We start from the raw sequence: 144179 nt of genomic DNA on the forward strand, positions 1-144179 counted from the left end.
TGTTTTTACTGTGAGAGAGTGACACAGTGGGAGACGGATGTCTCCTACTTAGCTCTGAGAAACCTGCAATACTGAAACACCACCTTCAAGCTATACACAGTCACTGGCTGGTGACCTGTATCACACCCCACCCACTCCATTATAACCATTGTATCACAGTGAGTATGGCTGTACATCATTAATCTTTCAATAAACCATCCTACTGATTAAGCAACTAAGCTGTATGTAGTAATAAGGCATTCCACTGGTATGTACATAACTCCGCACCTGTACACACACATTCCTACAGGTTATGGGCCCAGGCACACAAGCATAAAGCATACAAGCCCCAAAACACAGGCGCCATCTAATGCTGGGCATACACTATACAATTAACTGTCAGATATCTGTCCAATCTGGCTGGTTGGAATGAAAATCTGGTAATGTATGGGAGCAAATGACAATCAACCATATGATCTTAAACACTGGAAAATGGACAAAATAGTTTGTTCAAATTGATTAAATTCGTTTGATTTAACCAATTTGTCTGAGAACGACCATTTTTGTCTGTTTTCCAGTGTTTTTCAGCAAATGGTAGATTGCCATTTACTCCCATTCACTACCAGATTTTCATTCCAACCAGCCAGATTGGACAGATATCTGACAGATAATTGTATAGTGTATGCCCAGCATGAGGCACATGCAAGACACAGACTACTTCATGACACAGACGGCCTGATTCAGACCCGCTCGCAAGCGGGTCAATGATCCCCCACTGCGCATGCGCCGCTTCCGGCGTGCACATGCGCGAGACCCATCCAGCAACAGCTGCTCCATCGCTACGGGTCTCGCTCAGTTTTTTAGGCGGGGAGAGGGGTGGCTGCACAAACGCAGGCATTCCTTTAAGAACGCCTGGCGTTTGTGGGCGGCCCTACTGACATCACTAGTGATGTCAGTAGTGGACTTCCTGCTCTATTAGAGTAGGGAGTCCACTCGGGCTTGCGAGAGCTGAGACCCTACCACAGGATTTCCTCTCAAGCCCGATGGTCGCGATAATTGTGACGGGCTCCAGGCCGCTCGCAAAAGCTGTGGGTGGTCACCCACAGCTTAGCGAGTGGCCTGAAGAAAAAAAACGCCCATCAGACCTGCGAGCTGGTCTGATTCAGACCCAGAGTGTTTCCAGACCAGTGTGTCAATACAGAGACTGATCAGTGCACAGATGCTGCATAAAACACAAAGTGAAGATAGCAGTGTTTCCAGCATAGTATGTCAGTACAGAGATGAATTAGTATACATACACATAGGAGCAACGCCCATGAAGGGGTTTATAGCGTTTAAAGGTGCAGTGAATTATACAACATGGAAGTTGGCAATGGAAATGCAATTGAAGAGTAAAAGGTTTTTCAAGGTCACAGTATAACCAGGTGCAGATCCAAGCCCAGATGACATAGATAGACTATAGGCTTAAGTGTAGAGCAACACGTGCACTCTATTATAGATGGGAAGATATCAGCAAATGACATGTAGATAGCATTGCAGACAGCATACCAAAATGGAGGTCTCATGAGGAGAATTCACTTAAGAAGTGTATTGTACAACACAAAGTTATGTAAATGCAGCAGTATGAATGACTACATTGACAAAATGTCAGTTTCTCAGCAGTTGATGTCTGTTGGAGTGCAAGTAGATGATGAAGAGATTGCTACAGTAATGTTACAAAATTTAACGCCTGAGTTTGACTTTCTGGTTGTGACACTGGAGGCAAACACAGACATAGTCAGAGCAAAGTTATTACAGTTTAAAGAACACATATCATGTGAGTCAAGTGCTGAGAATACTGCATTGCATACAAAGGACATGATTTTTAGGGCTGTTAACTTTTTTTTCTTCTGAGCTGTCAGCAGCTAGCATTACATATGCTAGTTGCTGAACGCTCCATCACCGACAACCGGCGTCCAGCGTGCTGGCTCTTCTGTTAGCACTGCCGGACACCTCCTCCAGGGTAAAAGGGAGTAGCCGCGGCCGGACGTGGGAGGCTAGCGGCAGTCACTAGCACAATAGTCCTGCCTGTGTTACCGCTAGACCACCAGGGACGCAGCTGTGACGGGGACATAAACTAAAGGCAGTTCTCTGGGGTTAGCCAGTCGGGTGTGGAACCTTTCCCTGTTCTCTCCACCCCCCACACCCTTTGGCTGGTTCCTGTCCTGAGGACCCCTCTCCTCCCACTCCCAGACACTGAGGAGCCACTTTGCCTCACAACACTGCCTGCCTGGAGTGAGGCTCTCCTGTCTCCCCTATACCTCACTATCATGGTGCCAGGTTTTTTCTGATCCTCTTCCTGTATGGCCAAGGTGCTGGTTGCTGGGAATATTGTGCCTGTTATTTCCTAAATATGAGCACTTGAACTTTGGTGTGTATGTAATGGCTCTAGCTAGTTTACACTAGGTTATCCTTGTAATTAATCTAGTTTTAGACAGACAAGCTGTTTGTTATTTTCTCATCACTATCTGCCTTAAACACTTTTAGTATAGGGATTGTCCACATTACTGTCTACAGATTTATTCAGTAGTTAAAAAATTGTACCTATCTCTGTACATATTTGTTTATTTACAATTGAGTATTACTAGACCACTTATTTCTTTATTTGTGGTCTCTAAGTTCAGTACTTTAGCCTCCACATACCACTTAGTTTATTTCTGTGTGCCGTTCCTTTGCAGCGGAACTATGGGCCTAATTCAGATTTGGAAATAGAGACATAGCACTTGTGAACCTGAACAAACCATATTGCAATGCAAGGGGTGTAAATACATACATTTGTTTGCATGTGGGGTAAAAACTGGCTGCTTTTGCATGTAGCCCACAAATACTGCACAGCTTTATTATTACTCTACAATTTAGATGTCAGTTTGGACACACTCCTCCCAAATCTAAATCTCTCTGCACATTTTAAATCTGCCCCACCTGCAGTGCAGCATGGTTTCGCCAAGATGATCAGTTGAGAGAGATATCTCTCTATATTCCCAAGTCTGAATCAGGCCCTATGTCCTCCAAGGGTACCTCTGCAAAGGCTTCCCGGGAGAGGGATGCTCCTGTGCTGCACGCTTATACCTGCAAAGCCTGTAAGGAACGTTTTTCATGTTTGGATTGGACCAGGATCACACTTGCATCTGTGACCAACATTCTGCGGAGATACAGGATGAGTCCCTCTCAGAGGTGGACCCCCCCACAAGAACCTACGTGGGCTTCCTCCATGTCGCTTGCTATGTGGGAATTGGTATCTCAGTTGGCGGCCTCCCGGGGCCTCCTATCCTCATCGGTGGCCTCTGGGGGACAGCAATTGACCTCAACTTATTTCTGTGGATCAACAGCTGGGCCTCTCTGAGCCTGCTTAGGGTTCAAGGTTTGTCCCAGTAGGTCCAAGTCTTGGTGCAAGTCTCCAGCTCCCTGCAACAGGCATTTTTTTCCTCCATCTGCTCAGCTGGAGAATATTCTGACAAAAGCCTGGCCGCGTCCTAATGCGAAATTCTTGGTGTTCAAACAGATCTCATCCTTCTATCCCTTTCCTCTAGTTGATCGGAAAAGAGGCAATCCTCCCCTCTCGTAGATGCACACATTGCAAGGTTAGTGAAGTCCAACACAATGCTATTTCCAATGTGGCCTCTCTCAAGGATTCCACGGACAGAAAGTTGGAAAACTTTATTAAGTCCATTTTTGCCAATGCGGGGCCGGCTTTGTGTCCAGCTTTTGTTTCGGCTTGTGTGGCCAAGGCCTTGGGTCGCTGGGCAGATTCCCTAGAAGATGAACTTCATTCAGGAGCTCCTTTCCATTGTGGAGAACATCAGGGAAGCCGGAACGTATCTGGGTGAGGCCGCCATTGATTCCGGCATTTTATCCTCCAAAGTCTCGGCTTCCTCGTGGCAGCTAGATGAGCATTATGGCTTCGCACTTGAGGAGCAGACAGCGAGTCCAAGAAGGGTCTGGAAGCCCTCTCCTTTTCAAGGGAGGTTCTCTTTGGTCCTGAATTGGATAAGAAACATGGCCACTGTAGCAGCTTTTAAGACAGTTTTCCTTCCCTTAGCAGTTCCGAAGGCCAAAAGGTATTTTTTTTCGCCTACTGGGAAAGGCCACAGGCCAGTCTTCTTCCAGAGCTCAGGGCTCTTCCTTCAAATGGTCAAAGTCCAGAAGCCGTCAGAACTGGTCAGGTCACCGCCAGCTTCCTAAGCCAACCGATAAACCAGCGGCATGACAGGTCGGGCCCCCACTTTGGACCTCTCACGGTGGGTGGCCACCTTCTTCGCTTTGCTGACATATGGGTGGAAATGACATTGGATGCCTGAATAAGAGGCATCATATCCTGAGGGTACTCCTTAACATTTCAGGAATGCCCTCTGGTCCAGTTTTTTCCACCGGGTTTCCAATCATTGTCGGCAAGGCGGCCGCCCTCCAATCTTCCGTTAGGGCCCTTTTGGACTCGGAGGTGATAGTTCTGGTACCTCCTACCCAAAGGAAGAAAGGTTTTTACTCAAATCTGTTCCTCGTTCAACAACCAGATGGCACCGTCCGCTCCATCCTCAACCTTAAGACACTCAACCTGTTTCTCAGGGTTCCCAGGTTCAGAATGGAGTCACTTCATTCCATCATAGAAGTCATGGAGCCAGCCGATTACATGGCCTCCCTGGATATACAGGATGTTTACTTGCATGTGATAGTTCTGGTACCTCCTACCCAAAGGAAGAAAGGTTTTTACTCAAATCTGTTCCTCGTTCAACAACCAGATGGCACCGTCCGCTCCATCCTCAACCTTAAGACACTCAACCTGTTTCTCAGGGTTCCCAGGTTCAGAATGGAGTCACTTAATTCCATCATAGAAGTCATGGAGCCAGCCGATTACATGGCCTCCCTGGATATACAAAATGTTTACTTGCAGGTGCCTATCCAGGACGATCATCAGCGGTTCCTGCAGTTCACTGTACAAAAGGACACTTCCAGTTTTGAGCCTTACCTTTTGGACTGTGTACGGCACCTCGGGTGTTCATGAAGGTTATGGCAGCCAACCTTCGTCGCCGCGGAATCAGAAATCTGCCATACCTGGATGACCTTCTCCTATTGGCTCAGTCTCCGGATACCCTTCGGGAACACGTGCAAATCACAATGGATGTCTTACTGTCACACGGATGGCTGATCAATTGGTGCAAGTCCAGCCTGGCTTCATCTCAGGAAATGCTCCATCTGGGCGCTCTCCTGAATACCATAGCGCAGAGGGTCGTCCTTCCCGGGGACAAGCTGGTGTCCCTTCAGTCCCTCATCAAACTATTTCTGCACCAGCGCAGAGTCTCGATTCAATTCTGCATACAAGTTTTGGGAAAGATGGTCTCCAGCTTCGATATGGTGGAATATGCACAATTCCATTCCAGGCCACTGCAGCTGGAAATTCTACGGCGGTGAAACCGCTCTCCTCTCCATCCCAAATGACAGTACTGTCCAGAGGAGTCCGCCACTTCCTGGTATGGTGGCTTCACTCATCGCACCTCAACAAGGATCATCCATTTATGATCCAGGATTGGGTTCTTCTAACCACGGATGCCAGCTAGGGAGCTGTCACTGGAAGTAACACCTTTCAGGGCAAGTGGACAACTCAGGAAGCGCGTCTACCAATCAACATCCTGGAACTTTGAGCGGCGTCTTCCTCTCTGGTCAGATCTTCTATGCCAGGGCCCATGCCTCCATCCTGATCTTGCCAGACTGACTTTAACGGGGTGGCTGTTGAAACTTAATCCTAAGGGTCAAAGGTTATTCGACTGCAGTTATCTGGACCATGATCCACACCAGGAAACCTTCCTCAGGAAGGATCTATCATCGATTGTGGTGAATATACTTTGTGGTGTTCTTCCTGTGGTTGGGATCCACTTATTTTCTGCCTTTCCAAGATTTTGTTTTTTCAATAGACGGGCTTCGATCTATGCCTTCGTCTTGCTCCTTGAAGGTAAAGATGTTGGCTCTCTTGGTCTTGTTACAACACAAGATAGCTCACTTTCTGTCACTTCAAACTTTCTAGCAAGGGGTCCTTCACATTCAACCACCCTTTGTTCCCCCGGTGACTCCATGGGACCTGCATTTAATGTTGAGAGTGCTTCAACAATCCCCCATTGAACCATTGGATTCTATCGATCTGCGCTAGCTGATGTGGAAAGTGGTTTTCTTACTGGGTATTGCCTCAGTCCATAGAGTCTCGAACTTGGGGGTATTATCTCACCACGCATCCTTCCTGGTTTTACATTCGGACTGCGCTGTCATTCGTACCTGCCTGGGCTTGCGAAGGTAGTGTTTGCACATCAATCAGGAGATTGTGGTTCCTTCCCTTTAGACCTCAGGTACTGTACGACTCAGGTCATTCTCTCCTCACACTGGATGTGGTCCGGGCTCTTAGCACTTACGTCGACCAGACCGAGAACATTTGCAAGCCGGACTCCTTATACATTCTTTATGACTTCCACAAGCTTGGAAGGCTAGCCTCTAAACAAACGTTGGCTCGCTGGATGCGCTTGACAATTCGTCAGGCTTATCTTTTGGCAAAAAGGCCTCAGTGACTGCTCATTCCACTAGGTCCATGGGGATCTCGTGGACAGTTCGCTGAGGTTCCTATGTGGAGCAGCTTTTTTTCGGGTGGCCACATAGTCCTCTGCCAATTCTTTGATTAAGTTTTACAGCTTTGACATCTTCACCTCGCCCAATGTGGCTTTTGGGCGTCGGGTCCTTAGCACAGCACAGTAGCATTCCCTCCCTTGAAGGGACAGATTTGGGATGTCCCATGGTCCCAGTGTCCCCCAGTGGACAAAAGAAAAAGGGGATTTTTGTTTTACCTGTTAAATCATTTTTTCTGAGACCATGGGGGACACTTTGCGCCCACCCTCACACCACTGGCTGGCTGGAGGTTTCACTGTTCCAGCACCCGGTCTCTTACTAGTTGGTGTATATTGTTGTGTGTGCTGGTCTTCTCCTCTCCTCCAATCCTGTTCCTTGGGCCTGTTAATTTTAACTGGCTTCCCGGGCTTAAGGCGGGGTATAGGGGTATATGTGCTGCTTCCAAAGAAGTTAACTCTTTGGTGCCCAGACTCCTGCAGCTCCTCCTATCATGATCCCAGCATCCCCCATGGACTCAGAAAAAAAGATTTAACAGGTCTCCAACCTACACATCTCCAACCTGCCCCTTTCACCTCTACATCTCGTCTATACATTTCAGCCTCACTGCAAAGCTCCAACTGCCCCCCCTACTCTCACTACCTCTCCTGTCTGTAACTTCTAGCCTTACTGCAAAGCTCCAACCTGCCCCCCCTGCTATCACTACATCGCCTGTCTATAACTTCCAGGCTCACTGCATATCCCCAAACTGAAACCCCCCTGCTCTCAGTACATCTATTATCTGTACCAGCCTCACTGCAAATCTCCAACCTGCTCCTCCCCCCGGTCTGACTACATCTCCTGGCTGTACCTTCCAACCTGCCCTCCACTCTCACTACATCTCATGTCCCAACTACTACTCGAAGCTCTATCACTTGCGTCTCCCCCTTTCTATTCTTGTCTCCAAATTTTGTATGTGTGCTTCTGTGCCCCTCCCACATCTTTATGTATCTGTACATCTCTCTCCTCTTTGTGTCTGTGTCTCTATAGTTTCCCATTTGTTTGTCTATAGTTTTGTATGTACACCTTTGTTGCTGTTTAACCAACCAATCTCTGCATTGTGTTTGTCCTTTCTTTCTCCTTTATGTGCATGTGTCCCTTTACCTGTCTTATCATATCAATCCCCAACCTTCTTGTAGAATTTGACCCCAACACCCACTTTTCCCTTGTGCCTTGACAAACCACTTTTCCTCTTGCCCTGCACCTTTTTTCCATTCTTATTCCTCTCCTACTCTCTTCACCCCTACCTTGTTCGTTCTCTTCGTCTGAAGATGACAAGTCCTGATATCTGCTGAACAGAAACAATATGAATGAATGGAGGTGCAAATGTGTCCAACATCACATAACTGAATATGAGGTAAGTCTTTTGATAATATTTTTTAGCTGAGGTACAGGATAGAAATCTATTTTTCTACTTTAGGGTCCATAGGGTACCCACAGGATACCTTGGGGGTATAGGCGATAGCGGAGTCATACGGCACATCAGAGTTAAATTTGCAGCTCCCAGGATGCGCTGGGGTCCCTCTTCTATACCCCACCCCCAGGCCAAGGCACCTTCAGTTTCGTTTGCCCAGCCCGGACTCGGGTCACTGTTCAGAGAGGAGCTGTTTAACGCAGCCCCAGAAAAATTTCATGTTCAGAGCGGATAGCACGGACAGTCCAATAGGATGTCCACATTATCGATCCTACACCCCGCCAGCGCTAAGACGCCAGTACTGATCTGGGGATCCTAGCGGGATTCCGGGACCTCAGATAGTGGAGGCCCCAGAAGTTCTCTGGACTGTGGCTGGAACTACGGAGGACTTTCAGGTAAGCGGTGGGTACCTGACGATGCATAGTCCATTTGTCCCAAGGGTAGGGGGCTCCCTGGGGACAGCCTACAGTGCGGCCAGGCACTGAGTCCCTCCTATGGACCTGCCTCCTCTCAGCTCCTCGGTGGCCATTTTATTTAATATGCAAGACGCTGAACGCTGGGCTCTTGGTGGCATTAGGCGGTCCGGGTCCCCCTACATACCTCTCCTCCACGCAGGTCAGTGTATGTAGCACTATTCCTACCAGACTTTAGGTCTGTGTAGTTGATTGTGGTGCTTTATAGTGCAGGTTTTTCTTGCATTGTATGTGTCTTATGCTAGCGCTGACTGTTATTTCCTTTCTCTGTCAGCCATTTTACTATCCCTGTACTTTTCCCTACTCACAGCCCTCATGGTGCCAGTGCTGTTGGGGTGGAAGTTTACTACATAGTTTAATTGAATATATTTCTGTGTGGTGGGACACAGTTAACATGCCTGGGAGTGTCTACTGAAGTCATGCTCCAGGTGCCATGCAGGTATCAGAGAGGGGAAATCATTATTGGAGGGTTGTGTACTTTATGTACCAAGACTGCAGGTTCGCCTGCTGGGACTAGTTCTTCACAGGAGCCTCCCTGGGCTTGTTTTGCACAAGCTTTAAATTCCCTTGTGGGACGGTTGGCCCCTCCCCCCGTGTACCCTCAAATGGGGTTCACGCAGCAGGCTGTAGTGCCATCTCCCATGCAGGGGGTCCCCCGACAAATAGCTGTGGCGCAATGCCTTCCTACGCAACCACCACCTTCTCAGGTGTCGCAGGAGCCCATATGGGTTAACTTTCTCCACCACAGAGCAAAACCTTACGGAAATGTTGCAGGGTAATTCTCCCCTGTGGCCGGCTAAGAAAAATCTGTTGTCTCAGTCCACACATTATGAGGATGATGTGACGTCTGACAATGGGGAAATACATGACTTATCAGACTCTGAGCTCCCTCAGAAAGATACTGAACCTAAGTCTAAGATTTATGTCCACAGTCTCATATGTGCGGTACATGTGGCCATGGAGATCCAGACATGCTTTCTTTAAGGAAGTTAGAAGCACTGCTGTAATTTTTCCTCTGTCTGATCAGTTGGTGGATTATTTGGAAGAGCCCTGGAAATCACAAGGTAAACAGTTTCAGCCGCAGAAACGTTTGGCTTATGCCTATCCCTTTGAGGAAAATTATTTCTCTAAATGGGAAATTTCTCCTCAGGTGGATTCTTATATTACATGCCTGATGAAAAGTGCGACTCTTCCCATGCCGTCCATGTCCTCGTTACAGGAAGGTGGAAGTGTGTTTAAAGTCCATTTATTCCCTCTTCGAAGGGGCTTCCAGACCAGCTATGGCTATCTGCTGAGTTACCAGAGCTATGAAACGCTGGGCTAACTCTCTGGAGGCGTCTTTGCCCTTGGATGCTACCAGTGAGCAAATTAAGCTGGTAAGGTTTTTCAGAGACTCTGCTACATATATTAATGAGGCTGTTTTAGATGTTAGTCTCTTAACATCTAGAATTTCAGCTGCCGCCGTTTTGGCGCATCGCTCCCTATGGTTGCAACCTTGGAGAGCAGATGCTGAGTCCAAGAGAGGGTTGGAAGGTTTACCCTTCAATGGACAGGTTTTGTTTGGGCCGGATTTGGACAAAATTGTGGACACATTGGCAGCAGCCAAATCTGCCTGTCTTCACTTGGCTCCAGCGCCTTCAGGATCTGGGACCTCATCCTTTCGGAACTACAGTTCTCAAGGGAAATCTAAAGTCCAGTCCTTTCCTAGACTGTCTGGAGCAAAGAAGGTGGCGAAGCCCAGGAAACAGGCCTGGAGCACCAGACGTCTGGTTGCCAAGCCTGACGGGATGTGCCTACCCTTGGGGGACCCCAAGGTGGGGGGCTGACTTCTTCCGTTCACCCAGTGCTGGTGTCAGACCACCACAGACACTTGGATAAGGGAAATGGTCTCTCTCATGGGTACGCCCTCTCCTTCCGCAGCAGACCTCAACAGTTCTTCACTATGGGACTTCAGGCAAACCAGGAAAAGGCATTAGAACTCCAGAAAGTTATAGGCCGTTATGCTCCAGGCGGGACTCATAGTTCCGGAACCAGTTCCCAAGAGGGGAACGGGCTATTATTCCAACCTATTTCTGGTTCCAAAACCAAATGGTTCATACCAGCCAATCCTCAACCTCAAGTCCCTGAACAAATTTCTCTGAGTACTTCAGTTCAAGATGGAAACCCTGTGGTCTATTATACTGGCTATGGAGCCTGGGGATTTTATGGTATCTCTGGATATTCAGGATGCCTACTTGCATATTCCAATTGCTACGGCTCACCAGAAGTTCCCCAGTTTTGCTGTGTTACAGTAACACTTCCAGTTTCAGGCCCTACCGTTTGGCCTTTCCACTGCAACGAGAGTGTTCACCAAAGTTATGGTGGTAATGGCGGCCCATCTACGGCTGCAAGGGTTCAACCTGTTACCTTACCTGGATGACCTTCTGCTGCTAGCCGGGTCTCCAGAGGTACTTCACCACCATCTGCAGTTGACAATCTCAGTGCTGCAGAATCACAGGTGGCTTAGCAACTGTAAGAAGTCTTCCCTGATTCCCTCACAGAGGATGCTCCATCTTGAGGCTTTGTTGGATCCTCAACAGCAGAGGATCTCCTGACCAGCGACAAGATCTCCACCTTGCAGACGCGTGTACGCAGATGCCTGCACGGTCGCCGAGTGTCAATTCACTCGGTAATGCAATTACTGGGCTCCATGGTGTCAACATTCGACATGGTGGAGTATGCCCAGTTTCATTCCCAGCCTTTACAGACCCTGATTCTCTCCAGGTGGGATGGATCTTCAAATCGGATAAGGACACAATCGATAGTGCTCTCTCTGGAGGTGCATCTGTCCCTGACTTCGTGGCTTCAGACAGGTCACCTCACCAAGAGGTACCCCTTTTGGATTCCAGACTGGGTCCTTCTGATGACGAACGCCAGTCTCCGGGGTTGGGGCGCAGTGAAAAGTGTCCACTCATTTCAGGGACATTGGACAATAGCGGAATCTGCTCTTCCAATCAACATATTGGAACTTCGGGCAGTATTCAGGGCTCTTCAGCAAGCAAGGCTCATACTTCACGAACAGTCGGTGCAAGTCCAGTCAGATAACGCCACCATGGTGGCTTACATAAGCCGCCAAGGAGGAACTGGAAGTCAGGCGGCACTGTTAGAGGTGTCCCGAAATTCTAACATGGGCGGAAAGCAAACTCCCAGCCATCTTGGCAGTGTTCATTCCAGGAGTGCTATACTGGGAAGTGGACTTCCTCAGCCGTCACGACGTGTATCCCGGGGAATGGTCTCTTCAACCAGAAGTGTTTCAGCTCCTAGTAGACAGGTGGGGCCTTCCCAAAATAGCCCTCATGGCCTCCCAACACAACCGGAAGCTCCCAGTGTATGGGTCCAGCACAAGAGAAGCCGAAGCTCTTCTTGTAGACGCTCTGTCAGTCAAGTGGACCTTCCAGTTTTCATACCTGTTTCCTCTGTTCTCCCTGCTTCCTCGGGTCCTTTGGAAATTCAAAGAGGATGGTGGCATGATCATGCTGGTACTCAGATCGACAAAGTCTCTCCATCGACACTCCGTGGCTGTTGCCTCAACGTCTAGACCTGTTATCTCAAGGTCCTTGCCTTTGTCCAGACCTGGGTCATCTGTCTTTGATGGCGTGGCTCTTGAGACATCCCTCCTTCCGGCTCGGTGGTTAACACCATGCTCAGAGCTCGAAAACTGGCTTCTGCCAGAATTTACCACAGGGTGTGGCATACCTACTTTGATTGGTGTCGTCCTAAGGGGTACGATCCCCAGGTGTTTCGCATATCTAGGGTCCTGGCTTTCCTGCAGGCGGGCTTAGATTTAGGGCTCCGCCTTGCCTCACTGAAGTTGCTTGTTTCGGCCCTATCAATGTGGTTTCAGCGTAGGATTGCTCCTCTTCCTGATGTCTGCACCTTTATTCAAGGTGTTCTTCATATTCAGCCTCCCTTTATCCCTCCAGTGGCTCCTTGGGATTTGGCTGTGGTCCTTAGGGCTCTACAAGGACCTCCATTTGAACCCCTGGGCTCCATGGATTTCAAATGGCTTACTGCTAAGACTGTGTTTCTTCTGGCCATTGCTTCGGCCAGAAGGGTGTCAGATTTGGGGGCTCTCTCCTGTCGACCCCCTTTTCTGATTTTTCACCGGGAAAGGGCGGTACTTTGGACTCACCCTGGCTTCCTTCCTAAAGTGGTGTCTAGTTTCCACATTAATGAGGAAATCATAGTGCTGGCCTTTAACTCTCCAGACCTTTCGGCAGGTGAGGCCTCATTGGATGTGGTACGTGCTCTGAGGATTTATGTGGACCGTACCAGTTCCCTTCGGAAGTCAGACTCCTTGTTTGTCCTTTATGGTTTCCACAAGAAGGGTTGGCCTGCCAATAAACAAACTTTGGCAAGGTTAATTCGCATGGCCATCTCTGAGGCTTACACTCATGAGGGCCTTACAGTACCACCCTCTTTTATTGCTCATTCTACAAGGTCTGTCGGTCCTTCGTGGGCAGCTCACTGTGGCGCCTCGGCTGCGCAGCTTCGCAAGGCGGCCACGTGGTCTCGGGCCATACCTTTGTGAGGTATTATGCATTTGCCTCTCAGGATGCTTCCTTCAGGTGGCTGATTCTCCTTCCTGCACAGGAGCGTCCCTGCCCTTGAAGGGACTGCTTTGGGACATCCCCAAGGTATCCTATGGATACCCTATGGACCCTGAAGTAGAAAATAAGAGATATGGTAAGAACTGCGCTCTCTATTTCTACGAAGTCCATATGGTTCCACAGGACTCCCACCTGTGCTGCAGTTGGGCTGTGTTCTGGTCACCGATTTTCCGTCTCCTTTCTTGGGAGTATGTGAATCTTGTGTGTTCCAGACTTTCTTCTCTCTCTTTTTCTCCTCCTATGGCTTGTTATGTAACTAAAGGTGCCTTGGCCTGGGGGCGGGGTATAGGAGAGGTACCCCAGTGCATCCTGGGAGCTGCAAATTTGACTCCGCCATAGCCTATACCCCCACGGTATCCTGCGGATCCCTATGGACTTTGTAGAAATAGAGATAACAAGGGTAAGTTCTTACCATATCTCTTATTATACATTATGGGTCTTATTCATCAAGCTCAAAATCCAAAGTGTAAACTGTGCTAATGAGCTTTTGAGACCATGCCAGTGGATATAGCTAAATGGCCAGAACTATGCTGTCGACAGTCAAAATGCCAACAACATAATGCCAATTGCAGAATGCCAACACTGTAGTTATGTTATTTAAAGGATTTTTACTGTGCCCAAAAATATAAACCACACATAACTTTACCAGAACAAAGTAACGTTAATTACGAAGTAACTGACGTCCCCCAATGGTTAGATCCAGAACGAGGTGCTGTAAAGGACCGCTGATGTTACAAACATGTGACCCGCGGCAAAAGGGGCTGGAGCAAGTTCAGAACGGGGGTCAAAAGTGTCCGCTCGCAACGCTTCGGGCATGGTGGCTTGCTACGCTCCATTGGTCCATTCTCCAACTTGGATCTAGCAACAATGGTCCCACAATCCCATAATAACCTTTCTGGGACATGAGGGGCCCGGCGGAGATCACCCAGAGACTCGACTGCCGCTATCACACGACGACAATTATAAATAATTGCTGCGACCATGTGGTAAACACACCCACATGTGATGACTAGAGAAACAGGCTCAGGAACAGCCCATAGTCTTCTGTAAAATGTCACCAGGACATTACACTACTATAGCCTATTGCATAGCGGACATTTTCCCTAAGACCGAAGTCATTTATCTCTGTAAGGTGCTGCCTAAGGAGACAAATAGTCGCATTCCTTTCACTATGCGATTCACTCTTGTTTCTCTTCTCTTTGGAGTAGTCCATAGTACAGGAAATACGGAGTGGGGAGCTCTGTTATGCCTCCAGCAGCAGTTACTCCTCTGTATCACACACACCTCCTACTGCTAACGCTGCTCAGTGCTATAAGACTACACGCTGCAGTGCGATAACCCGCTGATAAATCCCGTGCGGCTGTTATACTGCTGTCGTGCTATTAATACAGGACCGCTACGTACGTATGATAAGCCCCCTTGTGCCGGGCTGTACCAAGTGTGTGCGCGTCGCAGCTGGCAGCACACACTGATTACGGGAATTCCTCACACGTCGCTAGGGGGGTGCGCAGATCGGGTAATGAGAATAGCGGCTGTACGGGGCAATAATACGCAGCCCGTGTGATTATATCCGGGAGCAGGTCAGCGAGCAGCGCGTGTGTAGGGCGCTGACACTGTGTCTGGACCCTGTAGTTTCGGCGGGTAAGGCACGGCCGCTGGATCCCCCTCTGACATAGCAGCTGTTGGTCTGTTCCGTGCTCTGGCTGCGCGCGGGGAAGCTCCTGTGTTCTGTTCCGGCCGCTCCGTCCCCATCTGTAGCAGCAGCAGCCAGCGAGGTCTCCGGGTCCCGTCACCAGCTCCGTCTTCCTACCGCCTCCCAGCGACATGTCCGTGGCCTTCGCAGCTCCTCGGCAGCGGGGGAAGGGCGAGATCACCCCCGCCGCCATACAGAAGGTAACACAAAGGGAACGCCACATGCAGGGATCGGGGGCTACTGACCTCCACTCAGCTGCGGGGCCACCGCCTCCTGTCCTTACTTCGCCGAGCTGTTCTCTACTCATACCAATAGTAGAGGGACCAGCGTGTGTGTTACTTTAGCCTAGGCTGACTGTTTCGGCGCCTGTGTGAGGTTTTTTTTTTCTTGGGGGGGGGGGGGAATTAAGATATGGGTGACCACTGACCTAGGGGAGGCTGTGGGTGACCACTGACCTAGGGGAGGCTATGGGTGACCACTGACCTAGGGGAGGCTGTGGGTGACCACTGACCTAGGGGAGGCTGTGGGTGACCACTGACCTAGGGGAGGCTGTGGGTGACCACTGACCTAGGGGAGGCTGTGGGTGACCACTGACCTAGGGGAGGCTGTGGGTGACCACTGACCTAGGGGAGGCTGTGGGTGACCACTGACCTAGGGGAGGCTGTGGGTGACCACTGACCTAGGGGAGGCTGTGGGTGACCACTGACCTAGGGGAGGCTGTGGGTGACCACTGACCTAGGGGAGGCTGTGGGTGCTGCGTTAGCGCACTCTGCATGAAACGGATGCGTGCCTCATTGTCCTATCAGTGAGTGGCTTGTCATCCTTCCTCCACATACTCCCTCATTTATCACGCTTCTCCATTGACCGCCACCTTGCCTCATCTCTAGTGACCTCTCACCCCTGCAACCAAGACTTCTGCTGTGCTGTCCGTCTGCTTTGGAACTCACTACCTCACCCTGTTAAGCTGGGTACACACTAGATGATTTTTTGAACGATTTGCCCTATTCCGATGGATCGGAACAACAAAACGTTCAAATCGTTTAGTGTGTATGGACTATGCGTGCTCCCAGGGCATTTTCCGTCTCATCTTCAGGTCAGCATACATGCAGCTCAATTTGAGGATGTGACTGATGACCCCATGCGGCTGGGGCCGACATAATGGGCAATGGATGGTCTAATGTGTACTGGCTGCTCGATATGTCAGCTTGCTTGGGAGGGTTGTTAGTCGGATCACTGGGTACACCTATCATTTAATGTGTACCCAGCTTTAGATTCTTTCACTATCCACACTCTGATTTCATACCTCAATTTCTCCATGAAAGTTTCACCCCACATAACTCAGTATTCCACCCTTGACCTCCCACCTTACTCTTTCCTACTGTTGCCAACCCTGAAATGAAAAACCAGCCCAAACCAATCCAGAAAGAGCTCCCTCAATAAGAGAATATATATATATATGTGTGTGTGTAATTTGATGGGTGAAGTAAAAACATTGTGTACATATCTAGCGTTCCCGCTAGGCTGTTTTAGCGGAGGGCAAAAAGCACCCTGCCCTAACAGCCTGCGGGAGCCGTTCTCACCGGCGGGACGCAGTGTCCCGCGGGTGGACAAACATGCGGTGACCCGGTCACCGCCGGAGAATAGACGCCGGGTGCACGCGCCCGGCATCTATTCTCCCTTTCTGCAGCGCTTGGGGGCTGCCCGGCATGTCCGTAAGCGCCGGGCACGCCCCCAAGTATGATGAAAAGGGGATGTGTCTTATAGACACGCCCCCTTTTCGTGCCGCCGGAGCTAGAGGGAACACTACATATCGAAACAAAAGTACACATATTGACTATTAATGTATATATGTAATAGCTCGCACACAGATATGTAACATGCTTACCTTATTAGTGGTATCGGGCTACTCAGTGTAATTTCAGGTGCTGCTGCTAGATCAATTGATGGCTGGATAGGTTTCTTCTAGTTCTACAATTCATGTGGTAGACGTTGTGTACAAACTTCTGTGACCTTGTGAACCAGTCACAGCTCCTGAGGATTCACTGCAGGGTGTCTGGTCTTCGTGTTTGTGAGGATCTGTGTTGAATGTATAACTCGCTAACCAACTCAGTTGGTTGGCGCTAGTGGCCACCCTAACTAAAAAAAAAAAAAAAAAAATGCCCATAAACAAAACCCGTGTCCATCAAACAAAAATAACAAGCCCAATTCCGCTTGTTATAAGTGGAATTGGCAACATTGCGCTTTCCCAGTTCACCCTCCTGTTTACCCCCTCCCTCTAGACTAGGGGTGGGCAATAAGTGCCCCCCCAGATGTTGTAAAACTACACATCCCAAGCATGCCCTGCCACAGTTTTGCTATTTGGCCATGCTAAAAATGTTGCAATGCTTGCTGGGATTTGTAGCTCAACAGCTGGAGGGCTTATTGCCCACCCCTGCTCTAGAAAGTAAGCTCTCGAGGGCAAGGCTCTCTTCCCTTGTTCTCCCCTCCTAGCCTTATCCCTGTCCCCATTGCTCCTGTTCTCCTGACTTCCTTCCACCACGAGCCACTCTGATTCTGTCATCCCATTTCTTATGCACAGAATTGGTGAATACTAATTTACATTCTGCTCCTCCCCCTACACACTTTATTACTTGCTTTTACTAGCCATAATGAGTCTCTCCTCCTTGTGTTCGATTGTATCATTTTGTAAATAGTTATTGTATGTATTGATGTATAATTGTATTGTTAATCTTTCTGCGGTGCTATGGACCTCTTATGGCACAAACTAAATAAAATTTCATAATTCCGGTGCGCGTCTGTGTTGACCAACTTGTGAGCGGAGCCGGTGTGCGTGCATTTGTCATCCTTCCTGTGAGCGGGGCTGGTGCGTTTTTTTCAGTTTAGTTTTATTGCAGAAAATCTACCAGTTGGGATACCACACTGCACACACTTTACATTTCTGTCAACAAAGTGCTACTTACAGACTGCTAAAACCATGCATTCATTTGCCAATTAACTTTTCACAGCAGTTAAGCAGCAGCCCATCATGCACACTCCCATCCATCATCTCTCTTATTCTTTGGCAGGCACTGGGTGGGAGAGGGGGATGCTGCAGTGCTGGTTTGCAGTGCAGGGTTTGCCGAGGGGGTAGCTGACATTCTTTTTCCGGCGATGCCTCAGAGCAGTGTGCTGCACTGTGACATGGCCAATAAGTTGCACTGCACTGACATTTGTATGAAATGTTAGCGCGACTTTCCACCATATCAAAGCCGGGTTAAGTGTCCATGGATAATCAATTGAATGCATCGCGTCTGGCACTTAACACAGGAGATGCACCTTACCCCAACTAATGCCTGGGACTTAGGGGTCTATGTACTAATAATCGCTGACCAGCCGCGATTATCTGTCCATATCGCCGGGGATATCTTCATTTTTAATAAAAATATCCCTGCCATGTACAATGGGGAACTCGCAGGGACAGCGGTTACAGCAACCACTGCCCCTGCGAGTTCCCCATTGTAGTTAGCGGGAATACATCCCCGGCAAATTGTTGAAGTCTTCCACAGAGGTGTGTGACTTCTCCGGAGGAAACTGACACTGCTCACACGCACAGTGTTGGACTCAGGAGCCAGCCAGGGGCTGCAAGAGAAATCAAAAGATCTCTCTTGCTCCATAGGCTTACAGTAGTTTACGCCATGTGAATATGGTGTAAACTACCAGGGCTTAACTCCGAAAACCTTTGCTTTTTGGAGTTTAATACATATTGGTCAGACCATAGTCCTCATTGATGATAATGGGGACTGCCACCTGAAGTGCTAATTAGCACTTTGCTGGAGTTTTCTGTGAAATCTCCTGCATTGTGCTATTAGTTCATAACTACAATACATAAAATTATGCAGAAATTGCAGTCTCTGCATAGCTTGATACATAGGCACCTTAGTCACAGTAAGCTGCATCTCATGAGTGCCGGAATGTGAACACCCACAACTTGCCCCAAGGCACTAGTTAACGCGGATTTCTGCTCATACTTTCAGGAGGGTGTGAGCAGAAATTGTTGCGGCGTGAGTAATTGTATTGCTCGCCTGCTGCTCCGGCCACTTAACCTTGAAGCTACACCTTTGTGGTGCTTATTGAATCACCCCCAATACATCTTATGTGGAAGTTTCACTATAAATATCTAGTGTTCACTCTAGATCCGATGCTGGGCAGGGTGCTGGACCTAGAGAAAGGGCACTCTTGCGTGGTCACTAGAAAAGGGGTGTGTTTAAGATGCGCTCCTTTTCATCACTCTTGGGCGTACGCGGCACTTACGGACATGCCGGGCTGCCCCCAAGCGTTTCTGTGACCGCTGCATCGCAATTTTTCCCACCCACGGGTCACTGCGGTCGCGAGTGGGGACTGCACACGACAGGCTGTTTCAGCGGGGCGCCGGCAAGGGGGGCAGGGCGCATTCTGTTCTTTTGAAATCAGGGGCGGCGCCACGCTAAAACAGTCTAGCGGCAATGCTAAATATCTTTATTTAGTTTTGTAGTCCGTTCATTTTCAGAACACCTCTGTGTGTTGGGCAAACTCTCCACAGGGCTCTACAAACCTTAGTTGCCATGGTGCCTAACACTTGGGAAACTTGTGTAAATTGGTATATTGTTTAGTGCTGCTGTGTAATGCTGCTAATGTAAGAGAAGGTTTTGTATTGTGATCAGGCTTGGTACATGCGCTAGTAGTTGGGGAAACTGATGTATGAGCAGTAAATACATAGCCAGTGTTTGCACTTACGTGCTACAGTGTCTCTTAAGCTGGCCACACACTAGACCAATTTACATCCAACCAGCCAACTTGTTGATTGGTTAGAAAGAAAATCTGGTAACGTATGGGAGTAATTGATGATCAGCAATTGCTCCTAAATGCCAGAAAACAGATGAAATTGGTCGTCAGACAAGTTTGTTAAATGTTTGAGCTAAATAATTTGTTCAAACAGTTTTTGTTCATTTTCTGGCGTTTGGGAGCAAATTGCTGATTGTCATTTGGTTTCATTCCTTACCAGATTTTCATTCCAACCAATCAAAAAGTTGGCTGGTTGGATGTAAGTTGGTCTAGTGTGTGTGGCCAGCTTTACTCAATGGTTGCAGATGCACATTGGGTGATCGGAGTGATAGCAGTACGGTTGATGGCACAAATTTCACAGATGAGCCTTTGGCCCTTAAGGGGATTTTACATTAAACCATAAATTTGTAATGCGACCAGAAAACGGTGAACTAGAACACCACCAATTTTTTAAATGACCCACTTAAGTATGAACTTGATGTGATTACTGCATTAGAGCTGTGTGGAGGATTTAATTTTAGGATTGTAGGTTACTGTGGGAGGGTTAATGTTTGCGGGGATTACTTATGGAGTAACAAGAGTTTATGACTATAGAATTGAAGAGTGTAATTGTAATACCTCTTTTACATTAAATGCCTGGGTCTATGAACATGAGTTTCAAGCTGTGTCACAGCAGCTTTCAACTCTTTTACACCGCAGGCTGGACTTGGGTTGTTGCCCAAGCTTTTCCTCTGCTGATAATTTGATATGACATTATCTCCAAGTGCTGGTGAGCAATAGGTGTTAATGGAACCCGGGTCGTATGATCTGTGTCACCCGTTCACACTGCAGGGTTACATGAGTCATTCCCGTGTTCAACCCTGCTCGCTACCCAGGTTGGATTGTTGGATCACTCGACCCAGGAATCCAACCCTGGCCCCTTTTTCACTGAGCCGCCCCTGGGTTGACATGGCAATAACCTGGGTTATTTGGCCAGTGTAAAAGGGATAGAAGAGGGAGAGGTGACGTGTGTAAATTGGGTGGCTATGTGTAAGGTGCTCTATTTATTGGAAGGTGTCATATTTAGTCTTCATTCTAGCACCCTGCACCTGTCACACCCTGTTAAGTTCCCTTATCCAGCCTGGGGTGTTTCGCTCTGCTCTGTTGCGTTTAGCACACTCAGCGTATGCAACAAACTGCTGAAATACAGCAGTTTGTGTGCTAGAAGCACCAGAGCATAGAGTGACACCCCAGGCAGGGAAGAGGAACTGCACGGATTTTAACAAGTGCAGGGTGCTAGAATGAACACTAATTGGTGTCTTACATCTCGCTGCACGCTTAGATCAGGGGTTTACACATTTTTCAGTGATCACACTGAGCGAAGAAAATTGTGGCTACCAGAGACCCCTCATTTAAAAAATGTGGGTCCTACTCCAGTTTCTGGGTCCCATCTAATATTATGGGTTGGGGTAGCAGTTGGGAAAGTGCTGGGGGGCAGGTAGCAGTTGGGATAGAGCTAGGGGTATAGACAGGGAGAAGTTAGGGTAGGACTGGGGGTAAAGAGGAGTAAGGGCGTGCCCGGCCAAACGGATGCGTTCCAGTCGGAACACTTGCCGTTTGGGGGCGGCCCCACTGACATCATTGATGATGTCAGTGGGGAACTTCCTGCTCAAACAGTAGGAAGTTCCCTGGGGCTTACGAGTGCCCAGACCCAACCTTAGGGTCTGGTCGTAAGCCCCGATGGTCGCGATGGTGATGACCATCGCGACCATCACCCTGATTGCAAGCTAAGCTGTGGGTGGTAACCCACAGCTTATCTTGTGACCTGGAGGCAGCACTTCAAAACAAGAAGTGCCCGTCCTCATTCAGAGTGAGCGATCGCTTCTTGCGATCGACTCTGAATGAGGGCTTCTGTGTGGAAAGGCAATCACACATCATCACTTTTTTTATTTAAAATGTAGAATGTACTTCTCTTTGTTTTGTACGCAGTTTTTTAGTAACTTGTTATTGTCTACTGGTATTCAAACTCAAGATAAATTACTGATCGATACTGCTTAAAGGAAATATCCAGCAACAAAGTGTTACTCGCTACCTTGCCTCAACAAGCAGAACTGTGGCAGACTGTTAAACGTCATTTGTACTAACCACCTTCCAGTAATGCAACACTTCCTCTCCCCATGCTAGTGTTGTGGAAGACGTGAAAAACAAGCACTGCACGGTTAATTTATAACACAGGGGCTAATGTGATAGAGGTATATGCCTTCTAGACTATTATAACTGCACACTGTTTTAACTTCGATTATCAAAGGGGGATAAAAAAAAAGCAATTTTAGTCTTATACTGTGTACGAAGCAAGCATATTGTGCACGGGAGCTGATCACCCTGTATCTATGAGATTGCTCCTATTTATCCTTCTATCCCTGATGCATGATCTGTAGATTATAGTATGTATGATCTGTGGTTTGTAAGGAGGAAGGTAGTAATTTTGGATATCAGGGGAAAGTCCCTTGGTTGCACATCCTGTCCACAGTGCATGAAATGAATACACTACAGTTCTGCAGCGATCTGAGCAGATATGCAGCAGCAGTGGTGAGTGCTGCGAGCTCTGGATGTCCCTGCGTGGTAAAATGTAGTTGTCAGGATTAAAATCTTTCACTATGGAGACCGATGTCTGTGGAGGCTCTGCCTCAATTGTAAAAAAATAAAATGACAACCCGCATGAATACAAGAGCGATATAAGCTCTTTCAGGTGTGTTGCTCATCGCGGGAACTATATAATTGAATTGGTTTTGGAACCTTAAGGGGCTCATACATCTGCTGGGCAATTACCCGACTGGACCGGAAATGCCACAGCCATCAAGGAACGCCGGTCCGACAGAGCATCTGAAATTCTTCATTCGAATAATTCCCGATTTGCTGATCCCAATCATATTTTGGTGATCGGGGAATTGGCCCAATCCTTCAATGTATGGGGGCTTTTAGTCGAGGTAAAACAATGTGCGAGGTAATTTATTTTAATCCCCCCCCCCCCCCCCCTTAGAGTGTGTGTGTAAGAATTTTTGGTTACAATGTTTGTGCTTCTTTTACAGATGTTGGATGAAAATAACCATCTCATTCAGTGTATTATGGATTATCAAAACAAAGGAAAGACATCTGAATGTTCTCAGTAAGTAGTAATCCATATGTATAGGCATATGCTTTTTAATTTTTTTAATGAGTACTTGAGTAAAGTTCTATTACACTGCAGTCCTGTACAATCTGAGGAAATACTGGCAGAAAAGGGTGCTGGTGCTGTAGAGTGAGTGGCAGAAAGAAGTCTGAGTTTTTAGTGTACAAAAGATCTGTCAGATAAGACATCTACATAATATTATCATTTATATGGCGCCACAGGTGTTCCGCACCGCCTTACAAAGTACATAAACAAATAAGTTGACCAGTGACTTACAGTACAATACAATACAGGACAAGGAACATGGATAATATACATTGCTACATTAGCGACCATAACACCCAGATAAGCAATAGAGCAAAGCAGCCAAGTGTTTTGGTGCCCTAGTGGGCACTAAGAAGTAGAGAAGGAGAAGCACAAGAGGGGAGAGAGCCCTGCTCGTAAGAGCTTACATTCTAAAGGGGAGGAGCAGACAAACAGTTGTGACACAGATGGAGTAGGCGGGGAGGAAGGAGTATGTAGCAGCAAGTTAAGATGAGAGCTGGAAGGATTTGATGAAGTAGTGGGTCTTAAGAGCTGTTTGAAGGATTGTAGAGAGGTGGAGAGTCTGATGGGAGAGGGGGAGAGTTACAAAGGTGGGGAGCAGCGCATGCAAAATCTTGGAGGCGGGAGTGAGAGGATGTAATCAAATAGCATGAGAGGCGGCGTGCATTTGTTGAACGAAGAGGGCGGACAGGAGAGTGAAGGGAGATGAGGTCCGAGATGTAAATGGGAGAGGAATGGGTGAGGGCTTTTTAAGTGAGTGTGAGAACCTAGAAATGGGTTCTGAAAGGGAAGGGGAGCCAGTGGAGAGCTTGTAGGAGAGGGAAGGCAGATACACAGCATTTGGAGAGGAAGATGAGCTGAGCAGCATTGAGGACAGACTGGAGAGGAGAGATATGAGAGTTGGGGAGGCCAGATAGGAGGAGGTTACAGTAGTCCAATCTGGAGATGACCAATGAGTCTGAGGTTTTTAGTGGCATCCTGGATGAGAGAGGGTCTAATCTTGGAAATATTTTTAAGATGAAAACGACAGGACTGCGAAAGATTCTGAATATGTGGTTTGAAGGAGTCCAGGATAACTCCAAGACAGTGCACTTTGGGGCTAGAGGAGATAGTTGTGCCATCAATTGATAAAGAAATGGTGATAAGTGCGGTTATTTTGGGTGGTGGGAAAATTATCAGCTCAGTCTTAGACATATTAAATTTAGAAATCGCTGGGACATCCAGGAAGAGCTAGCAGAGAGACAGTTGGAGATACGAGTGAGGAGAGAGGGGGAGAGGTAGATCTGAGTTTCATCAGCATAGAGATTATATTGGAGGTCAAAAGAGCTGATGAGTTCACCTAGTGAGGACGTATAGGGCCATATTCATTTAGCCTGCGAAAAGTCGGAATCAGCGATTAAATTATCGCTGATGACGTCATTTTTGCATGTTTCAATTCTGCCCGTATTCAATTTCAAAGACTTTTCACAGGTTCAAAAAGTCTTTGGAAAAAAACGGGAATAACTTTTCACCACTGAAATAGGTGGCGAAAAAAAGTACAGAATTGGGGTTTAGGGGTGCAGGCTTAAAAAAAAAAAAAAAATAGCCTGCACTCCTGGGAATGTCATTTAAAAAAATTAACTATCAAAAAAAGTAAAAAAAAAGAAAATTAAATTTTGATGTTTAAAAAAAAACCACTTTTTTAAATAAAATTAATTCGGGGGGAGGGGGGGCAAGTATGCGGCAGGTGTTAAAAAAAAAAATGCGGGTGGTAGCGGAAGGTGCATTTTCCAAATGCACTTTAGGGACTTAAAAATATGCTTACCCCCATTTTCATGTACCCCAACTTTGTGGTTTTTTTTTTTTTTTTTTGGAAAAAAAAACTATTCCTAAGTGCTATTCTTCACCACTTCTTCATAGCCGCAAATATGCACCTGCCACAGCTATTACAAACCCCAACTACCTTCAGCACGCAAAAATGGGGGTACCCATAGTGATCCCCCATGTCTGGATATCTTTAGGGGGGTCCCAGGCACATTTCCCGAAAATTCCCATTTTTTTTTTTTTCTTTTTGTATTTTTTGTAAATCCAATTTCGCTGGGTCCCGTTTTCGCTCCTTTGAAATTGAATACGGGGATAAGCGGGCGCGCGTCCGATACTTTATCCCCACTCTAACCTCCGATGTGGAGCGAAAAGTCCAGCATGGACTTTTCGCTCCCTAATTGAATACGGTCCATAGAGTGAGAATAGGAGAGGTCCAATAACAGAACCTGGGGAACACCTACTGTAAGAGGCTGTGGGGTGGAGGGGGGAAGAGGAGTCATGAGAGGAGACAGAAGGAATTGCTCAGAGAGGTAAGATGATAGCCAGGAGAGGGCATTGTCACGTAGACCAAAGGAGTGAAAGATTTGCAGAAGGAGAGGGTAGTCCACAGTGTCAAAAGCAGCAGAAAGGTCAAGGAAAATAAGCAGAGAGTAGTGGCCCTTGGATTTAGCAGCAAGGAGGTTGTTGCTGACTTTTGTGAGGGCAGTTTCAGTGGAGTGGAGAGAACGGAAGCCAGACTGAAAAGGGTCAAGAAGGGAGTGGGAGGAAAGAAAGGTGTTAAGGCGTTTGTAAACAACACGCTTAAGTTCAAGGAGCTTTGAGGCAAAAGGGAGGAAATACATGGGACGGTAGTTGGAGAGAGTGTTAGGATCAAGGGTAGGTTTTTTAAGACTTGGGGGAGACAAGGGCGTGTTTGAATGCAGAAGGGACAGTGCCTGTTAGGGAGAGATTAAGGAGGTGGGCAAGATGGGAGCAGGCAGAAGGATAGCGGAAGCGGAGGAGACGTGAAGGAATTGGGGTCAAGGGGGGAGGTGGAAGGACTGGATGAGGGACATGACTTCCTTTCCAGATACAGGGGAGAAAGATATCAGTCTGTAAAATTGATGGGGAGGTGTGATCTGGGAAAGGAGGAGGTGGAGAGCTGGGGGACTGGTGGGATATGATGTCCTGACGTATGGAGTAAATTTTAAAAGTAGGTAGCAAAGTCAAGGGCAGAGAGCGAGGAGGGGGTGGGCGGAGGAGGGAGTTGAAGGTAGTGAAGAGACGCTGGGGATTTGAGGACTGAGAGGAGATGAGGTTCTTGAAATTTGACTGTTTAGAGAGGGAAAGGGCAGCACTGTAGGATGAGAGCAAAAATCTGAAATGGAGAAAATCTGCCTTAGAGCGTGATCTTCTCCACTGCTGCTCGGCGGTTCGTGAACACTTTTGCAGGTATCTGGTGCATTTGGAATGCCAGGGTTGAGGTGTGTATCTGCGAGGGTGAATAGGCATTGTATAGGGAAGTGGCTTCTTCAGGGCAGGAGAGGAACAGGATAGGGGAGAGAAGTGAGTCAAGCTGGGAATAAAAAGAAACTGTGTCAATAGCCTCAATGTTACGCTTAGTGATAGTGGCCTTAGGAGGTAGAGGAAGGGTAGGACAGAGGGATAGGTTAAAAGAGAGAAGGTGATGGTCAGAGAGGGGGAATTGGAGTAATCAGAAATATCACAACGGTGAGTGAAGACCAGGTCAAGCAAATGCTCACTCACATGGTAGGGTGAGGATGTCCATTGGGAGACCAATTGAAGATGTGAGGGTAAGGCGTTTGGAAGCAGAGGCTTCTGTGGGGATATAAATTGGAATATTGAAGTCACCTAGGATAACTGGGAAGGTCAGAGGAGAGAAAGTGAGGGAGCCAGGAAGCAAAGTTGTCAAGGAATTTGGAGGGAGTGGCAGGGGGACCGTAAATGACAGCTACTCTCAGGTGTACTGGTTGGAAGAGGCTTATGGTATGAACTTCAAATGTAGAGAAAGTAAAGGATGGTTCAGAGGGTAGGAGTTGGTGGGAGTAACCAGGGGATAGAAGGACCCCTATATCACCACCATGGCGACCCCCAGGCCGAGGGGTGTGAGAGAAGGTGAGGCTCCCAGAGGAGAGAGCTGCGGGGGAAGTGGTGTCGGAGTGAAATCCAGGTTTCAGTAATGGCTAGGAGATGCAAGTTTTTGGAGATGAATAGGTCATGGGTGGGAACGAGTTTTACAGACTGATCTGGCTTTCCAGAGGGCAGAGGATAGAGGGACAGTGTTTATGGGAGAGATGAATGAGATTATCAGGGTTGCTGTAACGAGAAGGTGAGTTTAATTTGGGTGACCGAGATGAATGTAGTGGAGAGGGTGTGCTGGGAAGGGAAACCTGTAGGTGGTGGTCAGGAAGGGAGGTTAATACACTGTGGATGGAGGTGGGGTGGAGGAGAGATTAGCAGTGTGGGGGGGTATAGTAGGTATTGGTTCAAATCCCGACAGCGGCTGCCTGGCAAGGGTGAACATCCCGATCGTCCCTAAGGTAAGTATCGCTAATGTAATTCTACCCCCTAACTCTCCCTTAGGGGTGCCTAACACTAACCTCCCCCCCAAGTGCCTAAACCTAATCCCCTTCCCCGCTGCCTGAACCTAACCCTAAGTACGCCCAGGAGCCCCAAACAATCCCCCCCCCACGGCTGTCCGCGCCTGGCTTACCTTCGTTTAGTATGCTGGGTGTCGGTCTTCCGGCGTATGGTTAATTACAGGCATCGAGTTTTCGACGCCTATCATTAGTACCACGCCGGGATTAGAGAGTCTGGAAGCCGGCTGTCTGCATTTAGGCCGTCTGCTTCCAGACTACAGTGGGGTTGTAAGACCCAGGAGATAGGTAGAAGAGAATGAAAGTGGAGTAATGGGAGAGTAGAGAGGGAGGAAGGCAGGCAGGCAGACAGACGAGGGGAGATAAAGGAAGGAGGAGTTGGAGGAGACAAGGGGGAAATGATCAAGGTGGAAGAGGGGGCAGAGGAGAGGATTAGGTAGACACTGAGTGGAGGGGGAAGTGGAAGAACACATGATAATGGTGGGGAGGAAAATTAGATGTATGAATGTGAGAGAGTACAGGAGATAAGCAGAGAAGCAAGTAAAAGTACAGTGGAGGGAAAGGTGCCTGCACAATTATCAAACTTTATTATTGAGTAGAGGAAAAGTGGAGATTTTATGGGTAAGAAATGGAATGTTAAAGTAAACTGTATTAGATGACCAATGACAGGCTAGGCAATGAACTAAAATAAGAAGACATAATTTCTAAGAAATAAACTGAAATTGGCACAGAATACAGTATGCTATTAGGTGTTTGTGAAACCAGAGACCCAGCACAAATATTAGCGAGTAAAGTGTAAGTTCTTATAGTGCGCAAGCAGAGGCCAATAATTATAGAAGGTCTGTCCCGTCTCAATGCATGCAAGCCTGGGTGCATGCCCCAATGGCTCTCACTATTAGGGAGACCAGACAGACTTCGGAGAGGAGGAGGACAATTATGGAGGGAGTTGTGTCGAGGTTTCGGGGAGGAGTTGCAAATATGTTGTCATACTGGTAACAAAATAACATAATAGTGCATCACAAATGCAGTACTTAGCGTTCACTCTACGTCCGGTGTGGGGCAGGGCACCAGACTGCAGAGAGGATACGCGCCTGAAAAGGGGGCATGGCCACAAGTAAATGGGGCCTGTCTTAAGACTTTCCCTCTTCTCGTCACTTTTGGGGGCATGCCCGGTACTTACTGACATGCTGGGCTGCCCCTAATTCTCCCCTCTGAGAATAGATGCACGGCATCTATTCGCCGGCGGTGATCGTTGCACCACAATTTTTCCCACCCGCAGGACACTGCAGCCTGAGGCTCGGGACGTCGCCCAGCATCTTGTTTTAGCGGGGCACAGCGAAAAGGGCAGGGTGCTTTCAGCCCCTTTGAAATCGGGCAGGGCATGGCGCCCCGTTAAAACAGCCTAGCGGGAACGCTAGTACTTTGCAGTTGTACCAATAATTTTATTGTTATGTACAAGCATCACCTGAGATTACCTGAATGAGCTAGTTTATAGGCACAAGCCAGTAATGTCTGTTGATGACAACCTTGCTTCTGTGGGTCCTGGAATTAATTTATTAGTAAGGGCTACTGTGAGCCAGTGAAACCGTACTAGCAAGTAGCACCCAATTGTTTATACACCAGAATCCTGGTTCTGACCCCTTTTAGACGACTGCTCCAACCCGTGTTATTTTCGGGTAGATGCTGTTCACACTGCACACGGGTGCAGTGGTTCTCACCTGCTAGCACTTGGAGATGACATTGTTTCCAAGCGCCAGGGATCTGTCTTTCTATGCTTTGAAAGGGACCCGGGTCACCCGTTCACACTGCAGGGTTATATGGGACGTTCCTGTATTCTACACTGCTCGCTACTCTGAGTGGATTGCCGGGTCACTACTATTTCCACTGAGCCGCGACCCGGGTGTTGGCCGGAGTAAATGGGGTATTACAGACGCATTGGTGTCATTGCTAAGCTCTTTAACTGCTGTTCTTGAGCTTGGGTTTGACCTATCGTACTCTGAACACGTTTGATCTGTATCATGTTCAATCCTAAAATTCAAAGCAGAGTCAAAGGTGCAGCAAATAAAGTTTTTGGGCTCAATCCAAAAAGGAGCGAGTTTGTTTCATAAATGCATACATCGCACAAATGCCCGCACCAAAAAATGCGACCTCCAATTATAAATGCCAATTCATGTTATTTGTGCCGTGGATTATACACAAAGCGGCCTGGGAGAATTGCATAAAAAAATTAAACCATCCTGCACCCCAAAAAAGTGACAACTGAGATGGCAGGACTGTATAGAAGGCTGATAGAGGATACGGAAAGGATTGGGGGTTTTTAAACTGTCAAATGGATGCTTTTTTGCATTTTTAAATGGTCGAAAAATAATAGCAAGAAAGTGGTTTTCATCAAATTAAAGTCTCCAGCATTCATGTTCGTAAAAAATGTAAATACTTTTACCTCATCTGCAAATTTTAAAACCCCTCTCCCACCAATACACCTCACCATACCTGTCCCACATCATTTACACCCATTATTGAGCTTTTTAGAGAAAAATTCCTGAAAACTGACGACATGTTGTTGGCCGAATTATGCTATTTAAACCGCTACAAGAGTGTGATTCCTCATGAGGAGGGGTGTACCTGCGGTTTTGCACAGTTACCCAACATTTGTACCTTAAAATAAAGCTATTAACCTTCTCGGAGGACTGCGCACAAAACGCAAATTTCCTCTGAAAAATTAATGCAAGTTTGGAATTGCAAATAAGATTCACAGTGCAAGTTCGCCGTGAGAATGGCTTGCAGGACCCAACTCTCACATAATTGGATTTACCCCTCTGTCAAATTGGTAATACTATAGATTATTAAGATACGTACAGGATGTTTCACTCGCTATTGGCCCCAAAGTCTTTCTTATAACCTTTAAAGTAATTGAGGTAATTTGGTGAAATGTGACAGACATATCTTGGTCTATGAGAAACCTGAGGAAGTCATAGCAAGTGTTAAGTATTCACCATTAGCACATACATTGCACACACAGGCAGCAGCACTTTCCAGTGAATATTAATGTGGGAGGAAACAGGTGGACCAGGAGGAAACCCACACACATGGGAGAACATACAAACTCTGGGCTGGATGGGCCATGACTGTTAATTAAACTCATGACTTCAGCACTGTGAGGCATTAATGCTAATCAATAGACAATCTGTAGTTTTTCTACAGATCATGTTTTATTTCATTATGTTTCATTCAACACTTTCCTCTAATGGTTTATAGTCTGTAGAATTTGGATGGTAAATGTCAACCAACATTTTTAATTTTTTTTTTTTTTTTTTCTCTTCATAATAGGTATCAACAGATGTTGCACACAAATCTGGTTTACTTGGCTACAATTGCAGACTCCAATCAAAATATGCAACCTTTATTACCAGCAGTAAGTGGACATAAACTGCTGTTAAATTGTACAACTGGTTTTATTTTTACTAGTTAGTTACAGGTTTGTTTTCAACGGTGATGTGTGGTGATTTCACCCTCCCCAGCCACAAGCATGTGAGAGTGGGGGAAATGTTTGGTCTAACAATAAGGAGGTCCTGAGAACATGCTGATAAGTGAGTTTCACTGTGCTGTCTCTGAGGTATATTTACTAAAGTGCGGGTTTACAAATGTGGAGCTTTAGCCACAGCTACTAATAGTACCTTGTAGAAAATGATAGCTAGAATCTGCTGTGGATAACGCATACCCTTTTGTAAATCTCCACTTTAGTAAATATATCCCTCAGCGTGTTGATACTAAAGGGGCCTATCCATTACACGACTTTGAACAATCTGACCAAAACCAGGAAGTTTTGGTCGCATTGTTCACAAAGTCGTGTAATGGATAGCCGGCAAGGACCAGTGATGCGCATGCACGCTGGGTCCTTGCCGTCCCCGACTATCTACTGAACATGCCAGTCAACCTGACGACGCTTGTCAGGTTTGGCATGTTCAGAGATAGGAGGTCGGGCTCCTGCACTGAATGACGTTCAGTGCGTTCACCGCACCTCGGCGACCTGAAGGTCTGAACTCTAGACGTTTAGACTTTCAGGTCGCCTAGTGGATAGGCCCCTTAAGCTACATGCAAGTGCAAAGACAATTCCACATTGCAACATGCTTTGCTATGGGTAATGTTTAACATGTATCATATTTAAGTATTGTAACGTCTGCTCGGCAGTTTGTACGTTAATGTAGGGCTTCAGGACTGAAGATGGTACTATTCAAATAGTTTCATATATATGAAAAATAGTTTTCAGGTTTTTTTATTTTGGGAAAATTTCCATTAATTTCCAGACTCCAGTGAACACTTTTTAGAGGTTGTTTATGCCCCCTTTTATATAATTTAAGTGAATACAGTAATGTGTGGATTATTACATTCCTTTCATCTGTTTAGTGTTATAGGTGCCCCAGAGTAGGAGCAATATTTTCATTGTATACTAGAAGTTGAGATGACCATCTTACAGTTGCTGGTGGTAGTGCTGCCCTTGCAGAATTCATTGTTCACGTCCATTAGCTTAGCCTGCCATTGGCCATTTCCCATTTGCTGTGACCAATTAGACCAGCAGTCCAATACTCAATGTTAAGAAACTACTACCAATCGTGGCTTGTTGGGCATTACTATTTTCTGCTATAACTCTGAGGACTCCTGAGGCTCTGCTGCCACCCTAGGTTATGGTAACTGTCGCACTGAGTGAATAGACGTTGATATCCTGGTGCCAGCACCTACTGTGGATCCCTATAAGAGCAATACTTGGTGCTGCAAATACATACTATGTAGTGATTCTGTTAGTAACCATATTTAAATCATATTCTAGTTCATTGGAGATCCACAGTCCATTGCCGGGGACATTAAGAACTCACAACATACAGTGCCTTGCAAAAGTATTCACCCCCTTGGCTTTTTACCTTTTTTGCTACATTACAACCTGTAATTTATTTATATTTTTAATCTGAATTTTATGTGATGGATCTGCACAAAATAGTCTAATTTGGTGAAATGAGAAAAATATATGTAAAAAAAGAATCTTTAGAAATTTAATTCTGAAAATTGGCATGTGCATATGTAATCAACCCCTTTGCTATGAAGCCCCTCAAAAGTTCTGGTGCAACCAATTACCTTCACAGGTCACTTAATTAGTGAAATTAAGGCCACCTGTGTGAAATCAAAGTGTCACATGATCTGTCGGTATAAACACACCTTTTCTGAAAGGCCCCAGAGGCTGCAACGCCACTAAGCAAGAGGCATCACACCATGAAGACCAAGGAGCTTTCCAAACAAGTCAGGGACAAAGTCAAGAAGTACAATTCTGGGTTGGGTTCTAAAAAATAAATGAATAAATATCCAAATCTTTGAGCCCCCAGAGCACCATCAAATCAATCATCAACAAATGGAAAGAACATGGTACCACAACAAACCTGACAAAGAGAGGGCCGCCCACCAAAACTCACAAACCAGGCAAGGAGAGCATTAATCAGAGAGGCAGCACAGAGACCAAAGGTAACCCTGAAGGAGCTGCAGAGTTCCATAGCAGAGACTGGTGTATCTGTGCATGTGACTGCAATAAGTCGTACACTCCATAGAGCTGGGCTTCATGGAACAGTGGCCAGAAAAAAGCCATTACTTAGTGATAATAATAAGAAGACACAATTTGAGTTTGCCAAAGACTCCCCAAATGTATGTAGAAATGTGCTCTGGTCAGATGAGACTAAAATTTAACTTTTCGGCCACCAAGGCACAAACCCATCACCCCAAGAACACCATCACCACAGTGAAACATGGTGGTGGCAGCATCATGCTGTGGGGATGTTTTTCAGCAGCAGGGACTGGAAAACTGATTTGAGTCGAGGGAAAGATGGATGGTGCTAAATACAGGGATATTCTTGAGCAAAACCGGTTTGTTTGCCTGTGATTTGAGACTGGGACGGAGGTTCACCTTCCAGCAGGACAATGACCCGAAGCATACTGCTAAAGCAACACTCGAGTGGTTTAAGGGGAAACATTTAAATGTGTTGGAATGGCCTAGTCAAAGCCCAGATCTCAATCCAATTGAGAATCTGTGGTCAGACTTGAAGATAGCTGTTCACAAGCGGAAACCATCCAACATGAAGGAGCTGGAGCAGTTTTGCCTCGAGGAATGCGCAAAAATCCAAGGGCAAGATGTGGCAAGCTCATATAGACTTATCCAAAGCGACTTGCAGCTGTAATTGCCGCAGATGGCTTGACAAAGTACTGACTTTAGGGGGGTGAATAGTTATGCACGCTGAAGTTTTCTGTTATGTTGTCCTAAATGTTGTTGATTCACAATATAAAAAAAACTCAACTTCACAGTTGTAGGCATGTTCTGTGAATGAAATGATGCACACCTTCAAACAATCTATTTTAATTCCAGGTTGTGTGGCAATGAAACATGCAAAGGGAGGGGGGGGGGAATACTTTTGCAAGGTACTGTATTATTTACATTCAAGTAAACATTTGTAATGTGCTGCTGTTTATATGAGCATGTATGACCCTACAATGTGCATACTGCTAATCTAAAGACTTCTGCATCAGAAGTGGTGGACATAAATGTGGCAGCTGAAAAGTAGAGGTGCCACACACACACATTCATCACATGCTTCCTATTGGGTTTGTGATTAATGTGTATGTGCCATACGGCCTATCCATTCATTCTTCATTCAACACACTCCACCGATAGTTAGCGGTGCTCGGAGGAGCTCCTCGCACATTATGCCGATGTCTGTGTGTAGAAAGCAGCTGCAGCAGGAGGGGACTGATGATCAGTCCTCCCTGCCCCACGCTATGCAAATGTGAGGGGGCAGGGCTTAGTCACAGGGGGAGGGGAGTAAGGGAGGGTTATGCAGGGCATTAAAATATTTTTTTGGGTGGGTTTATCTACAGACCTTTTTTTTTTTTTCATGTATAATATATAGTGACACATGGAGGATACCAAATTGGGCATCCATTGTCCCTGAGGGTAAGGGTGGGGGCTCTACAGGTACTTATTAAAACTAGGAGGGTGGTTTTTGTTGCAGTGGATCTTGTGACATTGGGGGGCTTTTTTGATATGGGATGGGATGTTAAATTACAATGGGGGCTTATGGACAGGGGTTGGGGGTTGCAAAACAACCCCTAGGTATATATTTTTTTAATTAAAGTACTTTTTAAAACCTATTTTAATACTTTTTAAACTAAATTAAAAAAAAAAAAAAAAAAAGTAAATTTATCTGCGGTTTTGGCAAACAATTGTCCATTAAATGGTTAAGCGGTTCTGATGAGCTTATTTTGCCCTCACCAGAGCTGCGTTTGTCTGTTATTTAAGTTTAGCCGATCAGTGTGCAGTGTCTGGCCCAGTTGACCCTTGTCGTCGGCAGTGGTTTAAAAAACAAAACAAAAAAAAAAGTGCAATCACTTCATTGACCAATATGCAGGTAGAATATTAAAATATAGTGCAAATTCTTGTGGGTTTGGAACCAGTTTTGATTCATTGCTGTTATTTTGACAAGAATGAGTAAGCCGTGTTCTCCCCAGGCTGTTTTCGCGGGTGCACCACATGGCACTTTGGGAGCCTGCAAGTGGGGACAGTATCTGGGAGCTGTATAAAAAGGACCAGATCCTCCAGACTTTGCTGCTTTTTCATCAGATGACTGGGCCTCTAATAAGAAGAGGAGAATTAATATATAAAATGTTATTTCAAGTTTAAATCATTTATAAGGTCAGGGTTTAAACATTTCATTACTGCAAAGGCCCCCACCCGGCTACTTCTTGATGCCACCCAACTGGAAAACACTGAGTAAAGGGCCCTAAATACTGTTTCTGACAGATTTGTTACCCAGTGAACATCCAACTTAAAGCCTTTTCATGGATATTTTTTAGCATAATGAGCAACTAATGCTGGCCATACACGCTACAATTATCGGGGAGATCCGCCTGATATCTGTGGATTGTCTAGCATGCCCGTCCGATGCGATATTTCCCCGGTAACTGTCGGCCGCATCGGGCAGTGTATGCCCAGCGCGGCCGACAGATATTTCCTGTGTTCCTTCCTACGTAAGGAACAGGGAAATGTCTCCTCCCCCGGGGGCGGAGCGCGGATGTCGGGCTATACACTGTGAGATTTCTCTCACAGAGTATGCCGGCGACATCTGCGGCTGGCAGCCGGCCAGATAAAATGTCTTGTCGGTCTGACAGACATTTTATCTGGCTGTGTATGCCCAGCATTAGACATTACAAGGCTTGATTACAAATGTGTATATGGAGCTTCGAGTCCCAATTAGCCAATATAATAATGTAAACTCCTCTAATGGTATACTATAAGTGGCTGTATTCAGATAGGTAAAATGTTTAAAAAAATCTTAAACGAAATATCACTTCATACGCTGTTCTATTTAAATATAAAAAAAATGATTTGATCTCTGCAGAGAAATACTGGTAGACCTTTTGTGGCCAAGTGTAGTGTGATGTGTACACTGCTCCTCAAATAATTTTTGCCTAGGTAGAGTTTAGCCTGACAGCGAACCTTTATGTATTGCTGCAATTTGCTTCTCTTATCTGCTTATAATTACAAGACCCATGACAAGAGTCTTCACACACACAAACTATATGTAACGTGTTGGGTAACACAGGATATGTTTATTATTTGGCAGTACAAAAAAGTTCAACAAAAGTACACAAGATGGCACTCCAACATAAGAATTAAACTTGTATAAGATATACTGCGTGCCCAGATGGCACAAGGCTTAACAGCTACAGCTGGTGACTAGGAAAGGTATGGTATTTGGCCAAAGAAGAGACTATCCAACTGGTTGAATCTAGGCTGTTATCTAAGCACACAACCGAAAACATCCAGTAATTGATGGTTTTGAGGCAGAATAGACCTTGTTAATGAGTGTTCATAGAAGAGTGGCTAGACAGGTTCAAGCTGACAGGAAGGCAATAGTCACTGAATTAGCCATGTATTAAAACCGTGATATGCAGAAGAGTCTCTCTGAACAGATAGCATGTTGAACTCTGAAGTAGATAAAGTAGATGGGCTATAGGAATAGAGGACCAGGCTAGGTTCCACTCCCGGCAGCTAAGAACAGATATCTACAGTGGGCACAAACTCCCCAAAACTGAACCTTTTGAAGATTGGAAAAACATTAACATATTTGCCACAACATGCAGGTGGTAGGGTGAGAATTTGACTTAAACAATATAAATGAGGTGTGGGGAATGTTGAGCATCGTATAAATGCCACAACCTCCTTGTGTATAGTTGCTAACCATGTATATCCCTTTAAAGCCTCAGTCTATCCGTCTTATAATTGCTAGTTAAAGCAGGATAAAGAGCCAAGTTATAGAACACAGGTGATGTCAAAGTGACTCCATAAACATGCTCATGAGTTCAATGTACTCCAATGTCCCCCACAGCCGCCAGATCTTGGTCCAATAAGAACCTTTGGGATGTGATGCCTAAATATGTAACTAAAACATCTGTAGCAAGTGTGCAATGCTAACATGTCAACATGGGCCAGAATGTCTAAGGAATGTTACTAGCACATAGTTGTTTCCATTCCGCATAGATTTCCAGTTGTTCTGGGGGCAAATGTGCTCTTACCTAGTAACTGTAAGGCCGTACCTAAGAATATAGTTGCAATTGAATTTAAAATTCAATGAATACTATTTTAGCATTCCCGCTAGGCTGTTTTAGCGGGGCGCCGTGCCCTAATGATTTCAAAGAGGCAAAATGGCACCCTGTCTGCACCCCACTAAAACAAACTGCAGGATACCGTCCCCCACCCGCGGGCCGCTGGGGAGAAAAATTGTGGTGCAGCGCTCACCGCTGCTGAATAGATGCTGTGTGTAGAAGCTTTTTTTTTTTTTTGTGCGTGTTAAAATCGTTGGTTATAAAACTTGAATGACCACCATTTGTAGGCTTAGTGCATCTGAATATTTTTTCAGATGAATTGCATTGAATAGTTTGCCATAAAAGGGGGTTTACACCTTCATATACCTTTTTTATTTTAGGTTGTACGTGTTGTCCTGCAACCTTAGCTGAACACATTGTTTTCTTTTTCTAGCTTCTGCATTTTGCTGACAACTTTAGCTTCAGTAGATACTTTTTCGTGGTGTGTCTGCTGACTGCATTGGGGTACAATTGTTTCCTGGCAGCAGCTCTGTTTATATCCTAGTTCACCCATCATAAACTGGGAATGAAGGCATAAATCCGTGGTTAAAAAGCACAGGATTGGGAAAGGCTTTGTAACAGTACAGTTTACCGGAAAGCAGGTACAAGAATAATTTAAAGTGACATGAAGGTGAATAATCCTTTGGTGTCCTGTTTATTGACCTGTAAGGCATGGGGAATGTTTGAAGAGCCTGGTAGTTTAGAAATGATGACTATGTAGGTATGTGGTCTATAATCTGTCACTGTCAGGGTTTTACCAAGGTAGAATGTGTATAGTAATGTTTTTTACTGCTTTATTTATACCTTGCATTGAATTGTCTTTAAATTTGCTTTAGCTACCCACACCGACTATGCCTATGGGTCCAGCAGGGATGAATCAGAGTGGCCCTCAACAGCCACCACGTTCACACAACATGCCTTCTGAAGGAATGGTAGGAGGGGCTCCATCTGCACCACACATGCAAAACCAGATGAACGGCCAGATGCCTGGTAAGAAGAATATCTTCTCTAAGGTATTAACACCAAGGTTACTTAGCAACCGATCGACGTGGAGGCTCAGGGGATACTAGATTGCTGATGACAAAACTGCATTGAATGCCCTGGAGTGCGAGCTCTCTTACAGTTTGTTAGCTACAGAGCTACGTGACCTGTATTCACTGCTTATCTTTCTGCCCTTGGGCTTTGATGTGGCTGACACACAGCATTGCTGTGATGAACAGAACAGTCTAAATTTAGTCTGTGTGAAACCACACAGTACAGCTGGCTCTCAAAAAAAGCTTTTTGTAGAGTTTGGCCAATGGCTCCAGAAAAAATAAATCCTTTTATGAGAGCAGAGGTATGTTTTTACTGCTCCCGTCACCCTTTCACTGCCAGGTCATGATTTGATGTTTGTTAGTAGAGTGTCATGTAATAAAGTAATATACACTCTTTACTTTTTATCTACATATAGGCTGGCTTTTCCTATTCTGGAGTATGGTGAACATGAATTCCCAAATGTTAACATAGTGCTATGATTTTAACACTTTGCGACATTTGAATTCTTCATGGAAAAATGAGCGCATCTATAATATGCACTGTTTTATGGATGTTTTTTGTCAATCTATACTCCAATAGTGATTTTCAGTCTTTCACCTCAAGGCACACTACGTAAGATTTGAATATTATAAATCATCTGGCGATTGGCGTGCGCGACCTATGAAAAAACATACATATTGGCTCCCACATAAAAAAACACACCCATTGGCATCCACAGAAATAAACACACATACATTGGCCCCAGAGAAATAAAACACACACATACATTGGCCCCCGAGAAATAAAACACACACATACATTGGCCCCCGAGAAATAAAACACACACATACATTGGCCCCCGAGAAATAAAACACACATACATTGGCCCCAGAGAAATAAAAGACTACATTGGTCCCCACCGGAATAAAACATACTACATTCGCCCCAGAGAAATAAAACACACACATACATTGGCCCCCACAGGAATAAAACACACATACATTGGCCCCCACAGGAATAAAACACACATACATTGCCCCCCACAGGAATAAAACACACATACATTGGCCCCCACAGGAATAAAACATACTACATACATTGGCCCCCACAGGAATAAAACATACTACATACATTGGCCCCCACAGGCATAAAACATACTACATACATTGGCCCCCACAGGCATAAAACACACACATACATTGGCCCCCACAGGCATAAAACACACACATACATTGGCCCCCACAGGCATAAAACACACACATACATTGGCCCCCACAGGCATAAAACACACACATACATTGGCCCCCACAGGCATAAAACACACACATACATTGGCCCCCACAGGCATAAAACACACACATACATTGGCCCCCACAGGCATAAAACACACACATACATTGGCCCCCACAGGCATAAAACATCACATGTATGCTGTATTCCGGCGGGCGCGCTTGAGCGGGCTGACTTGCAAGTGGACGGGTGGGCAGTCACTGCCTGGGCGCACCTTAGCCTACCAGAGAAGCTCAGCGGCAGCCCGGTCTGCAGTTCTGTGTGACCAGCGGCTTTACGGCACAGCGGTTGAAAACCACTGGTCTAATAGGTGTATGCTCTCCTATATGTAAGTTCTGTATTCTGCACCATGGTAGTGGCTTATCTACAAGGGCATTTTACTGGTGATTTGTAAAAATATCAGGCTTGATCAGTGTTCTCTCCACACTCTGTTCCGGGCGCAGCGCCCGGCTACAAATCTCTGCCGCCCGGCAATTACCATTCCCCCCCTTCCTGGCCACAATGCGCAAAGTCTCCTAACGTCTGCCGCCCGGCATTTAGCATTCCCCCCCGGCCACAATGCGCAAAGTCTCCTGGTCACCCTTAATGTGTTCCTGTTGCCAAGGACACGGGTGCCGGATATGACGCTGACGCTAGTGCCGGATGTGATGCCAACGCTGGACTCCGAGCAGGGGACACTGACTTTATTGGCACGGGGGGATGCTGCTATGGTAGGTGCCGGGCAGCGGACGCTGCACTGGGGCGGGGGAGGTGCCGGACAAGGGGTGCGGCTCTGCGACAGGGGAGGTGTCGGGTGGATGACCATGCTGCAGGGGAGGTGTCAGACTGCAGTGCAAAGATCTCTCCCCCTGTATAAAATCACAGGCGCACTGTTCAGGCGGGAACAGTTGCCTGAGCTGCTTAAAGAGAGTAGACCTGTGTCCACTCTCTCTGTGTTGGAGCTCAAACTATTCTGTGGGGACTGTATTTAGGAGCCTTAGGGGCCAGTATCAAAGGGCTGTATAAAAAAGAAATGAATTTGTGCCGGCAAGTCACCTGTGTTTGAGGGTGCTATAAAACAAATTAATTTGTGCCGGCAAGTCACCTGTGTTTGAGGGTGCTATAAAAAGAAATTCATTTGTGCCAGCAAGTTAGGCCTGTATCTAAAGGCTGTGTAAAAATATATTTCTTTGGTGCCAGCAAGTGGGGACAGTACCTGGGAGCTGTTAAAAAAATACATCTGTGTTCAGCCACTTGTTACCCATAATGAGTAAGAATATAAATCAGAAAACAACAATTTTAAATTTCTTTAAGAAAAATTAAAATACTAAAAATCTCAGAGCCAGAGATTTCCAACAAGGACACTTCAGATGAGGCAGGACCATCTTCTGAATCAGTCTGTTTCACATGATAAATGTTTCTCTAAACATCGCACATCAGGAGTAAACTATGACTGGTTTAAAACATTTCAGTGGTTTTTGGTAAAAGAGAGTAGAATGATGTGTTCCACTTGTATAAAATCTGGAAAGAGACCGGCTGCAAATAAGGAAGTAACTTGGGTAACTATTCCGTGCAAAAGACTCCGTAAAGAAAGCTTACTTGACCATGAGCAAAGTAAATTACACACCGATTCGTGTTCAAATATACTTCAAAAACGTGTTCTTGAAGAAACAGGGATAGGAGACATTGAACGATCAGTTTAAATTTTGATTAACTTGCAGAGAGATGCTTTTGTGGGAGCGTTAAGTATGTATTGGTTGGCAAAAAACGAACTACCACATACTACGCTGTATGGAAATTTGATTAAACACTGCAAGGCTATGGGTTGTACATATTTACGCCATCTTGATATTGGGAAGAATGCAAATTACACTTCCGAAAGAAGAATGCAAGAACTGCTTGACATCTTAGCTTCACAGATAAGATGTGAAATACTTAAACAATTGCATTCAGCAGAATATTTCAGTGTTCTAGGTGATGAAACAAGACATCATCTCTGTTTTGAAGCAACTTATTATATACATTAAATATGTTTGTCAAGTAAAAAAGAGATTACTGTTAGTTTTATATCCACATGTAGTATCATTGATGGCAAAGCTGAAACTATAACTAACAAAATAATTGAACAAATTGACAATATAGGGTTGAAAAAAATCTAACTTGGTGGGCCTAGGCTCTGATGGAGCTGCTGTCATGATTGGGAAGCACAAAGGGGTAGCAAAACTATTGGAAGATGAAACAGGTGGAATCATGGTCAACTGTCATTGTATAAACCACCGTCTGGCTCTGGCTAGTGCCCAAGCAGTTGCTGAAGTGCCTTATTTAGTTAAATTTAACGACCCCTTAAGACAACTGTTCTTTTTTCAAAATTCCCCAGTTAGAATGGCAGGTTTAACTGAAATCCAAAATATACTGAACAGTCCTCAGATTAAACTTAAAATGGCAAGTGACACTAGGTGGCTGTCTGTTGACTTTGTTGTACAGTCTTTAAGAGAATCCTTGGTGAGTGTCATTGCTGCACTGGAGAGAGGGGCCACTGAGAGAAATGACATCATAGCTGAAGGTTTAAGCAAACATATGAGAACATACAATTTCGTAGCTTCACTTATGATGTTTTCAGATGTGCTGCCTCATTTGTCCAAGTTGTCTAATATTTGGCAAAGGCAAGATGTTAATGTAACAGAAATAGTCCCTATCTTGAAAGCTACAAAAATATACATTATGGAACTGAAAGATACACCTGCTACTCATTTTAAAAATCTCCATCTACATCTTGCTGGTGAATGGTCAGACCTTAAAGTAAATTGTTCTGATGCTAATGCTACTGCTTTTCTGAAAAATATCTATGGAAAATACATAGACACACTTATTAACCACCTAGAAGCAAGATTTCCAGATATGCCAATAATATCCTGTTTTTCACGAGTTTTCAATACAGAGAACCATGATCAAAATGAGGCTTGTGAGATTCTTTTTGAGCACTATTCTAAAAATGGAAGTCCCGCAATCTTAAACTATGCAAATAGTAAGATAGAATGGGCAGTTGCATCAAAATTATTTGAACTAGAATCCTACAAAAATTTACATTCAAAACAAATAATGCATAAATTTTCAACAACAACTGAACTCAAAGAATCTTTTCCAAATTTAACTAAACTAGCTTCTATTGGACTGACCATACCTGTAAGCACAGCTGAATGTGAAAGAGGATTTTCTACTCTAAAATTAATTAAAACCTGCTTAAGGAATCGCATGAAGCAGAGCACACTAACTTGATGCTGATTTCACAAGAGGGACCAGGTCCTACAGACTTTGATTATGAAAAAGCTGCAGACAACTGGGCCTCTAAGAAGAAGAGGAGAATTAATATATAAAGTTTTATTTCAAGTTTAAATCATTATAAGGTGACCTTATAATGATTTAAACTTGAAATAACACATTTTATTATTGCGAAGGCCCCCACCTGGCTACTTCTTGATGCCACCCGGCTAAAAAAAATTTCTGGGGAGAACACTGCTTGATGATGGTAATTTATCCTTCTAAATGTTCGTGTAAAGTGTTATATTTTATTCATTTATTTTTTTAAGGATCAAACCATATGCCTATGCAAGGACCAGGACCTAATCAACATAACATGACAAATAGCTCAATGTCTATGCCTTCCAGTAATCATGGTTCCATGGGAGGATATAACCATTCTGTGCCGTCTTCTCAAAATATTCCAGTACAGAATCAGATGACTATGAATCAAGGCCAGTCAATGGGCAACTATGGCCCCAGGCCAAGCATGAATATGCAGCCAAACCAAGGTAATTGAAACTGTTTTATTGTAAGGCAAACCTATATTCAAATAACTTGTGATATAGTAGCTAAGTGATGAAACACCAGATTAAAACCATACAGAATAAGAGTTGTCTTTCGGGGCGGGTTATATATAATATGGTGAAACACCTATAACCAGGGGGCCACTGGCGGTCTAACCTGCAGGGAAAACCATTTTTATTGCCTGCCAAGAATGTTTGATGGGGGAAAAAAAAACAGTTATCTGCGGACCAGTGCTGCTCTTTTCACCCCCTGTAGGTAATTCCCCTCTGCTGCTGCTTGCCTCATGTATGCTGCATGTTGTCACTGTCTATAAGTAAAATGCTGCATCTGTCCATAGCATGACTGAATACAGGGGAGGGCAGCATGCTGACAATATCAGGCTAATATCAACAAAGGCTGCATCTCTCCCATTAGTTATGTAAAATAACATGCACATCATGGGATGTAGTCTGACTGTCAAAATACCGGCGCCGGAATCTCGACAGCATCTGGTACCCGGCTCCAGTATCCCCACTGTCAGCATCCCGAAGGTTAGTATCTGTGGTTAGGCACTAGGGGGGGAAGTTAGGGTGCAGGGAGGGGGGGGTTAGGTTTAGGCACCAGGGAGTGGTAGGGGTAAGTTAGCGTTAGGCAGTTTAACTTGTAGTATCAGGATGCTGCTGTCGAACCCATACCCAACCCTCATAAGGGGTGATTCAATTGTGCATGATGTTGGATCATTATATGCAGATCCGTATAGTCTGATATTCCATTGTTGGAGTGGCGGAGCGCGGTTCCGGCATGCACATCGGGGCCATCGCATTGAATTCAATCATTCCATAGATTTGAGAGAGTGCAATATGTGATTTACATTGTCAGACTGAATTTGTTCTGGAGACCAAAGTGTAGTGTTACCGGACATGAATGGGAGGCCAACTAAACTTTTATTTGATGTTTAAGATAATTATAACTGCTAACATGTAGGAGTCAGTGGAGTTTGCAACACGCAGGTTCTTTAAAAGTATAAATCTACATTAATGAGAGGGTTCTACTTGCCATGGATACAGAATCTCTTCAAGCATATTGCGTCCCAGTTACAAGGCCAAACAGACATTGATTGGTACTTCCCAGTTAATGCCCCTCACTCAGAAGACACTTCTCTTTCAGAAAACATTTTCAGGGCCAATTCAATATTTTTTTTTTAGTCGCACTAATTAATGAGCACCCAATGTAGCAATTGAATTGTTTTGGGCACATTTCTATGCGCCACTTCAGTAGGTTGCGAGCAGAAATGCCGCCGGCTATCGCGCCCAAGTGGAGCAACATTTGAATTGCTCTTTCGGGTGCCCGTTAGTCAGAGCCGCCGTCGCAAACAATTGAATCGCCCCCAATGAGTTTGGAGGGTCTTCTGATATTTGCTGCTGGTTAAATGTCAGTGGAACTTCTTGGTTCAGTCTTGGGTTAGCAACTACTGTAGTGTTGGCAAAGGACAGTTTAAATGGCACTAGGTACTGGCATACAGTCAGATGTTACTGCTTACTACTGAATCACTGTATAAAAGAATTGTATAGTGTTGGTACATAGCATATATAACATAGATATGTATTTATTTTTCAGGTCCAATGATGCACCAGCAGCCTTCTTCACAGCAATATAACATGCCTCAGGGTGGTGGGCAGCATTACCAGGGTCAACAGCCACCTATTGGAATGATGGGACAAGTTAATCAAGGGAATCACATGATGGGTCAAAGGCAAATTCCACCGTACAGACCTCCACAGCAAGGTAAGAACATTATTAGTTTTTGCGTTGTGAGCTCTTTCCTTAACATGATGCATACTCTTTTACACACTGCAAGAATATAGGTCAGGTGGCTGGACATACTGATAGATTGGGGCGATTCAATTCAGCACATTGCTGAATAGTCCTGGGAAGGAGTTTCCGGAGCTATTCAATTGATTGCGCTGTTGAGTCTGACTACAGGTTCTCTGCTCACACCTTCCTGAGATGCAAGCCGAAGTCAGACTTAAGTGCGGTTAGCGAGACTAAACAACCAGCTTGAGGTGCTGAAACCGGCATTCTCATTCTTAAGTGGTTCTAGTCAGCCTTAACAGCGCGGTCAATTGAATAGCTCCGGGAACTCCTTGCCAGGGCTATTCAGCATTTCACTGAATTGAATCGCCCCCATTGACACCTTTATCGCTTAAAGAAATCTATTGCAGGTGGATGATATTTTGTTTAAATTGTTTGAGCTTAGAGCAAGATTACAAATTAATCTTAAAATTGGGACAACAGTTAGGAACCAGCAAAATTGTAACAATTGACAAGCAGGTCAAATCATGTTCGCATTGTGGCATCCAATACACTGTAGGGCACCAATGTTTGGCTCCCAGTTCTTGGGCTCCTCCTTACTTTGACATGTATAACAGGCGCTGCACCCTCTCCAAAATGAAACCCTGATCTGTGTTGCATCAAAGAGGGAGGCTCTTCAAAAGTGTTGAGCAGAAAGGGGTGCTATGCTCTGGTCAGCTGGCTCCATTGTGGAATGTCTAACCTAGAGATACAGGTCATGACTTTAACTAAATGAACAAACTTTAGTAAAATGAACAATTTTTTTTTAGGTCCACCGCAACAGTATTCTGGCCAAGAAGACTATTACGGAGACCAATACAGTCATAGTGGTCAAGGTCCTTCTGAAGGCATTAATCAACAATATTACCCCGAAGGTAATTTTTATTTAGAATAATACAACTTTTTTTTTTTTTTTTTTAATGTAGTTTTCCTTTCACACCTAATTGGTTATATAATCCTTTGAATCTCATTTAAATATGTTTAGGACAAATAATTTAGAAAAAACTTCCTTCATCTGTTAAATGTGTATGGTCCCACACTTCTGGTGATTGATTTATTGTCATTTTAGTTTTAAAGGGTTTTGGTTTTCTTTTTCCACTTAAACAGTACTTGGCCTATTTAGCTTAGATTGCTCAGCCACTTCAGCATGAAAGTTATAGATTACAATCCGACCTTGAAAAACACATTCACAGGGGTCAATTCAATTAGCTACGATGGGGACGTTGCCATTGTAATGGCGTGGAAACTCCGCCAACAGCCCCTCAACTCGCGGCCTTTTACTCGTGGATTTTTGTACTTGGCCCTATGGGGATGCAAACAAAAATCTGCGAGTCTGGAGAAACCGTAAGTGTGGGAATTTAATTAACCCCTAAGTGTGTATTTTTTATTTCTACTTTTTTTTAAGTTGTCTGCTTAATATTTTAGGTTATAATACATGCTTAATTGTAAATCAGTGTCTGGTAATTATTTACTAGAGATCAAACTTTTCTCTGAACAAATATGCTTTAAAATTATGTTCATTTAATTGCTACCAGTCTTGGGGATTTGAGAAACTCTTGTCGTGGAAGTCGTATAGCTTCTTAATTTTTTACATATAATAAAGACAAAACACAATTGTTTAATTTTTTACTAGTAATTATGTGTCTAGGTTATGTAGAGCATGTTTTGGGTAGAAAATGAAGGAAGACCATCTATTACCCATCTCCTTTATTAACATTGTCTCACTCCTTCATGCTTCTCTAATTGTGGTACATATATTAGAATAATTGGAAAGTGTGTCCTGGCAAAAGTGGGAGCTGGAGGTGTGACTCATAATCCAGGTAGCAGTACTGTGCATAGGATGAGGCATGTTGTTGCACATCATTTTGTGAATAAATCTTTTTACTGTAGCAATAATAATTACTTTGTGGTTTTAGTTCTGTTATTTTACAATGTATTGAAATAAAACCTTATCACTATGTTCATTTTTATTCTTGCTATACTTGGAAAATGTGTTACTCTAAAATTTATTTTAAATGTTTAAAAGTCAGATTTACAATGCCTCTTTTCTGCATTAAGCTAAAGAGTTCAGCTGTTATAATGGCTGTCGCTCAATCTCGGTAGACTTCGTATCACATCACTGTGAGGCTAGTATAGTAACTTTCATTGGATGCCATAAGAAAACAGCAGCTTTTTGTATGTGTGGTTGTTTCTCTTATATACGTGTTAATACTGTTTAGTATTTGCTAGTCATTGTAATGTAGAGTATATTTTTTTATTTTTTACTTTGAGTCCCATAACTGTTTTTAATTGAAATAGAAAAAGCTTGAATCACGTTGACAGATTCTCCACTGCTTGTTTGTGATCAAATGTAATGAGTAACTGTAATAGATTATATATGCAGTTTTTTTATAATGATCACATTATGTAAACTACCTCTGTTTTAGTTTTAACTTTTCTATAAATGCTGCTTAAATTGGCCTGAGTGAGTCGCCACTGTGTGGCTTTGAGTCCATGTCGGATAAGGGCTAATTCATCATTATTGTACGTGCCAATAAGTGAGCAGTTTTATCAGCTATTAAAATTTACATTTCTTAGTTGCGTGTCTTGATTACAGTATGTGTGTTTAACTTGTGGCAGTATGCTCAGTCACTTGTAAGACACTTGCTGCCTCCTATGATTCGAGACACGGGATAATCTGCAGATAGAGTGCAGTATGAACATTGCAACTCCAGTTACCCCCTTTTGGCTGTGCCTATAGAAGATGGGTCCAAAATATGCCTTGGAATAACACACTGCATAAAATTGTACTATATTAAATGTTGCAACTATGCATATATATTAAATGGTACATATATAAGATGTACCTTGCAGAAAATACATTCCAACTAATAAAACATTAAAATAATGCCTTTTGTTTTTATAAATAAAATTGTGCGCACACAGTATTATAGGTGTGTCCTGCAGTTGATTTAGCATTTGCTATACTTTCCCTACTATACATACTAAAATGTATTTCTTCTTCGGGGTCCATAGGGATCCACAGGGATACCATGGTGATAATGTGGTGGGAGTAATCCAGGCACTAAACAGTTCAGCTCCCTGGATGCCTCTGGTCCTCCTCCACATATACCCCGGCAACAGGCATTCAGTTGTTCATTTGGTGCAGCAAGATTCAGACACACCTTTGTAACGGGACTGCTTAAGCAGTTCCAAGCTTTCATTTTATGTTTTATTCTATTTCTATGTTTTTGAGTAAGCAGTACTGACCGTCTTTATTAAGACGCATGCACTGCGACACCGTCTACCTCTGGCGGGTCATGCACTGCGACTCAGTCTCTGGTGATTTTGGCGGGTCACAGCAGAGCTTGCTAGCAGCGATGCTGGGGCCCGGACTGCATATTCTCGCTTATGGAGAATATGTAGTCTTTGCTTACGCCGCTGGAGACACACCAGAAGCTGCTGGAGTGAGGGCCCGGAGCGTCCGCTCCCTCACTAGACCACCGGGGCCTTATCGTCTGACTCCTGGGATCTGCATCAGACGCTTTTTGCTGCCATGAGGCAAGCGTACCTGGCCGGTGGTTGCAGATTAGGGGAGGTAATCTTCCCCCACAGCTCCTCCTCCGGCGCAGATCCATCAAAGGTTTTCTCGCGTCTGGGTCGCTCCTCCTACCCACCTCGTGCATAGGAGATGCTCACAGTCCACTATTGGTGCCTGCTGAAGCGGTTTGGTCGCAGGTTTTGGTTCAGTCTCCCTCTATACCTCTCCCCTGGGTCAGGTATATGGTGCTCTATATCTTACCAAGCCTCATGTTTGAATAGTTGATGCACAGGGTCTCTGGCAACTTAATTACATATGTATTGTATGTGACTGTTTGCTAACTGACTGTCAATAACTATCAGTTTTTTCTCCTCATCCTTCTATTGCAGGTGTGTGGGGGTTTTTCTTTGTACTTCACATTTACTTGTTGTTTGTGAAGGCTGTCACATTACATTGCATTGTTACCTTTATAATTGATATGTCAAAAGTAAAGGGAAACTGGAGGTGGAGGCCCATGTGCTGGTTTCATGTAAATCGTGTTTAGCTGGGTTGTCCCCTCAGGACTTTATAATGGATGGTTTGTGTGCTGTCTGTTATAAAAGAACCACCTCACCAGTCCAGTCTACCAGCCCCTGTACAGGAGCCATCTTGGGTGTCGTCCTTGTCTCAGGTGATGACGCAGCTAGTGGATCATTTGGCCTCTCCCACGCTGCCTCCTTTAATAGGATACCCACAGCATGCTATGTTTGCCCCTCCTATACATCCTTTCTGAGTGGATGTTTGTGCCCACTCAAGTCGGAGTATGGCTCAGTCGGCTATTGCAACCAGACCGGTAGTCACTAAGGCGTGTAAGCGGATGTTATCTTTTTATCAGTCTGCTCAGCATGTAGATTCAAATGAGTCATTGGAGGAATCAGATGATACACCGGGTTCTTTTCCAGTGTCTAGTTCAGGAGTGGAGGACAGTCGTTCTACAGTGGAAGTTACTACTTTAGTGAGGGCGGTCAAATCATTCCTTAATATACAGGATGATGAACCAGCTCCTAAAAAGAAGGCTCCAATGTTTAAACACCAGAAGGTGGTAAAAGCCAAGTGTCCTAAATCTGAGCAGCTCACTGAGCTTAGGGAAGAGGCATGGAGTAACCCAGATAAACTGTTTCATGTTATGAAAAGATTAGCATCGTTGTACTGTGGAGGATCATGTGATACATTTAGTCAGGAATGCTACATTGCCTATTCCATCAGCATCTTCTCTTAAAGATTCTATAGATAGGTTTTATCTTTTCTATCTTAAAGCAGTATTTTTATCATCTGGAGCTGTTACTCAACCAGCTGGGGCTCGGGTAGCCAAGGCTGTTGAAGAATGGACGGGGGCATTGGAAGAGACTCTACCAAATGCTACCAGAGAACAGCTGACCTATATCTCCCACATCCAGGAAGTGGCCTCATATTTGGGAGAAGCTGCAATAGATGCTGGGCTCCTAGCTTTTAAGGCATCGGCAGCCTCAGTTGTGGCTTGTAGAGTCCTTTGGTTAAGGTCCTGGAAATCTGATACAGGGTCTAAAAAGGCTCTGGAGTCCGTACCTTTTTTTGGGGGGGAATATACTTTTTGGAGCAGAATTAGATAAGAGAATAGCTACTCTGGTAGCTTCAAAATCAGCAGGTCTGCCATCAACAGCTACGTTGCAGTCTAGGCAGTCTTCTTTTGGTCCTTTCGTCCTCAAGGACGAGCAAAAGCATAGTCTCCCTCCAGGCCATCTAGTTTTCGCAGGACAACCAAGCAGTAAACAAAGAGGTCCTGGCCGGCCAGACGTCCAGCTTCCAAGCCTGATGACACACACACTGCCTGATGGGGCGGGCCATCTCCTGGGGGATTCCAGGGTGGGGGGGCCGACTTCTCCTGTGTACGGACTACTGGCATCAAACAGATGCTTTGGTCTGAGAAGTGGTCTCTCAGGGGTATGCCCTCACTTTCCTGAGGCGTCCTCCCCAAAAGATTTTGTGCACAACTCTCCCATCAGATTCTATCAAGACCTTGGCCCTCCAGGAGGCCATTTGCTCCCTGCTGTGGGCTGGGGTGATAATCCGGTTCCTGTGGGTCAACAATGAAAGGGTTGTTATTCCAATCTATTTTTGGTGCAATAACTGAATAGGTCTCATCGCCCTATTCTAAAACTGAAAACCCTCAAGTTCATTCATGTACCCAAGTTCTGTATAGAGACTCTTCAATTATTTTGGTAATAGAACCTGGGGATTTTATGGCTTCCCTGGATATTCAGGATGCATATCTGCATGTGCCGATTATGCCATCCCACCAAAAATTTCTACGGTTTGCTTTCCTGCAACAACATTACCAATTTCAGGCACTGCCCTTTGGTCTATAAACAGCCCCTCGGGTCTTCACCAAAATAATATCAGTTATGATGGCCTACCTCAGGCGTCAGGGAGTCAGAATACTACCATATCTGGACGACCTTTTGATATTGGCAGTGTTTCCAGCTGTTCTACAACACCATCTTCAACTGACCGTGGCCTGTCTACAGAAGCACGGCTGGACCATCAATTGGAAGAAATCCTCTTTCTCCAACACAGCAGATGGTACATCTGGGGTCATTTCTGGATTCTCAGGCACAAAGGGCCACAATCTTGTCCTCTGGCAGAAACACTCTATCATTACGAATTCGCTAAATTCTACGTAATCGAAGGGTATCCATCCTATCAGTAATGCAGGTCCTGGGGTCAATGGTATCTACCTTCGACATGGTGGAATATACTCAGTTCCATTCCAGGCCTCTGCAACGATTGATTTCTCTCCCGGTGGAACGGACAGTATCATCTAATAAGGTCCCAGAGGACCCTTCTCATTTCGGAGGTTCATCTCTTGTGGTTACAAAAGGATCATCTAGATGAACGTTGCCCTTTCTGGATTCCAAATTGGGTGCTTCTCACCATGGACGCCAATCTTCGCGGATGGGGGGCAGTGACAGGTAATCACACCTTTCACGGAAGATGGACAAATCAGGAAAGTAATCTGCCCATGAACATTCTGGAGCTTCGAGCAGTATACAAAGCACTGATCATGGCTCAGGACCTGCTCCAGGGCAGGCCAGTCCAGATCCAGTCTGACAACACGACCACAGTAGCCTCTCAATCATCAGGGAGGCATGCGGAGTCATGCAGCCATGAGGGAAGTGACAGACATTCTGGTTCGGGCAGAACATCATCTTCCGGCTATCTGCAATATTCATCCCGGGAGTCCTCAATTGGGAAGCAGACTTCCTAAGTCATCAGGACATACACGCCAAGGAGTGGGCTGTCTATCCGTGAGTTTTACAACTTAGGGAACAAATGGGGCCTACCAGACATAGACCTCAATGCATCACGTCACAACCACAAGGTCCCCAGGTACAGGTCCAGGACCAGAGACCCCTCAGGCGCCTTAGTGGACACACTGGCAGTAAGATGGGACTTCAAATTGGCGTATCTTTTTTACGATTTCCCTCCTAAGGGTACTCAGGAAATTCAAGCAGGAAGGCAGAAATGTAATACTAGTGGCTTCTGCTTGGCCCAGACGTCATTGGTTCACCGACATAAGGAATCTATCCATAGACATTCAGTTTCCTCTTCCTCTATGGCCGGATCTGTTAGCACAGGATCCCTGCCTACATCCGGACTTACCCCGTCTGTCTTTGACAGCATGGCTCTTGAGTCTTCCATCTTAAGAGCTAAAGGTTTATTCGGCTCTGTGATTCAAACGATGCTTAGGGCACAAAAACCTTCCTGTACCCGTATCTATTAGAGTTTGGCAGTCTTTTGGTAAATGGTGTTCCCACAGAAAGTATGACCCTAAGGTTTTCTGGGTTTCCTGGGTACTTTCTTTTCTTCAGGCTGGGTTAGACCTTGGTCTTCACCTGACCACCCTGAGAGTGCAGGTTTCTGCACGGTCAGTCTGGTTCCAGAGAAGGATTACTTTTTTGCCAGATGTTAGAATTTTTTTTTTCAGGGGGTTTTCCGAGTTCAACCACCCTTTTCCAACTGGTCTTTGGTTCTCAAAGGGCTACAAGCTCCCCCATTTGAACCTCTGGGCTCTGTGCAGCCAAGTGGTTGACAGCCAAGACACTTTTTCTCCTCCACTATCTTTTCTGCACGCAGAGTCTCTGATTTGGCAGTGCTCTTTTCACTCCCCATTTTTTTATTTTTTTTTACCAGGATAGAGTTGTTCTCTGTACAAGGGAGGGTGAATGAAGAGATATTGGTTGCAGCTTTTCAGTCTTCAGACCTTTCTGTAGGTGAAGCCTCCCTGGATGTGGTTCGTGCTCTCTCCGTATCTATGTGGAGCACGCAAACTCTGTTAGAAAGTCAGATGCTCTATTTGTGCTATATGGTTTCCACAAACAAGGATGGCCAGCTAACACACACTGGCGAGATGGTTACGTATGACTAATCTCTCAGATGTACACATGGGCTGGTCTCTCTGTCCCAAACACATTCTACCTAGTCTGTGGGACCATCGTGGGCTTTTAGTCGTGGTGCCTCTGCTGAACAATTGTGCAAGACAGCCACATGGTCTTCTGTTCACGCTTTTTTTTTTTTTTTTAGGTTTTGCGCCTTTGATACTTTTGCCTCTCAGGATGCTTCCTTTGGGTGACGAGTTTTCCTTTCTGCTCAGAAGCGTCCCCACCCTTTGGGGAACTGCTTTAGAACATCCCGATGTTATCCCTGTGGATCCCTATGGACCCTAAAGAAGAAAATAAGTTATGGTAGACTTTCCATTGATAACTTTTTTTCTTTGCGGTCCACAGGCCACCCACCCTGACGCACCTCGCTTCATTGGGTAATTTTTTCTTTTGGGCACGGATTTCCTCATTTTCTGAGTTTCTGGTGTACGATTGTTCTTCCTTCTCTTTCCTTCTCCTGCCTTGGGCTTGTTTACAGAATGAGTGCCTGCGGCCGTGGGCGGGGTATATGTGGAGGAGGACCAGAGGCATCCTGGGAGCTGTAAGATTAACTGTTTGGTGCCTGGATCACTCCAACCACATTATCCCCATGGTGTTCCTGTGGACCCTATGGAGTTCAAAGAAAGTTATCAATGGTAAGTCTACCATAACTTTCTTAGTTTGTTTAAAAAAAAAATGGGACTATTCTATGCAAATCTGTTTTCAGTTGAGTTTCTTTTTTAGGAAGCTTATTTTCAATGGATATACCGGATTTTCTCTTTTTTTTTTTTTTTTTTTTTAAAGGACTAAGGGGATGTTGCCATAAAATATATAATATTAGATGTTGCCTAATTACAATGTACTGAGCTACATCGGTACCTCTATGTTGGAGGGTGCATACTCTAGTAGTTATTTGTGCTCCATATAATTCCAGACTGTTAGCCCCATGGGCCAGTTCAGTTAGTGGTGATGCCAATCATCCTGGGATGTGCACAAAGGGCCTGATTCAGCTTTGGGAATAGAGTAAGATATAGCAGGTAACTGTGCATCTTGGTTAAACCATGTTGCACTACAGGTGAGGCATATGTAAAATGTGCAGAGAGATTTAGATTTGGGAGGAGTGTGTCCAAATTGAAATCTAAATTGCTGTGTAAAAATAAAGCTGTGCAGTATTTGTGGGCTACATCCAAAAGCAGCCCTAAATGTAAAAAAAAGGTATGTATTTGCACCCCTTGCATTGCAGCATTGTTTGTCCAGGTTCACGGTTATTGTTATATCTTCTTATATTCTCAAAGCTGAATCGGGCCCACATCTCTTTTACGGTAAGCACAACATTGCTACTTTCTTGTGCATCTCTCTGGGGTGCAAGGAAAAAGTTGCGCAGCGGCTGGATGCGATGTGCCGTTCTGGAATGCACATTGCTGCCGAGCCGCTAATTCAGTGGTTCCCAAATCTGGTCCTCAAGGCCCCCTAGCAGTCCAGGTTTTAAGGACAGCCATGCTTAAACACAGGTGACTTAATTAGTAGCTCATTCAGTTTTGATTATACCACCTGTGCACAAGCATGGATAACCTTAAAACCTGGACTGTTAGGGTGCTTTGAGGACCAAGTTTGGGAAACACTGCACTACTTGAATTGCCCGGCGTGTTGTACACTGCTCCTACTGTAAGTTGATCTCCCAAAGCTTGATTTACAGAAATAGTAGTAAACTATTAAAGGCCAATTGATTGAAAAAAAACCTTCACATATTGCTGCAATAGATGGTTTTCTCAGTGTAGAACACTGGGAATCTATCTAGCAAATTGCATTAGATTTCATTTTAATTCTTCCAAGTGAGAGATTACATTTCAGGTGATGTGCATATAGAGCCTATGGAACTGTGCGACCATCTGTCTCCACTGATTCTTTTGCACTCCATAGTTGCGCGCAGGATAATCAGCAAAGATGTGCTGCTGTATTAATCAGTAATGTGTGCAATTGGACATCATGCCTGAAATGGAATACCCACCCACCCCAAATTGTAATTTATCTTGGCTTAAAGAATAAAGAAACTTCAAATATAATTGTCTCAGACTCCATTAAAAATTTAGTATTAATATCAGTATTCGACATGTCATACTGTTCCTTATCTTGTTAAACGCTGTCTCATTTTGCTGTATATTAATGTATTGTTTTCATGATGTATATATTTGTCCATGCAAGAGTAAAATGTATCTGGTTTCCATTATGCTAAAATAGAAAAGCCCTGTAACTAACTCATAAGCAGGTTGAAATAGTTATTTTTATATAATTTATAAATATGAATAATACTGGATAGACGGGAAGGGATTTCCAGCCATTATTATTACTGTATACTTTAAGTCTTAAATGTGAAATATTCTTATCATTCATGAGCTGAAATAAGTAAAACTACTTATATGCATCTCCAGCAACAGGCCATTAACGTTTCTTCCTGTTTCTTGTCGAATTGATGTAGGTCATAATGATTACGGTTATCAGCAACCGTCGTATCCTGAACAAGGCTACGATAGGCCTTACGAGGATTCCTCACAACATTACTACGAAGGAGGTATCTATATACCTTCACACACACTCACATATATATCAATCTTTTTCCGTTTGCCAATCCCGGAATGAGAACGCTTTCACCAAACATGTCCATATCAATTTATAATTGAGACCTTAGTTCTGGCTTATTTATTTGTTTTACGTGGTAAAGCTAGGCTTCCGTCTTCAACACCATAATTGTTCACAAGCCCTTACTGACCACCAATGGCTAAAACATGTTTTATTTTCCAAAGCTTCTCAGCAGAATAAACCTAACAAAAATAATCCCTTAGATATTTACGTTCTATTTCTATACACATACACATTGTCTTTAGGAACCAGCTTTCTGATCTTGTCTAGCTAGTATGTGCTCCTTCAGCTGTCTCTTAATGTTTTTCTTTACTCTTACTGTCATGGTCATAAGACTGTGATACTTTGTAAATGTATTGCTCATTTGCCAAGGATGCTGAAAAAGTGCTGCAGTCCAAACTTGCAAAGCTAGCTTTATTAAGTTTGTGGGCTGATTTCCTTACGTTTGATTTTTTTTTTTATGTTTTGGTGTTTAGTATTTTTACTGTGTTTTTATATTTGGTTTTGTGGTTTTTTTTTTTCTCTGTTTGGTGTTGGTTGTATAGGTATAACATCTAAAACCTTGCGTTCAATTTCCTTCTGTTGTGTACGTTTTTAAATTCACCTTCAGGAAACGCACAGTATAGTCAACAGCAAGAAACCTATCAGGGGCCACCACAGCAGCAAGCCTACCCACCCCAGCAACAGCAGTACCCCACCCAGCAAGGTTATCCAGGCCAGCAGCAAGGTTATGGTGAGTATTTGTGTGAGTGCAGATGATATTGTATGTGATGGCCACATATGAAATTGGCCTTTACTATTAAAATCTGTTATTTCAGACTGACCATGATATTTTTACTTTAAATGTCTTATTCTTAAATATCATTGGTCTTAAAGTGCGTACACACGCAGCGATTTTTTTTGGATGACTGAACAATAACGATATCGATCAGTCCTTCAAAAAATCGTTCAGTTTCAGCCCCAAAACTATGAACGATAACTACCAATGCGCGCTCCCGTTTGTAGTTGGTAGTTAACGTTCATCGTCCGAACCTCACGTCCAACCTGACGATATTGTCAGGTTGAACATGTTCTGGGGTGAGGGAGGGAGCCCGGCACTGAACGAAATAGTTCTTGATTTCGTTCAGTGTTTGTGCTCAGTTTTGTAAAAGACACTGAGCACACCCCTGCCGGGGACACACGGGACGATGACTCTTATGGAGCGAATCGTCCCATGTGTACGCACCTTTAATGGTTTAACAGGAAGCAAATGTTAAGAGTATGCAAATCCCTAAATTAGATGTAAGGGATTTGGCACAACTGTTAAGTACTATCTCCTCCTGACTATGCTCATCGGTATAGCTACATAGTTAGGTGCATAAATATTGGGACATTGACAGAATTTTCATATTTTGGCCTCTATTCATCACCACAATGGCTTTGAAATGAAACAAATAAGATGTGCTTTAACTGCAGACTTTCAGATTTAATTTGAGGGTAATTACATCTAAATCAGGTGAACGGTGTAGGAATTACAACTATATGTGCCTCCCACTTTTTAAGGGGCCAAAAATAATGGGACTGTCAACTCAAAAGCAATTTCATGGACAGGTGTGGGCTATTCCCTCGTTATTTCATTATCAATTAAGCAGGTAAAAGGTCTGGAGTTGATTCTAGGTGTGACATTTGCATTTGGAATCAGTTGCTGTTAACTGTCAATATGAGATCCAAAGATCTGTCACCATCAGTGAAGCAAGCCATTAGGCTGAAAAATCAAAACAAACCCATCAGAGAGATAGCAAAAACATTAGCTGTGGCCAAATCAACTGTTTGGAACATTCTTAAAAAGAAAGAACGCACCGGAGAGCTCAGCAACACCAAAAGACCCGGAAGACGACGGAAAACAACTGTGGTGGATGGCAGGAGAATTATTTCCCTTGTGAAGAAAAACCCCTTCACAACAGTTGGCCAAATCAAGAACACTCTCCAGGAGGTAGGTGTATATGTGTCAAAGTCAACAATTAAGAGAAGACTTCACAAGAGTGAATATAGAGGGTTCACCACAAGATGTAAACCATTGGTGAGCCTCAAAAACAGGAAGACCAGATTAGAATTTGCCAAACAACATCTAAAAAAGCCATTACAGTTCTGGAACAACATCCTATGGACAGATGAGACAAAGATCAACTTGTACCAGAGTGATGGGAAGAGAAGAGTATGGAGAAGGAAAGGAACTGCTCATGATCCAAAACATACCACCTCATCAGTGAAGCATGGTGGTGGTGGTAGTGTCATGGCGTGGGCATGTATGGCTCCCTTGTATTTATTGATGTGACTGCTGACAAAAGCAGCAGAATGAATTTTGAAGTGTTTCGGGCAATATTATATGCTCATATTCAGTCAAATGCTTCAGAACTCATTGGACGGCGCTTCACAGTGCAGATGGACAATGACCCGAAGCATATTGCAAAAGCAACCAAAGAGTTTTTTAAGGCTAAAAAGTGGAATGTTATGCAATGGCCAAGTCAGTCCCCTGACCTGAATCCGATGGAGCATGATTTCACTTGATGAAGACAAAACTGAAGGGAAAATGCCCCAAGAACAAGCAGGAACTGAAGACATTTGCAGTAGAGGCCTGGCAGAGCATCACCAGGGATGAAACCCAGTGTCTGGTGATGTCTATGCGTTCCAGACTTCAGGCTGTAATTACCTACAAAGGATTTGCAACAAAGTATTAAAAAGTGAAATTTAGATTTAGGATTGTTTAGTTTGTCCCATTACTTTTGGCCCCTTAAAAAGTGGGAGGCACACATAGAAACCGTTGTAATTCCTACACCGTTCACCTGATTTGGATGTAATTACCCTCAAATTAAATCTGAAAGTCTGCAGTTAAAGCACATCTTGTTTGTTTCATTTCAAAGCCATTGTGGTGGTGAATAGAGGCCAAAATATGAAAATTCTGTCAATGTCCCAATATTTATGCACCTGACTGTAGTTTGCCTTAAACCCAGGGCCGGATTAAGGGACACATGGGCCTGGTGCGGCGAATGTTCAAGGGCCTATACTGAGAAGGGGAGAAGCTGTCACCAGTGCTGTGTGTGGCCAGAGCCACGTTGGTGTGTACATCCCTACTCTATCTGCGACACTGTCTACTTAAATACATAAAAAAAAAAAAATTGCAGGATTTTGTGGCTAATTAGAAAAAACTATTTCAATACTTAAGATTTATAGCTGACACTGTGATCAGCTGGTAATAAGGCTATAGCTTCCTCCGACCCTGCTTAAACCTCGCCCCTCTATTGCACTAGTGATTTGAGTCTGGAGTATTCAAAAGAAGGAATCTGTAGCTGCTCCTTAACTTTTTAGATACAATATGGATATAGAGAAGGTATAATCAGGACACTTTACCTCTCTAATGCTTGGTTTAATGATCTGTTACTAAGGGAGTGAGCAGTTCTGAAATAAATGCTAAAAGCTCAGTACAGACGATGCTTGGTAGGCAGTAGATGAAAAGACGGGCGCTGTTAACCAATACTGTTTGATCAACTAGGGTTTAATTCAAACTAGTCAGCCTTTTCCATTCGTTTCCTTATAAGTATCTATTAGCTGTATATTATTTGTAATGTCCGTTATCCTTACCAAGTAGCTCTTGTGTAAAACCCAGTAACCAAAATCTTTCAAACTTAATGTAATAATGAGATATTGAAGATTACATACTTCCCATCTGGGATACCCTCATCCACTTGGTACTTCCCTGTTTTCAAGCCATAATGAACACTGACCACAGATGCTCTTGATCAGACACTTACATATAGTGGCTTTTCCTCTGCATACAACCTCTCAACTGCTTGTAATGTTTTTCAGGGGCCTCCCGTGGCCCATTCCTCTGTCAACAAAGCTATACATTACATTAAGATACATAAACCCCCAGTGCTACTTACCAGGATTGGTGGGAGGAGATTTACCAAAACAGGAGAATGGAGCACTACCTGCCATTACAGTCCATGTACACAGGTGGCTTAATTAGTACCTCCCTCGATATTTCACCATCTGGACTCGGGCATAGATTTCCTTTAAAACCTGGACTGTAATGGCGGAAGTTGGGAAACTGTTTTATATCATTAGTCTTTTTTTGACATTTTGTTAATTCCCATAATACATCATGTTTTTTTATTTAATTATGTGTATTAATAGTGTTTATACGTTTTGTCTGTATCCTAGTTCCTTCACAAAGTGGTCCAGGTCCTCAGTACTCAAACTACACTCAGGGACAGGGTCAGCAGTATGTGGCATACAGACCTACACAGCCAGGACCTTCACAGCCACAGCAGCAGAGACCTTATGGATATGATCAGGTATAGCCTTTTCATCCACTGGTTATATAAAACCGCCAGCAAAAAAACAACCAACCAAATGTAAGCCAAAACTCAATGAATAATACTTTGTTTTTTTATGCCTGTCATAAGAATCTGTTTTCAGGTTACAGTTTACAGTAGTAACAGGATATTTAGGCCTTGATTGGATGGCGAGCTGTAGTATTACAGCTTAGAAGCGTAACGGTAGGAGAATGCTACGCCTTTCCTGCTGCTGTAAACAGTTTGTGAGAAGAAATGTTAGTCGTCCTGCTTTATTCTATAATGTAGAATGCAATGGGCCGGTATTATAAGGAGTGTGACATCTGATGGAATAATTTTGTTAATGTGCCATTGTTGGCAGTATAAAGTACACTGCAACAAACGTTTTGTACACTCCAACAAACTTTTTCAGTGTTCTGGACAGACTGTTAGAATATACTTTGGGTGTATAATTCTTATTTGATTTGGCTAGAGACCTTTGTAGCAAGCCAAGGGGCCTATTCAATTTTGCACGATAGTTTCCATGGGACGGTCCAGTTGCCATCAAATTTAGTAAGTTTTTTTCCGCGAACTACAGAAAGCTCAAGAAAACTTGCAAAGTAATTTTGCCCGTAGTAGGCAAGTATACGCCCATAAATCTGCCTTCAAAAGTCTTATAAATACTTTTTTGAAGTTAATGATTTTCACATTCAAATACTTATTCTGGTCTTAACACTGTTCTTTTTTTTTTTTTTCTTTCTTTATTTTAGGGTCAGTATGGAAACTACCAACAGTAAAAAAAAATAAAAAAAATATTAAAATAAAAATAAACTTTTGGGTTCCTGTAGCCAGTCCTTGTAGCTGTTGTATTGCTTCCTCGGAACTGTGGACATCTTCCTTTTGAAGAGTTTATTAACTTTATCTTTTACATTCGGGAAAACAATGTCAGTTGATGGCAGCTTCTAAGTTTTTCAGTCCACATGGATTAATTATTGAAGACTGCAGTGATTCACAGGCCAAGCGATTTCACGTCATGTACTCTAGGTGGTGATGTTGCATCACAGGATCCAGGATATCCAACTAATGTAGAACGTAGACCATTCAGACTTCTCATAAAAGGTTTTGGGGAAATGTGTTTTTCTCTATCACGGTAGGATTGTTCTGTGGATTTTGTAACAAGTTAAAGCAAACCTGTACAATGATGTGGTGAACAGGATGTTTAAGACAAATAAAATAGGATACACTTAGCTGAATATGTGAGCAATTAAGGGACATGTCATAAATGCTGATAATAGGTTTTAAAAACAGGAAAAACAATTGTTAATCTTACATTTGTGATTTTCCTAAAATGTTGCAGCCTGAAAGGTTTGACATCCTCCTTCCATTGTATTTTTAATCAGAAAGCTGTGTTTGGGTTATTAAGATGCACTGCATTTATTTAGCAAGATTTTATCTCTGAATTTCCAGGAAATAAACTGGTTATAGTACATCAGGGATCTGATCAGTTACATTTCCATATCTATTGACCAGCAGAGCACAAGCTGCTATACATCATATTTCTCAATTATTGAGTAGCCATTATGCAATACAATTCAGCAACCTAAATCTTTGTTCTAAGTTAAAGGTATGTCTTTTTGTGTCTAAAACAAAAAAGAATCTTAAGAGATTTAATGTGTTTATTATTTTTCAGAGCAATATTTTTCCTGTTTAAAACTTAATAAAATACACAACACAAATTAAACAAACCTAGTACGGGCAGTATTATTGTCATCTGTTTTATGGGTTTTGTGCCAAACTTGCACCGGTGTTCTTGCATTGCTATTTAAAATGTACTTTACAAAAAAATAAATTATTTGTGACTTGAGTTTTAATCTTGTGGTTAAAATGTGTGGGTTGTATTTTATTTTTAGGTATTCTATATTTTAGGTATGGTATTCTCTAAGTAACTGCTAATACATTGGGTTCTGTGTCACTGAAGAATTACAGTACCCCAATAGCGCTCATTTTCTGAGGGAATATGTGCAATTTGACCATTTCTTCAGCATGTTGCGGCCATCTACTAATTGAAATTTGACATAGATCTACAATAATGTATTGTAACTAAGGTATAATGAAATTGACAAAAGTCATTATGCAGGGCATTGGAGTAATCCCACAGCTTTCTTTGAATTGTGTAAGCATCATTGATATGTATTGTTTTTAATTCGGCATTAAAAAGTTTTTTTTGAATTTTACATTAACAAAGCCGGTCTTATATTCACGCCATATATTTATTTATCCAGTACCATATAAGCACTGTTCTCACCCTTTTTATTATCTTATTGTATAATATATTGTTGGAGACTGATACCCGCTTTGTGCCTGTGGGGGGGTCACTTTTTTTTTTTTACTATATTTAGTGGGTGTATCTCCAGATGTACTAAGCCTGGCATATGGGAATGTGATACCAATAAGACATTTCTGCAGATATTGGCAAGAATGTAAGTGTAGACATTTATTAAACATATGTATTGGAGCAATCGACTTCCCTCTTTCAAATGATGTTTCTCTGAAGTGCTTATTGTCCTGCTAAACACCCTGTATTGCTGAAAACATGACTTTTTTTTTTTTTTTTTTTTTTCCCCCCACAGAGATTGGGATGGCATAGTGTGCTTATTTCCCCTATGCTGGCATGTATGTAGTGATAGACATTCTCACCCCTTCTTTCACACTAGAGGGTTCCTTAATTTTTGTCTGGCACAGATCTCCCCCAACTGGTATCAAATCAAAACAGGGGTCCTCTCATTTAATGTATGTCTTTGGGCAACAATATTTTTCTATACTGTAAGCATTAAATCAAGACCACAAACTAGCAAAAGTAAAAATTTTAATTTTTAAGTGCTGATTTTAATATGAAAACCTATTTGTAGAATCCGGCAAAGATTTTCACTGTTCTTGCTTCGGCATTAATTCACTTTCCAAAACAAAGTGTTGGTGGCCATTGTAAAAATAAGTACACATATTTGGCTTTAGCTCACATTCAGTAAAACCAGTTTTGTCCATTTTAGGTGGATTTAAGGGCACTTCAACGAAAAGTGAAGCCTGCTATGTGCCATTGGAACAGTGTTGAAACGCTGGCACATCAGACACCACATTGCTTATTTTACTGCGCCGTTCCAAAAGGGCGCATAGAAAAGGCGCAATCTTGCTCTGCAGTAATTATCCTTTATGTGCGGAGCCATAATTTAATTGCCCCATTAGTGCAAGAAGAAAAACAAATGGTGGTTTTTTCTAAAATTCAAAGTTCTGAGAAACAATACTAATTTGCGTGGTTACTGCACAAAACACAATTACTGGTATTAAATGTTTCATAATTGGCTCAGCACTGGGGTGAGAGCCCTCGGCTGCAGATTGGCTATCAGTGCTTATAAGAGAAAATTGTTTAGGTCTAATGTAGAGGTGTACATTCACTATGTCGACACTTATTTTTTTATGATTGATTTTAGGGTTAGGCATACTCACATCTGAAACAAATCTGCATGGTCAACATTCACAATGTCGACATTTTAAATGTCAATATATTCTATAAAAGAAGTCACATAGACCGCTAAAGGCATGAGAAAATGAGTAGATGTCAAAACATGTGGTCCGGAAACTCGCATTAGACAGAATTAAGGTAATGTCCTAATACAGGTAGGAGAACAGATGAGTGTATCTTTGGATGATCACTTGCTAGGAATTCAATTCTTCAATTTGGAAACTAAAATCACTGACTTGGTTAGATCTGCAGCTGTCTAGTTTGTGGTCCACACTGAAGCTACCAAAATTTAGATGGGACTAAAAATTACCTTCAGGATTCAGTACAAGAGAAGTAAACAACACTATTACAATGTGCACATATCTTTTGTCTCAATCTTTCCTAACTCACCCCCTATGTTCCACATAAGATTATTTCTGTGCTGCATCCATTCTGGAATACCCTTTCTCCCACAGGAAGACTTTACTCTAGCTTCGAAACCTACAAGCATTCTTTGAAAATTCGTCTTTTCAGACAAGCATATCAAATTCCAGACCAGCCACTTAAGCTTAGTAAGCTACTGTGTATACCTTTACTCCAGTGTTTCTCAAACGTGGTCCTCATAGAACCCAAACAGTGCGTGTTTTCCAGATCATCTCGCTCACTCGGTCCTCAGGACCCCAAACAGTTTGTTTTCCACATCACCTAGCAAGTGCACAGGTGTATTTATTACTCACATTTTTGAAAGATCCACACGTGGACCTAATGATTTAACTTGTGATTCTGGGAGGAGACCTAGAAAACATGCACTGTTTGGGGTCCTGAGGATCGAGTTTGAGAACCTTTGAACTAGCTGGAGTACAGGTGTGTTAACTATGCTGGACCACAGGTGACTTAATTAGTAGTCAATTTGATTTAACCACCTGTGCTCAACCATGGATATTTCTCAAATCTGAACTGCTGGGGTGCCTTGAGGACTGTGATTGAAAACCTTTGGTCCTGATGGTTAAATTGACTGAGGTACTAATTGTCACCTGTGGTCATTCAAGCATAGATATCCTTAAAACCTGGACTGTAATGGCAGAGTTTGGGAACCTCTGTCATAGGGAAACACTTGGAGCGTCTGTCAAATTAAGATTTCTGATGAAGCCCATGATGAAATGGCGCCTGTCAACATTCTTTTTATTTTAGGTGTTGTATTGCTTTGCATAGGGGCCCTGTCGCGGGACTGGCCAACATGACCAGCGCTATACAGTTAGCAGCAGTGTTTTCACCCACCACTCACCAATGTTACTGTGTGCCCTGTGTAAAGCCTACTATGTAGCCTATCCTATCCAAGTGAACACTAGTCCAAAGCACCTCTACCCCCACTCCTTACCGGTAGTGCACATAATTTCACAGCTTTCCCTTGGATTGATGATGTAAATATGTTTTGTTTTTGTTGTTGCTCAGCTTTAACTTGGTGAATTTTTGACTAAACAAAGTGCAGATTATTTCTAGGGGTTTCCACTACAAAATGATGCAGTGTTTATGGCAGCTCAGTCGTTTTTGTGCCAACTTGGAACAAACAGTCAAATACAATGTTTTTATACTACTATTATAATCTATACTATTATATGTCAACATAATTACATTACAGAGGATGGCCATCCTCTGTAATGTATGTTTAAACCTTTTTATATTTGTTTTTGCTATTGTAATTCTCCCTGTACAGTGCTATAGACTCTTGGTGACCCATGTCAATAAAAGATGATGATCACTGCAATTTTATACATATCGATTATTCCCATAATGTAAAAATAAATTATAACTTAACAATGCTTGACAATATTCATTGTTGTTGAACTACAAGCTGACACTAGCATTTCCCAGCAAGAGACCTTTATATAACTATATTATATTAACCTTAGAGCAGAGGTTCCCAGACAGTTCAGGTTTTAGAGGTATCCATGGCTGAGCACAGGTGGTTAAATCAAATTAACTGAGGTACTAATTAAGTCACCTGTGCTCAACCATGGATATCTCTAAAACCTGCACTGTTGGGGAGCCTCTGCCTGGGAGACAAAAAATACAGTATATTTCAGTGGTGGATCTTACCTAGAGGCTGCAGCCCACCCAGTAAAATCCCCCACTTCAGTGAGCCAGTGCAGTCCGTAACTGCACTGACTTCACTGTGGCTGGAGGTGGCATCCCATTGGAAGCGCCACCTGTCAGTCATGCTGAAGATAGGCAGCCAGGGGGAGGTGTCTCCTCCCCCTGGTACTGCCAGTCTGGGCTGCTATCAGCAGAGAGCGGCTTCCAGTGCCTTTCGGGCAGTCCTACTAGACTTCTCAGGGCTGCAAACAACGCAGCCCCGAGAAGCTCGTGTTAAGTGTGCGCATGCGCCGGTCCTGACGCCTGCCTGATTAATTGAGCAAGGGCCGGCACCCAAGCTAACGGCGGCAGCCCCCCTCACGTAACGGGGCAGGAGCTGCTGCTGGTATAATTATATAAATGTCACACAACTGGGAAACTGATATTGTACCTATAGCATACAAGGATATCAGTGGGGTGTATAATACTTAAGCTGCATACACACACAACGATTTTTTGAACGATTATCGTTTGAAAAAATTGTTCACTTTCTGAGTCAAACGATGAACGATTATTGTTCATGCGCGTTCACATTTGTAGTTCAGTCAGACTTGTCAACTCAACGATTTTCATTAAGTTAATATATAAAAATCGTTCATTACATTTAAATGAACATAGTAAATGAACAACTTTAGTAAACTATTTTAGTTCATTTTTTCAAGGTAGAAAATTGTTTACTAAAATCGTTCATTAACTCAATTGTGTGTGTGTGTGTGTGTATGCACCTATAGAATAAGTTACACGGACTGCAGTAAGACAATAAAACAGATGGGGGCGATAAGTCACAGGTTCTCAAACTCTGTCCTCAGGACCCCAAACAGTGCATGATTTCCAGGTCTCACAGAATTGCAAGAGAAATAATTAGCGCCACCTGTGCAACTTTTAAAATGTGTTAGTGAGTAATAAATACACCTGTGAACCTGCTAGGTGACCTGGAAAATGTGAACTGTGTGGGGTCCTGAGGACAGAATTTGAGAACCTCTGGTCTAAAGTCTGCTCATGTCTTGATATGAACCAGCCAGGAGGCGGTCAGGATGCTGGTACTGGAATCGGGACACCTTTTTAATAATCCAGGCGCCAGCATCACAATGGTAACTACTGGGGTTAGGGGGGAGGGAGGAGAAGGGTTAGGATACCTACCGACAGGTGTCTGTATCCTAACCCTGTAAGGATTCTGTTGGGATACTGTACCCAACCCATATGATATAGTAGTTTGTGTAGTGTATAGAATGTCATGTATGTAATGAGTTATATATGTATCTAAGTTGAGGTTCCCCCATCTTACCCACCCCAGGAATGAGTGTGACCTACCTATCAGTGCAGCTTATACTGCTCAATCCTCACTCAGGCCATAGAGTGAGTTCTGCACTGGAGTCGATTAAAGTATGTGGATAGGGACTCTCACCTGGGTTGTCAGTGAGATCAGTCAGGTTGCCTGTTTAGAGCCGTGCACTGGGGTTCTCCGGTGCCTGTCAGCCACATGCTCTGCCCTGAGGGCCTTAGAGTGCTGGCCCAGGGGAAGGGGGTGTGGTCTAATAGTGGGAGGCATGGCCATGCCCCCTTAGGTTGGAAAAACTTTTTCCAGCAAGTGGTTCTTGGGAGGGGAGTTCTGTGAGCCCCTCAGACAGGCGCAAATCCATGGGGGCTGTGATCAGTGTGATAGTCGTGTGTCGTCCCCCCACCTGGGTATAGGGGGTCTACTCGATTGGCATCTATCCCATGTCTTTTGGCGCACACACATTTATATTTATATATATATATTTGTATGTATGTATGTGTGTGTGTGTGTGTGTGTATATATATATATATATCACACACACTGTAACCTAAGTATTTAACACATCAACATTGACAGCAACAACCCATGCAGTCCACACATGGACACCTTTTAGTGTGTCAAGTTGATTTGCTGTTGTAGCCAGTATTTAAATTTTTTTCCGATATTGAGTATCGTATAGGGCGTAATCCAATCGAATTGCCATTGCTACGGCATACAATTCGCCTCCCGATGATCCCGGACTCACATTTTTGCTGGCAGCCCTATAGGGCTAGGAACAAAAGTGTGCAAGTCCAGCAGTACTGTGTGACTTACAGACGCACTTATTCACGTGGCGAGGAACTCCTAATTGGATCGAGCCTATACTGTTGCAATGTTTTCTGAAATGGACCGGCTCCCTCCGGCCACAGCCTGTCAAACAGACTGTGCCTTCCCTGACACTTGAACCAAAGCTGCAGCTGCATTGCAGCATATGTGCACTGTGGCCTTTGTGCATGCGTAGTTCACCCACTATCGGAGTTGTACGTAAAACATCGGGTTTGCGTACAACTCTGAATCGGATCCATGGCTCCATAAGCTGTATGAAATGTTAGGAAAGCTACATCTGTCCATGTAAAGCTTTCTTGTTCCAAACTACAGTATGTGTTATGGATATGATATGTTGATATGACCATTACCAGCTGCACCAGCTAACAACCTGTGCCTAATAACTTTCTTAGTAGGAATTTCACATTGAAATTCCACTCTAGAGAGCAAGTTTTCTTGACTTATTACTGTAGGAGAAAATAACGTGCAGTGTGTAGTGAAATTAAAACAGTAGATCAAATCAATATTTTATTGTATCATACCTGCAAAATCTACTTCATATAGTTATGAAGAGTAATATGATCTATAAAAAGACAAGCTACTATTATATATAAATTTATATAATAATCATACTAAGGTCATATAATCTCAGCCTTTATTCTAGTGCACATGACGTATCTTTTGAATACATACAATAAGTAGAACTGCACTATACACACACAGCAGTTAATAAAAAAATGTAATATTTATTTTTTTTACTTTGTAATTTTTTGAAACAGGAAAAAATGTTATCCCTTAGAGAAGTGGTTTTTAACAATACTCTATTCATTCATCGTGAAAAATAGTTGTGAGAAGGGACATTAGAGATCGCATATAGAATTAGCAAAAATGATACGTGTAACACTTATAAACCCAATGCCTGGAGAAAAATTGAATACAAATTTTAATTGGTAACTTGGAAAGTTATTTTACATGTGATATTCATGACATCCATATTTGGCAGTAGTGACATATATTTAATTTATGGAGCAGATATACCATCTTCAACATTTGGTAGAAGTTTATTTTGTATACATTCATATGTGAACAATATGCATAGTAACAATTGGAGTGGTCTCATTTTGATTTGAAATTTAATTTGTGATAATCTGATGCTGTTAAAAATGGATATAATGATATATAGTATACCATGAGACTACCTTTTTTTGGTTAATATATGGACTGCTATTATTGTAGTCATCACTATAAATGAAAAGATTATAAATTCATTCAGAGTAACACAATTGTTCCTGCATTGATTACACAGAAATGAATGTGTATATTCATGATGAGTTATACGCATCTCAGTGGCCAGATTGCACCTATCTATACACTTGATCTTAAGGCTGTTATCATTATCTGTGTTCACGTTCACCATCCCTATCCTGGGTGCAAAAAAAAAACATCTTACAAAAGGCGTATTCGCACGTACACACTCAACTCAGTCATAAGCAAAGATATGCCTGATATGCATCTGACCCTGTCTCATCTTTAAATGCATACAGAGCATGCGAAAAGTGAGAAAACGCAAGTTAAGCTCAGTAAATGGAATTGTGTTGATCTTTGCATCAACCCTATATCTGTGGACAGTGTATCATTAAGTTCCATCTTGGTTTGATGCACAACTGGATGTAACATTGCAATTTTGGGTTACCAATGCATGGCTCATTTTGGCATAACATTTTTCACTAGCATTTATTGTATAGTTTGTTTCAATGAGCTTGGTTTATATGTGCTGAATTTACATGACATTGGAGTATATTACAAGTTCCGCTTAGATTTTGTTGATATATACTGCTAGCCCCTTTCTTTAAGAAAATAGTATTTTTGCTTCTTAAACTTAGTAATATATTAGTAATATACAAGTATTTGCATTTGTTCTTTACACTTTATTGCTTTTTTGTTTAAAATAGCCAATCAGCTGAAAGGACTAAAGAGAAGAAATGTAAATCGTGAATTCCCACACAATGCAGCTAAAGCTCCCAAACTTACTTCCGTTAAAGAACTTTCGTTAACAGAAATCCAGCACTACAGGACTGAGATAAAAGAAATATGTACTATTCTCACAAAATGTAGAAATCAATGATACAATGTAATTAAAGCTTGGAAGCAACGTCATATCTGGAGGCCTGTCAGTGTTCCCACACAGCACTGGGGTACATTGCCCAAAGCATTAGCTGCACAGTTCATCTGCAGAGCATAATGGAGATCCATCCCCTGGCGGAAATCCAAAGAACCTTGTTAATTGTTAATCTCACTGTGGACTATTATTGCAGCACCACATAGATATCCAGTAGCTAGCCTCCCCTAGAGGGTATATTTACTAAAGTGCAGGTTTTTAGAAGTGGAGTTGTTGCCCATAGCAACCAATCAGATTCTACCTTTTATCTTCTAGATCAGCGTTTTTCAATCACTGTGCCACGGCACACTAGTGTGCCACGAGCCGTCATCAAGTGTGCTGCGGCGGTCAGCTCAGCGCACTTGTACTGTAGTGTATTTTATTCCTGTGGAGGCCAATGTAGTGTGTTTTATTCCTGAGGAGACCAATGTGTGTGTATTTTCTTTATGTGGGAGCCAATGTGTATGTTTTTTCATTGGACATGCACGCCGGATAGTGTGCCTCGGCAATTTTTAAATCTTGTGCAGTGTACATCGAGTTGAAAAGGTTGAAAATCACTGTTCTAGATGGTGCTAGAGAATTGATAAGTAGAATCTGATTGGTTGCCTTGGGTAACACCTCCACTTCTATAAACCTGCACTTTAGTAAATATACCCCTAGTCTCTAATAGTTGTCTAGTGAAGCTAAGTATCCCTAAGGGCCATATTCATCATCACTTATTGTACCCTTTTAAAAAATGTTTTCATCCCTTCTCATTTTTAAGTGTCAGCCTAATTCATCAAGCCTGTAACGAAGGAAATATCACTGATATCTCCTTGTTACAGACCTGCAACGATAATCTCCACACTCCCCATACTAAAGTATGGTGATGTAAAAATTATGTAATTCATCGAATTCCAAAAATTCATTATTTTTGGTATTTGACAGTGAAACTGTATGCCACCCTAAGATGGCGTTCAGTTTCTCCGAATGTGCTAACAGGCTGCCGGAAGCCTGTGTAGCAGTGGTGGGATCCCTCATATCCCTCACCGCTGTGACCTGCTGCAGTGCTGCGGCTTCAACTCCACTTCCTGTCGGCTTCCCCGCTGCTCTCACCGCATACTAGCGGAGCCTGCACTCTTCCTTCCCTGTCTCCTCCCGCACTAATGTAATTCCTTCGAAGAATAAAAACCACATTCATAAATAAAATCCCCTTCAGCCTCCAGCTCTGGCTCCCTTTAGTGACGGCTGCGGCAGTCTCCTTCATCGGCGGCTCCAGCACTGTCTCCTTCTGCGGTGGCTCCAGCAGTCTCCTTCAGTGGCGGCTCCGGTGCAGTATAAGGAATACATGGGAGAGAAGGGAAAAACATGTCGCTACAGAGGGGATATATATCACTTTCCGAAAAGCTGTCTCTGCAAAAGGAGATACTTTTGGGAAGTGATATTTTTATGAAGGATGGATAATGAATTGCGGAAAAATTGTATAAAGGGGGAGAATTGAAAATTAAACTTTCACTACACACAATTTTATACTAATAAATAGATCCCAGACAGACACATCTCTGAGTATAATTTTCTCCCCTGGAGATCCTGAGGAAAATATACCTTAGTTTCTGATTTCTTTAAAAAAAAAAAAAAAAGTAATCATAGAAACCTCTAATAACCAATGGTATGCAGTCATGTCTACATACAGAATGTTGACTTGGTCTAAATGTTGATATGGACATACTGTTAACATTGTCATAATGTCCACCTTGTGAATGTCGACATGCACAATGTTGACACTCCATGTTATACTCCTTTTACACCAAACAAATAACCCGGGTTATTGCCAGGTCGATCCGGGTTGAGGCTCTGTGTGAACGGCTCCCAAAAAAATAACCCGGGTCGATTTACCAGCCAATTTTACTCGAGTTGAGAGCAGGGTTGAAAACGGGTTGTTCCCGGGGCATGAGGCAGTGTAAACGGGTGCTACCCTGCTTATTTGACCCGGCTAGCTCTGAATGATGCTGATTGGAGCTTCTGGGGCACTGGCAGATGATGTAAGTTGTCAGTGCCCTGCAGAGAGAGACACACATGAAGCCATCGCTTGCCTGCCTAACCTCCTGCACCACAGCAGCCTGACCAGCAGCCACAAAAGCAGGCAGGCACACAGCCTTCCTCAGCCAGGACAGCAACCTGTAGCAATGCTGGAAACAGTCCCCACCCCTCTCTTTTGCTGCCTTTTGTGACCATCTTTGTCAGACCTTAAAGCAGACCATTTTTAATGACTTCTATAGAGAAAAGCAGGGATTACCAGGGTTCAGTGTAAACGGAGCAAACCAGGGAATAACCTGGGTCGAGTTGCAGTGTAAACGGGGTCTGAAGCCGAGTTCAACCCGTGATTGACCAGTGTTCAAATTCCAGGGTCGGACCTGGGATTTTGGTGTAAAAGGGGTATTACTGTTAGGGCTCAACTATGCTAATAAAGCTATGTCAACATGCTGACTTTCAACATTCACAATGTAACCATTGGGGTAATGTCCACATTAGGTCCATATTGGCATTCTTAATGTCAACATATTTAACCCCACCCCTCACCAAGGCGACTTTGAACACTTTAAGTTGTATACTCTATAAAAACAGGGAGTGTTAGTCCCACATTAAGCTGACCAGCTGTGTAAAAGTCTTCCTTGTCTGGTCAGACCTACTGTACATTATCATAAACATGACCATTGCTATGTGTTTTTCTATACATGGCCTATGCCAGTGGTGGCGAACCCTAGCACTCCAGCTGCTGTGGGACTACATATCCCAGCATGCAACTCTGGCACTCCAGCTGCTGTAGGACTACATATCCCAGCATGCACTGCCAGAGTTTTGCTATTAGGGAATGCTAAAACTATGGCAGGGCATGCTGGGATATGTAGTCTCACAGCAGCTGGAGTGCCAGGGTTCGCCATCACTTCCCTGGACATACTGTATATATACACATTGGTCTCCTTGTGCACTGAATAGTGTATTAACCCTATTATAGTAGTGCACTCCTAACAGTGCATAATTTTTGGATCTTCTAGTTAGTCCACCGGTGTAGTCATTACTACACTGTTGTAAATATTTAATTTGTGTTACTGAGATCGTTAAAACATGCAGCTCTAGTAAAATGTAATTATATATTATTATAGTGGTTATGGTGTGGGCTGGGGAGGGGGTTTCCAGGCAACCCCCCTGTATTTGCCTATGAACCCATTAGACCTTAGACTCTAAGGCAGGGGTCTTCATGGTCTGTGGAGCTGTTCCCCGTGGCCCTCCGGTGGTTAGTGTAGTGCGGACTGCAGTGTGTATGGCACTGGTGCTGGATAGTACACTTGTACTACCCGGCGGTGGTGTGTTTGTTTTAGCAGCCAATGAGAGTCAGACAGACTCTCATTGGCTGCTGCGTCCACTGCCAGGCTGGACTGGAGCTCACTCATGAGCTCCACCTTCCGACTCCCACACTGGGTGATGGGAGAGACGTCATGACATCTCTCCCATAGTGCAGAGCGGGGATTCAGGTAAGTGGGGGGGGGGGTTTGTGTCTTTGTCCTATGTATGAAAAGGGCACTGCATAGTGGGACTACTGTGGGCACTATATAAGGGACACTGCATAGGGGGGACCATTACGGCAGCACTGTGTAGGGGGTACAACTACTGGGGGCACTGTACATGGGGCACTATACAGTTCATCTGGAAAGTATTCACAATGATTCACTGTTTCCACATTTTGTTATGTTACAGCCTTATTCCAAAATGGAATAAATTCATTTTTGTCCTCAAAATTCTACACACAATACTCCATAATGACAACGTGTAAAAAGTTTTTTGAGATTTTTGCAAATTTAATTAAAAAGTACACTAAGAAATCACATGTACATAAGTATTCACAGCCTTTGCCATGAAGCTCAAAATTCAGATCAGGTGCATCCTGTTTCCACTGATCATCCTTGAGATGTGCCTATAGCTTAATTGGAGTCCACCTGTGGTAAATTCAGTTGATTGGACATGATTTTGAAAAGCATACACCTGTCTATATAAGGTCCCACACTTGACAGTGCATGTCAGAGCACAAACCAAGCATGAAGTCCAAAGAATTGTCTCGAGGCACAAATCTGGGTAAGGGTACAGAAAAATATCTGCTGCTTTGAAGGTCCCAATGAGCACAGTGGCCTCCATCATCCGTAAATGGAATAAGTTGGGAACCACCAGGACTCTTCATAGAGTTGGCCGGCCATCTAAACTTCACGATCGGGGTAGAAGGGAGGTGACCAAGAACTAGATGGTCACTCTGTCAGAGCTACAGCATTCCTCTGTGGACAGAGGAGAACCTTCCAGAAGGACAACCATCTCTGCAACAATCCACCAATCAGGCCTGTATATTAGAGTGGCCAGACAGAAGCCACTGCTTAGTAAAAAGCATATGGCACCCCACCTGGAATTTGCCAAAATGCACCTGAAGGACTCTCTGGTCTGATGAGACAAAGATTGAACTCTTTGGTGTGAATGCCAGGCGTTATGTTTGGAGCAAACCAGGCACTGCTCATCACCAGGCCAATACCATCCCTACAGTGAAGCATGGTGGTGGCAGCATAATGCTGTGGGGATGTTTTTCAGCGGCAGGAACTGGGAGACTAGTCAGGATAGAGAGAAAGATGAATGCAGCAATGTACAGAAACATCCTGGATGAAAACCTGCTCCAGAGCACTCTTGACCTCAGACTGGTATGACGGTTCATCTTTCAGCAGGATAACGACCCCAAGCACACAGCCAAGATATGAAAGAAGTGGCTTCGGGTCAACTCTGTGAATGTCCTTGAGTGGCCCAGCCAGAGCCCAGACTTGAATCCAATTGAACATCTCTGGAGAGATCTGAAAATGGCTGTGCACCGGTGCTTCCCATCAAACCCGATGGAGCATGAGAGGTGCTGCCAGGGGCGCTGAGAGGGGGGGGGGAGCGGGTACAATTTGCCCAGGCTTTCCATCGCAGCAGCCCAGCACACGCTGGGCTATCTTTGTGCAGTTTAGCCCAGAGGAATGGGCTAAACTGCACAAAGATAGGTGTGCCAAGCTTGTGGCATCATATTCAAAAAGACTTGAGGCTGTAATTGCTGTCAAAGGTGCATCAACAAAGTATTGAGCAAAGGTTGTGAATACTTATGTACGTGTTATTTCTTAGTTATTTTTTTTATTACATTTGCAAAAATTGCAAAAAAACTTTTTACTCATTGTCATTATGGGGTATTGTGTGTAGAATTTTGAGGACAAAAATTAATTTATTCAATTTTGGAATAAGGCACATTTTGTTGTAACATAACAAAACGTGGAAAAAGTGAAGCGTTGTGAATACTTTTCAGATGCACTGTATAAGGGGCATTGTATAGGGGGGACTACTACTGGGGGCAGTATATAAGGGGCACTGCATAGGGGGGACCACTACTGGGGGTACTGCATGGGGGGGGCTACTACTGGGGGAATTTTATAAGGGGCACTACTGGGGGCATTGCATAGTGGAGACTACTACTGGCGGCTTTATATAAGGGGCACTGCATAATGGGGACCACTACTGGGGGCACTGTATAAGGGGCACTTCAGAGGGGGCAGTTATGAGACAATTGTTTGAGGATGGGGTCAACTATCTTACATAATTAATGGAGGAGGGACAGTTATGGGGAATAATTATAATTGTGGGAGGAGAGGGGCCATTCTGGGACCTAATTAAAATTGTAGGAGGGGGCAGTTATGGGACATAATTGTGTGGGGAGGGGGCAGAGTCTAAATACCACAGTATAGCTTAGTGGCCCTCGGACTTCTTTGAACTTTTGAATGTGGCCCACACTGTCTTAAAGGTTGAAGACCCCTGCTCTAAGGGGTTATTTACTAATACCCCTTTCAGACATACAACCCGGGAAATTTCCAGCTCAGACCCGGGAATTTCTCCTGTGCATATTCCCGGGTATTTGGTCGAGACCCCCCTTTCACACTACAGTGTCTACCCGGGAAATTCCCAGGTAAACCCCTTTCAGACAAGAGCAGGGTTTTTCTGCTTACCTGCCTCTTCTCTGCCGTCTGCTCCTCCCAGCCAAAAGCCGGCCAATCGTAATGCAGTTTTTTTTTTCATTATAATTTTTTAACATTTATTTTAATTCCCTAGTGGTCCAGCGGGAGTGCGGGCGGCCCGCTGTGGCACAGCCGGCCGGTGCTGGGGGTGGTGAGCAGCAGTGCTGAGCGTCCTATAGGACGCTCTGCGCTGTCAGCTCAAACAAAACAGGTAGCACCATTCAGCCCGGGGGTAGCACCATTCAGACAGAAGCAGGGTAATTTCCCGGGACTTAAGTCCTGGGAAAAACCCTGGTCGATTGCAGGGGCGGCTACCCGGGAACGTGTTCCCGGGTAGGTACCTTTCACACAGAAATGAGACCTGGGAATTTTGGCCGAGGCAGGCCAAAATCCCGGGAATCTCAGTATGTCTGAAAGGGGTATAAGTGTCAGGTTCTAGAACCCAGTGCCTCCAGCCTTGTTTATGCCCGAAATATAAAAAGGCAATGATTTTACTATTAAGACATGGCTAGTAAAAGCATTGCCCTTTTAAATATCCGGCATAAATACAATCGGAATCGACGGAGTTTAGAACCTGACCCCTTAATTCTCTAAAACACAAGCACACACATAACCAGGTATATTATTGTCAGTAGCCAATTAAACTACCAATATGTTTTTGATCTGAGTGAGGAAACTGGAGCACCCAGAGGAAACAACACAAACACTGGGAGAACATAAATAGTCTTAAGACAAAACACATGAGCATATCCATAGACAACAAATGAGCACTTCCACAAATGTTGCTCATGACCACAGTACACTGATATTCAGTTTAGTTAAACAAATAGACGATCATTACGATAAATTAATGGGACACATCCTCCCCCACTTTCTACCCATATATAATTTACAAACTGTACAAAATAGTAATTTGTATTTGCTTTGGTGTTCTGTTAATATACCATCTAATTAGCCTTTGCAGCACAGTAATAAGCATGGAGTGTAGGCTGCTACAAAATACTTTTCTTGAAAAATGAAGTCTATGAAGTGGTAATCACGATGACTGAATTAGATTAATTAGTGGGAAGAGATGTGGATGTACTGATTTTAGAACGATGTAGATATATTATCTCATTTCAAATAAGCTCACCTGACATTAAGGAATAATTTGTCAACCTATCGTCTGTTAAAGTCTACTCTCCATTTAATGGAAATTAAAATTACAGTTTTAATAAGAACAATTTCCTCTAGGATTTCCTTCCCTGAGACACTTGCATTTGTGAAGCTTAATTGTTTTATAACAGTTCTAATTCATAAAAGTTTTTAATTGGTGGTGACAAAAATTACTTTATACCTGGGGTGGGTAGTGTGAAGAATAACTTAACCCCATAAGGGTTTGGGACACCTAAAGCAGCAATGCAATGTATCACTATATGCATCAAGTGTCATAAAAGAATCTAAAATTTGGGCCATTGTAATGCTAACAATAGAATTGCAGTTAGGTCATTAATCTTAAACAAATTATTGCTTCTGTATATAAATATCTGAATTTGATCTTTATAACTCAGACATTCTTATATATATTATACTAATATGCTTTAGGAAATTGAGTGGCCAATATTATCCCATATAGCCTATGGTATAATAATATTTATTATATGTATTAAATAAACAACCAACTAAACACAGCATGTGGAACCAACTAAAGGATTTCTATAGGTTCTTGTTTGTTTAATTGTATCTATTAAAGCTTTATTTTGGGTTCCATATTCCTTTTAATCCAATTTAGTTTCATATACGCATTATAATTGTTACATATTTATATTATCATTATATTTATACTAAACTCTGGATACTTTATAGCAGTGCAGCATTGTTCCATCTTCAGTAACATCACCAAGCAAAATGAGGAAATCTCTAGGGAATATATAGCAATTCTAGAAGTTATAACTCTAATGTGGGGTACACATGACCGAATCCAAATTCGGTCCGAACGACGATCCAATGATTGATAAGGTTTATGCACAAACAAATATTTAACTTACCACTTGCCTGCCTGATATGTCGGTCCAGCAGAGTCCATTTGAATATGCTCGCCCACTTGTGGCATCATATTCAATGGATCCGCGCACGATATATTATTCGGTTCTTTGATCGTGTGTACACACTGAACGATGTGCATGAAATATCGCATCTGCAGTGCTACATGGCAGATGAGGTATATCTGTGAACAACGTCATTCAAAGATATATTGTGTGTACTGACCATTTGTCAGCTTTATGAATGCTATATTGGCCAGTGTGTACCCAGCATTAAGCATGTGGCTCTCAGTAGTAGAACTATGAAATACGAGGGACAAGATGTATATTCGTCACAGTCAATACCCTCAACAGTTTGTGCTCCCATTTGGTGATATGAGATAATTATTAAAGTTATTATGGGAAATAAGAATAATCAGTAACAGTTATATTTTTATTTAATTTAAATATCTATTTCAATATTTCAAAGAATTTATTATATTACTTGATCATCATGCTGAAATATTTCTCAATCCATCCATAAACTGTTGTAATTTGTGTATGATGTATATTACAACAATTTACAGCCACTTTTGACAGTATTTATTGCTCTAATGTAGCAATGTACAGTATATTATCCATGTCCTATATTGTATTGTACTGTAAGTCGCTTGTCAAATTCTTTGTTTATGTACTTTGTAAGGCGCTGCAGAACACTTGGGGTCCCATATAAATAAAGGATAATAATAATAATAGCACTTAAGAAATGACTGTCACAATTGGTATATTATACATTAAAACAATACCCATATTTTAGTATTTATTGACTGGATAAAACATTTTAAAAAGATTTAGCGTAAGGACAAATTTCCATCACAAATGTTATTTAGTAATTTATAACAATATACAGTCAGGTGCATAAATATTGGGACATTGACAGAATTTTCATACTTTGGCCTCTATTCACCACCACAATGGCTTTGAAATGAAACAAACAAGATGTGCTTTAACTGCAGACTTTCAGATTTACTGTAATTTGAGGGTAATTACATTCAAATTAGGTGAACGGTGTAGGAATTACAACGGTTTCTATATGTGCCTCCCACTTTTTAAGTGGCCAAAAGTAATGGGACTATCAACTCAAAAGCTATTTCATGGACAGGTGTGTGCTATTCCCTCATTATTTCATTATCAATTAAGCAGGTAAAAGGTCTGGAGTTGATTCTAGGTGTGACATTTGCATTTGGAATCAGTTGCTGTCCTCTCAATATGAGATCCAAAGAGCTGTCACTATCAGTGAAGCAAGCCATCATTAGGCTGAAAAATCAAAACAAACCCATCAGAGAGATAGCAAAAACATTAGGTGTGGCCAAATCAACTGTTTGGAACATTCTTAAAAGGAAAGAATGCACCGGAGAGCTCAGCAACACCAAAAGACCCGGAAGACCACGGAAAACAACTGTGGTGGATGACAGAAGAATTATTTCCCTGGTGAAGAAAAAACCCTTCACAACAGTTGGCCAAATCAAAAACACTCTCCAGGAGGTAGGTGTATAAGTGTCAAAGTCAACAATCAAGAGAAGACTTCACAAGAGTGAATATAGAGGGTTCACCAGAAGATGTAAACCACTGGTGAGCCTCAAAAACAGGAAGACCAGAATAGAGTTTGCCAAACAACATCTAAAAAAGCCATTACAGTTCTGGAACAACATCCTATGGACAGATGAGACAAAGATCAACTTGTACCAGAGTGATGGGAAGAGAAGAGTATGGAGAAGGAAAGGAACTGCTCATGATCCAAAACATACCACCTCATCAGTGAAGCATGGTGGTGGTGGTAGTGTCATGGCGTGGGCATGTATGGCTGCCAATGGAACTGGTTCCCTTGTATTTATTGATGATGTGACTGCTGACAAAAGCAGCAGAATGAATTCTGAAGTGTTTCGGGCAATATTATATGCTCATATTCAGTCAAATGCTTCAGAACTCATTGGACGGAGCTTCACAGTGCAGATGGACAATGACCCGAAGCTTACTGCAAAAACAACCAAAGAGTTTTTTAAGGCTAAAAAGTGGAATGTTATGCAATGGCCAAGTCAATCCCCTGACCTGAATCCGATTGAGCATGCATTTCACTTGATGAAGACAAAACTGAAGGGAAAATGCCCCAAGAACAAGCAGGAATTGAATACATTTGCAGTAGAGGCCTGGCAGAGCATCACCAGGGATGAAACCCAGCGTCTGGTGATGTCTATGCATTCCAAACTTCAGGCTGTAATTGCCTGCAAAATATTTGCAACAAAGTATTAAAAAGTGAAAGTTAGATTTAGGATTGTTTAGTTTGCCCAATCACTTTTGGCCCCTTAAAAAGTGGGAGGCACATATAGAAACCGTTGTAATTCCTACATCGTTCACCTGATTTGGTTGTAATTACACTCAAATTAAATCTGAAAGTCTGCAGTTAAAGTACATCTTTTTTGTTTCATTTCCAAAGCCATTGTGGTGGTGAATAGAGGCCAAAATATGAAAATTCTGTCAATGCCCCAATATTTATGCACCTGACTGTATATTTTGGTATTTATTAGGCTGAAAAAAATGTTTTTGGAAGATTTGATGAACTCCCAGTTTTCTGTTGCTGCTGGTTTTTATGTTTTTATTTTTTGTTAGACTGAAAAAGTCGCTTATAAGACTTGGAGGCCTATTCTTCATCACTAAAATACACCTGATATTCAGCATACGTAGTGTATATGCAGCATATAGTGTATACTTAGTGTACGTATATGCAGCATGTAGTGTATATGCAGCATGTAGTGTATACGTAGTGTATATGCAGCATATGGTGTATACTTAGTGTACGTATATGCAGCATGTAGTGTATATGCAACATATAGTGTATACTTAGTGTATGTATATGCAGCATGTAGTGTATATGCAGCATATAGTGTATACTTAGTGTATGTATATGCAGCATGTAGTGTATACATAGTGTATATGCAGCATATAGTGTATATTTAGTGTACATATATGCAGCATGTAGTGTATATGTAGTGTATATGCAGCATATAGTGTATACGTAGTGTATATGCAGCATATAGTGCATATTTAGTGTACGTATATGCAGCATGTAGTGTATACGTAGTGTATATGCAACATATAGTGTATACTTAGTGTATGTATATGCAGCATGTAGTGTATACATAGTGTATATGCAGCTTGTAGTGTCTATGCAGCATATAGTGTATACTTAGTGTACGTATATGCAGCATGTAGTGTATATGCAGCATGTAGTGTATACATAGTGTATATGCAGCATATGGTGTATACTTAGTGTACGTATATGCAGCATGTAGTGTATTTGCAACATGTAGTGTATACTTAGTGTATGTATATGCAGCATGTAGTGTATACATAGTGTATATGCAGCATATAGTGTATATTTAGTGTACATATATGCAGCATGTAGTGTATATGTAGTGTATATGCAGCATATAGTGTATACGCAGCATATAGTGCATAATTAGTGTACGTATATGCAGCATGTAGTGTATACGTAGTGTATATGCAGCATATAGTGTATACTTAGTGTATGTATATACAGCATGTAGTGTATACATAGTGTATATGCAGCTTGTAGTGTCTATGCAGCATATAGTGTATACTTAGTGTACGTATATGCAGCATGTAGTGTATATTAAGCATGTAGTGTATATGTAGTGTATATGCAGCATATAGTGTATACGTAGTGTATATGCAGCATGTAGTGTATATATAGAGTATATGCCGACCTGGTGGGCTGAAGCAGAGGAGGAGGCAGCTGGGAGCTGAAGAGGAGGCAGGCTAGGGCTATAGAGGAGGCGGTCGGGAGCCAAAGAGGAGGCGGACTGGAGCTGTATAGGAGGTGGGCAGAAGCCGAAGACTGTCAGGCGAGGCATAACCATTTGGAGCTTGAGGGGCTGGGCTGACTGCAGCTGCATCCTTCCAGGCAATAGCGCCCCGGGTGACGTCCTGTCAGTCCGCCCCTTGAGCCACCCCTGATGATGTATTCCATCACCCACCGCAGAGGTTCCAATGACGTTGCAGTCTCTATACAGTATATCCTCTAAATAATCAATATAATCATTATCTAAGGTCCATCCTATCTCCAACATGCATGCACAGAGGAAGTAGGGGTGCACGATGCCCCTCCAACGAGCCCAAGATGGGGATGAATGATGGTACAGCCCCCCCCCCCTCCCCCCAAAAAAAATATTCAAAAAATTATTGGGAAAGACTCCCTCTATTCAACAATTTAGGTTGCTGGTTGGATCCCAGGAACTCCTCTCCTCACTGGTGCCAGGGCTGAGATATTCCCTCAGTTCTCACTACCAGGAATCACTGCTCTGTATCTCACTGTACCCCTCTTTCTCTGACAGGACAAATCACACGGGGTAGATGTATGAAGCAGTTGAAATGAGTGGAGAAGTGGACCAGTGGAGAAGTTACCCATGGCAACCAATCAGCTTCTGCCTATCATTTTATAGAATGTACATGATAAATGCAACCTTAAAGCAGGTACACTTCTCCACTCCTTTTTCACTGCTTCATACATCTACCCCACAGTGCTATATCACTCCGCCCCTTCTTCACCAGCAGATCACACACAAATCACACCACCATTTTTCATAACGTCACATGGGGGTGTTAAAAACTGTAGATAGCTGAAACCATCCTGCTGCTTACCCGAATTATGCTATGCCATTGGTTACCACATGACCCTAAATCAAAAGATCCATCTACATGCTTAACCCTTGCCAGATGTTCTTTTCTTCAGTGCATCTTTTGTTTTCTCCAGATACTGTACATATTTAGTGGTTGTGGCCCCAAATTTACATGATAATTACTAAAGTTTCTGGCTTATCTAAGTGCTGTTAGCAAAAATGAGTTGGTTGTAACAGACAAGATAGTCATGTATCAATATCAGAGACAAGGTGTAGCAGGCCAATAGCACTTTTGTTTTAAGCTATATAATAAATCATTGCATAGCAATACTATAACATAGCATTACTGCTAAACTGCCTGAAAAGATTGCTCTAACTTTTATAATGGCTTTATATTGTGGAATAAATGATGCATAATGTCAAACGGGTATAACAACCTGATATAAGGTGAACGGCGTTCAGTATTTGACATACACTATCATTGCCTGAGCTGGAAAAGACCCATACACAGTCTGTGTGAGAACAGCCCCAAATTGTATCACATATATGTAAACATTTTGACTCACAGGCAATCGTGAAACAAATTTTGCAAATGATTCACAACATTGAGTATTTGTTCTGCATTGGTTAATAATAAACCTTTAACACTGGTAGTGAGAAAGCAGACAAATCCATTCAGCTTTCACAACTCCAAGTGATTATTCTTAACAAAAACTAGTGACCCAATGGTATAATCAGGAATTTAAAAAAAAAACACTTTTTTCCTACTGCTTACACTGTGTCTATCATTATATATATATATATATATATATATATATATATATTTGTTTACCATAATATTATATAAAGATTTTAAAATAAATAATAAAGGTTATTTTTTATTAATCAAGTCGCAACCAAATAATAAAAATAAAAAACATCTAAAAATACAATATTAGTGGAGCCTTACTTTTTCTATATTCACTCTAGAGTGCACCCAATAGTCTCACTGTTTTTTCTTTTTTGCAAATCGAGATAGCCAAACCACATGCAATCTGGCCAATTAGCATATGAGGAGGCTCAATGCACAATGGTTATTTCATTAAAGAAGCAAACAATATTCATAATTATATTATTGGAGCAATATTATTACTAATTATTTTGACGTGCAATTTGAATTGATTGTTAAGGGTACCTACATCATAAAATAATAATTACTGCCCCAGTTACAAATACATTTTTATTGCCAACAATTAACAATCAAAAATATGAATTATTTATGTCCCTTAGAATAATCAATACAAAATATTATTCTCTTGATAAAGTTATACATTAATCTGTCCCCCTAAAATCTTAATATTACCCATAAGATAATTGATGGTTTCTGCCTTCTTAGTCAATAAAGAAAATTGTGTATTCTGCCTCCTCATGTGCTGATTGGCTTCATGGCAGTTTTTCCAGTGAGTTTGCCTAACCCGCTGGTGGTTTTGCCATTTGAATACCACCACATATTGTCGACAGCCTCCAAATATCTGAATAGTGAATCCAATGGTTTGGAAGGGAACACTACCAGCGATGTGTGGTGATTTCAAATGATTTTTAGCAAATATCTGTTGGGATGAAGTGGTAAGAAAGGAATCCTTCTGACAACTCTCTTGCAGATTATGTTTGTGCAAGCACAGTGGAATGAAGGATCTGTAGATGACTACAGGTCCATCATGCCGCTGTGTGAGCTAAACCATTCATTAGCTCCTTTGCAGTAACACATGGATTCTGTTTGCAGGTTAGGGTTTATAGGTAGTTCCATCAGAAATAATTTTGTCTTCCAGACCTTGCCTTGAGTTCAACAGCTACTCTTAACTTTAGTTGCTTATTGTTGTCCCTGACAGTAGACAAGTTTTAAGTATTTACATATATTTCTATAGCCTTACCTTGCTTTGTCACAGTCAATTATACCCCTTTTACACCAGAGCAAAAACCCGGGTCAGTGTAAAAGGGTTCCTAAAAAATAACCCGGGTCAAGTGACCTTTCAATCCAACCCAGGCGGCTACCAGGGTCAGACCCAGGGCCGGTTTTATGATTACGCATGGTACGCGGCCGCGTAAGGCGCCACACAGTGAAGGACGCCGCGGCCGACCATGCTGATTTATTAATTCACTAATTTAGCCAGCAGCGGAGAGGGCTGACCGTGGGCAGACTGTGTCACTATCACACAGCTGCCCCGCGGTTCTACTGGGCGGCCGTCTGATGGTGAGTATGTGGCGTGATGTCATGACGTCACGCCGCAAGGTCACATGCTAGGGCGGAAGCGCGTTGTTCACCGAGTGCTGAAGGGGAGCACGGTGGTAAAGGCTAGAGCGGGACTCGGGAGAACAGTGCTGAACAAGGCTGGGACCTGGAGCGCGGTGGGTGGTGAAGGCTAGGGGGGGACTCGGGAGCGCAGTGCTGAAGGCTGGGACGGGAGCCGCGGCCCGCGCTTGGATAGGTGTCAGACAGTCAGGACTTGGAAGTAGTTACATTGGCGCCACAGCGCCAGCGCCCATCTTACTTAAATCATTGTTCTGTGGGCTGGAGCGGCAGAACCGCCCGCCTGGGCCTCCAGGCGCCGTCACCGGGATTCAGGCAGGGTATCTAACCACATCTCTACTGGCCCAGTGCTACCTGGCTTGTAAGTTTATATAAAACTGTCAGTGTGTCAGTGTCTGTGACAGACTGACAGTGACAGTGACAGTTTCAGTGTGTTGCACTCCCAGAAAATTACTCTTATCAAGTGATGAGGTGCTGGCCTGGCCCTGGGGCAGGGCTTAAACCTGCATATGGTGTTGACTTATAGATTATATATCTATAAGTTTATATATAATATATTACCAAATATAAATTGACCCCCTAGGCTATCATATAGCTATATCTATCCATAGGGCTTAAACATGGTAATGGTGTGGTTTTATAGATAAATAGCTATAGAGATATATGCTAGCTATATCTATAAAATCACACCATTGGCATGTTTAAGCCCTATAGATAGATATAGCTATATGATAGGTGGCTAGAGGCATATTCATTTTGTTGAGGATATTTAACATAGATATATCTACATCTGTAGATTTAGCTGTAGTGAGGCCATGCCCCATCTGGGATATAACAAAAATGTGAGATAAACACTGGTGTGACAAACTCAGCCACCCTTACTGCACCTGCAGGCAACACTCGGCTGCCATGACAAGTCCTATTGGCTATGTTAATTGTGGCCATAAAAGAGTTTCTATCACTTAAATAAGCATTGATCGATGTTTGCTACCTACATATATTTATGATGAACCCCATAATGCCTACAGGATTAAATATGTTTATGCAACTTAAAGACATACCCATAGATATAGCTTTACCTACAGCAGTCAGCTGTACAGCTATATCTATTGATACTGTAGCCTATAGCTATATACACATTTATATCTACAGCTATAGCTATATCTATCTACAGATATATCCAGGACCAGATTAACGTCTGTGGGGGCCCCTATCAAACTGAAAAAATATATATATATTTGTGTATATATATATATATATATATATATATAAATACACACAAACTGAGTGTATATTGCAAATATATTTACTTATGGAAAACAAAGAGACTTGGATATTTGGAGTGGCCATGTCCATTTTGAGATATATATAGCTATATATATATGGACTCATGTGTGTAAATAAATATATATATATATATATATATACAAACACTCAGTATTTAAGTGTGTGTGTGTGTGTGTGTGTGTATATATATATATATATATATATATATATTTCCTCAAATTTGATTGGGAGAGAGGGGAAGCAAGCTACGTAGCTGTCAGTTCCCTAGTTCAGCTCATTACTCTGCTACAATAGTCGCACAGCTGTGCTCCACTAAGCATGCATACCGCGATGGCTGCAGCTGGCAGAACAGTCAGGCTGGCCGTTCATACTTAGCCCCGTCTATCGGCACTGCTATCTTGTAAATAGCAGCACCGATAATGACATAGCGTCTCTATCATTTACTGGCCAGCACCCCAATCATACATGGGGCAGAACCGGTATCAGCGCACAAAACATGTGCTGATGCCACTGTGGCGATTCATACATATGCCCCAGTAAGTGAGGACCCCAGGTAAGTGGGTTTTTTTTATTTTTATTACGTTTGTCTCTACTGGGGGGGGGGGCTACTGCTGGGGGCACTACAAGGGGGGGCTACTACTGGGGGCACTACAAGGGGGGATTACTGCTGGGGGCACTATAAGGGGGGCTACTACTGGGGCACTACTATTAGGGGCACTGCATAAGGGGTACCACTACAGGGGGCCCTATATAAGGGGCTTACTACCGGGGGCACTGTAAAAGGGGCACTGCAAAGGGGGGAGCCAAAAAATATACTCGCTTACCAAAAAATTTGGGCTAAGGCCGGCCCTGGTCAGACGCAGGATGGACCTGGGTAATGGTGCAGTGTAAATGGCGCAACCCGGGCTATCCGACCTGAGTCATGCCTAAAATGAGCTGATTGGTGGTTCTGGAGCAGTCACCTCCCACTTTCTATGACCTTACGAGTTTAGGAGGGCAGACCCAGATTCAGTGTGAACAGGGTTGAACTGAGAATAACCCAGATCGATGGTGCTGTGTAAATGGTGTCTGACCTGGGTTGGATCCATGTCTGAAAACCCAGGTCGGACCCAGATTTTTTGGTGGAAAAGAGGTATTGATTATCTTTGAGCCTGATTCAGTCTTGTATGCTAACCCAATGTTTTTGCATATAAATTCTATGGTGGGTGGACTGAGTATGCAAAGGACCCGTTCTGTGCATGTGCAGAATGGAAATGGTATGTAATGCTGGCTGTTGGGATGCCTTCGACAGCGGCATCCCGATGGTTGGTATCCCGACAGGGGTTGGGTAAGTATACTTACCCTCCCCCTTCTCCCCCTAACCCTCCCCTCTTGTAGCCTAACCCTAAAGCTCCCCATTAGTGCCTAAACCTAACCCTCCCCCCTTAGTTCCTAACCCTCCCCAGTGGTGCCTAATCCTCCCCCCTAGGGGATGCCTAACCCTACCCTCCCTCCCAAAACCTAACCCTGCTATGCTGGCCGCCCCACGGCTAACAGCTAAGGGCGCCCCGGATTTACCTCATTCGGACAGGCATCCTTCTGGATTCCGGCGTTGGGATTAATATAGGTATTTTGATGCCTATCTTAAGTCCCTTGTCGGGCTTCCAGCGTCAGGATTTAGACGAGCGGCATCGCGGCTGCCGGTCTCATAATTACATTCTGTGCAGAATGGGTCCAGCGTCATCACACGCAGTGTCCCCTAAGCAGCTGCCTGATTGACAGGCTGTGGCTATTTGGGGGCGAGAAGGGGCAGCACTTGGCAGCATTCTCAAAAATGTGGGCATGTTGTCCCCATTTTCAGGGAGTGTAGAGGCCAGTGCCTGCATCTTCCAACTCAGATTTACTGGCCTCGGCAGCGCAGATGAGGCGGCAATTCTGAGTAGCCTTAGGCTTACTTAGATGGCAGATGCTGCAAGCATCACAACCGATGGTTGCGATGGTGATTCAATGCTGCGTCTTCAGATGCAACACTTGGATCTGCGATGCCGGCATGAGGCGTCTTTTGTCCTCAGACGCATCCTGCAGCATAAGCAACGCTGTGTGCATAGCGTACAACTCTGATTTGGGGCCCCTTATTTTAAAATCCTCAATCAGCTGCCCAGAGATGTTCATGGTTGTAGAGAGTAGTCACAACAGATTGTGGAAGGGTCACAATATTTATTTAAATCTGGAATTATTACCTGGTAATGTTAAGCTAGCTACACACTTTGGGCCTGATTCAGAGCCGCTCGTAAGCGGCCGCTCGTTCATTCCGAGCGATGTTTGCACAACTGCGCATGCGTACGGATCGTAATACGCATGCGCGAACCAGTCAGTGCGGCCGAAAATCGTTTGTTCGCTAAATATCGAATGCCTGCTATTTTGAGTGACAGGAGGAGGCGTATGTGGATGGTAACAGGGGAAGGTGCTTGAAAACGGGGAGTGGAGATCCGAACGCAGGCGTGCTTAAAGGTCAAAACGGGCGTTTTATGGGTGTGCATAATTAATACAGCAGCGTCATTGACCACGTCACTGGGTTATTTTATAGTCAGAACTGCTCGCAAGATTGCGGTAGGAAAAACCAACCACAAGAATAGCCAGCAGTTCATACGCTGGTCGATGTACTCGATTAATCTAATAAATAGCGGACATGACGTAGGATGCGAGCGGCCAAGGGGCGTAGTTTTCCAAAAAACGACCGCATGTTTTGTACGCTCGTTCAGACCTAGAGGCGTGAACAGACCGCAAAGAGCAAACGGTTCATCTGAATAGCCACCCCTTTTTTCTGAACGAGCGAGCGCAAATAGCGTCCGGCTCTGAATCAGGCCCCTTGTTTGATCGTGATAAGAAACGGGGCGATTTTTCAGCAAATTGCCAGCCCCAATATCTGTGCTATACATTATGCTAATTTTTATTACAAGCTACCTATTTTCCACCACACCACACCACACCACACCACACCAATTTTGCATATGTACCCCCACAAGGAGGATGACATAGTGACAGGAAAACATAGGAAATATCATCAGATTATCGAAAATGCACACACACTGCTCGATATCGGGAAATTGAGGCCGAGATATTCGTTCTTGGCCGAATGATTGGTTAATCGAAAGAGTGCGTTTGTGGACGTTATTTAACCATTTTATTATCAAAACACTAAAACGATGATTCATGCACACTATACAATAACTCAGACCGATTACCCGATTATTGGCAAATTGTCCCAATAATTGTATAGTGTGTACCTAACTTAAGGCCTAATGACTCAATCAAATTTTGAACACTTAAAAAATATTAATAAATAAGCTGAAAAGGGCCCCAAACTTTTACGCATACCACATTCAATGTTTTTATTTTTGTTTGCTTCAGTCAGTTAAATTCTGCAAGTAAATAGTTATTGTAGAGTAGCATATTAGGAAATAGGCCATATTCAAATTTGTATCCCACAGAGGTTGTGTTAACATCTTAGAGATTCAGTGAAATATGCAATATGCCCAGAGGTGCTATAACGTTTGCATATAAGTATCTGTAACTATTGTATCCGGGTGATTCGCAAATTTATTTAGAATTAAAGAATCAAATTTGGCTAAATCCAGTTTTGTAAATTGAAAATGATGCCTTTCGACAGAGCCATTGGATATCAAAAGAAGGCTGTCTATGGAGATTGCATACAAGTGAACCTAAACATTTTCTGGAGAAGTAAGACAAATTATGCACTCAAATTCCAATAAAAATGTATATTTATATAAAAAATTGTTAATTAGCGAGTTCGTTTAAATACCATGGGCCCTATTTACTACTATACGAATTTCAAATCAGGGTTTTTTTTTAACGATTTTTTTTTTCCAGTGATCAGCTTGTGGTCTATTTAGACCACACAGTTGATTACAAGGGCCGGCTCCGGGCTCTGCTCTGCCTGTCAGAGCAGAGCAGGAGTCGGGGGACCAGGGGGAAAGTCCTGATAACGCCATCTCAAGATGGCATTATTATCACAGGGCTTTCCCACAACATTTTTTTTACAATATATTTTTAGTAAATCTCAGGCAGATCACATTTCCCATACAAGTATGGGAAATGCGATCTGCATACTAAAAATATACAAATGAAAGGGAATAGAGTAGTTTTTAATAAAAACTACTCTAATTGCCCTTTAATAAATGTATGTGATACTAAAATAATATGAAAAGGGTGTGAAAACACCCTTTTTCACATTTTCTTTTTAAAAAATAATATTGATAAATAGGCCCTGAATGTTTTTTTTACTTTTGTATCCATCTGGAATATTATTCCTGTGTTGAAAATACTTTTATACATGAAGTCTTCTCATCTCAAGTATACAATGGTTAAAATTGGTAAGTGTTAGAATAATGCTGCGTACACACGCAGCGATTATTAGGACGACGAAATGATAACGATATCGTTATCGTTCAGTCATCCAAAAAATTGTTCAGTTTCAGCCCCAAAACAATGAACGATAACGACCAATGCACGCTCCCGTGTAGTTATCGATCATTGTCTGAACCTCCCGTCAGGTTGAACATGTTCGGGGATGATTGAGGGTGGCCGCCACTGAATGAAATCGTTCTTGATTTCGTTCAGTGTTTCTGCTCAGTGTCGTTAATGACACCCCTACCGGGGACACACGGGACAATGTCGTTCATGGAGCAAATTGTCCCATGTGTATGCACCTTAAGAGTTATGTTTTGACTGCCCAATTCTTTCTTTCTTTATTTTTCCACTATTTATGAATAATTGAACTTAATGGACCTATGTGTTTTTTTCAGCCTTACAAACTATGTAACTATCTAACACATATATATTATATGCTTGTTTATAAACCCTCAATTGTTAAAGGAATTAATAAAATAACAATTAACAAAATAACAATGGTTCAAGAAGCTACCAGTCTGTTTGGGGAGAGATGATAATGAGTGATACGGTTAATGTTTATAATTATGTAGATATTCAGTCTTAATGATGAAGATAAATTACCAGCTAATTGAGCTGAAGGATGGTGACACCAGCGAGATCCAGTGTCCTTGCATTATTGACACAAACTTAAACAGTATGTGAGACTGTTTAAGAAAACCCATTCAATTCTACTTTATCTAATGCCAAAAAGAGGAATAATTTGATTGGTGTTTGTTATACTATCACATAAGTGTTTATTACTGTCATGATTATATTCTTATTACTTTCATAAGTTTCATTACAAGCACATATTGTTTTGCTGTATGTATTCTATAAAGAACATTATGTACACCATTTCTCTTACACTATACAGACATAATGGACACTTTTATTATTTATTAACAGTAATTTATATAGCGCACACATATTATGCTGGACTTTATTTAGTCATTCTCATCAGTCCTTGTCTCAGTGGAGCTTACAATCAATAGTCTCTATCACATGGACATATATACTAGGGTTATTTTTTTCAGAAGCCAATTAAAGTACCAGTTTTCTTTCTTTCTTCTTTTTTTTGATTGTGGGAGAAAATTGGAGTACCTACAGGAATATCCAGCAAACACATGAAGAACATACAAACTCCACACAGATAGGACCTTTGTTGGAATCCATGACCCAGTGCTCTAAGGCGGCAAATCTACTCTGTGCTACTTATTATTTAAACGTAAAGGGGAAGTGTATTTATATTGAGTTTACATTTATAGACCTCATCATTTACAAGCACATGTGTTAGGTGCATTACAAAGACTAAAAAAAACCAAAAAAAACAAAATGTGAAGCCGTTAAAATGGTTTAAATGGAAACTGTAACCAAAATGAATAATATAATGAAATGGTGACTTTCAACAGGAATTTTAGGATTATGTAAAAATATACAAGCAAGTGTATTATACAACAACTGTGCTAAGAACCAATAGGAATAATTAACATTCCTGTTACACATTAGAAAGAAAGGGGTAAAATGATCAAAAAAACATTTGGTTCATTGGATGTATGATACATAGAAAATGGAAATGTGACAATGCAGACCTGTCATTCATAAGCCTGTAATTTGTAACAATATCCGGATTGCATATGTAACATAACACCCCTTTCCTGTGTTATTACTTCAGTGGTGGATGTTAGTATATACTTTATATTTTAGTACAGTATATTCTCACCAGTACAGTTGTTGGTGCATCCACCTGAAAATAGATCTTAACCTTGGGATTGTGCTTGAAGCACCATGGGTGACTCAGGAACCCTCCCACCCTAGTACCAGAAAGTAAATTGCATACACATACACTAACATTTTAGCCTGTTATTAAACCACTGTTAAATATGTTATTTATATTTCAAAGAAAAATAACAAAGAGGACATTTTAAATTTACTACAGCTTAGCTTATTTCCAAGATTTATAGATACTGCAAATAGTAATTTCCTCTTTCATCTATATCAGAATAGTACTTCACCAGATTGGTAGTTTTGGTACAGATTCTAGCTCTTATTAAACATACAAAATAACAGTAATCCTAATACACAGTATGAGGTGTCAGAAATTGTGATTTAAAACTCACTCCTAATGCATGGGTATCATCCAGGTACACACAGTTGGTTATATGATACAATAGTAACCATTTACTATGTCTGTTATGAACACCGGTTACATTCCAAAAGTCACTTACACTGGCACATTCATCCTATAAATTCATTTCAACTCAAATATTAAAACGTTTGCTGGGCCGCTGTCATCTTTACATTAAGTTCGATGATGACAGTAATGTAAAATGGGTTGGGTATGAAATCTTGATGGCTCAATAGCCGCCGGGATGAAATGCTGAACCAGAAGCCCAACAGAGGAGAATCCCGATGAAGCAGGTAAGTCCCCTAACCCTACCCTTCTCCCCGCTAAACCTAACCCTCCCTTAGGGGTGCCTACTCCTAAAACTCCCAGGGTAGTGGCTAACCCTAAGTCCCCCCCGGGGGTGCCTAAGCCTAACAATCTCACTCAGCACCCTAAACCTAACCCTCTTGGGGGGGTGCCTAACCCTAACTTCCCCCCAGTGATGCTAACCCTAACCCCCCCTTCCCCTAGCCTAACCGTAGCCCTTCCTGGGGGGTGCCTAACTCTAAGTCCCTCAGGGATGCCTAAACCTAACTCCACCCCTGTGGCTAAGTGCTAAGGATGTCCGGACTTACCTCGAATTGGTCCGGCGTCCTTTGGCATTCCGGCATCGGGATTAAGATAGATGTCGGTATTTTGACGTCTATCTTAAGTCCTTTCTCGGGCTTCTGGTTTCGGGATATAGACTGGCAGCATTTAGTCCGCCAGTCTATAAACTACATCCCTGTAAAGTAGTATTTCATAACTTGGCTTTTGAATTAGCTGGTTTACTAAATATTTCCAGGAGAACTGATGCTATCTGTGCAAATGTATAATACAGTATTCAAGTAGATTCCCATCCATAGGGTTGGATCCTATTAGCCTTGAGTTGGCTCGCAGTATAAGTTGTGCTATAAGATGCACTTATGGTACCTCTTGAGGCGTTAATTTTTGTTTGCAGAAGAATGGGCCACAAGGGAGGCGAGTTGCTGTGTCATTGCCTAAGTTTCTAAGCCGTTACAATGGAAACTCGTCCCCCTCGCACCCAATAGGATCGACTCCATAATGTTACTCCCAGTTTCGACAATTGGAAACCAGATGCAGTGTTGAAAACTCATAGGTAGTAAAGTAGAGGTATAACTACACTTTATCTCTTCATTGAGTAAATCTTCAGTCGCTGAAGAAATGAATATAATTCTTATAGCAATGAGCCTCACACAATACCTTTTTGTGTGCTTAACATACAGAGTAGTTAGTCCCAATTATCTGTCTATTGAGTCCCATGTAGATGGGTGAAGTATGCAGCAATCAGCAAACCAAGTAATCAGGTAAGATAATTCTCTGTAGTGTCATCCATCTGACAATTCCTTCTTTTCAGGTAGTTGACTTTCCTCATGCCTACTCTCTGTCTCTCCTTCTCTCTCTCTCCATTTTTATTCTTGACCACATCCCTTTTAATAGTCCCCTCAGGTCCAGCAACAGGGGGGTTGCAATGTGAAATATGTACTCTGCCAGAGCTTCCAATGGTTTCCCGTAACTGAGGAGCCCACTGTCAACATGATACCCCACCGAAGCATGGTATCACTTCACCTGCTGCCAGGACTGCAGGTGGCCATTTTCTAATGAAGCTGTGCAGACTACATTACTCAATAACCGCTGGGAAAGGATGGAGGAGAGAGAGTGTTGGCATGAATCTGAGGGGGTATAACCGCATATACGAGAATGGAGGAGAGCAGTCAGCTGAGTAACATGTGTGAGTGGAGGAAGAAATTGTTGTCATGGTGATGCAAGGAGCCACCATAAAGGGAGACCGGGGATAGTGCACACTGAATGGGAGAGAGGTGCATGGTGAGGCGCTAGGCTGCCATGGTGAGAGGAAAAAGGGAACAGCAGTGTGGAAAGCAAGAAACAGAATTGAGGGAGCAGCAGTGGAATATATAAGCAGATGATTTTTTGCTTGGGGCACATTTTCCACTTTATCTCTCTCCAATGCCTGATACATCTCCCCCTATTATTGTTCTTAAACTATGCTACAATATTTGTTTATAGTTGTGGAAAAGGACATCCAGTTTATTTGTTAATCAACCATATAAAATTGCCCCAACATGCACACAAAGACCATTTATTAACCCAGATTATCCTATTTTTTTAAGGGCATTTAGAGATTACAGAAACTCCAGGTACCTTCTGACTAATAGTGAGGGATTATATTAGTTGAAGGCACTACTGTGGGGTATTTTTAGAACTGGAGGCACTACTGTGGGACATTTTAAGAACTGAGGGCACTACTTTGATACATTATAACAACTAGTGAATTTTTGGAACTTGTGGCACTACTGTGGGGCATTCTAAGAACTGGGGAACTAGCACTACTCACTACAATGCTCTCTGTGTTGTCTTGCAGTTACTGTGATGCTCTATGTATTGTATGGGGACACTAGGGTCCTGTGTATTGTATGGCAGACAATAGGATTCTCTAAGCATTGTACATACGGTATTCAGCAAACTCGTCATTATAAAAAAATACATACAAGCAACCATGCTCAAAAAATTGCTTAAATGACTTGCAATTTCCTTCAATTGAATATGAAATATTACTCAAAATGTACTTCACTAACGTTATAGAAAATGTTTCTTCTGTAAAATTAAGAAACTCTTATATTTTGCAATGTGCAGTGAGTACTTTATTTCATGTTTGTACTTTAGCCTCATTACACTTGGTATTTTTCTTTATTTCAGCAATGTGCTTAATGGGGAGGGATAGGCCCCAAATAATGAGTGTACTGGGACCCAAGATTTCTTTTGTCAGGTCTGTGTCCCCTGGTGTCTGCACCAATATTATTAAGTATAGATCTTAACCCCATTGAGTTGCTTGAGATTATGTTGGGAGATTTTCCTCTTGCAGGGTCTGCTCTATTAACATAACATCACTACAATGGATCTTGTTTATTTATGTTTAGCTTTTATTAGGCAGATACTATATTGGTAACATTATTGTGTTTTTCTATATGGATATGTTTAATGATTGTGTTTATTATCAGCATATTTTTAAAGACTAACTTTTAATTACTTTGTCATTATTCTGATTAGTTTGTGATGTATTATGTGTCAGTTTGTAAATTGCCAGGAATTTTCATACATTTCAGCTAACTTTTAATTTTTCAAATACCATCAAAGACCATCGCGACCATTGGGCTTGCGATGGAGACCCTGCAGCAGGGTCTTGCTGCTGCAAGCCCTGGAGTGATTTTGGCTCTATCAGAGCCAAAATCACTCCCACTGACATCACAAGTGATGTCAGTGGGGCCCGGCTTGAGACGGTAGGCGTTCCCATGGGAACGCCTCCATCTGGCAGGCATGCCCCCGGCACGCCCACCAAAGGGATCGTGCTGTCAATCAACATCGACAGCACGCCCCCTTTGGTGCGAGACCCGGAGCGATGGTGAGCCCGTCGCTTGCCAGGCCTCGCGCATGCGCACGACGGAGCTCCCTCCGTCGTGCGCATGCACAGTGGGGAACATCGACCCGCTTGCGAGCGTCCTGCCGCTCGCGAGCGGGTCTGAATGACCCCCAATGTTCAAACACCTCCAAAGAAAATGTGGCCTGAGCAGCCTTTGTGATACCTTCATTACCTAATTTTCTGCTCAGTTTCTTGCTCCTGGGTCCTTCCAGTCTGGTGGTGGAGCCTCTGATATCTCAGCCACATACAGTGAACAGCAATGGTAGTATATTCTGCCATTTTTGCTTCACACAAATCAATGCAGCTCATTTAGCTCCTTTAATAGGCATCATCATTGTTTTCCCACTAATCACAATTTGAAACACCTGTGAACACATGGGAACACATCCAAACTCACGCAAACACTCACCTCAGGAGGTCGTCTATTTGAAAAGTCTATTTTGTTGAGAGTTTGGTAATTTCTCATGTGAGTTTCAAAACTCGATTCTTGGTAAATTTGCGTGTACTGGAAAGTACTTGGAAGTTTGGCCGATGATGTATTTTATTGTGTTTTGTAAACTCGTGCAAGTTTTGATGTCTGTTTCCTGCAAGTTCACACGTGTTTGCCCTTAGTAAATTTGTGAGTCGGAAAATCAAGCTAAACTCGCCCGAGATTACAATCTCGCACAAACACGATTCTTAGTAAATTTACCCCCTAGACTGTGTTTAAAACACCAAAAATAGCTTGTAAAACACATCTGGAGATGGAGGAGTCAAATATACACATGAACAGAGGGTGGGAACAAGATACAACGCAAATCAATGTAATGTGCACAGAATTAGTAAAATGGGAAAGTATTTTGAAAATGCAGGGCATCTCAGCTAAGGCAAACACAGAATGATATCACTGATCAAATATGACAGCATGGTGTATTATAAAATATCCAGTGTAATTCAGTAAAATGTGTGTCATAAAGCAATCCAAAATTGGTTATAAATCTAAAATAATGAAGGTATCACAAAGGCTGCTCAGGCCACATTTTCTTTGGAGGTGTTTGAACATTGGGGGTCATTCAGACCCGCTCGCGAGCGGCAGTACGCTCGCAAGCTGGTCGATGTTCCCCGCTGTGCATGCGCACGACGGAGGGAGCTCCGTCGTGCACATGCGCGAGGCCTGGCGAGCGACGGGCTCACCATCGCTCCGGGTCTCGCACCAAAGGGGGCGTGCTGTCGATGTTGATTGACAGCACGCCCCCTTTGGTGGGCGTGCCGGGGGCATGCCTGCCAGATGGAGGCGTTCCCATGGGAACGCCTACCGTCTCAAGCCGGCCCCACTGACATCACTTGTGATGTCAGTGGGAGTGATTTTGGCTCTGATAGAGCCAAAATCACTCCAGGGCTTGCGGCAGCAAGACCCTGCTGCAGGGTCTCCGTCGCAAGCCCAATAGTCGCGATGGTCAAGACCATCGCGACCATCATCATGGACGCTCGCTATAGCTGTGGGTGGTAACCCACAGCTATGCGAGCGTCCATGAGGACGCTCCAAAAAAAGGTAGGAGGGCCCTGATTCAGAGCGAGAACTCAGTTCTGAATCAGGCCCATTGGCCAATGGCGGAGTCAAACAGATGTTCCAGATGAACTGTAACAACATATTCCATTTGTATGACCAAGTCAAACTGGACCTAGACCCTGACACAGCACGTTCCCACTCTGTCTCAGACCTGCATAGCTTCTGGCTGTGTTGCACTTTCTGCCTACTGGTCATTTTCAGTCTGTGACAGGTAGAGTTCTCAGGATATCCCAGGCAACATTCTCACGGTACTACAATAACTCTAGTAATGGCGGCATTTCAGCCACTAATTAATACCTACATCTGTTTCCTAGCCAAAAGTCACAATGGCATGCAGTCAGGGTGGATTTTTTTGTAGCATTGCGGGCAGGCATTCTTGCGATAGGATGTGCTGTCAGCCGTTCGTCCAAACAGTATGTGGTGGGATTTCATGACCTCCTGCACAAGGACCATGTTCTCTTCCACAGAAAAATTCACATTGCGCCCCATCTTGGTCTTACCCCTCTGCCTGGGCGCCTCATCACTACTGCATGTACTGCTCAATAGGGCCTCTTAAGATGCAACCTCCTCCACTTCACTCTCTCTCTGCCTCTCCTCTACCCTGGACATATTCCTGTCCCCCTCCCTATACAAACACAAAACACACAGGAAAAAAAGACAAACTAATACAAACTACAATCAAGGAAGACAGAAAAATTAGACAAAAAGAAATATAACAAGACAATAAATAAGCACAAAACAATTTCCACATACCAAACAGCAATCAATTCCAGTAGCCCAAAACTCCTACACCACTAAACACACTCCTCACTGTCCCTCTGCAACATCCAACCAACAAAACCATCAAAGGTCAGGCTATTTGTAGTGTTTTGTATATGCTTAGGCAGTGTGTACATGATGTGACTGCTTCAATCAGAACATGTTTCTAGGATGATGAATGACTTCCTCTGTGTGTTTTATAAACACATCCATTGTCCTGTGTGTTTCATAAACACATCCATTCTCAAGCGTGTCTTGCCTAAACTCGCACGACAAAACACGTTTGCATTCACCATTGAAAAACACAATTTTGCAAAACTCACTTCTTGGTAAATTTGCTAGTTTGGTCTGGGAAAACTCACGCGTGTTTGTGGGAACCTGCTCGAGTTTAATCCCGCCCAAACATGATTCTTAGTAAATTTACCCCTAAGTAATATAGAAACATAGAATTTTACAGCAGATAAGAACCACTTGGCCCATTTAGTCTGCCCTTTTTTACCTTTTAGCAACCTCAACCCTATGTGATCCTCAGTTCTTTGTAAGGATATTCTTATGCCTATCCCAAGCATGTTTAAATTGTCCGATAGTCTTAGCATCTACCACCTCTGATGGAAGGCTATTCCACTTATCTACTACCCTTTCTGTGGTCATTTTTCCTCAAATTTCCTTTGAAATGATATGAAATAGAGTTAGGTGGCTCCTGGCGCTTTGAGTCTTCACAGAGGTCAAATATGTATATGATATTACTATACTGGTCCAGAGGTAATATATCAGTTTATTCTTATTTTTATTTATTAATGGTCTACTGGTGCACAGAGTAGTTTTTATAAAACTTGGAACCCAGCTTGAAACCTTGAAATACAGACTCACTCCCAAAAAAATAAATAAATAGGGGTCACCAAGACATATTTTTTAAAGAAAGGTGTGGCTATGTACTTTAGTGGCAGGCAGTCACTAGGGGTAGCAATGCATGATTTAAGATTAAATGGGGTCCTATGCAGAGCAGACATTTGGGATTCTCTTATTTGATCACCTTAAGCAGGGTACACATACAGTCCGATTGCATATCGGAACGATATATTGTGCAGATTGTAGACTGTGTACACACGATTGCGCATGCACAGCATGCTGCTAAATGCAGCATGGAACAATATATCTCACAGTTGTACACTTACAACCAGTAAGTGAGGACCCATCTGTAGCACCTTCCTTGGTAAAGGCATTTTTGTTTTTAAATATGTGTCATTTCCTAGCATGCTAGGGGCCCCACTACCAGCATTGTGTCTCCTACCCTCATGTCAGTTTTTCCATGTTTTGTTTACCTGTTGATTAATCTATGTTAATCCAGCTTCATTTATACCAGGTTCCCCTCCATACAAATCTCTCTTACTGTTTATTTTCCTGAGCCATGTCTGCCAGCTTTGCTTCCTTTATATTCCCCCAACCTGTCTACACTAAGATTGTATGTTCCCCCACCCCTAATATAAAGTTGTCATCCAGACTCCGCTACACCAAGTTTAACTACTCTGTAGTTATCTTGGTCCCCATAATTGTGATATGGATCCTTCACTTAACTATTCACCTGCAGTGTTGAGCTCCATTCATGGGGCATAGGAAAGCCCTCTGTTGGAATTTCAGGGAGTTATTACCACCATGACCCAACAATCAAGGGCAGTGAACATAGTAGATTTGGGTGGGGTGTAACTGCACATGTTGACATTAGCTGTCAGAAACCAAGCTCATAAGACTCATTTTGAGCCTTATTGGAATGCGTTCTGACTTCTCATATCAACACTGAGCTTTCTCATCTATTGCCACCTATTTAAGGCATTACTTTACCTCTAGAAACACTCTTTAATGGGTGTGATATATTTATTTGACATTTACAATATCGACATTCAGTATGTCAGCATGAGAATTTTGACATGGTCTGTTGACTGATGTTATGTTGACATTGTTGAGAAGTCAACATACTATGTATCCTTTAATTCTGTCATTAACGTTAACCCTAACAGTAACGCTAACCCCAATCCTACCTTTAGCTGTAACCTTAACCCTATTGGTAACCCTAATAGTAACCTTAAACCTAATGCTAACACTAACCTTAATGGAAATGTTGACATTATGATAATGTCAGCGTTTCCGATGCTGACATGCTGTCACTGTCAACATTTTCAGGAGTATACATTAATGATGTTGACATTTTAACCATGTTGACATCATCAATAATGACCTTCTGCTGTCAACATTATGAATGTTGACATTTTGCCCGGAGAACAAGGACAGTCCTGCTCTTTATGCTAGCCCATAAACAGACTGACCCATAGTGTGTTTAGGTGACCGGGACAATTTAACAGGACTTCTTAGTAGTAGTAAATATCTAAATGATACTTTCCTTTGTTATACAGCATGTAATAAAGCAGTATGTTTTAGACTAACTTGATGATTAACTGGATGTCAGACTCCCGATACGGGATGCAGTCAGGAAGCCGACTGTCGAAATATCGACTGACGGCTTCCCGACTGTCTAATCCCGGCAGGGGTCTAATGATAGGTGTCGAAATCCCGATATATAAAAAAGGAACAGCGCAAAATATGGAAATATAATTAGATGCACGTAATGGTCCATTACGTGCAGCTAATTATATTTCCATATTTTGCGCTGTTCCTTTTTTATATATAGTTAAATTTTTCATCAGACAAACACTGATTTATTGAACAGCAGCACCATATTGGATATATAACATTATTATTGCTATTTATAGTGTGTTTACACTTGGTTATTACTGTCAATTTTTTGTGGCCATATTTCCTCATCATTGCTATCTACTGGATTGGTTAGCGCTATCTTTATTTCTTTATTTTCTGGTTGAAATCCCGATGCCTATCATTATCCCTACGCCGGGAGCCCGACGCCCGGCATACCGAACGATGGTAAGCCGGGCGGCGGGCGTGGACAGCCGCGTGGGGGGGTGGGAGGGTTAGGTTAGGGGCTCCCAGGGGGGACATAGTTAGGCACCCCCCCAGGAGGGTTAGGGTTAGGCTAGGGGAAGGGGGCTTAGGGTTAGGCACCCCCCTGGGAGATTTAGGTTTAGGCTGCGGGGACAGGGGGTTAGGTTTAGGCACTTAGGGGGGTTAGGATTAGGCACTGGGGGGGAGGTTAGGGTTAGGCAACCCTAAGGGAGGGTTAGGGTTAGGGGGGGACAGGGTTACTTTTACTTACCTAAATCCCCTGTCACTGCTGCCAGTCTTCCGGCATTGGGCTTTGAACCATGCGGCCGGTGGTCATACATACTGATTCTTACTGATACACCTAGTTTAATATAATGGCATTGGCTCCTGTAAATGGATTTACCCTATGTGGTTGGTGTAGGTAATCATGGTGGCTTTTACAATAAGACCAATTTCAGTGACACACATGTAAGATGCAGACAGCACAGAACCTGAAATGACTAATAAACACACAAGAGGTATGCATGCAGTCAGCATGTTCTCCAGGCAAAATGTCAACATTCATAATGTTGACAGCAGAATGTAATTATCGATTATGTCGACATGGTTAAATGTCAACATCATTCATGTATACACCTGCAAAATGTTGATAGTGACAGAATGTCGGCATCGGAAATGCAGACATTATCATAATGTCAACATTTCCATTAAGGTTAGGGTTAGGTTTACGGTTACCATTAGGGTTACCAATAGGGTTAGGGTTATGGCTAAAGGTAGGATTAGGGTTAGCGGTACTGTTAGTGTTAATGACAGAATTATAGGATAAATAGTATGTTGACTTCTCAACAATGTCAACATAACATCAAAATACTCATGCTGACATACTGAATGTCAATATTGTGAATGTCAAACAAATATACCACACCCATTAAGGAGTGTTTCTAGAGTTAAAATAATGCCTTAAATAGGTGGCAATAGATGAAAAAGCTCAGTGTTGATGTGAGCAGTCAGAACCCATGCCAGTAAGGCTCAAATTGAGTCTTATGAGTCTAACCTAAACCTAGTGCCTAACCCTAACCGTTCCTCCTAGTGCTTAACCCTAACCATCGGGGTACATGCCTAACCCTAACTGCTCCTTCTAGAGCCTAACCCTAAACCCCTGGTAAGTGTCTGTGCTTAACCCTAAAAAACCCCCCCAAAACATGTCAACAATTTTTTGTCGACCATTCCAATGTAAAACTTCTGTACCTGTCGATTGTTATCCATGTCGATCTTTGTGTGTCGACCTTTTGACTATGTCAACCTTTTGTACCTGTCGACCTATTGTCTATCTAGCAGTTGGTGTCTACCTAGACACTGTTGCCCTTTTCTTTGTCTATCTATAGACTGCCATATAGACTGCCATCCATGCTCAATGCCTTAACTCTTTGGCCTTGTTTGGCATCCTCAGTGCAGGATAGGTTATAATGGTCAGCATGTGATACACCTAAAAATACAGCAATAAGAAGAGTGATGGCGCCCTCTGACTATGCAAATATGGCTTATGTATCCAAATGGAGAATAGATGTCTGGGTAATGCCATATATCTGCAATAAAATAGAAATATATAAATATGTCGCCCACGTGAAGTGATAAATGAAAATAAAGTCTCATATAAAAGAAAGGTAGGAATTACCATACATAAGTAAAACTTGTATATTTTTTCCGTTCCTGTCTGTAAAGCTGGAAATCTGCATAATGGTTTGTCTTATCTCGCCACCTGTTATGTACCTCAATCAAGGTTATTGTATTGCAGCAGCAGTCGTACAGCTTCCCAGCCCTTTTTCATAAAGTCCAATGGCTTATTTGTCATAATTCCTGCTTTTTGTGCCATTTCCCAGTCCCAGATGCATCATGCTGTTTTCAGGATGATATCTTTTGCTTCATTCCACAGTTCATTTCATCTATTTTTCCTTCTGGTATGTTAATAGCATTTCAAACCCGTTGTTAACTTACACCCTGTCGCTGTCACTGATTTTTTTTCCATGGTTATGTCTCGCAATATAAAAATTGTTTTCTATTTTGTCATTTTCTCGAGTATATATTCTCGGACACAGCAAATTAATGGTCATCACCATTGTCCTCCCACAAATATGTGAAGCTTGATGCTCAAACAACGGAAAATAGCATGTTGCCGCCTAACTTGCCTATGAGTATTTATTTCTCTTTCTTTCAGGTACATTAACTGTTTGTGTTTCTTTTTTCTCATTGCTTTATATACAATGTCTTAAATGGTGCATATACTGATCTGTACGCTGGAAAATAGTAAGTTTCTGCAAGACTTCTTCATTTTTTCTGTTATCACTATTTATATTATTCTTCGTATTAACTTAAGTGTACTAAAAGAACAAGGCTTTACTTAGGGATCTTTACTTTTCTGCTACATTAATCAACATCTTACAGTAATCAGACTTTCATTGTCAGGATTGCCAAAAAATTATTTGGCCAACTGTGGGAGAGTGAACGTTTGTCCATTTGAGGTGACGTTTAACTTTTCCTCTTACTCACACTGCAAGGCTTATGCCCTTCCTAAGGCCCAGCAGGCCCAGTATGCAGTAAGTTGCTAAAAGAAAGTCTAGTACATTATGTGGGCTAAGTGGGCTCAATACGTTTTATCAAAATTGACTGTGTCAACAGCGACTATGTAATGCTGGAATGCAGGCGCCTTGATCTCAGCACAGTTAACATGCTAATTAGTTGTATAGGCATTATAACTTTAATCATGTTGGTAAAGCAGCATGTTTAAAGTTAAAATTCCAATATGATTAAAATGCTCTAAAGTACATACTTACCTCCTTTTTAAATGTCTTCCCCAGGAGAGAGAAGATGCAGTTGGGCAGTGATGGGGTCGGGGCCAGACTATTCGCATCATTAGGCCCCGCCCCCTTATGACTAAATGCAGCGAATCACACACATTGGAATAGCAGGCTGGGACAAATGACACGATTATCATATAATAACTTTATTAGGCCCCGCCCCCTCAGATTCTCAGTACGTTTCTCTGGGTGGGATGTGGGAGAAGTGCCCACTCTTTCGGAGGCGTGCGGGATTACCCCGAAAAATCAGGAGCCTCAGGCTGATTCCAGCAGAGTAGACAAGGATGTCTAAGGAGCATGTTAACCATGTTGATATCATGGCACCTGTATTCCAGCATTGATATAGACACTGTTGATTATAGATAAACTAACTGCATTCCGGCTCAGTATGTGCAACTCTCTGCTAGTCTAAATGCTGTTCATATTGTATACAGTATAGTTCCTTCACTCCATACATTAACCTCCTTACTCCTATTCTTGTGTAATAAGAGATTATCCTCCTGTAGTTAGTGTTCTTCCAATGGGACCTCAAATAGATTCAAACAGAAACCTTTTTAACAAAGAGGAGGCCCTGAGTGTAAAGGTACTGTATACTTATGAAGGCCGGTACAAGCAGCAAATACATTAGTGTGAAAGATGCACTGTACTAAATAGGGATTATAGGTTATTCCATTGTAATTCTCATTGCAGCTCCTAACGGAACACATTTAGGTGCTCTACGGGGGATTTTAGTTTTAACCTATGGCTTACCAAGTAGAAAGCGAGAATAGGAACCACACACCCCCAAGAATTAGATGGCCAATAATTTGGTGAAAGAGGTCTTGTGTGGGGATGTATTTATTTATAATAAGTGTTTGAAGTGTTTGAAGTGTGTGTTCTAGTGGCAGTATGCTGTGGCAGCTATGGTTATGCTGGCATCTGTAGTACAGCAGAAGCCAGCATACCCAAGCAGCTTATAAGGCTGCCATGTATGGCTGGGAGCTGTAGTTCACCAGGCATAATTGGTTCTAGTCTTACAACATTTACTACCCCACACCTTTGACACCATGAACTATGCCCCTTTGCCTTTAGTGCGAGTGTCTGAACCTAAGGTAACTTTCTGCTTTGTGTTTAATATCGCTTTTCAAGGGGCCTTTCTGATGCTCTCTAATTGAACTTGATAATATTTTAGTTAGGAAGGGTTAACTAGATAGAAATGCATTATACAACTCCTACATCTAGTGAACATTAGAAAGATGTATAGATGGGCACTGAAATATTTTGTGGAATGTATTACAGATTAAAAGAATGAGGAAAAGGCAAGATCATGTATTAAACTAACAAAGGGAATGGTAGTGGTTATTATTCAGGTAGAGGAGCAGAATCAGGAGGATTGCAAATGAAAATCAGGTCACAGAGATAGATAAAAGCAACTCCATGGTGAGATTTGTAGGCAGAGAGATTTATTTGAATACAACTATTGCAAAGTCATTGATGGTCCCTAGAGAAAAGGGTTTGAGGATAACATTTTAAATTAAAGTTTAGTATAATATGTAAAATATATATATGTACAGTATATATATATATATATATATATAATTATATATATTATTTATATACATACAGTCAGGTGCATAAATATTGGGACATTGACAGAATTTTCATATTTTGGCCTCTATTCACCACAATGGATTTGAAATGAAACAAACAAGATGTGCTTTAACTGCAGACTTTCAGATTTAATTTGAGGGTAATTACACCCAAATCAGGTGAACGGTGTAGGAATTACAACGGTTTCTATATGTGCCTCCCACTTTTTAAGGGGCCAAAAGTCATTGGACAAACTAAACAATCCTAAATCTAACTTTCACTTTTTAATACTTTGTTGCAAATCCTTTGCAGGCAATTACAGCCTGAAGTCTGGAACGCATAGACATCACCAGACGCTGGGTTTCATCCCTGGTGATGCTCTGCCAGGCCTCTACTGCAAATGTCTTCAGTTCCTGCTTGTTCTTGGGGCATTTTCCCTTCAGTTTTGTCTTCATCAAGTGAAATGCATGCTCAATCGGATTCAGGTCAGGGGATTGCAATTTATTTGTAAAAATAATTAATTACAAATACAATACAAAAATATGTAAGAGAAATGAAGGGGACACCCTCATGAACACTGCAGAATTAACTTAATCAGGAATTATTATCATTGTTTAACATAACATTGTTCTGTTATAGCCTATAAAACAAAAAACTTTTAATAAAATGTGTTCATTAAAAATAAAAACACTATTGCTTAAATAAATTATCTCCGTTTTGCAAATACAGTACAGTACACATAAATTAAACTGGATGCCTTAGTTGTCCAGAGGTCACATAATTAATTCATTGGAATCCTCCTGTGTACAAATAAAGTGTTTAAATCAATTAATAAAAAGAAAAAAACTGTCATTAGGTGGCCCAAGAGTTGTTTATTGCATTTCCAAATATCATCATTAGCATGGATACAGTAAAATAATACTTTGGAACCCAAGTTAGAACAAGGTATAGACATATCCTCCCCTTTAGAATGTAAGCTCTCACGAGCAGGGACCTCTTCCCTCATGTGCTTCTCTTTACATTTTCTTCTACTCTTTACTCCCCATAGGGGCACCTAACACGTGACTGATAACTCCCAGCTGCTTATTGTGAGTTCTTTAATCGCTATTGCAGCAATGTATATAAATCGTGTCCTTGTCCTGCACTGTAATGTACTGTAAGTTACTTGTTTCTTGTTCACCTATTAGATCTATGTACTCTTTTCCCCTTTTCGTGTGATGCCCTGGGGATGGTCCTTGGCTGGAATTTTTTGGGGTACCTTGCTTCTTTGGACGTGAACCCCTTAATGTTAGGGATGCCAGTATAGAGGAGCCTTGACGATGGCCTGGCGCCTATTCATATATTTGCAAATGTATGTAACTAATACCTCTGAATCTCTATTATCATGTAGGATTTAAGTATTTTTTGTTGACATTTCTGCAGTGTGCTGGAGAGAATCTTTTTTTCTATGGTTCAGTGTAAACCCCGCCCTTTACAAGCACCTGTGCTATGTCATTAAGCTGATATGAGCGACCACCATACTTTTTGTTTGAGTTCTATGTACTATGTAAGGCGCTGCGGAACACTTGTGGCGCCATATAAATAAAGGATAATAATAATAATAATAATAATAATAATAATAATATCGTGGAGAAAAACTTACTTGAGTCTGCAAGAGACCTAGGACTTGGGATAAGATGTATATTCCAGCAAGACAATGACTTAAATCATACACAGAAAGGCCCATTAGAGTGGCTAAAAATAAAAAAAAACCTCACAATTAATCGAGTGTCATAGTTAAAATCCAGGCCTCAGTGTAAAATGATTTAAATATTGCTGTTCACCAACAGTCCCCAACCAATTTGATGGAACGTGCAAGGATGGAAAAGACTGACTCAAACAGATTACTTCTATCAAGTTAGAAACAAGGAGGGTAAGAAAGGGGTTATAGTTACATTATGTAATCAATTATTATCTGTTCAATTTAGAATTAAGGAAAACATTTAGTTTCTCTAAATTGCAATATTATGGCGTCTATTCATCATCACTTAATTTCTACACTTTTGTAGAAGTTAAGTATCAAGGTTCTCCATTATAAAGGTAACACATACAATATTTTTTTTGCTTAGTTTTCACTCCCGATGTGGCCCGCTGTCCCCATACTAGTATTGGGGACCTAAATTAATCAAGCTCCAAAAATGCAACATTTTTGGAGCTTGAACACTGAACCTTCATTATCTTCAGATAGCTTCCCTATGGGACGGAGTTCCGGGTTGTGAAGAGGGATCCTTTCGGAACCCTCCACCCATGTTTGACTCCTTCCACCGGACTCCAGGGCTTTGTACACATGCGGAACCCCAGTTCATGCAGGCACACTAGCACTGCCGAGTCAGATTCTGCAATGCAAGTTTCACTGCTACAGAAGTAGCAGTGAGGGGGATCGCGGAGACAGCTGTAGATTTCGGATCAGCTAGCTCCGCATCAGAGCATGTTGAATTGACCTATGATTTTGTATCCACCGCTGCTACTCGCAGGGAGTTAATTATCGGAGGCTGCACGGCCCATGATAATTAACAGAATTAATAGGCCCCTATGTGTTGCTCAGTGGGAAGTGGATACTTTTGTAGCCACAATATTATTTTTACTTACAGTAAGAGCCTTCGATTTTTACTGTTTCTTTGTTAGAATATATTTTGTTACTCTACAGTGCTGCAGTTGTCATCACTATACATTTTATCCCCCAACCTATATGATTAGTCATTTTTATAGCTAACTGCATTCTGACTAATTAGTTGATATTTTCTACATCATTGACAGCTGAGCAAGGTTTGATAGGTGAATAAAGACAAGAAAAAGAGGATATCACATGATGAAGCCTATTTGTTACACAAAACTTTGGATATGTAAATCAGTTTTACCAAAGAAGATGATATCAACATGACAAATTAATGGATCTTTTACATATTATATATTGGGAAAACCCTGGGTTGGATTACCCACCAGTTACTGTAAGTTATAATCAATATTATTATTAACCTCCACTTCAAGCTAGATGTTCAGTTTTGGTTGGGATAATAGTTTAATTCACATATGACACTAATGCATTGCTTCAAATCCATTTCTAAAAAGCAGCAACATTGATCTGATTTGTGTCAGCATCTGAAATGTAGGTTACTAATGCTATCACTGTGCTATTTATTGTGGTCCCCAAACCTAAAGTTTGCTTTCAGCCAATACAATAATAATTATCTCCTTTCCATTATAGTATTTGGCAGTAGTATTTATTTTGTGGACAGCAGTTAAGTAATCAAAATAAAGTACATTATTTAATGAATTATAAACAAGATCTATCAAGAGAAAAGTCTCCTTTGTCAAATCGGCTTTGGTAAAATTGTTGATACATTTTCATATACAGTATTATTTAACAACATTGTATTTGTGAGTTGGGTATGAAATCCCGGCCGCTGAATAGCCACCGGGTAAAACGTGGATACCGGAAGCTCGAACATTCATAACCCCGACGGAAGAGGTAAGTCCCCTAACCCTACCCTTCTCCCCCCCTAACCCTAACTCTCCCTTAGGGGTGCCTAACCCTAAAACTCCCGGGGTGGTAACTAACCCCAAGTCCCCCCCGGGGGTGCCTAAACCTAACCCTCCCCCCGCAACCTAAACCTAATCCTCCCAGAAGGGGTGCCTAAACCTACCCACCCTTCCCCTAGCCTAACCCTAACCCTCCCCAGGGGGTGCCTAACCCTAAGTCCCCCCCAGGGGGTGTCTAAACGGGATTCCGTCATTGGGCTAAAGATAGGCATCTGGATTTAGATGCCTGTCTTTAGTCAATATACCGTCCGTCGGTATATTGACTGTATCCCGTATTTGTGTAAAAATTAAGTAATAATGTGTATGCAATGCAATCCGTATGTATAAATGTCATGTAATTGATATGCAGTTTGCATGCATTACCATGCAATTGATGTGTACTGGTTGCATTCTCATACATTGGCAATGCATGTACGTGCACTGACACAGAACTTTTCCCATGGTTCCAGAGTGTAGACACCCCACTGAAATAATGGGAAAAGCTTGTGTAAAAATGAAAGCAAATCTAGTAGCAAGAATCCCCCCAAAAATTCCTGGACCTGCTACTGAGCGAGTAAGCATGGGCTGTTTCCCAATAAAGCAGGTGGACAAGGAAAAGCATGGGGCTTTTTCTAATACATATGAGTACCAAGATATTAGTTGATATTGTGACCCAGGAATGGCAGCATTATCACCGAAGTGGTGCTTGGTGGAGATGATTGAAATGGACAGTGCTCCTGATAGACTGTACTATTAGGTCAGGAGATGCCAGGAAGATGTTCATTTGTGTTGTTGTTGTTAACAACTTGACTTGTTTCCACTAAGAAGGCAATCTCCATGTTCCCAGTAAGTGAGTGCAGTGGATCCATCAGAACTCTGTTCAGTTCACTAGTCACTCCGCCAGCATGCAATACACTGTCTTGTACCCAACCCTGTTTATTGTATTTTATTTTAACTGTACAAAAGGAGAGAGTGAATGCCCAAAAATCAATGGATGTATGCAAATATAAATGAGAGACACCTAAATGCACAGCCTCCATCATTAAAAAATATATCAACTATCTCTGGGCTCTAGGTACATTCCCCACAAGACAGCAGATTCCACCGCTGGGATATAAACTACATCCCAATAAGAAAAACATTTTATTCTATGAACTAGAAGAAAGAGGGGAATCCCAGTAGAACATTTGTTGTTATTTGGAAATATGACTTTGCCAAGTACTGAATCTCCCTGTGGTTGGGAAGGTGACAGGAACGAGCACAAGGAATAGGTCTCTTGCCATTGCATTAAATGACTGTAGTATACAATCTGTTCTCTCGGGGACAGGGATATGTTTTGCAGTGACTTTAAGGCATCAATATGAGATTTCCTTTTGAAGTAAAAAGAGATAAAATGCTGAGCTGAACAAAAAGGTAATCATGTATTTTGCAATGTTTAGTTTCAACTAATTTGAATGTTTTTTTGATCAATTGAAGATTAGAAATCGAGTTATAGGCCCTAATCAGACAATTACGGAGATGCTTTGGAACTTGACAAGCTGAGAACTCTTTGTAAAACAACAAAGTCAACAGAATGTACAATAAAAAGTTTAATCAAATTTGTAAAAAAAAGTTGTCACTTAACCAATACATTTAAAATATGTTTTAACACATTAGTGTTTGTTTCCTTTATTAAAGTTAAGCATTTCATTACATTAGTAAACATGGATGCTTTTCTAGTTACTGTAGACCAGGGGTTCCTTTATCATGAGGCCTTAGAATTGGTATATTTTACATTTGGGGTGAGCGTTCGGGCATAGGGCCCCCGGGGTTGGTCTGGCTGGGCCCCCTCATGGCATCACCACTTAATACACATAGTTGCTTTTTACATAACATATTATGTTTGTATTTTTTTCCTGTAATAATTCACATATATTTTAACCCTTTTTTCCAACACTCATTAATTAGTCTTACACACCTATACTTTACACTGCACTGTCACTCTTTTTCCATTTTTTGTGTGATGCCCTTGGGAGGTCCTGGGCTGGACGTCTTTTGGGGTGCACTGCGCCCCGGATGTGATCCCCTTAGTGTTAGGGACTGCTAGTGACAGAGAAGCCGTGACGTGGCCTAGCAGCTTCTCATGTATTTGCAAATGCATGCAACTAATATCTCTGATTTCTATGACCGTGTAGTTTTCATGTATTGTTGCAGGTACTGTTCAGTGTGCTGAGGAACAATAGGGGGTTAAACCCCCCCCTCCTTTTTCTACTTAGTATGACCCCTCCCTTTCATGCACCTGATTAGTGCTGCTAGATTGATTGAGCAGCTGCCATTTTTTGTTTGTTCCCAACCACGGTCCTCAAGGCACACTAACAGTCCAGGTTTTAAGGCTAGCCATAGCTGGGCACAGGTGACTTAATTAGTACCTCAGTTATTTTGATTTAACCATCTGTGCTTAAGCATGGATATCACTAAAACCAGGACTGTTAGTGTGCCTTGAGGACTGTGGTTTGGAATCACTGCTGTAGACGATATATAGTATATACAGTAACTTTTATAGTAGGCTCGTCACACGTCTTTCAGTGTCATATATCTCTGTTGGCGCCTAAATAGTTTTGTCTGTACATAACCGGTTTGTGAACACAAAGTTTTTAGCATTTGGCACATTCCTTAGTTGAAAAAGACCTGGGAGCTCAAAGAGATTTAAAGAATATGTAATTATGTATGCATATGTAATTGGCTATAGCTTAATAAACTTTGCCCCTACCTGGTTTCAAAGTGATACTCAGTTTGGTGAATAGTATTCAATACAGAGCCCATTCTGGTGGTTAGTACTTAAAGAAAACATCATTTGTACTGTGTGTTCTGATCATATTTTGGCCACATAGCTTGTAGGAACTCAGCAATGTATAGCGGGGATCCGCTCACAGGGCGTTCTATGCATGTGTAAGACACCCTGCAGCAGACATTACTGCCATACATCAATGGAGAGACTTTCTCTCTGATTATTTTCTTTTATCAGTGGCAAAACTTTAAATAATCACTGTATTTTACAGTCTATTTACTTTGAAGTGTTGGATATTGTAATAAAACTGCCCACAAAATGTGTATGATTCAATACAACTGTATAAAGTATATGTGATAATTTATAAACACAATATACTTTTTTTTTTTACCTCTGTTACTACCACGGTATTGCTGCTCATGTTGTTTGTTATTCTGAGATCTACCAATATATATATATATTACTTTTTGTATGTTTTTTATATTTTATTGGACATAGAAATACTTTCTGATAGTATTTCTATGTCCAACAAAAGTGTATAATCCTGAATGAACAGGACATTGATTTGATCTGGTGGTCTCCGACGCTACAAGCAAAGGGTACTTATTCCCTAATAAATAAAAATTCTTCTAAGATTTTTGCCATTTGTCTGACTATGGTGTCATGCATACCATGTCTGACTTACCATAACTGGGAACTGAGAGATTAGATATACATTGATCTCCCTTATCAAGTCAGTCAGTTTTTTACTGACTGGACCTAATTTTGGCCAGACTAAATGTTGTTTTGTTCTATGTTTTGTCTACATATGTCTTTTGATATTAAGTGTGGAGTTATTATTATTATTTTTTAGTGGCAAACTATTAAAAGCTAAGTATTAACTTTAAGTGAGTAGGTCGAGTGCCCCATAAAACGAGCGTACCTCTTCTTTTCTTTGGTTTCAGGAACTCAGCAATGCAATATTTAATGACACTAGTGTCTAAAGATTGGCCTAATAAGGAAGAGCCTTCAGTGGTGTCCAGATTGAGATGATACATTCAATAGAAAAAAGGTCACAGAGACCAAGGAAGGACTCTGAAAAGGAAACACTCGTATAGATTGTATGAGATCAAACATTCCTCATCAACAGACTAAACTAATATTGGGGGTAATATTGCATCAGTATTTATTAAGTGACGCATAGCATACCTTTTTCTTGTATGTACAGTATAAGTTCATCTGGTTTTGCTACTGATACCTTACAATGGTAGCAGCAGTGAGTGGGATGCTGGAAGTCGCATGTTGCAGAAGTTCTTCCTCTAAATAAAGTTTGTTTGTATTTGTTGTGAATGATGTGCAGGTTTCCCCAATCCGTAGGAAGATCTACATTGAGACGATAGGTGAGAGGCTGCTGTCAACAGTTCTCTTAAGGCAAAACATTTCTACAGCCATGGATAAAATATAGGGGTCTATGTACTAAGCCTTGGAGAGAGATAAAGTGGATGGAGATAAAGTACCAACCAATCAGCTCCTAACTGTTACTTTACAAGCTGTGTTTGAAAAATTACAATTAGCAGCTGATTGGTTGGTACTTAATCTCCATCCACTTTATCTCTCTAAGGCTTAGTACACAGACCCCTTACATTTTAATTAATTAATTGAGTGACATGAAATATTTTTTTGCCTATTTTTTTTTAACAGTTTATTTTATATAGCGCAACATATTCCGTTGCGCTTTAGAGTTGGAAACATTAATAGAACAAAAGTGGGTAATAACAGACAGATATATGAGCTGAGATCACTGGAGGGGTGTAGTCTCTCTCCCCACATCGGTGATCAGTGGTGGTTCCAGAGGTGGGGCTGCAGCGCAGTCCAAAATTCAAATAGGGGAGCCACACCAACTGCCAGTGAGTCCTGGCCAGTGATGTTTGGCAGCATTTGGGATGGCAGTTGGTGTGACTCCCCTATTTGAATTTTGCACTCCGCTGCAGCCTCACCTCTGGAGCCGCCGCTGTTAGTGATTAATTATTTCATACATTCTGGTGTTAATGCTACCTGCTTCTACAAAAAGCAGCAAAGCAGGATGTCTGATAGCGCTGAGTTAACACACTCGTTTATACATTTGCCCCTAAGGGGGATATTTCAAAATGCTTGGAGAGCGATAAAGTGTAGAGAGGCAAAGCACCAACCAATCAGCTTCTGCCATGTTACAGGCTGTGTTTGAAAAATTATAGTTTTGACCTGATTGGTTGGTACTTTATTTCTTTCCACTTTATATCTCTCCAAGCTTTGATAAGTTCCGCTATTTAAAGAAGGCTAGTATAATATTGCCTTTAGTTAAAAATACAGTCTGTCACAGAGCATCGGGTTCCTAATCCCTCTTACTGGGTTCGGCAGCGCTGGCTTCTTGTGGGGGCTGTGTTTCCATGGCGGGTAAGGGTCAGTCAGTGCCTGCCATGGTGATCTGCCTGTGGCTGATGGGTGGGCAGCAGGGAGTCCCGGCAGCTACTGCCAGCTTCTGTGAGCAGGCAGTCGCAGCTCCCATAGGGGAGTGCGCGCCACTCTCAATGTAATAAACCGTGCCAGATGTGCCTAGTGTGACATCACACTGGCTCCTAATTTCAAGTCTCTCCCTATATAAGGACAGCTCTAAGCACTATTCAGTGCCAGAGTATAGGCTCCCAAATCTTACCCCGGCCTGCTTAGCTGTGATACTACTGCTCGTACCTGACCTTGGCTTGTTTGTGATCTGACTCTGTCTCCTCCCTGGTACTTCACTTGGTATTCCAGTTTTGGCCGTTGGCTAACCTCTGTGACCTGCGTACGTCTGTTCCCTGGAACCGTCTTGTCTGTTTGGTTCTGACCCGGCTTGTCGACTACATTGAATGTCTTCATCGTACTCCACTCATATCCAGAGAACACCAGCACCTTTATTAAGGAACCTATTCTGAGGGCCGCAACCTGATTGTCGTATGCAGCTACAGTGAGTTCAAACTTTCTTGTGGGGGTCCTTGGTGAATACCGCCGGCACATTAGACTCCGCACCTCAGTACTAGGTCTCGCCAATCCCCAAATATGGCTTAGCACCCACTATCTATCCGTGAGTTGTCATACAGTCCAAGACATCAACTGTATAGCATCCTGTTGGCTTTTCCTGGTGTTTTCCTTACATTCTGGGCGATGCACTAAATTTAACTGGTATTTACGGATTGTAATTTACAGTATGATTCTTTAAACTGAAAAATATATTATATTTTTGTTCTTTACCTTATATATTTTGGGTATAGATGATCATATTTGTGTATTTGTATTCCATTGGACCTTCTTCATGGAAAAATAATGAGAACTGCTTACAAGTATCCTAGACTAGACCTATACTAATCTCTTTAAGCACCAGTTCATATATGTACAATATCTTCATATACACAGCATCAGGTGTCAAAAGCATAATATATAGAAGTACTGTAAAATCTTTTTTACAAATGTTATTTTCCACAAATTATGCTATATTGTTAATAAAGATAATTTATTTGCAGACTTTTGTGATTCTGACATTATAATGAACTCAACAATAAAAATTTTAAAAAATGAGAATATATTCTGAAATTTGAATTAGCCAAAAATACGCTAACACATTTAATAATACTTACCCATATGAAAACTTTGCCTCTGCATAAAGTCACACATTTCCTTCACAACTTTCGTATGAATATATTTGTGCATAGATTGTCAGAAAAATTAAGCACATAAGTATTTGACAAGTCAGCATAAAATCACTGATACTTTCTTATGTGAGAGTTTCACTTTCTTCAGCTCTATCACACATACAATAAAATAAGTGATAATATTTTACTAGGTTTAGTGTCACAAGAGAATACTGTAACAGAACATTTGTATTTAAATGACTCACCCTGTTGAATTAATCACATAAAGAATATTTGTTTTAATAATTTGAATACTGCCCACAAGGGATTTTAGATGCCAAAATATTTACATTTTTGACATTGCATAAAATCAAAATGACAAGCTAAGCTTTTCTGTAATCATGTTATGTAGATTAAACATTTATGTGTTGTAATGTATAGTTTCAGTAGGCAGCATTCGCTATTAATTGCTTATGGGTATCTTTACAGTTTAGTCATTTGAGACTTTGTTTTATTATTGTAGAGATGCGGCTTTGCTAATTAGTGTTGTGTTAGTGGTGTTGTTAGAGTTGTTGCAGTTATTTATGCTATTTTGCAGGCTATTCATGCAATATACCAACAATCTCATAAACTGATGTTTAGCTCTCCTGGGAAGGCTTTTTTTTCCCCGAAGAACTCAATAAAGTTATTGAGATTATATTTATATACATGGTAAGCTATTAAGTCTAATGGAGTGTGCCAATCCCCTTGTCATTAAACATCGCAAGTCTATTAGAGAAACATAATGGTACTGAGCAGACTTTGGGAGTTCTTTGTTCAAAATGCATGATAAAAATTGCGTATATACACCCAAATGCAGATTTGTACACATCACAAGATGCAACCACATCTATGTGTGCTCTTTATTACTAGTCATCATCGTCAGTGCAGACTTACACCTGCCTTATACTATGTGCAAAGCAAACACCTCCAAACAGGCATATTATCACTGTCCAGCTCTGCATTGTCTTCACTTGTGTGAACACACTGTACTCACTTGTGTGAACACACTGTACTCACTTGTGTGAACACACTGTACTCACTTGTGTGAACACACTGTACTCACTTGTGTGAACACACTGTACTCACTTGTGTGAACACACTGTACTCACTTGTGTGAACACACTGTACTCACTTGTGTGAACACGCTAATAAATAAGAGTAAGCTAAAATTGGGTTGGTTCATTAGATCAACAATAAAAAGTCGTCAGTCTATAGGTTGACACCAAATGATCGACAGTCAATTGGTTGACAGGGACAAAAGGTCAACAGGTACAAAAGGTTGACACACAAAAGGTCAACATGGATGTAGGCCGAAAGGTACATAAGATCGGCAGGGTCAAAAGGTCAACTTCGGTATGGTTGACACATTTTTTTTGTTTTCTAACCCTAATCTTCACCCTAACCCTATATGCCCCTCCTAGTGCCTAAACCTAACAATTGGGATAAGTGCCTAACCCTGATCGTCCCCCCTAGTGCCTAACCCTAACCGCCGGGGTAAGTGCCTAACCACAACCATCCCTCCTAGTGCCTAACCCTAATCCTCCGGTAAAAAAGAAGTGTTGACCATTTTTGTGTCGCCCATTCCCATGTTGACTTTTTGTACCTGTCGACCTAAACCCATGTTGACCTTTTGTATGTCAAAGTTTTGTACCTGTCAACCTATTGTCCCTGTTGACCTATTGACTGTTGACCTTTCTTTCAGAACCCCCTAAAATTACATTTCACATTTTTATTTATCATTTTTGTAAAAACTGATAAAGAAACTGAATTGACCTGAAATTTTGATTCCAAAATCAAAAAAGTGCACACTGTTTTCTCTTAGTTATTCATTTGTAGCACATTTTACCTTATACAGCGCTATATTTTTTTCATTATCAGCAGAATTTTGTTAGGATGTTTACACATTCAGCACATGATTTTGGTTTGTTGAATTTTCCTTATTTAAATTATTAATTGTAAACTTCTGAATTTAACTTCTAATCTTATATGCTTCATAAAAAAATACAAACTGACTGCAATCATTAATTTTGCCTCTATTTTGCACATTTGCTGTATATGGAAACATTGACTTAATATGACAAAAAATATACTTTTGTTCATCCTACCAATATTTTAAGCTGGGTACACATTGTAGCGATGTCGACACGATATGTAGTTTCCGGCCGAATCGGAACAACATATCAGCCACTTCGCTGAGTGTGTTTGGCCAATATGTGTCCTCCCACAGACGCTTGCAACATCGTCTGGTCCCATTGCAGGTAATGAAGAACGGAACGAGGTATCGTTCCATCGTTCATTACCTTGTTCTAATGTGTCCCCAGGATCCCATATGTTGGCCCGTCGGGCCGACATATCGGCTGGGTACACATCCCTCAGTGTGTAACCAACTTTATTATTTAAAGGATTTCACCAAAATGTTATTATATATTTTCAAAGGTCGATTTTGACCTGATCTATTTATTTTATGATTTATGTGTCAATTTACATTTCGCCTAATCTACTAAAAGCAAATCACTATGTAAACTTACACTTTTTACAACCTTAAAAACAAAGTCACCAGATATCTCACAATCTTTGAAATAATCAATTTCTGCATACTTAAATGAAGTGCAGCAGGAATCTGTTAAATCACAATTTGAAAAGTCTACAAAAATAAAATCATTGGTTGAGACATCAGAAAATGTGTGAAAACCAATGAGAGGGATGAGATTTACAACCCTACATTTGAAGGGGAGTGAAGAGACCATAGAAATGCATTGACTGATAAGTGGCGATACTGCATACATCTTGGCGCAGAGATAATAAAGCTCTTCATAATTACAACCCGCAAAATGCACAATTACACTACAGAGCATTAGGAAATAGGGCTCTACTAGTAAGAGCTTACATTCTAAAAGGAAATGGGAAGACACAAAGAGAAGAGGGCGTGGGGGGCAGAGCAGTGGGGTGCATAATCTGGGGAGGCAGGAGGAAGTGTGGCAGGCATCAGTGAAAAGGTTAGTTATAAAGGCATGTTTAAAGGCTTTAACGCTGATCCATAGTGGGGGGGGGGACAGCGTGGAGTGGAGACAGACTGAGTGGAGATGAGTTTGAAGATGTATGGTTGGGGGGAGGGGGGTTAATGTTATCTCAGCAAGTGGCTGCTAGGGCTTGCTGGGACTCGTGGAACTACAAGCAGTTCCACAGTAGTGTTTGTTTCTTTGTCGACATTCTATTACTGACTCACACTGGAACACGCATGATGCTATCTTGCAGTTTTGTGCATCGCAATAGAAATCAATAAATGCTCAGTGGACAGCATTTAAGATCATTTATATTTGCAATTTATTTCAGTTGGGCTATTTAAATGAATCAGCGGAGTTGATTTAAAAAAAATATAATAAAAAATATTTTTTTGACTAGATTTCAAAGTTTGGACAGTTATCAATTTTGGCATGGCAAATATGGGCAATATTATTTTCTGAACTAAAATTGCGTATTGATAGATCTTCCCATTAGTGTTAGGTGGAGCTCATATGTTAATATAGCATCAGTAGTTTCAGTTACTGTACTTTGTGCCAGCTTATCGAATGAAGAGAATAGGGTCATTGGGCCTGATTCAGAGTTAAACGCTATTCCGATGTGGTGGTTTGCGCATGCGTCACAGCCGCATTACGCACGGGCTGCAAATTAATTGTGATCCCGCTCGTTGTGGGGATTCACTCACAATTGATTGACAGTAAGAGACCGTTTTGTGGGTGGTTACCGGGAGTTCCGGCCAAACGCGGGTGTCTCAGGGCCGTATCCTGGGCTTGTACTAGTCAGCATCTGCCATCGTGAACGCAGAGAACAAAGCTCCAGTGTCTCAGTTATCGCGCCCATTCTGAGTGACCATAGACTCACTTGAAGCATCAATGTTTTATGGCTCTGCGTACAATGCTGCGTCTGTGTACGCAGTTGTGGGGAGCTACAAGGGCTCCGGTGGGTGTCTCAATACAAAAACTGATGCCTGATGCATTTTAGCAATTGCTAAGTGGCAAAATATGCAAATACATTTGCATTAGCGTATGACTCTAAATCTGCCCATTGTCATTACTGCTATTTGAAAAAACTGCAGCACTTTGGAAGCTATGTGGTCAGGAAGCTGGCGGTCGAAAATGCATAATGATAGGCATCGAAATCCCGACGCCTATCATTTTTCCCCTGCCGAAATCCTGCCGCCCACCAAACCGAACGAAGGTAAGCCAGGCGTCGGGAGCGGACAGCCGTGCGCGGGGGGGGTGTTAGGTTTAGGGGCTCCTGGGGGGACTTAGTGTTAGGCACTCCCTCGGGAGGGTTCTGGTTAGGCTAGGGGAAGGGAGGGGTTAGGGTTAGGCACCCCCAGGGGAGGTTAGGGTTAGACACTCCCCCGGGAGGGTTAGGTTTAGGGTGCGGGGAGGGGGAGTTAGGTTTAGGCACCCCTGGGGGGAGGTTAGGGTTAAGCACTGGGAGGAGAGGTTAAGGATAGGCACTTCTAAGGGAGGGTTAGGAGGGAGAAGGTTAGGGATCAGTGGCATATCTATAATGGGTCCAGGGGAGCCCCGCACCGCACACCCTGCTCCCATTATTTTAAACTTACCTGTCCGTGGTCCCGCGTCGAGCATCAGCGCTGCTCTGAACCGCGCGGCCATTTTCCCGGCATACTGCGCATGCGCAGTAGACTCCGGGCGCACTCTAGTGCCCGGAGTCTACTAATGTTCCGGTGGCTGGCCAGCCGTGTCAGTCGGCTGCCAGCCACTGAGGAGAGAGGAGGGTGCCCCGCATGGGGAGTGCACACGGGCCCTCTCCTCTCTTAAGACACCCCTGTTAGGGATAGTATAGTTACTTACCTTGTTGGGATCTTCACTCTTCTGTCTTTTAGAGTCAGTATTACATCTGCCGGGCTAACATCCAGCGGTATGTCATATCGATTCCCTTTGGAACAGTGCAGGTCTGGAAAATTGAAGGCTTTGGGGACCATGGAAGTTTGGGTGAACAAAGGTAAAATATAACGTGAGATTTTGTCATAATATAGTGAGATCCACCCAATATTACATTTCAAGATTTTGGCGGAGTTTTTCATGAACAGTAAAATCTGTGTGAAATGCGTCTACTTGTCCAACAAGCGCATTTCAAGCTGTATGCCCATTCTACAGTCTTTGTTAAAGCAATCTGTTCTTAGGTGTGTGGCTTGATGGATGCAATATTGCAACATACAGTATGTGACTAGCTTTTAGATGTAAGCAAATGTGATAATTAGACATTTTTTATCTTCCTTCACCATTGTTTTATAATGGTAACATAGTCCACTGTCGTCAGGTATCTTTTTCCAAGACATAGCTGGAAAAATATTTGCACATTTCACTCGAGCAAGGATTCAAGCAGCTAAAATGTTTAATTTCCACTTTCTTCCATTCATGGCTATGTTCTATTTTATGATCCTGAGTTTTATGCTAAAAATCTGTGTTTAATTTTATTCCCCTGTTTCAGTGTCTCATTGTGCAGAGTTATGGTTTCCAGTGTGCACTGAATGAAAATGAGCTCTTGCTTGGATTAAAGGCGTGTGAGATCTGCTTAATCAGACACACTCTAAACTCCATTAATTTTAGTGTAGAGCCTAGAAGAGCAGTAACACTAAAAGCATTTCAGGCTTACCAGTGTGACTTAACCTCCTTTTTTATGAGCCAACACTTTGGGGAATATTAATATATGTCCAGTGAAACAAGAACGGAGTCGGTAATTATATGTTAGATGAGAATGGCTTCACTTGCAACAATTTAGGCAACATTTTACTGTAAGCATTTTCAGTTGTGCATCATGTCTTTATTAAGCTATCATATCTGATTTAAAACATTACCTTAACTAGATTAATATGCTAGTAATTGAAAAAACATTGGCAAAAAATTAAAGGCATATAAGTTGCGTAGTGTAGCATGGGCTGTGAGAGGATAATTACAGTATTGGTTGCGGCAATAACTTATGTATTCCATTAGAAGTTGTATTAAGCAGTTTCTGTTAACAGTAATGTTATTGGGTATAAAATAGTAACAGTTACTCAAACAATGTTAAACTGCATATAGTTAAGCAGGCTTGGAATTGATTGAAATTATATGATTTTGAAATCCTTATATGCCTGCAATGTTGACATATAAAAAGCAAAGCTATATTAGTAGTTTAATAGAAGATAGTTTCCAGATCCCGCATATCCCACCATGTAGTTTGTTTTGTTCTAAGTAAATATTCCCCTACGAAAATCCTGTACAGTGCTCAATAAAAACAATATAGATCAACCAATTATAACACAAATATAAGGGTTCATTTAATATGGTGCAAAGTGTATTGACCTATTTAGCAGTTTTACTATAGAGCAGTGGTTCTCAACCCCTATCCTCGGGATACTCAGGATCGCTAACAGTTCATGTTTTCCAGACCACCTAGCTGGGCACAGGTATATTACCAACTGTCACTTTTTAAAGATCCTCGTGTGATCTGGAAAATAAGGTCCTGAGGAACGAGTTTGAGAACCGCTTGCCATGGGTTACAGTGCATCCCTGCTCTTTGAACCAGAATTGGTATTTAATGCCGCCATATCTATTCCCGGCAGAAAAAATACAGATATCCAGAAGCCTGAACAGTGAAGATTCTGACTAGGGCTGGTAATTACCCTAACCCTCCCCTCTCCCCAACCCTAACCCCTCCCCTCCCCTCTCCCCAACCCTAACCCTAACCCTCCCTTAGTGGTGCCTAACCCTAACCTCCTCAGAGGGTGCCTAGCCCTAACCTCCCCCCAGTGGTGCCAAAACCTAACTATTCCCGGCACCCCTTCCCGCACCCTAAACCTAACTCTCCCAGGGGGTGCCTAACCCTAACCTCCCCGTCCAATGGTGCCTAACCCTAACCCCCCCATTTCCTAGCCTAACCCTAAACCTCCATGGGGGGTGCCTAAACCTAAGCCCCCCCAGGGTGCTTAAACCTAACCCTTCCCCCCACGGTTAACAGCTAGAAATCCCTGGCTTACCTTCGTTTGGGATACCGGGCATCTGGATTTTGGCGTGGGGCTAAAGGTAGGCATCAGGATTTAGATTCCGATGGGTGGCATTCCGGATGGCGGTATGTTAACCGCATCCCCTTTGAACCACAATAAATAAGTCATGTAGTAATAACACCTATGATTGGAAAATACATACATGTCTCCTTGGTAATCCCTAGCACTAGTCTGATGCAAACCATCTATTAGATTGGCCATCTTTTCCAGCTTCGCTCGCCCCATCAACTGGGAACACAAACCCTTGGCTCTTCCAGCATACAGACATCAAACCCATGTCTTTCTCTCTTTCAAGGGTAGATGTATCAAGCCTTGGAGATAAATAAAGGGGAGAAAGTTGCCCAAAGCAACCTATCAGTTTCTAAGTGTCATTTCATAGACCATGCTAGATAAATGACAGAAGCTGATAGGATGCTATGGGAAACTTCTCCACTACATCTAACTCCAAAGGTTTGTAACATCTCCCCCTGGGTGTGACACAACCAACCTGAACAAAGCTAATTAGGTTTCTAAGGCCTCATCACAACCCTTCTAGACAGACTTCCCTCCCCAAAGCTGATCTGAAGCTGAAGTTGAGTGATGAAAGTGACCCGGGGAGCTCAAATTTTCTTGACAATGCATATGCGTTTTTATGTAAAAACCTGGTCTATTATCAACTTTGAAGCAAAATGACTACAAAGCCAAAAAACATGTCACCTTCTTACTTACCTCATGTTTGTGACCACCACAGTGGCACATGAGTGGCAATAAGCATGAATTACCTACCAAACAGGTAGCATCAAAGAGCTTATGTAGCCCATTTTATCGCCAAGCTTTATTTTTCTACTGTAGCTTACTTCTGTTCCCTACCAATAGATTATGGTTCAAGTATGAATCAATTTTTTCTGTCCCATCTCTGACTTGTTACCACACAGCCTTTAACCCTAAAGTTAGGGTTGTCGCATGCTTTCTCCAGACTGTCCGGATATGAAGACATCTGTCTAGAGTGTTAATAATCCCGGATGGACCGTGTCCACAAATGGAAAATATATATTGTTTTCTCAAAACATCACTACACTGAGAGTTCTGCTCCCTCATGCACTTACTGCTAAGTAGTGCTATGCTAACTGTTCCTTACAGCCGAGTACATTGCAAGTGCTTGTTCTCAGCCTCTGCAGTTCTGTCAAAGCCCACGATCATAGATCCTTGATTTATTTGGAATATTAGACTAGTGAACAGTCACAGGTATGTAATGTATTACATGGGGTCAGTCTGATAGCAAAAGGGGCAGTCACAAGTTGGGGTATAAAGTGACATGTATAGGAGGGGTGATGGCATATAAAGGAGCTTGAGAAAACTCTGATGGCATATAATAGAGCATATGGGACAGATAGCATATAAAGGGCATATAAATCATATATAGCACATAAAGGGGACCATGGAGGGGTTTGATGTCATATAACTGGGCATGAGGAGGCTCTGATGGCATACAAAGGGGAATTTGAGTAAATGGCATATAAAGGGGCCTTTGGGGCTCTCATGTCATATAAAGAGGCATGAGAGGGCTTTTATGGTATATTAAGGGGTATGTGGAGCAGTTGGCAGGTAAAGGGACACATGATGAGGTAGAATTAATAACATAAATAAATTGTACAATGTCATAAAAACAACAACTACATTATAGTAGTAATGGCAAATAAAACTAATTTGCCAAAAAAGATACTTTAACGAAAATAAGATTCAGTCATTTAAGCTGGTTGAGGCCTGGGAAGTTCTCAGTCCACAAGAATACACTTATACTCTTAACTCTCTTTCTCACTCATATATTTATCAAATTTAATTTAATAGTTTAGAAAGGTAAAATTTTGGGATGTCCAATTCTCATATGTATCCTGTTTGAATCACACAGTGATGGCACTCAACACCTTTGTGCCCTCCCCTAGCACATTCTCTCTGGAAGCTAATTTTTACTTTTGAAACCTGAGATAGTGGCAAAACTGAAATATTTATGGAATACTTTTCACAATAGTTTTTCTCCTGACTTTTCAACAATATGGGAGGCTCATGTCACCATCAGAAGGCGTAACTTTATTTCTGTGGCTTGTTTCCACAAAAAGTGAAGGCTTCAGTGTATAGCCAAATGCTTGATGTACAGTAGGTTGCTCCTTCTCAGGAGCTAGCTTAATCAGATATTGTCAGTTATAACAACAAGCATACTACATTGGTTTCAACAGAAGTTTTACGAGTGTGGAGTCAACATGTATTTGTTTCCAAACTCAGGGCAAAACATATGAAGGAGAAAAAAAAGCATTTTTTTTAATTAAAGAGATAAATGGGCAAAAAACATTTGATAAAATTGAAAAGAACATCCAAGAATTCTATGCAAAACTCTATAACCTACCTTTTGACTTCTAGAATGCTAAATTAGATAAGTACATGGAATCCTGATCACTTCAAAAGTTCACAAACTTACACCATGTCAAAAAATCTCCCCTTCAAGAGTCACCTGAGATTTAAAAGATCTTAAAAATTCAAACAAACCTCACCTTTAAATTATAGAATTACTGACTACAGGGAGCAACATTTGACTACCATCACCATAAAAGATTTTAGTTGTTCTAATGAAATGGCCCTTCCAATTGGCCGAGAAACGCGCCAGTGTTGCCTCTTGGACGTTGATGGAGAAAGTACCCGATTGGTCACGCATCTCACGCCAGCTGGCTCCACCCCACACCCCAACTAGCACGGTATGGAGACGCCATTGTGCTCGTGCAGCCGCTGAGACCTCACACACGGAGGTGCGGCACCCCTTTTCATTTGCTGGGAACCTTTACTATTGGGACCACAGCACACAGTACAGCTCTCCCCTCATAGTGATTGAGAGCCCCCAGGAGCCGTGGGACCTGAGACGGACACCATTTAGATGATCCGAACCGGGACGCCGGCGGACAGCCCCACATATCACAGGTGACTTATCAGTCTCCGCGCACAAGGTCACCATCGGTTCAGATACTAACACAGGCGTCCTGGCTTTTCTCAGCTGTCATCTATGTGACACTAACATTCACTAACCAGCTGAAATTTTCTATACAACTAAACTGTGATACATTGTCTGAACACAAAGTTCTACTAACTCTTCCTGGCTGTATGTGGAGTACATGAGATGCTTTTTCAACTAACCCAATGCCTATTATGGTAGCTGTTATTTATTATTTTTATGATCTTACTTTATTGTTTATTATTGTTGACCATTTCTTGACCCTGTGAGGTACCATGTATACGAGTAATTTGCATACTTACAAACGCAAAAGGTTCTAGATTTATTAATTAATTCTTTTATGATTTAATTGTTAAATCTCTATTTTACAGTATTTTCTAGAAGTGTTTATTAAATATTTTACCTCTTTTCAGCGCTCTCCATTTGTTTTATTCCTGATATGATTAGTCGACATTCAGATTGTCGATACCATAATGTTGAGAGGTTCTGAGTGTTGACAGTCAGATAGTCTACATGGACATTAAGTTGACAACCAATATGTCTACATACACTTAGGTCAACATAGTTACAATTTCTACACATTCTAAAAGTCGACACCAGAATTGATACCGTTCTAATCCAGGAAGAGATCCCAATAACTGCAGCAGTTATCACCCAACATCTTAAGTAGTGACCAGTGGCATAACTAAGGGGGGTCGAGCAGGGTGTGTGCCCTGGGCGCTGTAGGATCGCGGCACGGGGGCGCCGCCGGCCACGGTACTTGCCCGCTCTGAATAGACAGTGTAGTGCCGACTGCAGTGAGTGCGGTCGGCACTACACATTTACACAGGATCGGCACTAGGTTTCCCTGCACCCAGCACCGTCCTGTGCTGCACAGCCGAGCCCCTTTCCTCCCCCTGAGCACTTAGCACCAGGCGGAGGGTGGGAGGTGGGCTCAGGCTGTGTCTTTACACACACATCGCCTCCAATGCAGCGGCGATGTGTGTGTTAACAAGCAGCCATTGAGAGTCAGACAGACTTTCATCGGCTGCTGCTGCTGCACACACATTGCTGCCGCGCAGCGGCGATGTTTGTGCTAACCAGCAGCTAATGAGAGTCAGACAGACTCTCATTGGCTGCTGCACCCACTGCAAGAGCCGGGCTGGAGCTCACTCATGAGCTCCGCCTTCCGGCTCCTGCAGTGGGTAATGGGAGAGAGACATCTCTCCCATAATTCAGAGCGCATCAGCCCGGGAGGACTGAAATGCGGACGGCGGCAGGGGCAATAACCAGAGCGGGGATTCAGGTAAGTTTTTTTTTTATAGTTGTATTTGTCTGCACTACATTGGAGGGAGGAAGGGGGACACTACTATTACTGGGGGCACTGCATCTGAAGGGAGGGAGGGTGGGACTACTACTACTGGGGGTACTACTGGGGGGGGACTACTACTGGGGGCATTGCATCTGGAGGGGGGACCTCTACTGGGGGCACTACTGGGGGGGACTACTGGAGGCACTGCATCTGGAGGGGGGACCTCTACTGGGGACTACTACTGTTGGCACAGTTGACATGTGACTGACACGGAACCTTCTTTTAATCTTCTGTGAACAAGGTGGGGTGTAACATACCCCAGCTAGATTTAAACTCCTATAACTTTTTAAAAATACTGTGCGCAAGTTACTGTTTCATGTAGCTATAGTTGCGATGTATCCAGTTTGCATAGTGATGGTGGTATAGTGTGGCAAGCGATAGTGTGCGGAGTACATATGTGTAAAGTGCATGTGGGCATCTCATACCCCACCTGCTTCGGCAGCTGCCTTGATGTCAGCCAAGAGTGATCTTATTAAGACTGAGCTAACTAAGGGCCTGATTCAGACCCACTCGCGAGCGGCTGTCCGCTCGCAAGTGGGTCGATGGTCTGCACTGAGCATGCGCACGACGGAGGGAGCTCCGTCGTGCGCATGCGCCAGACACGACGAGCGAAGGACTTTCCTTCGCTCGTTGTGTCCGATCAAAGGGGGCGTGCTGTCAATGTTGATTGACAGCACGCCCCCTTTGGTGGGCGTGCCGGGGGCGTGCCTCCCTGACGGGGGCGTTCCCACGGGAACGCCTCCCGTCAGAAGCCGGCCCACTGACATCACTAGTGACGTCAGTGGGAGTGATTTTGGCTCTGATAGAGCCAAAATCACTCCGGAGCTTGCGGTTGAAAACCTCAACCGCAGGCTCCGGCTCGCAATTTCGATGGTCGCGATGGTCACGACCATCGTGGCCATCAAAATGCACGCTCGTATAGCCTGTGGGTGGTGACCCACAGCTATACGAGCGTCCAGGAGGACGCTCCATGAAAATGGAGCCCGGCCCTCATGCAGAGCGTGCGCTCTGCTCAGAGCGTACGGCTCTGAATGAGGGCCTAAGTTTTTATAATTATTTCTGATTGTTCATAAGTTGAATTTTTGCTAACGATTGTGATTCAAACATGTTCCAAAGATCTTTTTCAAAAAAAGTTGTCACTAGAAGACTTATAAGTTTAGTTTGCAAAAAAAAAAGTTTTATTTTTGTTTTTAAAAGATTAAAGAGTTTATTCCCTAAGCTACATTGCTCCGGGCTCTCCTGATCATTCAGTTTTTATTTTCTTCAGCTTTCGCTGCCCCAACGCCATCCATCCGTGTCTTTAGCACAGTGATCTCCTGCTGTAGGCCCTCTATGTCCTGGTCTTTTTGCTTTAGCTTGGCCACCAATTTATTAAACTGTTTTTGCAGCTTATTGTGACCTTTTGTTGCTGCCTTAGCGATGGTTAGCTCATCCTCCATAACCTGCATCTTCTTGGTGTTATGTGATAGTAATGCTGCCAGCCTTCCCCTCTCTGCTTTCTCCTCCTGTAGTTGTTCTCTCAGTTCCTCTGCTTCTCTCCTGGATGTTTCCTCTGCCTCTCTCATGAGGGCGACTTGCTGGAGGTATTCTCTCCTGCTTTGCAGCATCTGGCTCAGGTCAGTTATCTCTCTCTGAATGATCTACAAGTCATAAAAAAGTTGTGATTATAACCAAAAAATGATGCTTATTTCTATAGAATGTAGTTCTTTTACCTCCTATTTTTAAGCACAGTTACCTCCATCCGTTCTTTAGAAATTATTAATACTGTAAATACTGCAACATTACTTGTGTCCAAATGACTCCTCATACAATTACCTGCATCTGCATGGCACTATGGGGTGCTGCATCAGTGCTGGGGCTCTTGGGTGGGCTGGGCCTCTCTCTTCTAAAAAAGATGGCACGGATAGAGGTCCAGAGCCGAATCCAGCCAGCCCTGGTGCTGGGTGTTTGGGCACAGGGAGCGGGTGATGGATCAGTCTGCAATACAGGCACAGAGAGAAGGGGAGGGAGAGAGGACAGATTAGTTATTATGGCCATACAATGAGAGCTGTGGGAGAAGTGGCGGTATAGCCTGTCGCTGTACACCGGGCCACTTCCACCCCTGTATATCTATGGGCCTGATTCAGACCTGCTCGTGAGCGCATGGTGCTCGCAAGCGGGTCGACAGTCGGGCAGTGCCCCGGAGACAGCTCGCCCCATTTTGTAGGTGGGTCGGGGGGGGGGGGGTGACTGCACAAATGGAAGTCAGTAGTGAACTTCCTGCTCTATTAGAGCAGGAAGTTCACTGGGGCTTGCGGTGGACGAGATCCTACCACAAGGGTCTCGTAGCAAGCCTGATGGTCACGATGGTCGAGTGGCCTGGAGGCCGGGGTAAAAACTAAACCGGCCCGCCCTGATTCAGAGCGAGCGCTCACAAATAGCGAGCGCCTCTAAATCAGGGCCTATATCCTCACACTGACTAGGTCACTACACTACCCCTGGAGCACCTGTGTTACATGTAGCTGGGGTGATATCAGTGTAACATCTGCCAAAGGATCCCTCTCAGATAGTGACCACTAGCTCATGTGCATTATTGGGAACATTGGTAAATAGGTCTCCTGGAGATAAATAGACTGGCTGCCTATACTGTGTGCAGGTGATGGGCTCATTATCATTATCACTAACCTGATGTTGATCCTTCTCCAGCTGTTGTTCCAGGATGGCGTTCCTCGTGGTCACACTAAGAGATAATGTGCAGTTTTATTTATTTATTTATTTATTTAAGTTGACCTCCCAGTCAGCACACAAGAACGCCCATCACTTTCCCACCCCATTTCTGATACCGTCTGTCCCATTGGTAGAAGCACCTGTGTGCATACACTCTGTGTAATGCATGCACTGTAGGGCTAGTCACAATGTTTTGCGTATGAGCATAATCGCTGAGCTACGGGGACATCAGCAGTACATTATCCTCTGACCCTCTTTACACCTAGATAAATGACTTACTACCAGAGTATATACAGTGTTACATAATTACACCTAGATAAATGACTTACTACCAGAGTATATACAGTGTTACATAATTACACCTAGATAAATGACTTACTACCATAGTATATACAGTGTTACATAGTTACACCTAGATAAATGATGTACTACCAGAGTATATACAATGTTACATAGTAACACCTAGATAAATGACGTACTACCAGAGTATATACAATGTTACATAGTAACACCTAGATAAATGACTTACTATCAGAGTATATACAGTGTTACATAATTACACCTAGATAAATGACTTACTACCAGAGTATATACTGTGTTACATAATTACACCAAGACCAGTGGTTCCCAAACTGTGTGCCGTGGCATCCTGGGGTCCCTCAGTGCACATGCAGGGGTATCTCGGAGTGGTGGTCCAGTACCAAATAAAATAATTTTAGTCAGTGTGATAGGTAAAATCAGTGCTAATGGCTGCCAATCAAAGAATATGTGGACAAAAAGAAGCACAGCCCTGTCACCCACCACATAACTGACCCTAAGGGTGACATAGAAGCACAATTTACTTTATTTAATTTGTTCTGAATTTCTCAATAAGAAACTTTTGGCCCAGGGGGTCCCGTGGAAAAAATGCTGATAATCTAGGGTGCCGTGGTTCGAAAAAGTTTGGCAACCATTTATCCTAGACAATAGATTACTACCATAGTATATACAGTGTTACATAATTTAGTTACACCTATATAAATGACGTACTACCAGAGTATATACAGTGTTACATAGTTACACCTATATAAATGACGTACTACCAGAGTATATACAGTGTTACATAGTTACACCTATATAAATGACGTACTACCAGAGTATATACAGTGTTACATAGTTACACCTATATAAATGACGTACTACCAGAGTATATACAGTGTTACATAGTTACACCTATATAAATGACGTACTACCAGAGTATATACAGTGTTACATAGTAACACATAGACAAATGACTTACTACCAGAGTATATACAGTTACATAATTACACCTAGACAAATGACTTACTACCAGAGTATATACAGTGTTACATAATTTAGTTACACCTACTGTATATAAATGACTTACTACCAGAGTATATACAGTGTTACATGACAGAATATAAATACCCTCTGAGTTGGTCACTGAGCACGGATATAATACTATACAGCTGCTCTGCCTCCGTGCTGTGCTGCTGCCGGAGCTGGGCCAGTTCTTTTTGCAGGTCCTCATTGTCAGTCTGCAAGAAAAGGGAGATGGAAATTCTCAGTATGAACTTCCCAATGGCACTTAATCCATAGTTGCTGACATTCAGCTCCCTCCTTCCGGGAGGGAGCTGAATGCCTGCACACAGCGGGGGGCGTGGCCGAGCACTGACTCCGAAATAAAATAAAGGCATTGTGAAGTGGGGGGTGGAGCCACGATGACACAATTTAGCACGAATCGTGTCATCGGGCTCCTCGCTGAAGGGGGTTTCTAGTTATAGTTGGGGGGTCAGGCGGCAGCCGGGAGACTTGCCTGCCTTTCTAGGGGGGTTGGGAGCGGTACCCGATAGTCGGGAGGCTCCCAACCAAATTAGGAGGGTAGGCAAGCCTGCCCTAATCTCTGACATAAATTGGCACCATCCAGCCATATGGAAGTGTCACACCTGTGGGATTGCAACATGAAACACTTACAGGAGTGACAGGAGATAATGATGTTCTCTTATCTAATGAGTGACAGTAAAAACTCAGTGAGAGCCCAATTGAGATAAACTGAAGATCAGTTATACTTATTGATGGATACTGACATATTAGGGGCTAATATTTTAGGGCAGGGATAGGCAATGTGTGGCACTCCAGGTGCAATGGAACTATCAACATGCTCTGCCAGAGTTTTACTTTTAGGGCATGCTAAAGCTATGGCAAGGCATGCTGTCATGTGTAGTTCTACAGCAGCTGGAGTGCCCAGCATTGCCTACCCCTGATGTATGGGATAATGTCTCTGGTTAGAGTCACTAGGCCATGGTTTATCAAAGCCACCAATTAACTGCAGCTTTGACTGATGGATTGAAAATGGCAGCAGTAATAAATGGTAAGTCCAGCTGGTTTAGCATTTATTACCGATGCCGTTTAAAAACCATCAGTAAAAGCTGCAGATCATTGGCGGTTTGATAAACCACAGCCTAGTAAATCTACCTTCCCCCCGATCTTCTACATTATTGGTCAATGCTTTTCTAGCTATATATTGTGTTTCTCACTATATAAACTATCACTGGGTATATCTGTATGGTTTTACTGCTCTATTATTTAGCATTTTACTCTATGTGTAACAGAATTCCTGTACTGTAATACCCAGCAGGAGAATTTATGATATGCTGGAAGTACGTTACACAGCAGGATAAGATTGCTGGAACAGGCAGCTTGGAGGCCCCTTATCACAGGCCAGTGATTGGTGTTAGGCGGCAGTGATGTGTATGTTAATCAGCAGCCAATGAGAGTCAGACTCTCATTGGCTGCTGCACACACATCGCTGCCACATGGTGGTGATGTGTGTGTTAATCAGCAGCCAATGAGGGTTAGACAGACTCTCACTGGCTGCTGCACCCACTGCAAAAGCCGAGCTGGAGCTCACTCATGAGCTCCGCCTTCCGACTCCTGCAGCGGGTAATGGGAGAGACGTCATGACATCTCTCCCATAATGCAGTGCGTGCCAGCCCGGGAGGACTGATGTGCGGATGGCGGCGGGAGCAGTAGCCCGAGTGGGGATTCAGGTAAGTGTTTTTCTTTTCTTTACTTGTGTGTATTTTTCTGGGAAGGGGGGGCTACTACTGGGGGCACTAGTAGGGGGGAACTCTACTGGGCAATACTGGGGGTGACCTCTACTGGGGGCACTACTGGTGGTGACTACTACTGAGGGCACTGCATTGGAGAGGGGACCACTACTGGGGGTGACCTCTACTGGGGGCACTTCATCAGGGGACCACTACTAAGGGCATTGCATAGGGAGGACTACTACTGGGGGCACTATATAAAGGGCACTGCATGGGTGGGACACTACTGGGGGCACTGCATAGGGGGACCGCTACTGGGGCACTGCATAGGGGGAGTACTACTGGGAGCACTATATAAGGGGCTTACTACTGGGGGCACAGGGGGCACTTCACTGGGGGGACCACCACTGGGGCCACTGAATAGGGAGGACCGCTACAGGGGCACTGGTTAGGAGGGATCACTACTGGGGGCCTGCATAATGGGGACCACTACTGGGGGCATTGTAGAAGGGGCTCTGCTGGGGGCATTGCATAGGGGAGACCACTACATGGGGCACTGCATAGGGGGGCTACTACTGGGAGCACTATATAAGGGGCTTACTACTGGTGGCACAGGGGGCACTGCACTGGGGGGACCACTACTGGGGGCACTGAATAGGGAGGACCGCTACAGGATAGGGGGGATCACTACTGGGGACCAGCATAAGGGGGACCACTTCTGGGGGTACTGTATAAGGGGCACTACTAGGGCCTGCATAAGATGGACCACTACTGGGGGGGGGACATTGCATACTGGGGTACTGTATAAGGGACTCTATTGGGGGCCTGCATAATGTGGACCATTTTTAAGTGACTACGACCATTTTTTGTCGCACACACATAAGGGGGGGGGCGCTCCATTTTTAAAATTGCCCTGTGCTCCAAATACCCTAGGTATGCCACTGTTACTAGCACAGGGTAATACAGCCAATGCACATTGCTGCCCATCACACAACCATGGCAGCGGATGCTCTGAGTAACCCAGCTGTGTTATAGTGACCAGGTGCTAGGAGAGGGTAATACAGCCAATGCACATTGCTGCCCATCACACAGCCATGGCAGGAGATGCTCTGAGTAACCCAGCTGTGTTATAGTGACCCAGGTGCTAGGAGAGGGTAATACAGCCAATGCACATTGCTGCCCATCACACAGCCATGGCAGGGGATGCTCTGAGTAACCCAACCATGTTATAGTGACCCAGGTGCTAGGAGAGGGTAATACAGCCAGTGCACATTGCTGCCCATCACACAGCCATGGCAGGAAATGCTCTGAGTAACCCAGCTGTGTTATAGTGACCCAGGTGCTAGGAGAGGGTAATACAGCCAATGCACATTGCTGCCCATCACACAGCCATGGCAGGGGATGCTCTGAGTAACCCAACCGTGTTATAGTGACCCAGGTGCTAGGAGAGTGTAATACAGCCAGTGCACATTGCTGCCCATCACACAGCCATGGCAGGAGATGTGAGTAACCCAGCTGTGTTATAGTGACCCAGGTGCTAGGAGAGGGTAATACAGCCAGTGCACATTGCTGCCCATCACACAACTCTATTAACTCAACTAACACATTCTCTTTATTTTAAATAATATAATAAATATATATATATGTATATATATATATATATATATATATATATACATAAATATATAAATCACATTACCTGCAAATGCTAGCAATTGATTTTCCTACTTATGTCAGTGGCTCACTTCAATAATTTATTAACTAAGGATTATGGGCCTGATTCAGACCCACTCGCGAGCGGCTGTCCGCTCGCAAGTGGGTCGATGTTAGGCACTGAGCATGCGCACGATGGAGGGAGCTCCGTCGTGCGCATGCGCCAGACGCGACGAGCGAAGGAAAATCCTTCGCTCGTTGTGTCCGATCAAAGGGGGCGTGCTGTCAATGTTGATTGACAGCACGCCCCCTTTGGTGGGCGTGCCGGGGGCGTGCCTCCCTGCCGGGGGCGTTCCCACGGGAACGCCTCCCGTCAGAAGCCGGCCCACTGACATCACTAGTGATGTCAGTGGGAGTGATTTTGGCTCTGTGAGAGCCAAAATCACTCCGGAGCTTGCGGTTGAAAACCTCAACCGCAGGCTCCGGCTCGCAATTTCGATGGTCGCGATGGTCACGACCATCGCGGCCATCAAAATGCACGCTCGTATAGCCTGTGGGTGGTGACCCACAGCTATACGAGCGTCCAGGAGGACGCTCCATGAAAATGGAGCCCGGCCCTCATTCAGTGCGTGCGCTCTGCTCAGAGCGTACGGCTCTGAATGAGGGCCTATGATCCTGCTACCTGAGCAGTTACTAGCTGTATACACCTAATGCAGGACAGTGGATGATAGAAATCCACATCACCGTCGAGTGACTAAGGGTCACCAGCTCAGATATAACACCTACGATTTGCCACCACTGCGAACCAGCAATAATAATAATTATAAGTAATACATAACCCCTTAGCTTAGTCAGATTTGGGCACAGACACCTCCCAACAATTACACCTTCTAAATTGAGACAAAACACCACTCTCTATGCCCAGAAATGCCCACTTTCAGCTGAGTTCCGCCCCTTCTGAGATCCATGAAAATTCCTAAATGAGCAAGTAACAAAGTACAACAAATAACAATAACAGCACACTTATCTTTCTCCTGATGCATGGCCAGTCCATGGCTGCACCCTAACTACTCTGTCCACTCCCCTACTCCCTCCTCCTCCCCTACTACTATATATACTAAAATACTAATATACTAAACTAAAGATAATAAAAAATATAGTAAAAAGAAAACTGAATAAAACTAGCACTAAATAAACCACTATATATACTAAAAAACTTATATACTAAACTAAAGATAATACAAAAATAATAAAGAAAGGGAGGGCTTATTTTCTTCTAATGTCACATGTCTGAATGTTGTGCAGTGGATCAGGCATTACCAAGCACCATAGTAAAGTTATGGTAGGGGCCTGGCGATGCTGCTCCAGCCTCTTAGGACACACACTGTACCTCAAAGGGCCAAATTGGGTGCCTCTTCTGATCATGTCCAGCACTGTATTGGCAGGGGCACATCTAGACTTTCTGATACCTGTGGAAAGACTCAGCCCTCCCCTGCACAGAAAAATAAATAGCTATAAGAGAGGTGCACTATACAGGCAGTGATAGGTGCCATACAGATAAGTAACGCAGAGAGAAGAGTAAATACAGGGCAGCTGAGGCAGTTGCTTAAGGACCCCAACCAGTGGCGTAACCAGGGCTGGGCAAGCGGGGCACGTGCTCTGGGCGCCGTGACAGGCCCAGCAAAGGGGGGTGCCACCGGCCAGAACACTGTACCCCCTCCCCAGCACCTCCATTGCTCCCGGACTGAATTTTGAACAAACAGGCTTGTGTGCCTGTAGGTGCTGCTTTGGGACTGTAGGGGGAGCTGCAGCAGAAGCGTGCAGCCCCTCCCAGGCAGTCTTCCCATTCTCTCAGGGTGATTCTCCTTTACCAGTGCTCTCTCTGCTCCCGACCAGCCAGGGAAGTATAATTTTTTTTGCAGGGATGGGAGGGGGTGGTGGATGTGGGGGGGGTCGGACTGCTGCGGCTGGTTGCATTTGTGTGAAAGGTGTGTGTGAATCTGTGTCAGTGTGTGTGTGTCTGTCAGTGTGTGTCTGTATCAGTGTGTGACTGTGTGTATCTGTGGCAATGTGTGTGTGTCAGTTTGTGTGTGTATCTGTGTCAGTGTGTGTGTATGCGTCAGTATGTATGTATATGTGTCAATGTGTGTCTGTGTGTTGAGAGACAATGCAGGTGGGGAGGTAATGGTGTGTTGAGAGACAATGCAGGGGATGAGGTGATGGTGTGTTAAGAGACAATGCAGGGGGGAAGGTGATGGTGTGCTGAGAGTTGAAGCAGGGGGGTTGATGGTGTGCTGAGAGTTGACGCAGGGGGGGTGATGGTGTGCGGAGAGTTGACGCAGGGGGGGTGATGGTGTGCTGAGAGTTGACCTAGGGGGGCAGTGATGGTGTGCTGAGAGACGATGCGGGGGGAGGCAATGGTGTGGCTAAGAGACAACACAGGGAGGGAGATGATTGAGTGAGATGAGGGAGGATGTATTTCTTCAGAGGTTCCAATTGTGAGAAACCACTGTATAGGTAATGTGCATATGGAATAGAAAGGAATGTTCCCAGACTGACAAGAAATTGGTGGCGTGTCATGTTGGCCCGCCCCATTTTCAGTAGCCAAGTCCCTTTTGTTTTTTGACCAGGCCAATTTTTTTGCAGCGCACAACACGTATTTTCCTGTGTGTGTGTGGGGGGTGGCAATCTTGAATTTGCCCTGGGCCCCGAGGACCTTAGTTACGCCACTGGTAGTGAGCATTACCTGATTGTATGATAAAAATATATATAATATAAGAGATGACAGACACAGAGGAGGGAACAAGCATCAAAGCTAATGTAACATCCTCTTCCACATATTAGAGAGAAAGTTGTCAAAGTACTTTTGAGATGGTATCTTTTTCCATAGAAATACATGAAAAAATGTCAGCACACAGCTAACCTCTGCTGTACAGGGCCGGCCCTAGGCATAGGCATTATAAGCAAATGCCTAGGGGCGACTGAAATGCCTAGGGGCATTCCAGGGCTCTCTGCCGCTTCCCCCTGCCTGCCGCTCCAGCCCGGAGTTCAGTGGCTGTAATCTAGGGCAACATATGGGGTTAAACGCACCCTTCCCTTTGGACCTCATATGAGGCAAGACTGGTAGCTTGTTTGATGATTGGGTTCTCTTTACTTTAGTAGCGACCCTGTTACACTTTATGTCCACCTGTCATGGCACATGGTATGTATTCTGCACGTTTTGGGAATATATCACCTTTTCTTGCACACTACTGTTCTCATATTTGTCTCATCACATGCATGTACACTGTAGACACTTTAGCTTATTTGTCTACAGTAGTTGTGACTCCGCCATCCTCATGGTGTTATTATTTTTGGGCTTAGATCCCGCTCCTGGGTTACTATCTAGTTCCGTTCAATATACATGTTTTTGTCTTTTCATATATCTCATTATCAGTCATTCTCTTTATTTGATATTTTCGGATTTATGCTATATTATATATTTTTTCAGATTGTCCATCTGTAGCATTACACCCTCAGTTGTGTACATTGTGTTTTGTTTAGTATTTGTTTATATCCTCCACTTTATGAATCGGTTCAGAGCAGACCCCGCTTCCCAACCATTGCTTTGAATGAAACTAAGCTGAGCCACACTGCCCTGTGTTTACTGTTTTGGACATCATTTGTACTGGTTGCCTATAGTTACCCTTATGGTTACACGCTGTTAGCGCCATCCATGTTTGAACATTTGCTACTAATAGCTACCTTTATGTTTGCATTGTGTAAGTGATATCTATGCTCTGGAATGCATAGCAGTTCCTTCTTCCGGTGCCTTGGTGGAACGCATGCCATTTCCACACTTTGACTTACTCTTTTTTGACCACCTAGAACCTTGTAGTTAGATGGGTGTGATCTCAGGTGGATGTGTTTAACATTGATGAGCCGGCGCATATTTCCGGCTGTGCAGTGTCTTAAGCCTAAGTCAGGTTCTCTTCACAGACGATTGGAGACGTAGGTGTTTTGGAAGCACCTGCCGGCCATCCACCTTGTTAGTACACACTGGTAAGCACTTTCTGTTTACACTATATGCTGCAGTAAAAAGTTTCCTCATTGGTTGCCAGTCAGATGGTGTTATTAGGATTTAGCTAAAGTTGTTGAATAGTGTTTGCCATGTGTACATATGTTGCTATTTATGTTTGCCTTTGACTGACTTGCACTCAGGGCCTGATTCAGAGCCGCTCGTTCGCTCCGAGCGATGTTCGCAATCTGCGTATGCGTATGGTTTTAGTACGCATGCGCGAACCAGTCAGTGCGGCCGAAAATCGTGTGCTCGCAAAATAGCGAATGCCTGCTAATTTGAGTGACAGGATGAGGCGTTTGTGGGTGGTAACAGGGGAAGGTGCTTGAAAACGGGGAGTGGAGATCCGAACGCAGGCGTGCCAAACGGTCAAAACGGGAGTTTTAAGGGTGTGCATAATTAACAAAGCAGCGTCATCGACCATGTAACTTGGGTGTCTTTTAGCCAGAACTGCTCGCATGATTGCGGTAGGAAAATGCAACCACATGAATAGCGAGCAGTTCATTCGCCTTTCGATGTACTCGATTAATCTAATAAATAGCGGAGATGACGTATGATGCGAGCGGCCAGGGGGCGTTTTTTACAAAAAACCGTCCGCATGTTTTGTTCACTCGTTTAGACATAGAGGCGTCAACAGACCGCGAAGAGCGAACGGTCAATTTAAATAGCCAGCCCCTTTTTCTGGACGAGCGAGCGCAAATAGCGTCCGGCTCTGAATCAGGCCCTCTGTTTTTAGAAGTAGGACCATTTCTACACTTGTCTACACCATAAATGCACATAATATTTCTTCACACTTTAAAGGTGTTGATACACCTTTGGTGCTTCTAGGTATATATATATATATATATGTATATATATATATATATATATATATATATATAATGGTTCTGTCAGACTGGCACTCTCCCGCTTCTGTAAAAATGCTTTGGAGTCCTCTGGAAATATTCCAATAGTGTGCAATGCATGAATGCAAGCACACAGCGGCACTGAGAGACTTCTAATATTCAAACACGTGTATTCACTAAATCACAGTGAACAATTTTAACGTTTCAGGACACAGCCGCCTCTTTGTCAAAGTGAACAAAGAATAACAGTACACACATACCTTTTAAGAAGTAAAGAATCCTGCCATTAATGATTTCTGAAGACCAGGGGAGTCAGTCATTGACTTCAGCCTCGTCTCCAACATGTGACATCATGGCTTATTCAACGCTCATACAGTGCAGCATTTTGCTTGATAAAAGCACAATAAAGCACTGAAGCGTTGCATTACAACATTAGTGTGATGTAATTTCATTTATTGAGACTGGAGTGCTCCCATCCATTTGCATGTGTATATCTATATATTTATATAGATGGGGGCACCAGCCAAAATCTTGCCTAGGGCACCAAATTGGCTAGGGCCGGCTCTGCTGCTGTAGTAACTATATCCTGCCCCACACATTTGGTGGGAGTATCCAAAGCTATATCTAATGTGTAAAGAGCGGTTATCATTAACTTTACAAACATACGACCAAAACATATGCAGAGAATAATCTGCCTTATACTAAACGTCGTCTGCTCTCTGATTTCTTTCTGTTCTAAATAAACAGACTCCCCCTCACTACACTTAATTCTAGATAGAATATGGTTTGTTCATGGCATGGGGCATATCTCATGGCATGGGATAGCGCTAGCTAGCACTGGCACATTTGCAGAGGCACTCTCAGTGTATTTTTTGAAAAAAAATACAGTGAGAAGTGTGCGGTGGGGATCACAGGGACAGAGCTTTCTCACAAGCTCTGTCCCTGATTGAGAATGTTGATAGATTCTCGTAATAATTCCTAAATTTGCAATGCGAATATTTGGTGAAATTATCACACTACAATCCGCATTTGAAGTGCGGATTGCAGTAAATAGGGTCCTTAGTATTGATTGCACTTTTGCTCTGGGCTACCTTTTTTAGGGTTCCCTTCTACCCTTCTTCTTTCTGTACACCTTGCCCTTTACTTTTTAAAAAATTAATAAAAAGTTTGTTAAAAAAAAGGTACATCGTCACTTCCGTATAGCTTCTTTATTTATGAAACAAAAACCCTGTCACATTAAGTTGGTTTGTTTGATAAAAGCCACCCTTATTGAATATACATTTTGGAATACCTTAGATTTGAAAAGGCTAGTGTAGTGTTTCTATGATAGGTGTCACATGGTTAGGCAGGCTTTATTTTATATACTGTACATGTCAACCTGACCCAAATCCTCTGGGAAATAGTTCTTTTTATGGTGGTACCGATACCTTTTTTGAGCAGATGTCTGCAGCCATCGGGAGTATCTATGTATGCCACAGACAGTGACTCACTCAGACAGTTAGGTGAGAATAGCTTGTGCTACAGAGGGAATACCCAGGGCTTTTGCAGACTTTCTAGGCACACTAGGCAAAGCTTCACCCTACTGCTCCTCATACACCCAATAGCCTCTTCCTAGCCATATACATAAAACCTCATTCACATGCTTTTGACCAAGTCTTTGGAACAATATTTGTGTGGGCACTATGGAGAGTGGGGCCCACCAATGATTTCTGACACACACTGGTTGGCCAGTCCCACACTGGTTACTTGTACTTTGTTTCTCTAGCCCTAATTTAAGGACAATTACTAAACATTAGTCTCAGCAGAGAGAGGGAAGTTACGTTGTATAAAGAGCACAGTGTTTATTTTGTAATGGATGTGAAGTGAGATTATGTACTACTGTAGGTCCTAGATTTATTTTAGAAAGAATGAGACCTTCACTCACTGCAAAGGCTAGTAATGTACTAAGATACACTGCCAGATTTATTAAAAATAAAAGACAGGAAAAAACAAAGCTACTAAAATATTCTGACTAAGAATTGCCAATGGCATTCTGCTCTGCCTCCTTGTTTCGTCTGGGATTCACAGCTTCTTCTAGGATTGACTGGCTGGAATAGAAGGGGAGGAGAAGGAAGGGGATAAGTGACACTGCCTGCACCAGGTATATCATTAACAGAAGTGATGGCCAGAACAGGTGACTAGAAATGAAGCTTATAAGATCTGCAGCTGCTGCCAGCTGTAATCAGAATAATGATGTTAGAGACATCCTTAGTATTTATGCTAGGCATCTTCAGTGCCTCCCCCACACCACAGGTCAGGGCACCCTAGGCGGCTGCCTAAAAATGCCAAATGGAAGCACCAGCCCATGAAAGCACCCAAGTTGCAGACAGAGGGAGGGAAGAGTCAAGTATAACCGACTTACCTGCACAGAAAGTGTGAGAGCAATTACCATAGCCCATAGGCACTCTTAACTTAGCGTATATGTAACACACTCACCGGCTACAGTGTAACACTTACCACGGTGACCGCTGGATTGGGTAGGTCCGGAGAATTGGGTACACTGCAACAGGTGTTTATATCATTTGTTCCTCTATTTACTGACTTATGCGTCCTTTCTTCGCAGAGGAAATAGTGTAACGGGTACTTCGTGATGGCATGGCAGTGCCATTCTTTATGTAAAAACTTCACTATATTTAATGGAATGGTTTAATCCTAATAAATTGAGACGAGCTGTAAATGTTTTTGTGTGTGTGTGTGCATGTGAGGGTGTATGTGTATGCATGCAGTTAAGTGTGCCCTACATAGCTACCAGTGTGCCAAATTTAAACTTTCTAGGACGATTAGAAGTGGCCTAAATATTTTTATATGTATCTATATAGCCACGCTCTAATATGTATATTATGTATATTAATATTTAGGAAAATAAGTTTTCCCTACAATTGTCTCAGTTAAACAAATAAGTCCAGTAACATAATTCTTCCGTTTGGGGGTTTGAACTGAAATACATTTTTGCTTATGTCCTAGCTTTGGATTTCTGGAACCTGCTTGTGAGGTAATTATGGCAAATCCAGAAGGCAAACAGCTGCCTCAACTGTGAGACAGGAATATTCTTTTGGAAATGTTAGAAAGTATTAGATATATTTAATGTACACCTAAGCTAATGCTGGAAAGAAGATTACCTAGAATAAATGCCAGTTGGATTTGCATAAACAGGAACAAAGGTTGCCACAATAAAAGAAAAATCATAAATAAATGAAATATTGATCCCAAAATGTAGCAGAAGAGGAACTTATGTAGGGCAAATACATATATGTATAGAGATGTACATGTTTTTATATTAGTGTGTGTGTACAGTACACATAGCTACATATAATAAGTGTGAAAGAGCAATACTTTCTTACAACAATTCAGGTGCAGAGAAACTGCTAATTGGACAAAATTCAAAGGACTCATTCTTGTCAATTGTCCTATCTAAAAGACAATAAAAACATCTAATTTGAAAGGTACCCTGCTTCAGTGCTTTAACAGGTGGTGCCTGTTAAGAGTTCTTGGATACTGATACGAGCAATGAATCTGACCATCCAAGAGACTGATCCAAAAAGCAGAGAAATATATTAAAATACCATCTGCCTAAAACGCAGTGACATTTTGGGGTGTAATGGGTCTCCTGAGCTGAGGCTTAGATTTGCACGATATTACACTGCAGCCAAAGCTTTAAAGGAGACATGATGTGCATTTAATAATTGAAGTATTGCCTACGAAATGAAGTAAAACAAACGTTTCTACAATGATAAAATATTTAAAAAATATTGTTTAACATGAAAACAAATTCTACAAATATTATATTGTATGGCTATGTAACAATATACTGTATGTGTTAAGGGGATTACAGTACATACGTATATACTATAATTCCTGTCATATAAATCTTATGTATTTTCCACTTCTTAAGCACACTCATCCACCATCCCAAAACCACAATTAACAATACAGCATATTAACTACATATTTAGCAATCTGATAGAGGTGCCTAAACTTTATATACACAAGGTTATCTGACATATCTGTTAGCTGTTTGAATAAATGCATATACACCCAGACTGTGAAGACTCATGCTAAAAGTTCCTATAGAAGCTACATGGCCATTATGGTTGGTTACGTCTATGCTTGTACAATTGGATGTTAGGGTGTTACAGGACAGAACCAGGTGTTGCTTTGAGAATGTGTAACCCACATTTAGTTTACTTAAGTGTCCAACTCACAGTGGGGGAAACTTTGCACCAGAGCAATCATCATTGCGCTGGTGCGGGCACAGCTGCTCTGAAAAGCAGCTGTCCGTCAGTTAGTATGGCAGCTACAGATGTAGCTGCGTTACTAACCTCCTCCCCGTCGGTCCAGCTACGCATGCGTGACCCAAGGAGTCCGTGAGAAGGTGGCGGAGGGATCCGCTCAGATCCCTCTTTAAATCCCCGGAACTCCTTCCCATAGGAAGGAGCGGGCTACAAGAGCAAGCGCCGTCTGAAGATGGCGCTTGTTCTCATGAGCAAACTCTGAAAACTTTCAGTTTTCGGAGTTTGCTGAATATCAGGGGGTCCTATCGGACCCCTGATAATCAATGGCCCGATAACTAAAATATGCAAAACAAGTGTTTCCGCATGGTTACTGGGCCATTTATCAATGATAAATAGGCCCCTTAATCTGTAGAGCTATAATTATAGATAATTTCTAGGTAATTTTGTGAATTCAACTTGTTTTACCTTCACTTTTTTATAATAAGTTTTTTTTAAATGAAGCCTAAATGAAGGGTTCAAGAATTGATTCA

At 42.8% G+C, this 144179-nt stretch overlaps 2 protein-coding genes across 4 annotated transcripts; one reads left to right on the forward strand and one right to left on the reverse strand.

Moving 5' to 3' along the window:
- The first annotated feature begins 14435 nt into the window (after positions 1 to 14435).
- SS18 (SS18 subunit of BAF chromatin remodeling complex) lies at positions 14436 to 62032 on the forward strand. Of its 3 annotated transcripts, none has more exons than XR_015878206.1 (11): positions 14436 to 15086; positions 22755 to 22831; positions 30607 to 30691; positions 37791 to 37944; positions 42825 to 43046; positions 44659 to 44826; positions 45663 to 45767; positions 55325 to 55417; positions 56096 to 56218; positions 59686 to 59879; positions 60569 to 62032. XR_015878206.1 is itself a non-coding variant. In XM_088469588.1 (11 exons), exons 1-11 carry the CDS (start codon positions 15018 to 15020, stop codon positions 60593 to 60595), a joined length of 1257 nt encoding a protein of 418 aa, XP_088325714.1. In that variant the 5' UTR covers positions 14437 to 15017; the 3' UTR covers positions 60596 to 62032. The 3 variants fall into 3 exon arrangements, 2 of the variants coding, with proteins under 2 accessions (XP_088325714.1, XP_088325715.1); XM_088469588.1 differs by having other exon boundaries at positions 14437 to 15086; positions 59686 to 59819; XM_088469589.1 differs by lacking the exon at positions 55325 to 55417 and having other exon boundaries at positions 14440 to 15086; positions 59686 to 59819.
- A 66282-nt stretch (positions 62033 to 128314) lies between these two features.
- LOC148526874 (uncharacterized) lies at positions 128315 to 141809 on the reverse strand. Its single transcript, XM_088469509.1, has 5 exons — positions 141780 to 141809; positions 131202 to 131311; positions 129732 to 129786; positions 128883 to 129044; positions 128315 to 128707 (listed from the first exon to the last, which is right to left on the reverse strand). The coding sequence occupies exons 1-5, from the start codon at positions 141807 to 141809 to the stop codon at positions 128315 to 128317; spliced, it is 750 nt and encodes a 249-aa protein (XP_088325635.1).
- Between the last annotated feature and the right edge of the window lie 2370 nt (positions 141810 to 144179).

This window comes from Taudactylus pleione, unplaced genomic scaffold, assembly GCF_031769625.1.
Source record: "Taudactylus pleione unplaced genomic scaffold, aTauple2 ptg000093l, whole genome shotgun sequence".
Lineage (NCBI taxonomy): Eukaryota > Metazoa > Chordata > Amphibia > Anura > Myobatrachidae > Taudactylus > Taudactylus pleione.

Bases quoted from the DNA above. Each gene is read 5' to 3' on its own strand.
- LOC148526874 (XM_088469509.1), bottom strand. From the start codon at position 141,809: ATGGTAATTGCTCTCACACTTTCTGTGCAG. The intron at 131,312-141,779 runs GTAAGTCGGTTA...CTTTTCTTGCAG, and splicing joins CTCTCACACTTTCTGTGCAG to ACTGACAATGAGGACCTGCA. The intron at 129,045-129,731 runs GTTAGTGATAAT...CCTGTATTGCAG, and splicing joins TGGAGAAGGATCAACATCAG to ACTGATCCATCACCCGCTCC.
- SS18 (XM_088469588.1), top strand. From the start codon at position 15,018: ATGTCCGTGGCCTTCGCAGCTCCTCGGCAGCGGGGGAAGGGCGAGATC. The intron at 15,087-22,754 runs GTAACACAAAGG...CTTCTTTTACAG, and splicing joins CCCCCGCCGCCATACAGAAG to ATGTTGGATGAAAATAACCA. The intron at 56,219-59,685 runs GTGAGTATTTGT...TCTGTATCCTAG, and splicing joins AGGCCAGCAGCAAGGTTATG to TTCCTTCACAAAGTGGTCCA.